The following is a 126416-nucleotide window of genomic DNA, read 5'->3' as shown; positions in this document are numbered from 1 at the left end:
AGATACACATATAAAATAGTTTGTACTTTTATTTTTTACTATTATTTACTAGCAAAAAAATGAATGTATCAGAGGCATGGACATCTTAGCACAAGAACTTCGAGCTTTCAGTAGCTTTTCTAATAAGTAATCGGGCTTTCGTTTATTTTTCTAGGATGTATCACCTTAGAATCCCTCTCTTCTAAAATTTTATTTTACAATATAAAATATCATTTATTATTTAAAATAAAACAAAACGCCAATTATCAAGTGTTGATGTTAAATTATACTACCTTTATTTCTCATTTTTGAAATTATTTCATCGTAAAATTTGAGTTTCTTTCCTCTTCTGTTAATTTTTTTAACATGCCGGGGAGATGAAAGTAAAAATTATTTATAACTTCGATGGAGGAAAATTTATTACGCCTTTGGTCTTCTTCGCGCATCTCGTAATGCTAAATTAATATATGTATGTGTCAATACTTCATGTCTAGAATTAAATGTGAATCCTAATAGGTTACGATACTTATCTCCTTTAAATGCATCACTGCATCGCACCGATGCTGGTGATTTCGCTTTAAAGAATTGGAATAGGTACCTTATGTGCAGAGTAGCTTGACGACTTTATCCTAAATACAATTCAAAGATTTATGGTCCAATACTATTCCATTGTTGAGTAGAATATTCTTAAATGTGCTAAGATATGAAGCGGTGTGAAATTTTAAATGTTATTCAGGTAAATTCACCCAAAAAGGCTTGGCGGGATCGGCTAATTTGGGGATACGATATCGCATGAGCTGGTATTGTGTTGTAATCAAGTTAAGATGATATTGCTTGGGTATATGTTAACAAATGCGAGCAGCATCTCCAACCACTCGGAGGTACATATTATCTACTCCCGTGGAGTCTTATCTGGGTCTCTATAAAGTTGATACATATATAAGAGTTACCTCAGGTGGTGTTGTTCCGCAAGAAGGCTGTTTAAAAGAAGAGGGAAAGTGGTGAAAAGGTTTTGTGATAGTTGAAATGCTTATATCTCTCCTGAGAGAAAAGATTTTACGCATTGTTTCTAAAAACGTTTCCTTTTGAAGAAGTATTTTAATTTTATATAGGCAGAATGAGATTTCTTTAATTTAATATGAGAACTTTATTTATTTTTACTTACTTATAAAAGTGATCTTATAGACTGCATCCCCGGTATTATCAGAGCTTTTAATACGTTACCTAATATAATGAGAGAGAATTAACATTGAAGGCGAACGCGTATGTTTTTAATATTTGATAATATAAGCAGAAAGAGTGAAGGTAGAGTTATAATAAGTATGGTGCTACACATTGAATTGCCTTGAAGGAAATTGAGAATAAACTATTATATAGGAAGGTTGATTACCATCAGAATGTACAGTATCGATTGGAATGAACAAAAGATGATTGTGTATTATCAGAGCACACGATGATTTAGGCAATGTGTTTTGAATAGAAAAACATTGTAAAGTAGTTAGTCATTTTAACCAGTTGCGTGGATACAAATTTATAAAATAAGACTTGTATCTGTCGATTATTATTTTCATTATGTAATATTTAAAAAATCCCTTTCCAACAATTGTAACGGTTTGTATTTATTTATTGCTGTTGAATGAATACATACATTATTTATGTGGGTTATTTTTGTATTACATGACACGCTACTCTACACTCAAAATATAAAGCCAAAGCATTACTTTTCTCAGAATGATACAAGAATCTTGTGTCAGTTTGCCAAAGCTCACCTTACTTAAGGTTTCTTACTTTTATTTCCTAATTATTCTACTTGAAACCGCTCAAATAGTTTTAAATAAAGCCATTCATAAATATGTACATATTCATCGCAACACAATAGCGATCCATTAATCCAATAAATTCTTTTTATTTTATGAGTAAAAACAAAACTTCGACTCCTTGTTGCACTACATACATTATTACATATGAGAAATATTTAATATCTTTAAAAAGTATAAAGATGTTACTCAAAACAAAATGAGAATAGTAATTTATGTTGAAATTATAATGTATAATGCCATTATGCTTACTTTTCTGGAATAATATTCCTATAAAGAATTATATTCCAATGCAAAATTATTGCTTTGATAATGTAAAATAAAAATTATTGCTGTTAAATTCGGTATTAAAGATGTTTCACACAATACTTGATTTATTTAGGAATCTTACGAAGAATGTAATGTGATACATATGAAACTTTCACTGTTTTCATGAATAGTTAAACTAACCATCCTGCCAGGGCACAAATGTTATCTTTGTTCATTAAACTTCAGAAGCTGCAAGTGTGTAATCAAATGAACTGCCTAAGAATATAGTGTGGTTCTCCAGCTAAGCACATTGCTGTTATGACTTATTCTGAATCAATTCCAAGTGCTTTATCTGTTCATGTCAAGAAAAAGAACAACTCGTCTACCTATTATCTTCCACACAAGAATGACTACTAGCCTAGGTGAGTGGTCATGGCGAGTGGTGTGAAGATTAGAGTTAAAGAAATAAAACAATTAGTGTGTGAGACCTTTAATACGGTACATAATATATATATTGCCTCTAGTCATAAATGATTACATAATAAATTTAATTATGCAACATTGGATTTCTTCTGGTCTCCTTAAATATGCGCTTTGTGAAATTACCCTAAATAGGTACCTTAAGAAATATGTCAAACATATTATTATATTAATATAATATAATTATTGTATTGCATCATAACCATTCATTGTATGTATGGGATATGAATGTTTGGTGAAATTAAATAAAAATATTAACAAAACTCATTGTATTTTATTGTACATTATTTGTACCTCTTTATGCACATATTCAAAATTGCAAATGCTCTAAATCTTTTGTGAAAAAAACTGACTGAATGGTGTTGCCTTTCACAAGTAAGAAGACACAGTGAAAATTTAAACCCGTACCTACCAGCACAATAAGTATTTTCTCTGATCTATTTGATTTTCTATTGGTATTTTATAAGTGTTCATGTTTACTATCAACATTTTTTAAAAATATAGCTAAGCACCTACAATTGAGTGATACATGTCACAATTATGATTCAGATAAAATAAATCAATTTTGACCTTGGGATAAACTATTGTCGTTTTGATAATAGTGTGTTTATTATATCCGCCTCCATGTTGCAATGGTTGGCGTGTTTAGCTACCGTGCTGAAGGTCCCGGGTTTGATTCCCAGGGGGGGGTGAAATCAAATATTATTGATTTTACACTCTAATATTTATTTAATATTACCCTGGACTGGTCTTTGAAGCGCAGGAGTGATCACCTTGCCTTCATGTAAGTAACGGTAACAATATTATCTCATACAAGACGAATATTCAATGAAAGTATATTATTGTGTTGTGAAAGTATGGCTTAAACACTGCAAGTTTCTCCACTGAGAAAGGTGTAAGACAGGGATGCATACTCTCCCCTGACCTGTTTAACATCTATGGGGAATACATCATGCACAGGGCTCTCTACGAATGGAATGGAGGAGTGTCCATTGGTGGCGTAAAGCTGTCCAATATACGATGCGGACGACACAACACTTTTGGCCAAAGACCCAAAAGAGATGGTAGATCTCCTTAAACGAGTAGAGAGCAAGGCACTGGGACTAGAGATTAACTAGAGCAAGACCAAGATCATGATCATAGATCGATCTAAGAAGTTTGGTGATCTCGGGAACTCGCTCGAAGGTTTAGAGATAATAAACGAGTTCCAGTTCCTTGGATCTCAAATCAGCAATGAAGGAACTTGTGAAGGAGAGATTAGACGTCGTATCGCCATCGCCAAAAGTGCCATGTCTAAGCTAGACAAAATCTGGAAAGACCGGGGTGTGAGTAACAACACAAAAAGATGAAGCTTGTCAGGAGCTTGGTCCACTCCATTTTTCTCTATGCTGCTGAAACATGGACCATAAAAGCAGCAGAAAGGAGAAAAATTGATGCCTTCGAAATGTGGTGTTGGAGACGCATGCTCCGAATTCCATGGACAGCTAGACGCACCAATGAGTCCATTCGCCAGGAACTACGCTTGGATGGCTTGACTCTGGCCAATATCTGTACCCGACGGATTCTCCAGTTCTTTGGACACGTTGCGCGTGGCAACGAGGATAGCCTGGAACCACTAGTTGTGATCGGTAGCCTGGAGGGAAAGAGAGGGAGAGGAAGATCCCCCACACGATGGACCGATCAAATTAAGGCAGCAGCAGGCACCTCAGTGGTTGGAGCGCTACGTGCAGTGCAGTCAAGGGATAACTGGAGAAGAGTTATTGCTTCTGCAAGGGTCACAACCCTCAGCAATGAGGAATAAGACGGAGAAGAAGTGTTGCATCAATACACCGATCATTGTCAGCCTCACAAACAAAATGACAGATATCAGCTATTTATGAACTGACAAGTCTCGGATACATTTGTTTAAAATGTTAAAAATCAGTTGAAAAGCCTTTTTTAAGAATTGGTGTAATAAACAGTGCATAAAATAGATAGGAATTGTCCGCCTCCATAGTGCAGTAGTTTGCAGGTTAGCTTACTGTGCTGGAGGTACTGGGTTCAATTCCCAGAATGATCAAAATAAACTTTACTGGTTTTTACTCTAATATTTATTTAATATTACGCTCAACTGGTACCTGAACCGCATAGCTGATCACCTCTTCGTTATGTATTGAACGATCAAGATAACACTGCTTCCATATCATTCAGTGCTCTGTGCACAATCAGGAAACTGGAACATCTTCTACAAATCAAACTACAGATTAAATAATAATCATATTTATTAATGTCTTAACTTTGGAATGCATCACATAAAATATTATACACAGTCAAAACAAAATAACATACAGGAAATTCAACAAAAATTATGTCATATAGAGGAAGATCCCCCACACGATGGACCGATCAAATTAAGGCAGCAGCAGGCACCTCAGTGGTTGGAGCGCTACGTGCAGCGCAGTCAAGGGATAACTGGAGAAGAGTCATTGCTTCTGCAAGGGTCACAACCCTCAGCAATGAGGAATAAGACGGAGAAGAAGAAGAAATACTTGTCCACCTCCGTAGTGTAATGGTCAGCACGATCGGCCACCGTTCTGAAGGTCCCGGGTTCGATTCCCAAGGGGAGAGGTCAAATAAATATAAGTAATTTTTTTACTGTAATATTTATTCAATATTACCCTGGACTGGTACCTGAAGCGGAGGGCTGATCACCTTTTCTTCATGTGTTAACGATTGATCGTTAACACATGAATAACATTTGAGATAACACTCCGTTTGTATGGTGCAGTGCCCTATACACCATTGGGGTGCGGATAAGGGTTTAAAGAAGAATAAATACTTATTATTTTATTTTTCATTATTATTTCATAAAAATATTCCACCTTACTTCAAAGCGTCTGCCTCCGTAGTATGGTAGTTAGCCTATTTGGCTACCATGCTGAAGGTCCTGGTTTCGATTCCCTGGAGGGTTAAATGATTTGTAACTAGAACTAGTGATGGGAGTATGTAACTGATAATATAGACATTCAAATTATGCATGCTATTTATGTATGAGGATCAAGACATGGTCTTTAAGTGTGTAAAAAAAGTTAATTTTATATATTCTTATTAACAAAACATTATTCTCAAGTGTCGTCATATCGCCTTAAAATTATTTTACTGAATTAATTAACATAATTTTAATAAATAATATTTCCTATAGTACATTACAGAATAATAAACAATAAATAAAACAAAAATGCTTAAATTAAATACATTGTGGCATGTGTTTTTTTACTTAACATAATTTGCTTGCAATACCTAAATAAGAAAGCTACCTTTATTTATTATTTAGTTATAATGCACCTTTAAGGCCTATAAAATATCACTTAATTTTTATTAAAATGATTTTGTCTTATTCGTTTGCTGTCAGTTTTAGTATTCGATGATAAATATTGTATTACCAAATTTTATTTTAATAACAAAATAATAATACTGGATTTATTGGCTTGAGAATCAACCCTGGACTGAGGTTCCAAGATTGATTCTCAGTAGGATATAACAAAATTTTCAACCCAAAAAATATATTAAGATGACGCTGTACATGTAGATAAGAATAAAGGAGATGATAAAATAATACAATTGCAAAAATCTTATTTACTTCTTAACTATATAAAATACCAATTAATATGGGCTTATATTTTGAATTTTTCTATTCATAATAGTGAGAGGATTCTGTACAAATTAATACAGTGGAATTTCTCATTTGACTAGGTCTAAATTTTTCAAGTAACACATAAATATTATGTGTAAAATTTTACTATGTATTTATCTAATAAAGCTTGAAAACCATGGCGCATAAGGAAATGCAACTTATAAGAAAATTACACAAGTGTAAACTAATAGTTTAATAATTTAACAACTTTGTTAACAAAGTAAAAAAAAATACTTTTATTGCTCAAAAATTAGTAAAAAGTAAACATCAATAATGTCAATTTTATATATTTATTTTGTGAAACTAGTGAAGAATCATTTTCCTTCATTTCATGTTGATCTGCCCATAGATACCAGATTGGAGAGAGTTATTTTATGTAGCTTTTTTCATTTGTCAACAGCACTATTTGTATATATCGCTTACTCCTTTCAAGAACGTCATAAATCAAAAAACTTGATTTTTCAGGAGAATGATTATAAAGTTTAATAATAAAATATAATGTATTAAAAATAGATATCAAGCCACTTATTGAAAAATATTTAGTACATTTAAAAAAATAATTAAATAATACCTTTTCTCCAAAATGCAAAAACAACACTTTCTGCCCTGTAGCTGGTAAATATTAAGTTAAAAATATGCCTCTATTGTTGTGATATAGTACATTTTCTGGGCATACCGAAAACATGCAAAACTGAACATTGTCAATTTTCGATTTATGACGTTCTTGAAAGGAGTGAGAAGAAGAAAATACTCATAATAATTAAATAATACATGTAATGATTTTTTCTTGTTTACCCGTCAATTTATAAATTTTATACATAAAGCTTATTCATGTGAAGAGATATGAATTTATTTTCTTAAAATCTCGTATTGTCTGGCATTTTGACAAAGTATGCTACTTTATCAGTCGGTACTCGATAGTCATGAATCCAACGACTACCCTTTCTTAATGAACCATCGATTCCATCTTTCCACACACCAGAAGGAAGATAAACTAGAAAGGAACAAAAAGTTATTCATATTAATTTGGTTCGAGTGCAACTTTTAAAAAGATCTCACCCTTTTGGTAAACGGGCTTCAATCATGAATGATTAAAACATGACTGCCAACTACGAGATAACTCGTAGTTTGCATTCTTAGCTAGAATGCCGCCCACGAGTTATCTTGTAATGTGTTTACTTGCCATATATGAATATGCACAAGCAGCTACAATAAAATTTGTAGTATATCAGTGCTTATATATATGGCTTTTGGCAAGAGAACAAAAAACCAATGCTAGCTCACATGAACAGAAAATTTATTAATAAATGAACACAAAAGATAATTATGCACCATAATTAGAGTTTTTAATAATATCATATGATTAAATCAAATTGTCTTTATAGACCGGAATTACGGTCAATGTGTTAAATAAAAAATCCCTAATAATTTCAGAAGCAAAATGGTTTGAATAACAAATTATATGATCAGGCCGTTACATGGTATCAATTTCAAAAAGGCTTTGCATGAATACTACTTTAATTCTTACATGTATATTATTTATTGATTCCAAATCTTAAGGGGGAGTGTGTAAGTCTCAAAGGTTTATATGGCAAATAACAAAACAAACGGAATATTACCTTCTCTGTGAATAACCCCCTTTTCTAGCACAGGTGCTACAATCAGTTCTTCTCCAACAGAAAATTCATCATCAACAGTGTGACAAGCTGGATCATGCGGCTCCAACATCCAAAGAGGTCTTATCAAGGGCAAACCTTGGTCCAAGGCTTCTTCAGAATACTTTATAAGTAAAGGTGTCACCTAAAAGCATATCATTTCTAAATAAAGTTAATTTGTTTAGTTGGTATGTAAATGCTTACCTAAAATTGACCTATTCATTCGTCAAATATATTGGAATATATGTATAAATAGTGAAAGAGGAATATCAAAAGAAATTTATGTGGAGCATTCAAAAGAAAAGGCGGGCGTCATATACTCAAATGCAGAGATTCGAAAAACCTGGTTTTGGAAAGCTGTGGTGTTGCTACACAGACAAGACCTCTTGTATTATTTATATATTTATTATAAAACATTTCTTTTAAAGATGAAACTGAAAACCGGCTACAAATAATAAATAATCATTATTTTCATTCAAAAAAATTAACGGAACTAAAAACACATCCTAGCTGTCATTTGTTGAAACAGAATTTAAAAGTTTTTGTAGTACCTACTTACGTAATTAATTTTTTTTTATATATTTATCTGACAATCAGTGAAGACAGGTCTACCAACAAGTGAATTTTTTGTTTATTTTTTAACCTAAAAATTACTTGACAGCTGTCACTCTGTCATTGTTTATAAAATTTAAGGGATGAATACTAATGAAATGATTTTTAAATATTTAAAAAAATATATTATAATATTATTTTTAGTTATTTAAATTAAGCTTTTCATTACTTACTATTTTCTGACGTAGAGTAGTTAAAATTTTGGCCCCTTCTAACACTTGTTCGTCATTATACTTGCTCGGTAAGTGAGTGAACTTCATAACGGGTAGGAAAGTCGCCAACTGTAACCATCGTATGTACAATTCTTTCTCTGGCAGCACTGTCGCAGTTTCATTTACATTTGTCAACTCCAGCAGAGTTTTTGGTGACCCCGGAACAAACTGTTCCCCACCAGGCCAGTCTATATCGCCTCCAACAGCTCCTGGCATCAAAAAAGGATAACCGATAACCCCGTAAGAAAGTATTGTCGGAATAACATTCTTTATCGCTTCCCAAGTCGATTCGAACGGAGGCAAAGAGACAAATATTGGCGGTCTAGGTAGAGATACGGCGGATGTAACTCCGATAAGACTTATCGACCTTTCAAAAGAATCGGTGAAAAACGTCTTGTATTGATCGGGATTTGACAATCTTTTCTCACATTGATAGTAATGTGGCATATTGTATGCAGTTCCCATATCCAGAAAGAAAGCGTCGATCTTGTAAGTGTTTAAAACCTTTTTTAGCTTGTTATGAAGCCACGGAATCGATCTGTTGTTAGTTATATCCAAAACGCCGGCGCTTGCCAAAGATTTATATCTCGTTAAAGCTGGGATCCTCCAATCGCTGAATCGTTCAGATATAAGCAAACGTTTTTGAATACACTCCGCGAAATTAGGACTCTCTGTACTTATAAATGGCTGAATAGAAAATACAATTTTAAAACCTCTCCTGTGGATGATGTTCACAGTTTCCTCGAGTGTAGGAAATCTTACTGTATCGAGAGTAAAATCTCCAATGTTATTCTGCCAGTATTCGTTGACTAAGACATGGCCTTGTTTTAAAAATCCAAGTGCGATGACATCTTCGGTATAGTTGTATACCAACCCTTCCGTTAGCTCGTGTTTTCTTCTTGGAGCAATGTGCCATACTGGTTCCGAGATCAGAGAATGTAAAATACTTATATCCTCTTGTTTCAAACCATCCCACAAGGACTGCTGACTCAACGACGAATGTAATGTTTTCATATTTGAAGAAGTACATATCTTATACTTCAATTCTGGGTATTTTGTCAGATGATTAACATAGGCAAAGTCGTCATGCCTCGCTTGAATACAAAACTTATTACTATTCTTATGATTTATTGAAACATACAAAGGTGTTTCGTTGTCAATGATAATGACGGCTCCTCTAGAATTGATAAAGTATCTCATTAGAGCATTTCCCCATTGGTGTTTTTTTATGTCGCCGGTGACAAATGGTGCAAAGTCATGGGAAGTCTTTTCTAAAGGCCATGTCATGTTGGCAAACTGTCCACCTCCGTACCAATGATCTTGAGGTGATGACCAATCATAGCAGTCGGTCGGATGGACTCCTATAAATAAAAATAGAGTCACATATGAGTCACATGATGATTTTGATAATTATCTGTTTGATTAAAGCTCTATTTAATGCATTCACAAAACTCACCGTCAATTAATGCCTGCCATTTTATTGAATAGCATCTTATATCATTTTCTGTCTCATGCATTAAAGGAAATTTGTTAAAGTATAATCGCAAGCCATTTAACCACTGCAAACAAATAGCGCCGGCCTCTGAATCCGCATCCGTTAAACAGTTGTAAGCTTTAGACTTTCCTAGAGTTGCACCTGCAAAATTAATTTACTTTTTAAGATAAAATAACTCTAGTATTTTAAATTATTAACTACTTCAAAAATATATGTATTATGTATCTCTAAAATATGTCACCAGCTGATAATAAATAAATTCATTACTAACACATTGTTTGTGGGAAAAGCTTAAAAGCGTCTTTTACATACTGTTAGTAGAGAACAGAAGATGCTTATAAGCGTTCTATTTGCTTATTTTTGGTAGAGCGCGAAAGACACCAAAAAACATTGTACAGATCAGAATTGGGTTTGTGGTTACTTATGATTAGTATGCAACCCTAATTAGGGTCAGGGTTGATGAAAAAACCGTCCGACAACAATATGTTATCATTACTATTATATTATTATTATTTAAAAATATTATTCAGAATAATATTAAAAACATATTTCTTCTGACACTTATTTGCACCCAATAGTGCATAGGGCTCTGTTATGGATAGATAAAGAGCAAACCAATTGTTAATAATAATCATGAAGGGGAAGGTGATCAGTCTTGGGCATTAGGTGTCAATCCAGGGTAACATATTAAAATGAATATTGGAGTGACAAAAATTGATATATTTATTGAACCGTTGACATCGAACACAGTAGTGAACCATTCCTAGTGGGAGGTGGAAAAAACTAAACTAGGTGTTTGCCATATTTTTTAAAAATTATTTAAACATAAAAAAGTTTTATCAAAAACAGTCTCCTGACAGAAATTGGCTGTTTGTAAATACATTTCACTATTTTAAAACCAATGGTTGTATACTGTTTCATATCCTCTGTATTATTTATATGAAATTATTTTACTGCGAAAATGTTTGAAACAAAACATTCTCAAGAAATCTACAGGGATTATAAATAGAACTACTTATTTACACAACACTATTTAAAAAAACAAACCATACGTTTTAGTAACATGATAATATTATCACTGAGAAAACAGAAGGATACTTGTATAATATTTGTTTGCCAAACTCATAAGAGAGCTTATAGCTTTCCTTTGTAATATTCATTTATTGCAAACTCATTGTTACGTTTGCTCTGATAAAAAATATGTTCATGAACGAACATAAACATTGTGGTTATGATCTTGAAAATCTATGTGATAATTGTTGCCAAGTTACTGTGAAGTAATTAACAAATAATAAACAATGTAATACTAATTGCATCTAGATCTTAGGGTTAGAAATACTAAAAAGTTTCATGCTATAGGACTCTGAGATCTTTATCAATTGATTCGGCAGTCACTTTATGGTAATTTCTATTTAATTAAATTATATTTTATATATATTTTAGTGTGTGGAAAGGAATATGAATCATAAGAATCAAACTGAAATACCATAACAAGTTGGGAGAATCTTTGCTGCATGAGATATATTTAATAATTATTCTGTTAGACTTACCTAAAAGACCGTTCATAATCTCCAAGCCTTCTTTGTTGAATACCTTTATTTCCCTGGTCCCTTTACTAAATTTTACTTTCTCAAAATAGGCCCTTGCCAATACTTGTTGGTGGTAGACAATATATGCAAATCCAACAAAGAAGGCAATGCATAGAAACAGAAATCCTACAAATGCCCTTATTTTGTAATCAGTTGGTTTCTTCTTGATCTTCGATGGAATGGACTAAAACATAAGTTAATAACAATTGGTAAAATACAAGCTAATATTTATCTACTGAGCTCTCCTTCCTAAAAAACATATAAATCAACTTCTTCAGAGTGAATCTCAATTATGTTCAAATGGAGTAAGCTATATATTATTACGGGGCTCGGGTATCGGTAATAATAACTTGTAATTAGGATGCAATCGGTTTATTCAACAGGTCGCTATGACAGTACAAGGACAGGTGTGTGCAGTCTCCCCTGCATCAATCTCATAAGGGTATAACATAAACATTCCCCGCGTACACTTCGCCCTGCTCCTAGCGGGCGCTTGGGGTCATAGTTCAAGTTGCTAGAATTATTGCGCCATAATAATATATTATGCTTTACAAATTTCTCAACCGATGGCGCCACAATCAACAATATTTCCAAATTTGTTAAATTACTACCTACATGTGAAAATGATTACTGACTCATTGGATATATACAAGTTCTAAAAATTAATGCAATATGAATATTTAATAATAGGCAGAGTTGGTGAACATTACACAAATGTATACAGTGAATACTTAAGCCAGCCAGGTCGTAAGCCCTGGGATGCTCAGACTTTGATCTTCTTTAGTGTCTTTAGTGTCTTAGTGACAATTAGCTTTGACAAGCTAATTCTAGTCTGAAACCCCACTCTAAATAGGTGATTTTTCTCTAGGTTAAGTTGAAATTGGGGACATTCAACTACCTTTATTATATTACAAGTAAATAAAAATGATCACCAACAAAAAACAATAATCTTATTTATTGTAACCGCAGACAGTTGGTAGAATTCCATATTGAATTGTTGGGTAATATATCCAAAATTAAAGAAGGTTTATTTGGTTGAATTCTACATTTATTTATGTATATGTTAATACGTGACGCGTTTCGTCTTCTTAGGACATTATTAAACACATCGCTCACTCCTTTCAAGAACGTCATAAATCAAAAAACCTGATTTTTCAGGAGAACGTTTTTAAAGTTTAAAAATATAATACAATGTTTCAAAAAAAAATATCAAGCCACCTATTGAACTTTTTCTGTGCAACAGATCTTTTTAGGTAAAACCTGAATGTTTTTTCTTCATTTGAAAAATATTTAGTATATTTAAAAAAATAATTAAACAATAACTTTTGTTAAAAATGCAAAAAGAACACTTTCTACCATGTAGCGGGTAAATATTAAGTTTAAAATATGCCTCTTTTGCTGGGATAAAGTACATTTTCTGGGCATTCCGAAAACATGCACAACTGAAAATTGTCAATTTTTGATTTATGACGTTCTTGAAAGGAGTGAGCGACATGTTTGATAATGTCCTGAGAAGATGAAACGCGTCACCTATTAACATATACATAAATAAATGTAGAATTCAACCAAATAAACTTTCTTTAATTTTGGATATATTACCCAACAAAATAATAATCTTTTTTTAATTTCACTATTTTGTATACGGTGACAATTTTAATGTAAGAACATATTTAATATAGGAGATTTTTTTGGAAGCTGCATATAAATTTTGACTTTCTACCTGTATCTTCTCTCTAAGCAAACTGGCTAGAGAATTGATGGATGTAATGGAATTGACTGGAGAGTCATCGTCAGAACTGTCTAGCGTGGAGCTATCCCCATCGGGAGTTCGAACTGGTGCCGCCATCACCGATTTCCTTCTAGCATTCCGTAAAGGTATCCTGAAAAAAAATAACATAAAGAATCTCTACAATCCGACACTTTGCAATTTTGATACATGTTATCCAATTATCAATATATTTACAGTAACCCCCCCTATGAAGTTGCGATAGGTGCCGCTTTATCCGAGGGAATGGTATAGGGCTATAAAGGGGGAAACTGACCGGAGCATTTTGTCGTAACGTAACACGTTACTATGCGAGCATTCAGGCAGTCAGTACAGCGAGCTGAGCGCTTCATCCATAGTTTCGGATACTCGGTGATGCTCGCCGCAAGCGATGTTACTGCATTATGTTACGACGAAATGTTCCGGTCAGTCTCCACCTTAAGGGGTTAATGTATGTTAACTAGAGGAAATTGCTAAAATGAGTAATTTTAAATTAAAATGCAATATAAAAACAATAACCCCCTATATCCTCCAAGAATGCGGTACCTATCTCAACATTATAAGGGGGTTTACTGTATTACATAAATTTTTATTGATTTGGCATTTAATTTGTAGAACTCCATAATTTGCATTTGAAATATTAAAATGAAATCTGATTTTTAGGTTCTATCAAGTTGTATGCTTTATTTAAAAAAAAAATTAAATAAAAAAATAAAATTCTTGACAATTGTTTCGCCTTGTAAGGTGGACTGAGGGTCTTTATATAATCTAAAATCTTCTCAGTTTGATAATGCCCTGACAAGGCGAAATAATTGTCACGAACCTTATTTTTAATTTTATGTTTTTTTTTTATACAATATACAACATAAGAGACCCTAAAAATCAGTGTTTGATTTTAATATTTAAAATATATTTATTATATTTTGATAATTAGATAACTTTTATCTACGTACATATTTAGGACCTGAAAAAAAGAGACTTATAAGTACGACAAGAGATAGATCTGAAACTCTTTAAAAGCAAGAAGATGAACAGAAACGAAGCCTCAAAAAGATACTTAATCTCCGTTGAAATATCTTGTATAACAAATATTTTCCTTTTATAAGAGTTTATGTTCTTTTTCAAAGAATACATTTTTTTAAAATAAAGAGATATTTTTCAAAATCTTTTATATCCAAGTGTCGGGTTGTCGTCCTGTGGTTAGTGTCGCAGATTCTTCATATTTCATAATTTATTATTATAATTTCACATATTCAGAAATAGTGTGAAATTTAAGTATTTTTGTAAATAATGAAAACATAGATACTTATATTATTTTTTGAATAAATAAATAAAAATAAGAATCAAGTGTGGTAGGGGGTGGGCTCGAACCTAAAAACTCTGGCTCAGAGTCCGCGACACTAGCCACGGGACCACAACCCGACCAAAATGATTTTATACGAAAATTATAAAAAATTGTTTTAATAGATGGCGCTAGTATGTTTATTTAAAATATTTAAAATTTGTTGAACGTTTTTCGTCGGAACTAAATGAATGTACAGTTTTTGCAATATGGTCAAAATCAGTTTTGTATAAAAAAAATAAATGCGACACTGGCGTTTCCCGCAAATTTTCTAGATAAATTTGTTGAAGTTCATGAGTGGTGGAAACGCCACTGCCGCCATTTTTAAAAATATATTATTAATTTTCACCACCCAAAAAATTTTATCAACGTATGAAATTTATATTTTGCCTCAACACAGACTTCGTCTAAAAAGCAGAAATACTTATTATCCATTCTATATTGTACTCTAAATCGAAATCAAATCAATAATATACCAACAAGTGAAGGATTCAAATGTTATAACACTCGTTTGCGCTATTGATATTGCTACTTTTTTTGACCGAAAATTTATAAATTAAGAATTGCTAATGTCAGATGTGGTGCGAATAGAAAAGGATTGATATATTAAAGATTTTAATGGGCATGAACTTTTATTGATTATACCTACTTCTCGGTGGCTGTATTAGAATGTAATAATAAAATTCGTAAATATAAATTTTTGCAATTTTGGTAATTCTAAAGATACATTCTTAAGAGTGAATTTATTAGAAAATTACAACGAATTTATTATTATTTGAAGGTGTAAAAAAATAAAAACAGGTACAAAATTTTATTTTATTCCTACATATAAGTCGTAAACCCTGTAAATGCCCAAACTTCTATACTATTCTTCATCTATTTTGGTATATTAAATCTCGAAATAAATAACTCCTAAGACAAACAAACTGTGCTTCTGGATTTTTCTCCAGATAAAGAAGATTCACAAAAAAATTGTGAACAAAGATTTGGATCGCTATAATGATATTTTAAAAACCTAATTGATTTTTCAAAGCAATGTAAATATTATATCTTACTATGTTTCGTTTCAAACTTCCCGATAACTTTCTTCGTAAGTTATGAAATCAGCATTTTTGCACTAAATTAATATTTTTTTCCGTCACTTCATTTTATTTCCCTCCATTTCTAACGGCCAGCTTTCCCGCTAATTCAAAAGATAACTGAATGAATGGTTGTTGTGTCGAGTACTTACGCCGGCTGAACTAAGCACTGATTGAAAGAGTGTAGTATGGTTGTATGTAGGTACTCGTATGTATCTCCATACTGACTTGAGACTTGGGAGTACAAATAATGGTAATCACGAGCGGTAATCGGTAATCACCTCCGTGCAAAGAGGATAGTGGGGTGATTAGAAATGATTATAATTTTTACACCTCGAATTGGCAACCAACTATATACAAAACAATTAATCATGGGTTTCATGAAATGAATTAATTGACTATCTGAAAAACTATTTATTTTATTTTATTTATTATTTATTTATTTATTTGGGTCAACAACAGCAATATTTACACAATTCTTTAACACATTTTTTACTTCTCTCTTTCAGAACTTTTTAAGTACTTTCGTCGTAAGATAAGTAGAATAGAGAGAGAAAGAAGACGAAAAAAATTCGTCTTCTTTCTCTCGTCTGCACCTAATAGTACATAGAGCACTGCATAAAGTTTTACAATTACAATTTTAAGTAGATCATCAATTACGTAAAGGCAAGGTGATCAGTCTTACGCTTAAGGTAATATTAAATTAATATTAAAGTAAAGTAAGCCTAGGTAATATTAAATTAATATTAAAGTACAATAACGCTTGTTTGTATAGACCTCCCACCTGGGAATCGAACCCAAGACCTCCAGCATGGTAGCCAAACAGCCAATCGCGGTAACCACTTCACGAGACGGATAATCACGAGACGAGTAATCTAATTTAAGTCTTCTGTTGCATGTGTGTAAAATATTTAGACCTTTATTTTTAACAAATGAGTGATTATTTTCTGTTAAATGGTTGGCAAATTCAGATAATTCAAATTATTATTATTATAAAAATTAAAAATTAATAATAATTATTGACGTTGAATTCAAATGTGTTTTTTTTATAATTTCTTGGATTAATTTCATTGGATTAATTAATGGAATTCCATTACTAAATACAATAGTATTTTAAATGATTTACACAATTTCGATGCTGTTTCACTTTTATTATATATTTTTTGTTTCAAATTATAATTGACACACACGGGGTCAGTTTAAACAGTGTACAATTTTGCTAATGTACAAACTGACCCCGCGTTCCTCTACAAGAAGATAATGCGAGTTATATGACCTAATCTTATTATTAACGGGCAATTGGCGACAACCGCAGTAAAGAGGTAAATATTTCCTTTGAAAACGCCCTTGGAATTTTATTCACACATTTTCTTCTTATCATTAAGATAATCTTTTTCAACGCAATAGGGAACGCTTTCATTGAACTATAAATGAAAAACTAGACCCCATTCGAATTCGCTGAACGTGAATACGTATTTGATTTACATACGCTAATTAGAATAAATATTTGATCAAGATCAAATATTGTTCACGATACGCATATTTTGTATGCATTATCGGATGATGTAACATATTTTCACTAGGCACTGTAAGGTCAGATTACTTTGGAATATGATGATTTTTACATTGCAGCAGGTGTAATTTTTACACATTGTTACAGGTGCAAATGTTGTGTTTACAGTAAACGAAAGAGTTTCTACTCAATAAAAAAGCTTCTTTCATCTCACCATAGATGTCTCTAGTGAAATTCTAGTAAATTCAGGGCAATATGCTTCGAATTTTAACATTATAAATATATATAGAAGTTCCAAGAATTTTAGTAGTATGGTGGTCAATTATGGGTAGAATTGGTGAACGTTACACGCGTGTAAAGTGACCACTTAATGCCCAGAATTTTATATTTTTCTTCATCTTTGTTGAGATGTCAAAAAATAATATACATACAAGTCTTTTATGTGATGTTAAGAATGGATAAAGATCACGATGTGTGATTATTGGCTAATAAATTAATATGAAAAATCACAAGACCATCGGTGACATTCTTATTGAAATCTGTAGAGAACTAAAGGAAATATGAAGGTTTAAACTTTAGATATTTGAATAAAACGAAAAACGTGCGTTCGCATACGTCATCAAATTTCCGTCATCGAACGTTTTATGACGTCAAATGGTTTATTGTCTATGGTTTATAGAGCTATAATAGTTAGTAGTGTGGACTGTTTGTTTACCACTACAGTACCATTTGTGTTATACAAATATGAGGGGAGGGGAGGGTGGACCATAGACATAAAAAAATAGAGCCGCCAATAATTTAGCAATGACACAATCGTTAAAATAACTATATCGTTTCTGTGACCTCATTCATTGCCACCTTACGTAAATAACATTTTTACGGAGGCGAATTTTCTAAAAGAAAATGATGTATGAAAATATTAACTATATCAGTTATTATAAACACAAAACGAGTCTAATAGAATCCTTTATAGGTTGAGTGTGTTAAATTAGATATTCCTCCCGTCTGACAAAGATCCATTGAAAAACGGGATCCGATGCGCTAAGATAAGTGAGATGATTTCTCCTGCCATTACTCCTACAGCTACTATGCTAATGATGTGTATCAACTAACTAAGGAAGAACCACACATCCTGTCTTTCTTTGAATACTTGCTTGGGTACATTCGTACAGCTACCAAGTACCTACCGAATTTAAGTTCATTGCACATTTAAATTGAGTACAAGACTTCTCAAACGAGGTCGACTTATCTTCCAGAATATGAAATTCCTATATCTTCCAGAATATGTAAATCCTCAATATACAATAGTATGACTTAGATCTCGTATATAAGGCACTGGAATTATGAATAATATGTGTTAATTATAAATTTGGCGTTTAATTTGTAGAACTCCGTTTAATTAAATTTATTTTTTTATTTATTTTATTTATTTATTTATTTATTATAAAATTGATTTTTTAATTGTTTAATTAAAAAAATAAAAATATATATACAAAAATCCGTTTTAAAACTAATTCAGTAGTTTGAAAATGCCGAAAACAATGCTAAACAATCGTCACAAATTTTATTTTTATGTGCTTATAATAATTAAATACAATTCAGTAGACTCTAAAAATCTGTGTTTGATTTTAATATATAATAAACATATAAATATTTATTATATAAGCATATACTATGTTGGAAAAATCTAACATATGCTAAAACACTTTTTTTCCTTTAATTAATGAAACAGATTTTACCAAAATAATACTTTTATGAAGATTTTAAACAAGTGAAGAGAGGAAAAGCACATTGTAATAAAAATAACATAGAATAATAATCTTATCATTCGTCGTTCATTTTGTGAAGAAAAGTGTTAAAATAATTTCGGTTTAACACTAAAAAAACCTCCCCATAACTAGACTCTCGATCTTATATATTTAGAGTAAGGTATTGAAAAATGCATTAATATTCCTTCGAAATTTTAAATTAATTTTATTTTACTAGGTACCTTCGAAACTTCTATGATTTTCATCATTAATGCTTTTTGTTGATTTTTCAGATTTGATTATCATAAGTGATAACTAATAATCGTAATGAAATTTCGATAGTAAAGGTCCAATTAAAAAGTCATTTATTTTCATTTGTACATACCAGTATATATTACGTAAAAATTGGGTAGATGGACCGATTGATTGTTTTCGCTTCGCTCCTTTTTCCAAACTGAGAGGTAAAATTATCTTATTACGGCAATGAAACCGTTTTTATTTCCCTAGATAATCCGCATCGTGTACTCTGATAAAACAAACGGGGAAATATTTGCAGAGCAATTAGCTGAACCGAAGATGGTTACATTTTATCTATCTGTAAATATGTTATATCAACTTTAAATAATAATTAGCTTAAGATTTGCATTCAACAACCTACTACTCGGCTGTCCAAACTTAAAACACAGAAGGGACATTTTTTTGTAGTACGTTTTTTTTTGCATTTTTGGACTAAGTAGATTCTACTTAGTACAAAAATGCAAAAAAAAACGCACCACCAAAAATATGTCCCTTACTGTGTTTTGAGTTTGGACAGCCGTACTGCTCTTAACGCAGCTGTTGTGCGAAGAGGAACGGGTGAACACATAGTTGTAAACTAAAGTTGCTATAATATATCACCCATAAGAGAAAAATGTTTTGATCTTCAATTTTCAATTATTCATTGAAGTTATCGGACGTTTAATTATTCACTTTACAGATTATAGGTCTCTTAAGGCTTAGATCTCAAGCTTGTCTCAAGCGTTCAAATCAGAATGCGTTTAGCCGCGCTCATGCTATTGGCGTGCTCACGCTCAGTTTTAAAAATGTGCATATTCGATATTTTGTTATTTTTTAGTAAATAATATACATGGATTTATTTCTGCTTTTTACCTTTCAATAACTCTTTTCTTTTTAATACCATATACTTAATTATTTCGAAGAAAAACTTCACGTTTTAAGAAAAAAATCATTTACGTAAAATGTTACCTGGATTTAGAGAAAATTAAGTTGCGATTTAACGAATACTGGGCCTTAAGTTTTTAACATACAGAAATCTTTATTTACGTATCTGTGTAATGTCATTTGTCATGTCATATGCTGTTTTTTATATGTTCTGCGTGATGTTTTCGTATGTGAATTTTCAGTGAATCGAGAGAATAATATATTTTTATATGGAATTTTATAAAAAAAGTAGCATTTTTTTAAGTAACTACACATAAAATTAATTAATTAATTAATTTTAATTGTCCTTACGAATCATATTCTCAATAACGGCCATCAAAAAAACATTATTGACGCTTTTTTATCGAGTGTAATAAATATTTTTTATCACGTGTAATCGAAAATTTCAGATTTTTATCAGCTATAGCTGATAAAACGATATCGCAATCGTTTAATCACAAAATTTACGATCAAGCATTAAGACTCAATTCCCTTTAAGAAGAGAATTGAGAATTTTCCTTTTAAGATCTTTTTGGAATGGTTTCCCTGTCGTAAAATAATCTATAATTGCACGAATCCCATTGCATGAATCTTATACTAATTAAATATTTATAATATAATTCTTACTTGACACACTTCTCTTCGGACAATATCTCATTGAGTTTCTCAAGAGATCCATCGTGATCTTCTTCACTGTATGACGTGGATTCGCTTCCCTGGCGGTGTTCAGGAATCTAAAAATAGTTTATGCAATTGTTAAAAAAATATATTTATAAAAAAATATATATATATATATGTATATATATATATATATATATATGTATATACATATATATATATATATATATATATATATATATATATATATATATATATATATATATATATATATATATATATATATATATATATATATATATATATATATATATATATATATATATATATATATATATATATATATATATATATATATATATATATATATATATATATATATATATATATATATATATATATATATATATATATATATATATATATATATATATATATATATATATAAATATATTGGCAGAAGACAATAATTGTTCTGATTTTAGTATGAGTGTGACTAGACAGGGATTTAAAAAGTCAATGGAAAATATGAATGAAAAAAACTTGCAACATTTTGAGTGTGTCCAAATACTTCACAAATTTGGAATTTACAAGTTACATTCACAAATTCTACCCGTGTTTGACAACCATACTACTAAAATTCTTTCTGCTCAATAAAAAGCTTCTTTTATCTCACTAGTGAAGTTCTAGTAATTCAAGCACAATGTTTCGAAATTGGATCATACCTGTATATAGAACTTAATATAAAGTAATCACTTAAACCAGCCTATGACGGTCGTAAGCCCCGTAAATACTCAAATTTCCATATTCTTCTTCATCTATATTGAGATGTCAAAAAATAATAAGAAAAAAAATACATTTCCACTAGATTATTAACGAATGAGCGATGAAGATTGGTTTAATAAAATATTACAATTTTAGTAACGATACAACATTTTGAGTGTGTCCAAATACTTGTTCACAAAATCTGGATTATCTCCAATTACAGGAGTTATTTTCATGAAAATAACTCCTGTAATTGGAGATAATCCAGATTTTGTGAACAAGTATTTGGACACACTCAAAATGTTGTAAATAAATTATCTGGTCAAATTATAAGCTCAATAATAAAAATGAAGATGGTATTTTCTGGCGTTTCTCATGTGTGTGATTATAATCCAGGATTCCTCACATACTAATATAAGAGTTTCTGCTCAATAAAAAGCTTCTTGACATCTCACCAATAGATGTCTCTAGTGAAGTTCTAGTGATTAATGAACAAGGTTTCTAAATTGATTAATATATATAGAACTTCCAAGAATTTGAGTAGTGTGGTTGTCAATAATGGGTAGAATTGGTGAATGTTACACGTGTGTAAAGTGATCACTTAAACCAGCCTATGACGGTCGTAAGCCCCGTAAATGCCCAGACTTCCATATTCTTCTTCATCTTTGATGAGATGTCAAAAAATAATATTTAGTAACGATGTTTATAAGAGCTTTGCAAATTAATCTTAAGCGTAGTGTGTAGTTATATTACCCGGTACAGTGGTAATCGACCTGTCACTTTTGATAGCTTGTAAATTTAAGAAAAAAACTGTCAGTAGGTGTCAGGGTTTTGCCAACATGTGTATCTAATACGAGTCAGCATATACATTTTTTCGTAACCAGTTTTGACATTCATTTGTGACCCATATCAACCGCAAAAAAATGACAGCATAGAAAAATTTTAATTGACAATTTTTTCAAGTGTACATACTGAGACATTATTTTATATTACATAGGTATACGCTTTGTCGTAATTTATTTTAAAAATAAGTAAAAAAAAAGTTATTTTTTTGACAGTATTATTATCTACGTACGACATCATAGTTGGATAATAAAAATAAAAATAACCAAATCCAAAATTTCTTAATTTTGTATTAACGTTTTTAAAACCCCATTTACTAAAATATTATAAGTGTATTAAAACGAAGAAAAATATGTACGTTTATTGTAACAAACAAAAAAAGAATCAATTTAGTTTTAAATCAATAACGAGCTAGTAAAAGTACAGTAAAACCTCTTGTTACGAAATTAATTCGTTCCGCAAGACTAGTCGTTACTCGAGTTGTTCGTATTCCGAAACAATGATCCCCATAATAAGAATGTAAAATAAATGTATCTTTTCCAGAACTCCAGAAAACTTTTTATATTCTTAATCTTATCCGCAACCAATAGTGCGTAGAGCACTGCATCGTATATAAGCAGTGATATTTTGACCATTCAATACATGAAGGAAAGGTGATCAGTCCTACGCTTCAAATACCAGTCAAAAAACGCACAATCAGTTACATTTACATATTTTGATCAAATTGAATTTATGATGTATTGAACCCGTGACTTGCACCCCTGCAGCCAAACGTGCCGACCACTACGCTACAAGGGTGGACTCCAGAAAATAGTTCGTACTTTATAATTTAAATCTTTTACAAATCAATTAAAATACATAGTTTTAAAACCTTTACTAAAAAGCCAGCTACAAAACATTGGTTTGTTTTGTAGTTGGCTTTCAAATGTTTTCTCTTGGGATTCCAAACCTGTCTAACCTGTAACCTGCTACAGAATTTGCTACCCCATATTTTGTAACGGTTTTTGTTCGTACCCCAATTGTTTCGTTACTGGAGACTTCGTAACCCGAAGTTCCACGGTATTGTGTAAACATTCTGGTATCTACCTTCGGCTCACGCGATCTTGTTGTGGTGATTTCATTAACCTTTATAAAGTAATATGTGACAAAGACGTCATAATTCCGCAGGACAAACCATGTGACAGTCACGTGTCGAATGATCGTGACACAGATCCTTGTGAATTTTTGGCGTAGCAACTCTAATTTAATGACCAAGTTACGCAAATTATTATTTTGCATGAATAAATAAGTTAACAAAATATACAGTAAACCCCCTTATAACGTTGAGATAGGTACCGCCTATTGGAGGGAACGTTACAAGGGGTTAATGTCATAAATTTAGTTTTTACTTTTTAACCAGCGGAAATGGGTGAAATGAGTCAACATAAAATTAAAATACAATTTAAAAATATTTATCCTCTTTAACGTTCTCGACGATAACGCGGTACTTATCTCAACGTTATAGGGGAATTATCTGTACATTGATTGAACGGAACACACCCAAACTTTCGAAATATAATATAAATAAAAACACTTAAAATAATCTGCATACTTTTTTGGCCAGAGCAATAAAAATCATTTTGTCACTCTAGAGAGAGTGCATTAATTTATGACAACATTTTTTTCATCTTATTTTACTACTTAGTAATTTCCATATTTGGTATACGGAGCAATGACGGTGAAAACAATTTCGATCAGTCCTGTGCTCCAAATTCATGAATATAGGAGTGGAATATAGTACATTAGGTGGTGACTGACAAGAGCATTTCGTCGTAACGTAACTTCGTGACATCGCTCGCGGCGAGCATGCTACGTTACGACGTTACGGCATCGCTGACTGACCGCCACCAGTGCTCGTTTAGAACACAACTGCTAGCTTGTGGCCTTGTGCTCAGTGTTGCCAAATGCCAAACCAAAAAATCTGAATTACAGTCTAGAAATCTGCATTAAATTTGTAAAGAATCAATAACCCAAAATCTGTATGAATCTTCGCATTCGTTGTTTAAATGTCGGAGGACGAAGGTGTTATTCTTGGTTTTGTGATTTTAATAAATTACAGCTTACTCCGGGTGAAGAAAAAAAAGATTCCCCGTACCTCCGTAGTGGTCATCACGTATAGTATATATTTTATATACACACTATTAAATTTAAAACCCAGATTTATGAACAAGTATTTGGACACACTCAAAATGTTTTGAATTTGTATTTATTTACATTTCACGTTAAATTCGAGAAAGTTTGTTGATCGTATTACTAAGGTTTTTTTCCTTGGAAATTTCGACCGGTATTTCCGAAAAACAAACGTCAGAGGTCGGCGATTATAATGCAGATATAAAAAAAAAACATAATTATTTATTTTAATATAATCAGGTATTAGAGGTAGGTACATATGTATTCTATACAGGTTAGTAATTTGAATAACCTGATATCCCATTGAATAATACCGTGATCACGTCATGATTCGAGCAAACTTGTTGTTTTGGCGGCTACACACTGTTTTGGCGGGAATACCCAAGCGTGCAGGTTAATAACCACGTGATTTGAACTCAATTTTTTGCATAACAGTCATTATCTTGTCCACCAACACGTGTTAGGAGAATTTCAATGCTCAGGATTTTTCTGTTTTGTATTTTATTTTCCAAATACGTTGTGACGTTGACTAGGTGACGTTACCCAAGATAGAAGGACCTACAATCTGAGGACGAGGAGAGCTGACCCAATAATACAACTTTCAATGTACATATGACATTATCCACCAAAATGTGTTCAAAGAATTTCTTAAACGATTGAATGTCCAGGCTTTTTATGATTTGTATTTATTTTCCTAAGACGTTGTGACGTTGACTAGGTGACGTTACCCAAGATAGAAGGACCTACAATCTGAGGACGAGGAGAGCTGACCCAATAATACAACTTTCAATGTACATATGACACTATCCACCAAAATGTGTTCAAAGAATTTCTTAATCGATTGAATGTCCAGGCTTTTTATGATTTGTATTTATTTTCCTAAGACGTTGTGACGTTGACTAGGTGACGTTACCCAAGATAGAAGGACCTACAATCTGAGAACGAGGAGACCTGACCCAATAATACAACTTTCAATGTACATATGACATTATCCACCAAAATGAGTTCAAAGAATTTCATTAACGGTTGAATGTCCAGGATTTTTCTGTTTTGTATTTTATTTTCCAAATACGTTGTGACGTTGACTAGGTGACGTTACCCAAGATAGAAGGACCTACAATCTGAGAACGAGGAGACCTGACCCAATAATACAACTTTCAATGTACATATGACATTATCCACCAAAATGAGTTCAAAGAATTTCATAAACGGTTGAATGTCCAGGATTTTTCTGTTTTGTATTTTATTTTCCAAATACGTTGTGACGTTGACTAGGTGACGTTACCCAAGATAGAAGGACCTACAATCTGAAGACGAGGAGAGCTGACCCAATAATACAACTTTCAATGTACATATGACATTATCCACCAAAATGTGTTCAAAGAATTTCTTAAACGATTGAATGTCCAGGCTTTTTATGATTTGTATTTATTTTCCTAAGACGTTGTGACGTTGACTAGGTGACGTTACCCAAGATAGAAGGACCTACAATCTGAGAACGAGGAGACCTGACCCAATAATACAACTTTCAATGTACATATGACATTATCCACCAAAATTAGTTCAAAGAATTTCATAAACGGTTGAATGTCCAGGTTTTTTATGTTTTGTATTTTATTTTCCAAATACGTTGTGACGTTGACTAGGTGACGTTACCCAAGATAGAAGGACCTACAATCTGAGGATGAGGAGAGCTGACCCAATAATACAACATTCAATGTATTTATTACCTTTTCTACCAACATTAGTTGGGAGTTTTTGTACATAAGTAATTGATATTTGACGTTTCTCAATTCCTTGCTAATATTATATGAATATATTTACTGGCTTCAAATGTCAAACACGCGATATACTTAACATTGTAAAAATTGAAGTTACGAAAACGAGCGACATCGGGTTTAATTTTATATTGATGCTGTTTTTCGCTATGTCAAAAATAATAAATAACAACCTTTATATGAAAGAACTATAATTGTGTTAATTTATTTACAGTTTAAGATAATCGGTATATTTCCACGATTGTTTCAGTTTTGTTATTCCTTCGTTTCCTGAAAAGTTTCAGAACCACAACGAAAGCTTCAAAAAAACTGTCTTGCTTACCTCACCTGGGATTCATTTTATATGCCATCAGAATAATACCATCATGTAAATAGATTTTACATTATACTAGAGTACCTTATGCATCATTAGATGTGCGACATGTGAAAAAAAATATAATTTAATAATATTGAGAAGATTTACATTATATGGCTACCAGGATTGCAGAAATGAAAAGGAGTAAACTACGTATAAAAAAACTACTTCGTTCGTTGGTTAAGTACCTTCCTTTGCAATACCTATTTATAATAACCGGTTTTGTACCTACCACTCCCAAATCTTTGTAATAAAAGGTATGCGGTTTCTCAAAGGGCAAAGCACCCTAATGAGGATCTCGAAAGTTGTTTCGCAAACATCCTAACAGAAAATATCTTCAACAATACGTATATATATTTTTAAAATTATTAATTGAGATTGTATTTATTTTGTACAACTTTTGTATCAAACATGAAACTTAAAAATAAGACAAATCACATAGATGTTTTAAGTATAAGAAATCAATTATTAAAAAAAAATTAAAAATCAAAAACAAGTTATTTTATAATATGCTTTATGTGTCTACTCAAACGCTTATGAGATCAGACACCTATAAATGTTAATTTATTAAATTAATTAAAAAATATGTAAAAGATTTGAAAAATATACAATAGTTAATTACTTCTTAAGATGTTTTTGTTAAATACAAAAAAAAATACAATTTCATTTTAATTTTTACAGATTTTTCTGCTTTTGTTGATGGTAAAAGGTGGCAAGAGAAATTTAATAATTTCAAATATATTTTTAGTAAATCCAGATTTGGATGAATTAATTTCTTTTTTGATGAATCCAACTTTTTTTTGGTAAATCCGTACCTAAAATGTAATCGGAAAATTCTAACATGTGATAGCCGGATATCCGTTGCGGATATTGTTAGGTATAACATACACACGTAACAATTCGTCTGATATTGACAATGAATGCACGGAACAATAAGATTCTTGGCATTGACCGAATCAAAAAGAAACGAAGATGAAAAAATGCAATGAAAGCATTACACTCGGTCCAGATTTTAATTTGGTTAAATTTTATGGTACCTATAAAAATAATGTTGTGTTTTGGTAGTTTCATTTCGACAGGATGTTAGAAAAGATCCAACGAAATTTATAGAAATAATGCAATAGAATTTTTTTCATTACAAACAATATGTTATTTTTAAACGCGTTTTTTAACTGTATTTAATAAAACCATAGAATGCTTGTCTGATAAAGACTTGGCTTCATTAAAATAACGTTTGTTGCATTCAGAATAACACTGCTAATCGCAATAAGTGATTTTTTCACTCTAATATTTATTCAATATTACCCTGGACTGGTACCTGAAGTGGAGGGCTGATCACCTTTCCTTCGTGTGTTAACGATCAAGATAACACTGCGTTTATATGATGCAGTGCCCAATGCACCAAGGGCTCGAATATAAATATATTTATATATATATATACATATATATATATATATATATATATATATATATATATATATATATATATATATATATATATATATATATATATATATATATATATATATATATATTTATATATAAATATATATATATATAAATATATATATATATATATATATATATATATATATATATATATATATATATATATATATATATATATATATATATATATATATATATATTTATATATATATATATATATATATATATATATATATATATATATATATATATATATATATATATATATATATATATATATATATATATATATATATATATATATATATATACTGGACTGGTACCTGAAGTGGAGGGCTGATCACCTTTCCTTCGTGTGTTAACGATCAAGATAACACTGCGTTTATATGATGCAGTGCCCAAGGGCTCGAATATAAATATATTTATATATATATATACATATATATATATATATATATATATATATATAATATATATATATATATATATATATATATATATATATATATATATATATATATATATATATATATGTATATATATATATATATATATATATATATATATATATATATATATATATATATATATATATATATATATATATATATATATATATATATATATATATATATATATATATATATATATATATATATATATATATATATATATATATATATATATATATATATATATATATATATATATATATATATATATATATATATATATATATATATATATATATATATATATATATATATATATATATATATATATATATATATATATATATATATATATATATATATATATATATATATATATATATATATATATATATATATATATATATATATATATATATATATATATATATATATATATATATATATATATATATATATATATATATATATATATATATATATATATATATATATATATATATATATATATATATATATATATATATATATATATATATATATATATATATATATATATATATATATATATATATATATATATATATATATATATATATATATATATATAAACATTATAAGTGTTTCACGTACATATATAATGATGTGGTCTAGCCGGTAAATACTAGCTCCTTACAAATAAAACCAATACAAAAAGGCTCGGTATATTTTATACATTTGATTGGTTCATTTTATGGAAATCGATTCCAGGGAAACATGATATCGAATCGTATGCAGTGACGTATCTACTAGCTATTAAATTGTTCGAGGAATGTGCGATGGTTCTACGGATGTAAGATTTATACAAAATAACCATTATGCATTAATTTTACACCTTCTTAGTCTTTACGGACTCCTGTTATATCCTAAAAATATTTTCGACTATTTGTCATGTAACGAAATACAAAAACAAAAACCAACGCTATTTATATCACTCGTTTTCGAACATCATTTTACCTTCAATTTTCGCATGATTTTATCGGCGAATAAAACTTCCTATTTTATCTAATATTGGTGAGAAATCGAAAATAAATTATCTGCACTAATACTTTTTTTGCAGTGATAACTAAACCAACCGTCAACCTGGCATTTCCTGAACAAACGCACACAGAAAACAAGAGAATTATTAAATAATTGAAAAAAATATTATCGCTGGAAATTTCGTCAAGGCTAACGAAACATAGCTGCATTTAAATCTATTTAAAGCATATGGGATATTAAGTGATGTTAATTTACTAGAATAACAATAGTTTTAACTAGATGAGAGTCAGGTTCTAAATGGTGAAAATTGGTCCAAATTCTTTTACATATTGACTTTTGTTACTGATATTTTTAGTAATATTGTAAAAAAATAAAAATACTGCCCTTTGGCGGATGGTTTATATAAATACATAATGATGGATGGATGGGATAAAAGTAAATATGAATTCATGTTGATTTATTGTTTATACCCAATATTACATTATTTACATGCTTCATTTTATTAAAAAAATGATAGATCTTGATAAGGAATCATTTAACTGATATGTCGATAATATTCATAATTGTATGATATCGATATTGATAAAAGAAGTAGGCAGAAAATAATATGAAAAAAAAAATGTAATTCTTTATGTATATATTTTTAACAACATTTTCATCCACAGTGACCTTTTGTATGTCAATATTTTCATATTTTAAACTGTATTCTTTGAGTTTTATTCTATTTTATATGATAAAAATATGTTACGAATTAAAATTAACGAGATTCGGTTTATTATTGTGCTAGGTACCTATGAAATTAATATCCGGAAACTACAATACTAAGTGTACCTATTGTGTGTTATTATATACATAAAAAACTGCCTACTGCTTCATCGGAATACATACATACGCAGTGCAAATCCTGGTTGAACGACTCAAGAAACACTTCATATGTACATACATACATCTAACTGTACTCACACGTACCTACATAAAACATAAGTTCATTAAGAGGTGGCTATATGTTATTTCCACTCGCGTCAAAACATAATAAGAGGAGATTGGAAACAAATCGCTCACTCTTTTCAAGAACGTCATAAATCAAAATACTTGATTTTTCAGGAGATCGTTTTTTAAGTTTGAAAATATGATACAATGTTTTAAAAATAAATATCAAGCCACTTATTGAACTTTTTACTGTGCAACAGATCTTTTTAGGTAAAACCTGAAGGTTTATTCTCCATTTAAAAAATATTTACTGCATTTAAAGAAATAATTAAACAAAACTTTTTCTTCAAAACGCAAAAACAACACTTTCTACCCTGTAATTAAGTTAAAAATATGCCTCTTTTGCTAGGATATAGTACATTTATTGGGCATTCCGAAAACACGCACAACTGAAAATTGACGATTTTTTATTTATGAAGTTCTTAAAAGGAGTGAGCGAAATGTGAATAGCAACCTCCGCGCGAGTTACTTGGCCATTTCCATTATATTTACAGACAATTACGCACATTTTCCGCAATAATTATTAATCGAATAAACAAAAGTGCTAGAGAGCGCGAGATTTGCGCAGCTGACATTTACGTATCCAACATTTGCGCTCAATGATATTTGCGAGTAATACTAACGAAGTGAAACCCAAAAAATGAAGGCTGACGTTACCTTCTTGAATTTACGTAAATTCAATAATTCCAAAGTATAATTTGAATCTGATTCGATCTAAGCGGGTAATTTACCCCTGTGTAGAGTTGCTAAAGTCACTTTACAAAATACTTCCTCTTTTTACACATCATTAATTTCACATTTGATTGTTTTTGCTCTCAAACGAGCGATTTTGTCTTTATGCAAATATTATGACACCTAAATCAGCAGTGTATAATACTGCTGTCATAAATGTACGCCTCCGTAGTGGTCAGCACGCTCGGCTACCGTACTGGAGGTCCCGGGTTGCATTCCCAGGGAGTTCAAATAAATATAAGTGATTTTGTCACTGGTTTTTGACTGGTACCAGAAGCGGAGGGCTGATCACTTTTCCTTCATATGTTAACGACCAAGATAACGTTGCGTTTATATGATGCAGTGCTCTGTGCACCATCAGGTGCGGAAAAGGGCTTTTTGAAGTATAATATAAAATATTAAAATTGGTGAGAGATTACCACCAAATAAACAAGGCATAATTAAACTGTATTAGTATTAAGATATAAGAAATTTATAAACATAAAGAGGGACCTACGAATAATACTATAGTGAGTGGAATCTTTGAAAATAAATATACTAAAAATGAAGAACAAAAAATGAATATAGCTGGAGGTCCTTCATATCCCTGTTTCTTCTGTCCCCTATATTCACCCAATACTTCAGAGTTCACTACATCGTATGAACACAGTGTTATTTAAATCATTAATTACATGACGACAAGGTGATGTCTTGCACATTGGGTACAAGTCCAGAGCCAAAAATCACTTATATTCATTTTTTACACTGCTGTGAATCCAACCCAGGACCTCCAGCATGGTAGCCAAATGCGCAGACCACTATACTATAAAAGCAGACAAAACTCTTTATATTTGTAGTTCTGGCGTTTCCATTTTAATGTATATATTAAATGTTAAAATCAAACACTGATTTTTTGAGTGAACTAAGTTGTATTTTTCGACATCTCATCAAAGATGAAGAAGAATATGGAATTCTGGGCATTTACGGGGCTGACGACCGTCATAGGCTGGTTAAAGTGATCACTTAAACCAGCCCATGACGGTCGTCAGCTCCGTAAATGCCCAGACCTCCATATTCTTCTTCATTTTTGATGAGATGTCAAAAAATAATATGAAAAATAACTCCTTTAATTGGAGACAATCCAGATTTGTGAACAAGTATTTGGACACACTCAAAATGTTGTAAAGTTGTATTTTATTGTTAAAAAACACATCACAACAAAATCAATTTTGTGAATATTGTTTTGCTTTGTTCATGTTATGACATTAGTTTGAAAATGCCATAACTAGGCAAAACAACTGTCACAAAATTTATTTTTTATGTGTTTTTTAACAATAAAATACAACTTAGCAGACTCAAATAATCAGTATTTGATTTTAACACTTAATATATAAAATAAAAAATAAAAACTCTTTATGTTCACTCAAGGTATGATAATTAATGACTTTGAAAATTTTTTCAGCGAAACAACAATTACTTTAAGCGAAATAACAAGCTTTACTTAAGTATTTTTCAATTAATATAATAAACAGTTTTAATTTGACATATGTACATGTTTGTTCTTATACAAACCAAATATGCAAATTAAATACCAACATTGAATTGTTTAATTTTATTATGTATATAGAACTAACATCATTAACATTCAAGTCAAGATCATCGAAGGAATATACGCGAGATACAGAATTTTAATTTTGACAGCTGTTGACAACCGGTAAATGCGAGTGAACATGATATTGGTCAATGACCAATGGTCATTGATCATTTGTTTTATCAAGGGTTACAGCAGACTATTTTATCCACATGAAAATTAAATTAACAATCTTTAATACCATGCAGTTTGTAATCCCCCTACTTGCTAACAGAATTCTCAAAAATTAAGAAAGAAGGTATTTAAAACATACTTAATTCAGTTTTTTCAATTGTTTTATTTCTTTCATTAATTGATTCGGCAGTCACTTTGTGGTAAAATGTAACCATTTTTTATTCAAATTGTTCTTAAATACTACTATATATTTTAAGTTTATTGCGACACGTGTTTTGATGCATTCTATATCATTTTATTTGACAATGATGGGGAATGAAACGAAATACGTGTCAAAATAGATTTATAAGATGTATTGGTATTTACTAAGTAAAACTTAAAATGTTTCTCCTTATTTAGTGCTACAAAGCTCATGGTACATACTCGTATAGCAATAAAATATATATTAATACTATATGTGTGTACTTCCTTGTCATAAATATAGGAATGCATGAATTGGTTGTTGAATGGAAAAACCAAGGAGTTTTAAAATAATGATATTATGTTTATTCATTGCAATGTGCGGAAACTTTATGTTGTGGAATTCACCGCTTATATTATGAAATCCTGATAATATATTAAAAAAACAACGTCACCATTTGTAAAAACACATATTTGCTTCATAAAAAAATTGTTTGAGTGAATTATTAGTATTAGTGTCGGGTTGCGGTCCCGTGGTTAGTGTCGCGGACTCTTAAGTCAGAGTTTCTCGGTTCGAAACCACTCTACCTATTTTTTTAAATACTTATTTATACTTTTGATATTCATATTATTATTTATATAAATATGCATACTTCTGAATAATAACTACCAGGGAAACATAAGACAAGATGGATTGATAACACTCTTACCGCGTAAAACTTTCCTCCAGCGCTAACGAGAATAACACCAGGCGCGATTATTGGTATAAGAACTTCGGGCTTATTTTCTACCATTTCACTACAAAACAGAGTTGAAAACGGTCACTCCGCAAGTCACAATATATCACTGAACTAAACTCCCCTATTTTCATACCAACCACCGAATGCGCCGGCCACAGGTATACTGATGTCCGATGTTCAATACTGGAGTTGTTTTGTGAAATTCGGTCCAATCGACCAGCTGTAGGAGCCTGATTTGACGTATAAAAGAAAATGCAGTCGAGTCGTAATACTTGTTACCTACCTGTTCTTAAGAGTGGAGTATTTAAGATAAGCGGTGAATAATTATATACACACATCTGCATAATTATAAAATACAGGAATTTGCCATACATAATATTATTTGGCACTGTCACAGCTTAGTACGAAAGAAAAAAATGTTATTTTAAAACCTGTCATTTACAGGTTGGCGCAAAATTAATATAATTTTTCAAATGGCATTGAACGTCAATTACATTTTACATTTGTAAATTGAATAGCAAAAGGTCCAAAAAAACTTTCTAGCAATTTTTTTTTATTAAGTAAAAAAGTTTTTCAAAAATAAAATTGAATGATTAATTTTGCGTCACTTTGATCTTTGTCGTCCCATGAAAAAAATCATTGAACCCATGTCCGCACCTAAGTGGTGCAAAGAGCACCGATTGAACCGTCAGGGTGATAATTTGATCATAATTATATGAAGGCAGGGTGACCAGTCCTGTTCTAAAATAGAGATTGTAAAATGTTTTAAGCTCAAGGCACTCGTACAAATTTCGAGTTGCTTTTATAATAAACTTTAAATTATTGTGTGATACCCTAGACAATGCCAATGACAAACCGAAATCTACTTGGAATCATCTAACCATCAGTACTAAAGTAAAATATAACAGAGAAATAAGATTTAAAATAATACATGACAAAAAACACTATTTTGGTGTAGTGTTACCTAACATCCATCCTGAGATCCTGGGTTCAATTAACATCAAAATCGACTTTTTTAAACAGTTTTTCTTTACCGTTACTAATTTCATGTGATATCCTGGACTAGCACCTGAAACACGTGACTGATCATCACATTACCTTCGCGTCACGAAGGTTTAAAATATCGCTTTATTTTTCAAATGCGCTTCTCTAGTCATAGAATATTAAACATTTGCAAAAATACTGTAAAAAATCGAGACCTTGAATTTTTTTAATTGGCTTGTGAGACTCCACTCTTAAAATCAAAGCTTTTTTTTGTGGACATTAAAAACAAATTAACTCGCTTCTTCGCCAAATATTATACATAAGGTAGGTACCTACCTACCTTTAAAATTGCGCGTGTACCTACTTTTTTTTACCTCAACCAAAAATAGTAAATGTAACGTAGTATGTATTACATTTTTTATTGCGTTTGTTTGATATGGATAATTGATTTTCATTTAAGAAATATATTTATAAAGAAATTCAGTCCCAAGGTTATATATTCCTCCCTTTTTTACAATGTAATATATCGCTCACTCCTTTCAAGAACGTCATAAATCAAGAATCGTCAATTTTCAGTTGTGCATGTTTTCGGAATGCCCAGAAAATGTACTATATACCAGCAAAAGCGGCATATTTTTAACTTAATATTTACCCACTACAGGGCAGAAAATGTTGTTTTTGCTTTTTGATGAAAAGGTATTGATTAATTATTTTTTTAAATATACTAAATATTTTTCAAATGGAGAAAAAACCTTCAGGTTTTACCTAAAATGATCTGTTGCACAGTAAAAAGTTCAATAAGTGGCTTGATGTTTATTTTTAATTCATAGTGATTTCTTTTTAAACTTTAAAAACGTTCTCCTGAAAAATCAAGTTTTTTTATTTATGACGTTCTTGTCAGGAGTGAGCGATATGTATACGAAGAAATATGAAAATACTAGACGTACTTAATTACATTCAATAGAAGTTAGGTGAAAAAAAATATATTAAAGAATTTTAAAAAAAGTGGTCACAATTAAGTTCGGTAAATATCTACCATCATGTTATATAAGTATTTTATATAATGCAGAAATATATCCTGATCTCCATTATTTTTTGTATTACAATTTCTAAGAAGATTTAAATATTTTTTAATGTTTCATTTGTTAAATATTTTTGTTTGACGTTATAACATTTTTTAAATAATCAAAAAATACCTTATTAAAAATATATAGAGGTACTAATATTATATTTTTCTGAAATAACTTCGTCGATTTTGTTTTTAGGTAACACCCGATTTCTGGGAACTGTTTATACATAAATGACCCTTTTGGACAATAACGCGGAAAATGAGATAGGAGATATGCGTAATATCGACTCTTTCCTGGAAAAAAATAAACGTTAGGTAAATATCGTTTTATTTTAGTAAATCTACTCAAAATATGTAAATAAAGTGTTATCTGGAATTATTTTCTCGAAATAAATACTTTAAATCCAGATCGAATTTACATACAAAAAAAGATCTTTAAGTCTCAAATTGATATGAAACATGTATCGTTCTTCCCTTTTCTATAAAAGAAGATGAAAGTCTGAGCAGCCAAACGCCAGGGCTTACGACCTGACGTTTGGCTGGCTTAAGGGATCACTTTATACACTTGTGTAACGTTCACAACATTCATTATTGAAAATTTATAACACATATTATTGAACATTTTTAAGAAACAAAAGTCTAATTTTTGCGATTCGCAATAAATTCAGAGTTCGTTTAAACATCCATAAATATCGTTAACATACATTCTTAATTACTTTGGAAGAAAAAAATCGCTCAAACCACAACACGATACTCAAAATAATTAACATTTTATATAGTAGCGGTGGTATCAAACTTCCTTTAAAAAAATTATTTATATATATATATATATATATATATATATATATAAATCGTGTCCGCCACCGTAGTGTAATGGTAAGCACGCTCGGCTACCGTAAATATAAGTGATGAATATAAGTGAAGTAAAATAAATATAAGTGATTTTTTCACTGTCATATTTATTCAATATTACCCTGGACTGGTACCTGAAGCGGAGGACTGATCACCTTTCCTTCATGTGTAAACGATCAAGATAACACTGCGTTTATATGATGCAGTGCCCTATGCACCATTGGGATGCGGATAAGGGTTTAATTATTTTATATATATATATATATATATATATATATATATATATATATATATATATATATATATATATATATATATATATATATATATTATATATATGTATATATATATATATATATATATATATATATATATATATATATATATATATATATATATATATATATATATATATATATATATATAATATATATATATATTTTTTTTTTTTTTCACTGTCATATTTATTCAATATTACCCTGGACTGGTACCTGAAGCGGAGGGCTGATCACCTTTCCTTCATGTATAAACGATCAAGATAACACTGCGTTTATATGACACAGTGCCCTATGCACCATTGGGGTGCGGATAAGGGTTTTATTATTATTATTATATATATATATATATATATATATATATATATATATATATATATATATATATATATATATATATATATATATATATATATATATATATATATATATATATATATATATATATATATATATATATTTATATATATAATATTTACGATTTTTATAATGTCAATATTTATACAATTACTTCAAACTTTAAGGTTAAGGTATTAAAAGTAAAAGGTATTTTAGGTTTATTTACTTTAGATTCAACATAAAATCAGGTATTTTATACAGATTCATGTGGTCGAAGCTCTTTCTAAGAAGAAATAAAAGCAACCAATGTATTAACACAAAGTATAAACATATATTTTATTTGTATTATTTAAAGCATTCAGCTTTTGCGAAATCGTTGGCGTGTGTACCTAACGAGGAAAGTGGTTACCAAAATAAATAAATATAACTAACACATTACAACAGTCGAATGTTACATGCTCTGGGTCAGTCTGCTCGCGTCACTTCACAAAAACATCTTTGTTTCTATGATGGCTTTTCTATTACGCTGCAAATTTCCTTTTACGTATCGTCAACTCGTGTTCCTTCATAAAAATATGCTGTGATTAATGTGTGATCAAATTTCAAAAAACAATATCGGCAGTCACTTTATGGTAAATGCTATCCATTTTTAATTTAAGTTGTACTTAGTAAATACCACTATTTCTTAAAATCTATTGTAATACGTGTTTCGATGCATTCCGCATCATTTTCAAATACCGTATTTTCACAAAAGATTTTTAAATAGTGGTAATTACTAAGTAAAATTTAAATTGAATATTTCTATTATATTCTTACTTTGCACCTTCGATGGTGGAATGTCGGGTAAAACAAAGTAATTGACAATAAAAAAATATATTATTGAACCTACTCAGAAAAAAATAAATGACTGTAATTCATTTAACATACAGGAGACAAAACGTGGCTTATATGATTTTTTTTTAAAAAAAAAGATCAACACCGTGCAATGCAGAAAACATAAAAACATTTAATCCCCTTACGCTATGAGTACATTTCTACATGGATTTTAAAGAAATAATATTGTTAAATATTTGTATGACATTGTCTCCATTACTGTATTTTTACCCTTATTTCACACTTGTAAAAAGAACCACAGTAAGTGCATACAAGTTTTCAAATACTTTTTACTAAAATCTGTGCTAATATGTGATCTAAATGAGTATGTAAGCATAAATAATAATCATGCAAATAATATTTAACAAACTGAGATTTACAGCATTAATATACGTAAGTTAAAGTGCTTGCTTAGTAATAAATTTATAAGATCAAACAATGGAGCATTATAAATTGCTAGCTTATGTAATAAATTAATTGATAAACTTATTGTTAATTTATTACCTAAACTTGATATGATAAACCTGTTTTATGATCTTGAGATAAACGCAAATAAATATATAATTCTAACCATTTATATCACATTAATCACGATTATCATATCTGTGAGGCGGTATTGTAGAATAAATAGAATCATTGATTTTGAAAATTAATTACAAACAATTGAAATTTGGTATTTTATTGTTAAAAATATAGATATCTAACCAATTAAGAATCCACGATTTGAGAAAAATTACTACTTGCTTACTTAAAAACTACCTACATTTAATATATTCAAATTAATTATATTTAGGTAACCATTCCATCATGTACACAGAACTCCCTTTTCACGTGATTTCGAAATAACACGGTGCATAAATAGGTCATAAAAAAAACAATCACAACGATTTAATTTTTATTTAACACAAATTTTTATTTAAATCCAGTAAACCCGAAAATTTGGACAGAAATATGACAAAGGGTTTGAATATCTTTATTGGTGAAAATGATGTCCTACCAAATGATCGTAAATGGGTTCGTATATTATCATAATGATACCGAACATTTGTTATTATTTTAGATTTTTTGTAGTTTATTTAATAAAATGAAAAAATAATAAGCAATAATCAATGTAATTTTTCGATATCCTGAATTGATTTTAATTTATTACATACCAGCTAATGCCAGTTTTTTGCGTCTTACATTTCTGTACATATATATTTTTAAGGAATACCCTACGAAACTTCCATTTTTTAGAGGTTTGTCTGCAGGTAGGATAGTAAGGATAGGGAAGGTTAATGTGAAACATTAATTACAAAAACCCAGACTGACTGAATTTTTTTTAAAAATTATTTTGTAACTGGCCGGAATCGAACATGCCAATAGGTTTTTAAACTATTTTTTTATAAATATATATGTATAAAGCCATATGAAACATAAGGGAATGTATCACAAAACAAAAACCAAAAAAAATACTGCAAATCACCTGTTGATCTAAGAAGTGGTTAAGACTGACGCTCCCATCACTGTTGGTATCTTCAGAGTCTGTCTCGATCCACAGTGGTGATGAGTATTTGATGTAATGAGCGTACATCATCAACAGTTCGTCAGCACATCACTACATCGATACTCATTTCATCATGGTCAAGGTCTTTGCACTTAATGTCGTAAAAAAACTTCACCAACTCACATATCCAATACTCCATGAATAAATAATAAGTATCCTTAATCAAAAATCTACAAATAAAATTACGTTACTAAATGACGGCATGGTCGACGATTTAAATCTGTTGTCCGGTTCGGTAAAAAAATTAAATTAAAAAACAAATACGCAGGTACTATGATGAAATTCCTTTGATAAGTGCAGAAAAAATATATTGATAAATATATCAACAAAAACTCCCGTAATTTGGTTGTAAGAAAAAACATGCGCTACTAATTTTAGTGCTGAATCTCATTAGTGCTATTTTATATTAGTGGTTTTTGTGCAGATTTGAATATGGCTGCACCTTTTTTTAAGTAGATTGTTTTCAAAGATTTTTTTTGCATTTGAAGTATAAAAAGTAAAAACGAACATTATTTGTGATCAAATAAGATTTAGATGGTATTTCATTGTTTATGTATTTTTGTCTCAGCTGTAATATATTTCTTTAAATATATAACAGGTTATATGAATATTCAAATATAAAAAAAAATACTCAAATTATGACATTAAGTTAATGACAATGATCGTTCATTTGTTTTTTGGTACTCTTAATAAAAACATGCATAAAAGGATTTTTTTATAATTATTTTTTCAGTCAACAATACAATAATATTTATTCTATACTATTATATTCATCTTTACACATGGTTTACGTTCAAATCACATTCTTTAAATAGTGCAAACCACTAAATTACAGTAGGTGTCTGTTTTATGTACAACCTGTTATTTTTGAAGTCTCAAGAAAAATAAACTTGAAAGAATAACAAATATACTAGATGTCAACGATTTTCAAAGGTAATGGAATGATTAATGAGATACGAATGGTCTTAGCCGATATTTTTTATTTAAGAGAACTTTGTTTTGGTAAAATTTTAATATCCAGTAAAATAACTAGATGCCTATATTCATAATATGTTATATTTTTTAAATATGATAAATTTTTGAGTATTTTTCATTTTAAAATTCACTTAAATTTCGTTAAGAATCTTAACTGATTTGTCAAATATAAAATTAATAATTTTCTTTTTAAAATATAGTTTTTGCTCCGAATACAAAATAAAATATAATACCACTTTTAAAAAAAAAACACAAAAAGCAATATATTGATATTTTGAATTTTATGTAAAAATTTTATAAGAATATTTTTTAATAATGTAAAAATACATTTTATGTTACATGAAATTTGAAGCCAATGACGATATTCAATAAAATAAATAAATAAAAATAAAACTTAAATAATTGTATACTGATATATTATATAACATGTATTGACAAACGAGATTTTAATTTATCGATTTGATCCGGTAGTAATACTGGACAAGAGTCAAATACAATAATTAAAATGAAACTAATATAAATGTATAATTAAAATGACTGATCAGTTTTCGACTTTTTTTTGTTGTTTTAATGAAAAAAATAATCGCCTAAAACTCGTAATGCCGGACATACATTAGTCATCATTGAACAATCACTGTTCGTAAAGGCACAAAAAATATTGGCATACCAGTAAACAAAACAAATTATTTTTTATCGAAAAAGAAGAAAAAATCGATACATAATCAAGAAACAAAGTAAACAACATCGTGAGTCAATTTTGTAAACAAAGATCCGCACTGTTCAAATTATAATAAATATTAAACGTGAAGTGGATTGGTCACCAATAAACAATGATTCGCGGTATTTCTGTAAATAACAAAACAAAACAAACCACATTGATCAACAGATGAACGAAGATACGCACTCTAAACAAAGGAAATCAATAACAGTGGTTTTCCTCACCCAAAAAAACTACAATTTTCTTTTCACAAAGAAATGAAGAAACCACAAAGACAGACAATTAAATTTAGATTTGTAATAACATATTTTTGAAACAGAGTAGATTGGTCACCGGGAGGTTGGAATTCGCGCTATTTCAGTGAACAACGGTCCTGCACTGTTATTAGGGAGGGAATTGAGATTCAAGATTCGTCACCCGGTTGACAATGTCTTGAGGTGGGCATGCCAACTGAGATGACAATTTATTTCGCGAACAGAGCACAGCAAGTGTGTGCTAGAATAGAGCACTTGAAATTAAGTGCCTGTTTGCAAAACTGATTCACATCCAGTGTCGTCATAAGGTATTATGGCAAAGTTGAAAATTGGGTGATAGGAAAAAGAAATAGAAACAGAAAATAGAGATCCCTTTGAGAGATTTAACAATTAATTCAACGTTTTTCTTGAACGAAATTTTGCTGATACTTTGTGGCACATTTTAAAACATTAAAAAATAAAACTCAAATAGGTTTTTTTGTTAATTAAATAAAAGTTTTAACAAAAATAAATGTATTTTGTATATTAAAAGCAATGTTTACTTAGTGGTATGCTAATATGTGTGACATTTTCCTTATCATTCATGGTTCACTTTGTGTAAAACATACACACTTAAAAACACTACTTCATGACTACTGGTTTCAGAGTAACCATTCCATCATTAGTCTTCATTTGACCTGATGATGAAAGGGATATTCTGAAACCGGTAGTCATTAATTAGTATTTTTTAAGTGATATTACACAAAATGAATGATGAATGATAAGAAGGAGAGTGTTAAAAATATATTAATTTTTGGTAGACTTTTTAATCGGTCTCGACAAGCATCTTTTCATCTTCAAGGATGGATATTTACGTATCCATCTCTGAAGATGACAAGGTGTTTATCGAAACCGTTAGAAAAGAAGTACCAGAAATAAAAGTGATTAAAAACAAGGTTTGAGTTTTACTTTATAAAATGATTTAACATTGGGTATGGTTCATATTTCATTATATATAATGATATCTCACAAATGATACTTTGTTCACAGCAACAAAATAAAATTTAAAAAAGTATGACAGCAATTAGTTACTAAATCCATTTTTAATAGCACTACAGAAGACATGTGTCATCCTTTTTTTGCTTTAACAGACGTCAGATAACTTAATGATTAGGAATAGTTCTTTGCGGTGGTATGGACATGTGGAGCGAATGGATAACGAGAGAATGACTAAGAAAATATATGTGGCGAATGTGAGAGGGAAAACAGAACGTGGACGACCGAAAAAGACTTGGCACGATCAGATCAATTAGAACCTAAAATCTGGCGGTGTCAAAAGTCTGCGTAATCGGAGGGCATGTATGACTAGATGTATGGATGTGAAGGAGGCGAGGAGTGTATGTCAGGACAGAAGAGTGTGGCGTTTCATCCTCTCTGCCTACCCCTGCGGGGAAACGGCGTGATGGTAGTAGTAGAAGTAGTAGATAACTTAATGTATCACATTTGCAATTAGATCACTGTTTATTTGATAATTCTGCACATACCAAATGTTAAAACTAAAATTATCTTGATTTCAAACAAACAATTATTGAAAAATTAGTCTTATTTATTATCTCAGACATTGGATTGTTCTTTATATTTTTAGACATCTCATCAAAGATGAAGAATAATATGGATGTTTACGGTAAGTAAATATAAGTATTTGAACACACTCAAAATGTTGTAAATAAAAGTTACATTTTTTTTTTTTTTTTTTTTTAGATGGGAATTGCATTTATTATTTACCTTGCTTATTATGTACAAGGTTTATAGATCATTTAGTGGATTTTTGTTTCTTCTAGCTAATTAAATATGTTTTTATTTGAATCTGTGTTGGGAACGGGAGGGATCATCTAGTGTGGGTCAAATAGGAACTTCTCTGCATTTGCTCATTGCTGGGAGGAAACCACGTAAAACTCCTCAGGAAAAGGCGGACTGTTGACTGTCATCAGCAGACCTTCCGTTCCACTAGAAAAGTTACATTAATTTAGTTTGGTAAATGTATATATTTTTAATATTGAGAAAAAGTCTTTAATCCTTCTTAGACATCTCATCAAAGATGAAGAATAATATGGATGTTTACGGTAAGTAAATATAAGTATTTGAACACACTCAAAATGTTGTAAATAAAAGTTACATTAATTTAGTTTGGTAAATGTATATATTTTTAATATTGAAAAAAAGTCTTTAATCCTTCTCTGTTAATCCACCCACTCGCCTAAAATAATAGTTTCCCGTGTAGAAAGATTTTTTCAAGGGCTACGTGAATGATGCGTAATGAATTTCAAGAATATTTGTAGCGATCTTTTCCATGGTCAAGAACTTTTTATACATAATTAGAATGTAACTTATGATATTAAATAACAAGAAAACATTTTTTTCCCCAATTTATATCATGAATATGGTTTGATCTACCGAAAATTTGACACCCGGCTTTTAGACAATATTTATAATACATAATAATACATCTAAATAAACAAATATGTTAATGTTATTTTGTCCTAAATCTCTTATCTCGATTGCTTTGAAATTTTGACACAATATTGCATTTAAAAAGCGGGACAGATAAAAATGTGTCTTTAAAAACAGCTTTACTAACTGCAACGGCAGCGCCATCTTTTGGACGTAATACCAACTTACGTAATATTAAACATTCCTCATGTCGAAAGCGTGCTTCGTGACAGCTGCTGTCTTGTAGAATATTTAATTATGACGATCGTAAGCCCCGTAAATGCCCAGACTTCCATATTCTTCATCAACTATGTCAAAAAAATATATTTTATATTGCATTGTTTTTCCATAGACTTTTTATTGCTTCCCAGTCACTGTGAATGTAAACATATTAGAAATATGTGCTTTCTATTTTATTTATTTTCCATTTAAATAGATGGAGCCACAGACACGCGTGACCGGATACAGCTAGCATCTATAAACTTATTTAGTATACGAGAACATCTCTTTAATAATAAATTGGGTGAACCAAGTACGTTTGCAGGAAAAAATGAAGAAACGACAGGACAGGCGCTGTTGCGTTCGTTTTTTTTTCATCTTTTTTTTGTAGTTGGGTAGGCGCTCTACTTCGAAACTGGCGACGCGGGTTCGATTCCCGCCAGTTGCAAAATAATTTTAAAAAATTCATTCGGTATGGGTGTTTGTAATTAATGTTTCACATTAACCTTCCCTATCCTAACTATCCTAACTGCAGATAAACCTTTAAAAAAGTAGAAGTTTCGCAGAATATTCCTTAAAAAATATACTTATGTACAAAAATGTAAGACAAAAATCTGGTATTAGCTGGTATATAATATATTCAATCTTTTTTGCAGGAAACGAAAAACTTTATTGAAAAATAAATGATTATTTATATTGAACTCTTTTTATCGTATGAAATAACAAACCGCCATCTTTATAGATTTTCTTACTCAAGGTATGGCATATATGAGTCGTTGGTGTTTTAATATTCTATCATTAGATGCAGTTCACCAAGAAACGTCAGTAAAAAATCTCTATCTTAAACTTTGCATGTAAATTAATAATTTTATATTTATTTATTTTAATTTATCACGTTTTATTTTCTAAATCGTAAGAAAATATTACAGCTTTATAAATGCAACTATTAGTAAAATAAGTCACAGCGCCATCTTTTGAGTAATGTTAGCAACTTTTCAGAAAGAAATAAGGTTTCTCATAAGAGAAATGAATTTAATACATTTTCCTTAAGAAAATTTGGAAATCACAAAGAAAATTTAAATAAAGGTTTATTTGGTAACGTTAATATTTTATATTTTAAAAAACATTATCTTGTGAAGGAAATAATAAAAGTAAATAATTAAAAATAAAAAGTGAAATTGAAACGGAATTGATTTTTCAGTGTCCTAAGAAACTAATTTAAAATATTGTACATTTTAACTTGAGGTAAAGTACGAACTAAATATTTTATACATTTAAGCATATTGATTAGTATTTGACATATCGCTCACTCCTTTCAAGAACGTCATAAATCAAAAAACTTGATTTTTCAGGAGAACGTTTTTTAAGTTAAAAAATATAATACAATGTATTAAAAATAAATACCAAGCCACTTTTTGAACTTTTTACTGTGCAACAGATCTTTTTAGGTAAAACCTGAATGTTTTTTCTTCATTTGAAAAATATTTAGTATATTTCAAAAAATAATTAAACAATACCTTTTCTTCAAAATGCAAAAACAACACTTTCTGCCCTGTATTGGGTAAATATTAAGTTAAAAATATGCCGCTTTTGCTGGAATAAAGAACATTTTATGGGCATTCCGAAAACATGTACAACTGGAAATTGACGATTTTTGATTTATGACGTTCTTGAAAGGAGTGAGCGATATGTATAAATGCAAATATCGTTATGTTTTGTTGAAGTTGGCAAAAGAAGTATGAAAGTAGACTGAATGCTATCAAAATGCAATATAGCAGACGAATGTGCGGCAAAACAATGTTAGGTAGATGTTCGAATGGTGATATAAGGTAAGAATGTAAGGCTGAGATAAACATTATCGATAAATTTAAGAAAGGTGTGTTAAGATGGTTTGGAATTAAGGAATATGAATCAAATGAGTAAAGATAGAATACCATAACAAATTTATGAGGTGAATGTAGTTAGTAACAGAAGCAGAGGAAGACCTAGGAAAACTGGCATGATCAAGCATTTCAAATACAATTATTCCGACTCCTGACCTAACCATTTTCAAGTATTTGAAATACTTAAACATGCCATGTTTTCGTCGGCCTTTCTCTGCTTCTATAAGTAACTGCATTCGCTTCATATATTTGTTTTATTATTCTTTCTTTACTAATCATTCTATTCACATGCCCAAACCATTTCTACACATCTTTCTTACTCAAACAAAATTGTGCATAATATTAATCTAATCACATTGTTTCTGAATTAATAGAGATGTAACTATTAGACGACCGTCGAATTTAGTTTTAATTCTAAGGATACTCATATATATATATATATATATATATATATATATATATATATATATATATATATATATATATATATATATATATATATATATATATATATATATATATATATATATATATATATATATATATATATATATATATATATATATATATATATATATATATATATATATATATATATATATATATCAATATACCAGAACATTAAGTTTTGCTCTGTAGTAATTAGGAATGGAACAATAAACATTTATGAAAATGTTACTTCAGACCCCGATCTCCTACTTTCAAAAGTAAGGTTACAAAATAAAATTAAGAACTGTAATAGTACTTACGTTAGCTGGATGGTCCACATGCTGCTGTCTCAAATGTTCAATATCCAAGGTATTCAAACCAGCTGGCAGAGATATCGAATTCCTCCTGAGTCCTCCCTTCTTCCCTTCACTCTCTTGAGCGGGATGTATATTGGCATCTAATTCCTCTTCTCCTAGAAGGCCATCTCCACCACCAGCGAAATGGATTCCTCCATTCACAACAGGACAAGGATCAATGATAATATTGACATCGTCCTCAATATCTGCATCAAAGTACGGGAGATGATTTGAAGATGGAGATTGCACAATGATATGCGGAGTGGATATTGGTCCAGGCTTGTTCCTTTCTTCAGCTGTTGGTATTTTTATATGTAAATCTGATTTCTTTCTCCTGATCATTTTGAACTATTCAATTAAAGATTATAATGGCATTAATTGCTCTAGTTCACATGTTGTGTTTTTGTCCACACTGGCTTTATTATCCCCGATTAAAATTACACTGCAGAGAATTGTTATCACGTTACTTTAATAATAAAGAGATAAGTGTTTCACTCGGCTCAAGTTATCTAGAAAATACATTGATTTTACAACTGGCTATTATAGATACCTACTTGCGTTAATTTTTAGATGTGAGACAGGGTTGTCACAAATTATGCAAACACGACTGTAATTCTATGGCCATAAGAGACTGTAATTCTATGGCCGTTGTTGAGCGATGATACTCAAAATATATATTCTACATTACAAAGTTCAATTAAGGCTTCAATTATGTTTATCAAGTTAATAAACAGTGTACCTTCTTACATAGTTTTAAGATTAACAATTTTCCTTAAAATAAACTTTAATCGTTAATCTATGGATATTTAGTTCCATTGACAAATAAGTTTACGAACCACATTCATAGTTTATACTCATATAAACGTTTTCTACTTTCCCAAACTAAATTCATTCAACATTTTGAATTCTTAACATAGATGAAGAAGAATATAGAAGTCTGGATGTTTACAGGACAAATGACCTGTCATAGTCTGGTTAAGTGATAACTTTATACACGTGTGAAATTCACCATTCTACCGATGATTGACAAATACACTACTCCTCCTCTTAGAACTCCAACAAATATCATTGATTTCATGACATTGAACATGTGAGTTAACAAGAGCCATCTATGTTGGATTGAGAAAGTTTTTATTTAGCAGAGACCCTCAAATGCAGATGTATGCAAGATCCTAACCGAATTGTTTTACATACTGGAAGATGCCTAGAAACACATATGTATATGTTCACAAATATGGGTTTTTCTATTTTACACTAGTTTGCCTAATGTAGGTACATTGTGTACTCTAAACATTGTATTCTAAATGAGCGATATAATGCCAAAAAAAGGTCCAGTCTGGGAAGGCTAACTAATATTCTCTACATAAAAGTAGTTGTCTCTTTCGTATGGAGACATATTTTCGGGATGTAAATGAAAAGCAAAATCGAACATAAGAAGTCGCACTGTTAAAGTCAATAAAAAAAAATTAATGGATTCATTTTATTTTTTACACAATACACTGAAAATTCGCAATGTAATATAATCTATTATTTTTTGCCATGAATAATTTTAATTTATTTATTACGAGACTCAATAATACTGAACTTCCTTGTTGAACTGGAATATATTTACATTTACATTTTGCAGATATCTAAAAATGTCAAATGCGTAAGTCGAATTTTATTTAATAAATAGAAAAATGCCTTTAATAAGTTTTCAGTCAAGTTTAGCAAATGAAAAATTTTTTTTGAATTTATTTGAATTCTTATCCTACAGATAAAACGAGAATTTGTAATAATATTGTTATCTCCTAAATCTAAAGATTACGAATATTGTGTTATCATTTTTTTATTACTTATTTGTCTTCACGCACGATTTAAATCTATTACTCAAATATTATTTAATGTATGTTTGTTATTTCTTGGCTTGAAGCAATGCCACAATCTAAATTCAGAAACTGTTGTTCCGTTATTTTTAAAATGCTCGTAAGTCATAGCAGCGCGTCGTCAGATAAAAACGCACTAGGATTTTATATAAAGTACTTCGTAATATTGTATCGAAAACGCCAGTAAGTTTGATCAATCTTATTTCAAAATAAATGTGTGTAAGGTCCCTAAAAAAGTACACATGGAGCGATTTAAGAATCGTTTCAATGCGAATGCTTCTCTAAAATAAATCGTTTATTCGGTTTTTGGAATCGATCATTTAAAACTAATAATTTTATTAATTGTTATTATTCAGACCTGAATGATGGAAGTTTAGCTTCTGAAACTAGTAGTCTTTAAAAAAACTCAAGTGGTATAAAAACAAGGTTTTTCTTTAATCATTGTAAAACTAATCACGCCAACTAGTTAAAAAATTGGTTGCATATCTTTGTAGTTCCTAATATATTTGACTATTTGACATGAAAAACATAAGCTGAAAAGGAATAAAAACTAAAAAAAATGTGAAGAAAACCATCCCAATTGGTAACCCAAAAAGTATCGCGTACCGATTAGTTTCATTACTACTTCTAAGTATACAGTTTTTCCGATCATGTATATTTTATTTTTGAATACATTGACTGTAACGAAACGATCTTTCTCTAACTGACGTTTACAATATTTGGTTGGGAAATGATTGAAACCAATCAGCATTTTCAAGTTTTCCTATTTTTTTTGTAAATGGTTTTTAAATAAATAAATTTAAAAAAAAAACATTTATTTTATAAAACATGGTTGAATGAATATCACTGGATTTTTGATAGATCTAGAAAACATTAGGAAAAAGAAGTGATATTATATCACACGTCCATACAGAGGTAAACTCACTTACCAAAGAGAAACATTCGATTCACATTATGTTTACTTTAAAAGTCACGGAGTTGAAGTTTTCCTTACAAGAAAAATAAACATTAGCATTTTAAAGATTGAGAATTCAGTAAATATTTATGCCTCACACGATATTTTTATCGTCAATTACTTGAAGGCGCAGCGCATCAGTCTTACTCTACAAATGTCAGTTCTAGGTAACTTTATGTTGTAAATAATGTAAGAAAAACAAAAAATAATTTTATTTTTACCTAGTCAGGTTCTGTTATCCATTACTCATTGAGTTTTTTTTAATTACTAAAAATTTAATAAAATGCATGCCTCCATTATTTAAAAATCACCTAAACCATAACATATTCAATATGTAATTCCATATATGGATATAATTTAATGTACATATATATCGTCACTTACGATGCAACAAAATTGTATTAAATATATCAAAGATTTCATAGTTATCATTTACATTGAACTACATACTCAGTTTGAATAAAATATCGTTTTAAATATGGGTCATATTGCCGCTTTACTGACGATACATTGCACATTGCACATTGTACATTTTTAATTGAAAAATGTTTTATGCCGTTTTCTTGCTCCAGAAATAATTGCTAATGATAAGGTAATGGAAAACCAATGAAAAGTTATTTAGCTTGCCACAAAATATGTCATAAATCAAATTCATGCGTAGATAACGATTTCCACTTGCCATAAAACCAATAAACTGGATAATTTAAATGCTTTCCTCACTGAAAAGCAAAACGGGTTTAAGTTACATTTAAATATGTCAAAAATACGTATAAGTAATAAACTGGTTAATATAGAAAGGCTGAAAAATTATTAAAATAAACCTTTTTAGCAATATTTCTTGAACCTACCCTATGCACCACTTAGTGTATACTCATTAGGGAGAAAGAGTGAGAGAAAAAGTTATTTGTTGAATAAAAAAAGTCGAAAATGCATGTTATAATTATGCATTTCATTAAATTTACCTTAAAAGATTTGTCTTTATTTTCAGTTCAAATAGGTCCCGGAACTTACTTCATATCAAACTCTTTACTAAAAAATATATACACATTTTCAATTATCATTTAAATATTCATTTCAATACCATGTTTTATCATGATGACGAATTATATAAAAAAAATATAAAAACGTAAGCACAAACATTGTTTAGTTTAATTGATTTTGTAAATTTAAAAAAAATTATATTCGTAAAAAAAAGGTGCGAAACGCACACAGTGTTACATGGAAAAAAAACCCTGATTATTTTAAATATGATAAAATTTAACTGTGAGAAAATAATAGTTTCCATTAACAATGATCACAACTATCGATTAAAAACAAATAAGCACTACTTAATATGAAATTAATATGAAAACAAACCGTCCCTTCTAAAAATTTTTTTAACTCAGAGATTTATAAACAGAATTTTATTTTTTTAAATTTAGGCTAAATTGTCCGAAACCAAAATATGTTTACATCTCATGTAAAAAAAAAGAATTCTAGTAAAAATCATATTGATGCATCCTTTTTAGCTATAACATTAGTTAGAACAATTGAAAAATAGTTAAATGTGTGTTCTCAACATATGATATCGCATGAACTAAATGTACAAATTTAAAATATCACCAAAATTCGAGAATAATGAGATTTTTTATCGGCAGAAATTTGGCGGAATCGTCAATCGAAAACAAATTATTTAGGTTGTTAACGCCGAGTAAATTGCACTAAAAATACACTAAACTTTTATTTGACATTTCACTCAATCTTGAATTCACATTGCGAAATCACCGCGCTATAAAGCTGTCACCGCGCGCTTTCAAACTGTTTTCAAGTTTTCCGTATTAAGCTACACTACTCTACGGAACTAAGAACTGAATGAGTGAAGAAGTCGGGAAAATCCCGCGTATATATGCGAGAAGGAGGAATATATCATTACGTATGATAGTTTCATACTGGCAGAACGTTTGAAGTGGACGCGACTTGGGAGTTAATGTACCACTGATGGCAGTGACGAAAATCGGAAAACCACCACATGTTTTTATATACTAAGTTCACTAGAAAAGGGCCTTTTTATTTTTTTACAATAAATTTAAAACTCCTACTAGATTTATATTATCAAATAATTGAAAAAAAGATATTTATTGCTTGTATTAAGACAGATGACAATGAATTTGAATATCTAAATATACAAATAAAACACTTGTATCAGACCATATTTGAATTTATTATTGTAAACACACATGTGTTTACATTGATATATTCAAAAGTGGTATATTACAAGAGTTTTATTTTTATATTAAAATCATAATGTTTTTTACACATAATTGATACCAAATCATTGAATAATATAATTTAAGTATCGACACTAAGCAGGACTTTATTTATGAGGCTCTAGATTTTTTTATTCATTTTATTCTATAAAATACATTTACAAATATATCTAAAGGCGAAACAGTGGAGATAATTTTTCATTTCAATCTGGAATCAAATATGTAATAAAAAAATATGAATATGATTTCATGATTTAAAAATTTTTCTTAAAACAAAGTCATTTATTTTTTAATTTATTATACACACACACACACATAAACACACACCCATATATATATATATATATATATATATATATATATATATATATATATATATATATATATATATAATATATATATATATATATATATATATATATATATATATATATATATATATATATATATATATATATATATATATAAATATATATATATATATATATTTATATATATATATATATATATATATATAATATATATATATATATATATATATATATATATATATATATATATATATATATATATATATATATATATATATATATATATATATATATATATATATATATATATATATATATATAAATATATATAAATATAAGAAGATTTTTGTAACCGTATATTAATGTTATAAAAATGTTATAACTCATCTAAAATCTAACCTAAGATTTTTTAGAAAAAAATTCCAAGAAAATATATAAAACACATGCGTATGATACCTTATTAATATTAATATTTTTTATATGATTAGCAGTGTCGTATTTGAGCTAAATTTTACATATTTATTCACATTCATATTAAATGTGTTATTTATAGTTTAGGTATCAATTTTAAATGTACATCCATATTGTGGATTCTATACTTCATGCATCACCCGAAAACAAACACCTAAATGTGACTTTTTTTGCTACTTGGTTCTGATTAATACGCTGTTAACGTAGATATCGTGCTTCTAAATTAACAAACCGGACTTTTTTTGGTAGACTTCCTCTTGTATATTAAGATACTACCTACATAAATGATTACTTATGTACGTATTTACTATTTAACCAGCATGGCGTGTTTACTGGAAGTATTATGATCGGTTATCAGTCGGTTTACGCAAGTAACAGGTGATTTTTGAAGCAAATTTGACGATCACGAACAGTGCCATTACGTCCCTGCATTTTTAACAAGGGCCGGCCATAGGAATATCTTAATAACATATTTAAAAATATATATTTACATTTAAACAATTGTAGTAATTTTTAAATAATTTTTAATTATTTTTTGTTGTTATAATGTAGCAACTTTTTTAAAGCTAATAAATATTTTTTAGCACGGAATGAGGCCTCAGTCATCAATTGTAATATTTTTCATTTTTGAAGTCTGTTGAAAGTCATTATAAAATTACTGTCTACTGAACTAGACAGTAGTTTGATAATGCCCTAACAAGGCGAAACAATTGTCATGACGAATTTTTATTTTTTAATTTTATGTTTTTCAAAAATATAATATGTAACTTAGTAGCCCCTTAAAATCAGTATTTGATTTTAATATTTCAAAAATAAACTGCGGCGTTCTACAAATTAAACGCCAAATCAATAAATAAAAATGCATTTAGCCTCTGCTTGTTGTAGCCCCGTACTGTTGTAATAGATAGGAAAAAAAAACTTAATAAAACTAATGATGAAAATAATGTCGAATAATATTCGACATGGAACCTACGACGAACGACAGTTTTTCTTCCTTTCTACTAGTCAAAATGGGTAGAAAGTCTACTTGACTTTCTACCCATCCCGAAAAATAGGAATGCCTTATTGAAATGTTATACTATGTTTGTATGAATACTGGTAAAAACGTCGTATAATATGGCGTAGTATTGTGCAAGTATGCACGTTGTGTCGTTATTATTTTTTATTTGGCAATGTTTTGAAAAAAATAAGTAATTTGAAATTACTTTTTTTTTAAAAACTGAATTAATCAAACATAAAAATTTCTGGGAGCGGCTCTGGATTCAGTATAAGGTTGTTTGTAGAATGACGCTCACAAGGTAAATCATTGAAAATATAATTAGTAGCATGTGATTTCAAAACCGGTTACTATCAATACAATTCTAAATAAAACTGCATATTTTAAACGACATATTACTGAGATGATTTCTTACCATGGTATAGATTTCATATTTGAGGTTTTGGTGAAAGCCCGCGAAGCGCCAAATTAATTTGGAAATAGGTTTGTTTATTTCCAATAGTTGTTTTTTTAGTAAGAACAAAAACAACGAATTTATGATTTTATTATTTGAGGAACGAAGTTATTATTTGAGGTTAAAAATTTAAAACTTCATTCTTGTTGAACAGTTTAACATTTTTGGTCGATATGCAAAAATAACTGTAATATGATACATTTCATAATGAATTGTATTTTTTTGTATAACTTTTATGGCGCGATACATAAGATACGAATCTAATGAACAAAAACTGTGTTTTTAGAAATATTGGTAATAAATTGAAATTCGTAGTTACAAAGAATTGTTTAAGAAAAAAATAATTTAATAATATTTAGTGTGAGATAAGTACTTGAAAATATGTGCACAATATGTATCGTTAGAAAGAAGTGTATCTTTAGCTGTACTATGAGAAAGCGGGGAACGGAGATTATCGAAAAATGTCACAGCATTTTCATAAAAAATATGCAAATTTTACAACATCTGCCGAACGCTATAGCAAGCGCTGTTTGAACAACATCGAACTACTTTTGGCGAATATGATTTTTTTGCCATTGGAACACACATAGGAAAAATGGTTGATATATTATTCAATAAATACTATAAAGAAGAATTAGCTATTTTATAATACATAAATTAAAATGGAGTTCTACAAATTAAACGCCAAATCAATAAATAAGAATTGGCTATGTACCTTTGGAGTCTTTCATCATCTACATTATTTCAATATCACGATAATCCGGTATGGAGGAATGTGATTATTTTGTAATTTTTTACTTTTTTTGTTGATAAATTAGTAATAAATACATGTGATGCTGTAGGGCACTTTATCACAAGATAATACATATTATTCAATATGTTTTACGACATCTCAAATACCAATTCGATAAAATGTAGCTCTCTGAGTTTAAAACGAAGAAATTAAAAACACTGAAAGAGTCTGATATCGAAGAAGTAAAATTTAATGGGAAAAATGCTATACTTTTTTCACAATATATATATATATATATATATATATATATATATATATATATATATATATATATATATATATATATATATATATAAATATATATATATATATATATATATACATATATATATAAATATATATATATATATATATATATATATATATATATATATATATATATATATATATATATATATATATATATATATATATATATATACACAAAGTTTTTCAGTAGAACTTTAAGTTTCGTTATTTTAAATGCCCCTGTAACATTAGTTTTTTTTTTCTAAACTAAAATAAACCTGCCGAGTCAAACACCTATGACAAAATACAGCCGCATTTTTGGAAGGCTGCCAATGGCCAATGCTGAATAGTCTGGTGAATTCGAATAATGAAATTAGTCAAGGAAACTTATTGAAGTTTGTTTTTGTTTATGATAATAGCATTGTATTTTGCAGCATCCATAAAGAATACAAAAATATGTTGAGAACGTTCTTTCTTTCTAAGAAATACTTCAAAATAAAGCCATAGTACTAAAGAAAAATTAATAATATAATATAGAAAAAATGCGAGAAGAACTCAATTGGATATCGATAAAAAAGACTAATAATAATAATAATAATAACAATCATAATATAATACATGTACTCGCATAATATGCTTATTTTTTACATATTTTTTTAAACAATTGAATGCTTAAATATTTTATAAATAAGCTACTTTTCAATTCAAATATTAGTATGGACTGTAAAATAAGCTAACTGAAGAAATAAAAAAATAAAAAAATTCACGTTAATAAGATTATCTGATAGAACGTAATACAATGTAATTTGTAATTTTCAATGATAATTAATAAAGGTTTTCTCATAATTTCATTTACTTATATCTTCAGCCTCTTTGTGGCACCCTACCTACCCATTTCTAATTTGGATTTACTTGTTAAATACCTTTTTTTAAAAATCTATTATGATACGTGTTTCGATGCATTCCGCATCATTTCAGAAACACCGTATGTGAAGCTAAATTCCATTTTTAGAATAACAATTAGACTTAGCTTCACATATGGTATTTAGAAATGATGCGGACTGCATCGAAACACGTGTAACAGTCGAGTTTAATAAATAGTGGTATTTACCAAGTAAATTTTGTTTGTTATTTTTTTAAATACATTTTTTTATTATTTCAGAACCAAACAGAAGTCCCCATCGTCACTTTTTTGCATTTATTATCTAACGCTAACGTAACGTATTGATTGATCGATGTATAAGAATTTTTTACTATTTACAAAAAAGATAGTTACTTTTCTCGTAATTTGTATAATACAACTACGATGTGGTATGCATGTTTATGTCCATTTTATACAAATACTTATTATCCAGTTAAATAGTTTCAAAGCTTAGTCATTAGTCTTTACTTAACGCGGTACGATTTGCATAATTATAATATGAATTGGTCTTAATATTTACTCGTTAGTATTTGACGACAAGCATTTCCTTAAATGACTAATAATTTCAGTTAATAAGTAACACGTCTCTAATCTGCATAATGTACACTAAAGGTATAAATTTACTCGCAATTTTAACAGGTAATTTGATTAACAAAAAAGATATGTTACAAAAAAATAACATTTTGTATTTTCTATATGAGTCAAAAATACTAAACTAGCTGACAATATTTAGATGACATGAAATTGATAAATGACTATTAACTCCTATTTATAAAAAAAATATTAATGTTAAGAAATGGATGGTGCATATTTTCATATTTTTTTTTACCATACGTCGTTTTTTATTTGAATTTGGACCTATGCACATGACTATACTGACTATAGCATCATGACATATCGCTCACTCCTTTCAAGAACGTCATAAATCAAAAATCGTCAATTTTCAGTTGTGCATGTTTTCGGAATGCCCAGAAAATGTACTATAACCCAGCAAAAGCGGCATATTTTAAACTTAATATTTACCCGCTACAGGGCAGAAAGTGTTGTTTTTGCATTTTGAAGAAAATATATTATTTAATTATTTTTTGAAATACACTAAATATTTTTCAAATGGAGAAAAAACCTTCATGTTTTACCTAAAAAGATTTGTTGCACAATAAAAAGTTCAATAAGTGGCTTGATATTTATTTTTAATACATTGTATTATATTATTAAACTTTAAAAACGTTCTCCTGAAAAATCAAGTTTTTTGATTTATGACGTTCTTGAAAGGAGTGAGCGATATAGGATCGAATGTAAAGCGGATACCGCAGTAACAAAAAACGCTTCAAGAGTGTCAGAAATGAAGACTCTAAGGAGCATATCTGAGAGTTTACGAGATAGAATAAGGAACACCAGGATAAGAGAAATATGCGAGATCGAAGATGTCGGTCGTTAGGTGGGGAAGGCAACTAAGAAGACAAAAGTATGCGAATGTCAGGAGAATGGAACCATCTATACTCCCATTATATATTGCACTGCACGGCCAACCACTAGTTAGACAATTCCCGGGCAGACCAATAAACAGATGGATTGACAGCTCAGAATCGACATCCATTTTCAATCCCTCTTAAAAATGGGTCATTTTAGATGAAATACAATACAATTTCCATCGTTTTATTTTTATTTTCAATATATTTTTTAGGAATATCTCGTCTAGATTGGTAACCCCACATTTGTTAAAAAACAATTATTATAATTTATTGTAAAGATAACCTACGATGCATTTAGCATCTACAATGTGTTAAATGAGTGCATTCTAACGATAAAGCATTGATATATACCACAAACGTGCATAGTTGTTTAATCATCCGTGCATTATTTATGTCATTGTTAAAACGTTATGCACTGAAGTGCAGTTTCGCATACCGAGTATATTTATATTGTTATAATTCATAATTTGCATGCAAACAATATAAACTATATAGGTTATCCCATAATCTGGATGCAGTGAACATATGAAAAGATTCTATTTTAGATAATGCTTAGATTAGAGTCATATAACGACAAATATTATTATTTTAAATAATGTTTTTACTAACACATATTCCTTTACATATTTTGAATTGAATCATCTGTTTAGTAATTTTTTAAAGCAAAATTTATGTTTTTCTTTTTTTTTTAATATAACGGAAAATAGCAAAATAAGTATCGTCTTTATGTCACGTGCCTTCGATTAATTTTTTTAGTAAAGGTTTTGTGCAGTGGTGGGATTCAGCCGGTTCGCTCCAGTTCGCTAGAACCAGAGCCTAAAATTATTAGAGTTCGCCGAACCGGTCCTTAACCCTTTGTTGTCACATAATATTCCGATTGAGATCATGTATCGGAGCACGCCCGGTTTACTTGGTCCACCGCGTTGTAAAAATATTTGAACCTCAAAAGAGAAAAATAATTGGAAAGATGAAAAAACAATAGTGGAAAAATTCAGTTAAGTTATTGCAATTAGTAAAAAAGATATCATGAAAGATATACGCTTCAAAAATTTACTAGTAAACATGTTTTCCTTTCTATAACTTGCTGGTCTCCCACAGGGCCAGAAGGAGATAGAAAAATTTAATACATAAAAAAACTATTTTTTTATAGGAGGGTGGTAGTACCTAAAGGGCGAACCGGTTCTTGAAAATTTTTTATTCTATCCCTGGTTTTGTATGTACTTTTTTGAAAAGTATAACAATATTTAACATGTACAATTCAAATTGATACAATTATTTTGCACTAATGAAAAACAAAAACAACCATCAAGGTGCAATTTGTTGAACAAACGAAAAGGTGGGAAAGCGCAGAAAATACGGATTATCTGAAAATGTATAATAACTGTCGTTTGAATTTTCATTTAACATAAATAAACAGGTTGCGGTTTTAACTACATTGAGTAAAGGGAAATTTAATTTAAAGGATAATTTACTAAAAAAATGGTGATCATATATCTCACTCCTTTTAAGAACGTCATAAATCAAAAAACCTGATTATTTAGGTTTTTAAAACAACGTTTTAAAAGTTTAAAAATATAATACAATGTATTAAAAATAAACGTCAAGCCACTTATAGAACTTTTTACTGTGCAACAGATCTTTTTAGGTTAAACCTGAAGGTTTTATCTCCGTTTGAAAAATATTTAGTGTATATAAAAAAATAATTAAACAATACATTTTCTTCCAAATGCATAAACAACACTTTCTGCCCTGTAGCGGGTAAATATTAATTTTAAAATATGCCTTTTTTGCTGGGATATAGTACATTTTCTGGGCATTCCAAAAACATGCACAGCTGAAAATTGACGATTTTTGATTTATGACGTTCTTGAAAGGAGTGAGCGATATGGTTGAGGTTGGTGGTATATATCGGATAAGGTTCTTGTTGAATTATCAATGGTTGCATTTTGACATCTTACCATATATGAAGAAGAATATGGAAGACTGAGTATTTACAGGGCTTATGACCTGTCATAGGCTGGTTAAGTAATCACTTTACAATCGTTCAACATTCACCATTCTACTCATGACTGACAACCACACTACTCAATTTTTGAAACTCCTAGATATATTAAACAATCTCATGACACAGTACATATGAGTTAACTAAAATCTATTTTGGATTGAGAAAACCTTTTATTTAACGAAGACCCTTTTATTTGTATGCAAGTTCTAAACCCCAGATTATTTTTACGTACTGGAAAGTGTCTGAAAATATAATTTTATCTTTTTTATGTAGCTTATAATTTATAGTGTATCTTAATTTTTGTGTATCAATTTTTGGTTACAAGGCAAACTTTTTTTTTTTTTTACAAATATATATTTACATATATATATATATATATATATATATATATATATATATATATATATATATATATATATATATATATATATATATATATATATATATATATATATATATATATATATATATATATATATATTATTTATATATATATATATATATATATACATATATATATATATATATATATATATATATATATATATATATATATATATATATATATATATATATATATATATATATATATATATATATATATATATATATATATTTATGCCTATATCTGAGTAAATTTGCTGCTTATTTTTATGTTGGTATGCATATTTACTTAGCTAAGTATAGTATAGCTTAGCAAGGCAAACTTTTTTTTTTTTTTTACAAATATATATTTACATATATATATATATATATATATATATATATATATAAATATATATATATATATATATTTATATATATATATATATATATATATATATATATATATATATATATATATATATATATATATATATATATATATATATATATATATATACATATATATATATATATATATATATATATATACATATATATATATATATATACAATATATATATATATATATATATATATATATATATATATATATATATATATATATATATATATATATATATGTATTTATGCCTATATCTGAGTAAATTTGCTGCTTATTTTTATGTTGGTATGCATATTTACTTAGCTAAGTATTTTATACTGACTATACGATTGATCGTCAAAGAACCTTGATCGTTGAACATGTCTTCCTATTATTATTGAGTATTGTGCTAATTAGGTATTAACAATATTCCTCTGTGAATGAGTTATTATTATTGTACATTGTACAGTAGAATTCCTAATTACAAAATCGATAAATCTATAATGATAATAATAAGTAATAATAATAAAATAAGAACCAAAAATCCATGTTAATACAGTTATAATTAATATTAAGTTTTGTTAAGAAATCTTTTATTACTTATTACTTTCCTATACCATAAGTCATTTAATGTTTGTCGCATGCTAATAGGTGAAACCCTAAATCGAAATAAGACGAATCTCGAAAAAAAAATGTTTTCTCGCTGTCTATAAGTATCGAAACACCAAAAATATATAGTTTAAGGTTTCAAGTTCTACAGTAATATTCGTAATTGGGAAAACTTCGCTACATACGAATAGTACGGCTGTCCAAACTCAAAACACAGTAAGGGACATTTTTTGTGGTACGTTTTTATTGCATTTTTGGATTAAATAGATTCTACTTAATCAAAAAATGCAAAAAAACGTACTACGAAAAAATGTCCCTTACTGTGTTTTAAGTTCGGACAGCCGAGTAATATATACTCTAAATAATGTTATAAAGAATTATATCGCAGTCGTACAGGAGAAAGTGACCAACTACCAAACCGTAAAATGTTCAGGAGGGCCATTTAAGTCACTTTTGCTTGGCAAGAAAATAAACATCAATGCAGTTAGTCATTTTTACCAAGTCAATATATTATACTTCTAAGTTTAAAATCCTTTGGGATTTTTTCAGGGCAATATTAAGCTAGTAAGATATAAAATAGTCAATGATCACGTTTTTGTTAAAAAATGCACTTGGTCGCTTTCTCCTGTATGACTACGATATATCTATACCAATATATCCATAATCTGTATTTTTTTAAATACAATTTTACTATAAACAGAAATATTTTGTATGTTGCTGCCGACGAATTGTCAGCAGTAGTCGTCCTAGGCGGTGCGAACCTGATACCTTGTAAAAGAGGCAAGATTGATTAAGGGACGCATACGGAGTACACGGCGAAACCAACTGAATCGCCTTTTCTTGACGACAGTTGTGACCAAGATTTGCTGCGTCCTACGCCTTATCTCTTCATTCCTCACAAAGTCAAATTGCTGCACGCCTAAAATTCTTCGCAGACACCTCGCTCACTCCTTTCAAGAACGTCATAAATCAAAAAAACTCGATTTTACAGGAGAACGTTTTTAAAGTTTAAAAATATAAAACAATGTATTAAAAATAAATATCAAGCCACTTACTGAACTTTTTACTGTGCAACAGATCGTTTAAAGTAAAACCTGAAGGTTTTTTTCTCCATTTGAAAAATATTTAGTTAATTTTAAAAATAATTAAACAATACCTTTTCTTCAAAATGCTTCTGCTGGGATATAGTAAATTTTCTGGACATTCCGAAAACATGCCCAACTGAAAATTGACGAATTTTGATTTATGACGTTCTTGAAAGGAGTGAGCGACCTATTCTCAAAGCTAAGTACACGGCTGCTCTGGGCTGCTCTGTAATTCCTTTTATAATAATTAGAGATGCAAAATGATCGACTTATTATCCAGGATTTAGAATGATGTTAGTAACGTGTTTCTAGTAGTTCCTCCACGTCTCGTTAGTGTCTATTTACATGTTAATTCATTGTAATCATAGGTCACTTTATATGCAGGCAGATGTTTTGCCATGTAATAAATTAAGTGGATAAGTACCTTCAATGCTGTAATGCAATCTAAGCTAAATTAAATTCAGACTGCTAATAACTAAAGTAACATCCGCGATTAGAATATATTATAGAATACCAGCACTTTACATATCTTAAAACAGCGTGTTTTGACATTAAAAACGCCTCGGCTGAAAGCGGCTGTTTTCGTTGTGTGGTTTGTTGGTGGGGGAGGTTGGGTTGAATGTATCAGGGGCAAGTTGTAACAGTGCCATTGGTAAGAATTTGTTGTTATAACGGATCTATGTAACATAGATATGACCGCATACCAACACGCGACGTAGGTACATACAACTACGAAGATAACATTTTTTTTTGTTTTTTTGTTTTGTTTTGTATATTGAAAGCATTAACTTTGTGGATCATATTGATATATTATTTCGAGAAATAAAAATACTTTGTGAGTGAGTAAATGTGAGTGGATCAGAACACAAAGTATTTTTATTTCTCGAAATAATATAACATACCCTTTTTAAAGGTGTCTGACCCAACTGGATACGAAACATGTATCGTTCTTCCCTTTTTACGAAAGAAGACGGAAGTTTAAGCATCTCAGGGCTTACGCTTATGCCTTTGGCTGGCAGTATAATAAATAATATAAATATTGTTACAACACACCTTAATATTTTTTTATTTAATGTTTTACTTAGTAAATACCACTACTGAATAGTGGTATTTACTGAGTAAAACATTAATTTAAAATGGATAGATTTTACCACAAAGTGACTGCCGAATCAATTCATGAAAATACCTTGTTATATTGACTATCGTCTTTATCGTATTTAACAATTTATTTTTTATCATAGTTTATAGCTGTGGTCATCTCAAGAGATTTTCCATCCCTCTACATAACAAAATCATAGTAGTCTTTAAATAAATCTAACTTACAATCCACTTGCATACATGCAAATCGCTATCTTCAAACTACAATAATTTCAAATAGCTGTATAAGGTAGGTACAAACCTTGACCACTATTACTAGTCTGTTTTTAGTTATTTAGAAGATATTGAGTTGTGCCTATAAGCCCGCCAGTGTACATACATTCCAAGCAACGTTAAATACAATACATTTTTTTTAAAACTAGATCCTTTAATGTGTTATAATTTTAAAAAGTTAAACGTTAAAATTCGGTAATGTCGAAACACCGTTTTCTGAAAATCATGATAAAATCCCTCCAAGACAGAATTTCCAATTGTGTATGTACCATACGATCACGTGTACGTTATGTAATGACGGTGCCGGATACGTGAAGTACTCAAACGCGGGTATATAAATTGACGGAATTACTAAAATTACTACGTCTTTTAGTCCTAAGTACTCTCAAACTCACGCGGAACTACGCGATACGTAAGCAACAAAAAAACTATGCTTAGTAAAGTTTATTATTCGTTAATTAAATTTTCTCAAAAATCGAGCCGTGATTTTTTATTTCGTGTTGGAATAAAATTATGTTTAATTTTTTTACTCGAATTTCGTTCATTGTTGAAATTATCATCATTAAAAAAACATTAATGACGTTGTTATTTAAAGAAGATATTAAAAACATATTTATATTCTTTGGTACTAAGGTGTCTAAATACAAAGGTTTTGCTCACACATATGTATCTTCATTACTCAAACTCAAACATATGTATGTTTCTACTATTACATACAATTGAAGTAATCGTAAAATGTTAGGAATGTTTTATTTATTAATTTGATGTTAGCTTTCTGGAATAATAACGCGATGATAATTAATTATAAAAATTAAATACTTGTGTATGATCACTTGTGAACTAATTAATTAACGACTAGATTTGAGAACTACATATCGCTCACTCCTTTAAAGAACGTCATAAATCAAAAAACCTAATTTTTCAGGAGAAAGTTTTTAAAGTTAAAAAATATTATACAATGTATTAAAAATAAATATCAAGCCACTTATTGAACTTTTTACTGTGTATCTGATCTTTTTAGGTAAAACCTGAAGGTTATTTCTTCATTTGAAAAACATTAAGTTTATGTAAATAAAAAATTAAACAATGCATTTTCTTCAAAATGCAAAAACAACACTTTCTGTCCTGTAGCAGGTAAATATTAAGTTAAAAATATGCCGGTTTTGCTGGGACATAGTATATTTTCTGGGTATTCCAAAAACATGCACAACTAAAAATTGACGATTTATGATTTATGACATTCTTGAAAGGAGTGAGCGATATGTTTTCATCACCGCGTGAAAATGACTATGGATAAAAATTATTGTTTGTATTTTAACCTGTTGATGAGAACACATCATGAAGTTCTCGAAACTAGTCGTGTTTACATTGATAGACTCAAAAGTGGTCTTTTTATATTGAAATGTTCGAAATACACCTTTTAAATAAAAAAAAATGTAATATTAGTTTTCTACATTCATACCGAATTTCACACCAAAGGATTTGTTATTAATATGTATTATACATGCCTCAACAGAGACAAAGTATTTTTTGTGGGAAAGGAATATTTTTGGTGCATTAAAGGTGTTTCAACTCGAGTTAAGACACTTATGAATTTAAGAAATCTTCTTGATTGGCGTCACTTTTATCACTACAAAACGTAAGCAAACACACTTTTAGAATGGAAAATATTTGTCTTTGCCTTATCTTACAAATCTGTTTACCATGAAAATGAGATTTTCGCATTTACCAAGTTTTTCTGGTTAATTTTGTCTAATTACTGTTCAAACAGCGACATGATTCCTTGTCATAAATTTAAACAACAAACCACACTGATTTAAAGAAAATGCATATTTACGAAGTACTTGAAGTGTTTAATAAAAGAGCTTTAAGCAATTAGAATATGGTGTATATCGAAAAACCACCAGCAAATAATAAAATTAATGGCTAACAAAATAACTTTGTTATTTAGTTTGGTTATAATAAATGTTAAATAATAAATAAATTAATATAATAATAAATGTTATATAATAAAAAAATAACTTATATAATAAATTTAGTTATAATAAATAAGCATTTTCGATTAAATTAAGAAAGGTGTGTTGAGATGGTTTGGACATGTAGAACGAATGAGTGAGGAAAGAACGGTAAAACAAATTTATGAGGCGAATGTTAGCGGGAAAAGAAGCAGAGGAAGACCAAGAAAAACATGGCACGATCAGGTATGCCAAATACTTGAAAGTGGTCAGGTTAGGAGTCGTAACAATCGGCGGGTATGTATGAGGAGATACATGAACGTGGAAGAGGCGAAGAATGTTTGCCAGGACAGAGTGGCGTGGCGCTCTATTCTCTCTGCCTACCCCTGCGGGGAAGCGGCGTGATGGTTAGTTAGTTAGTTAGTTATAATAAATGTATTATAATGTAGAGCAATAGATTTTTCATCGGAATTAATTAATACGAAAAACTAAATATTTTGAAAAAGTTCAAGTATTTCATTCCATATATCAAAAACTTTAACTGAAAATAATCATATACACCTGATAAAAATAAAGAATTGAATCAGATTACATAGAAATAATATTTAATTTTAAAGAAAATTTAATAATATAATATATATCCATTAATTAATTTTTTTTAAACCCTTATCCGCACCCAATGGTGCATAAGGCACTGCGTCATATAAACGCAGTGTTATCTTGATCGTTTACACATGAAGGAAAGGTGATCAGCCCTCCGCTACAGGTACCAGTCCAGGGTAATATTAAATAAATATGACAGTGAAAAAATCACTTATATTTATTTTACCCCCCTTGGGAATCGAACCCGAGACCTCCAGAACGGTAGCCGAGCGCGCTGACCATTACACTACGGAGGCGGACAAAATAATTCATTTAAGAAACCAAAATATGCTTGAAATTTCCTCCAATACCCTCACATACCCTTATATGCACCTAATGATGCATAGGGCACTGCAACAAATTGATGCAACGTTAATTGGATAGTTTATTATATAAAGGGGAAGTAATCAGCGCTTCGGGTACCAGTCCAGGGTAATAAATAATTTTTGTATCTCCTGTATGTTATGTTTATAATCTAATCATTAAAAAAAATATATGTATATTAAAAATTAAAAAAATATATATATAAACTTTGTATTACCATGTTAGTATTCGGCTCAACACAGGCCATGCCTAAAGAGCCGTAATACGTATAATAAATGTGTATATGAAATGAATATGTATATTGAATGTATCTATGTATTATGAAAATAAATAAATAAATAAATAAAAAAATACTTAATAAATATAAGAGTGAAAAAAACGCATTTCTTCATTTTGACCCTCTTGGGAATCAAACTCGGGACCTCTAGTATGGTAGATCTTATTCGGTTAAAAAATGTTCATTTTCGTTGTATTAACTTAATGATTGACAGCCGGTTTAAAAATGCCAAAGTCGTAAGAAAAAAAATGTATCGTTAAACTTATTTGCAATACATATACGTCGATAAAGCGTTTTTATTTTTACTAAAATCTTATTAGGTATAGTTAAACAAGTATTTAATAAGAAATAACTTCACTTTCACTCATAAAATAATTATTAAAAATCAAGGATGTCTTTGATAAAGGGTGTATCATGAGCGTATGGTAGCGAAACCTGGACGGTGAATAAAAGGATACTGATAAATTAGAAGCGTTTGCGTTATGGTGTTGGAAGAGGAATGAATTAAAAGAGCTAGATGGAAATATTATGACAAACAGATTGGTTTTAAGAAGGTTGAAAGAAAATAGAAACATATTAGAAACAATATAAAACAGATGAAGGAAAATGAAAAGTAATACGACTGCGGTACGACAACGTTATCACTGTAATAGTAGAGGGGAAAATATTGTTTCAAGGAAGTGAGGAAAAAGATAACCCAGAAGAAACTATGTGGAGCTATAAAAAGTGAAGGCAGGATCTGTGTCGTATAAATATCTGAAAAACCTGACTAAAGATAAAGAGCTGTGAATGGTGCCATACGCAAAGACAATATTTTTTGGATATTAAAAGCATTGTTAACTTTGTGGTATGGTAATATATCAGTCTCCTTATCATTCAATGAAATTAAAGTGGTATTACACAAAGTGAACGATGAATGATAATGAGAGTGTTACACAGACAATTGCCTAGCTATTAACTTAAGTATGTGAAAAATCGGAAAATATACTATGCAAATTATAAAGTATTTTTTCTTTAATCAACGGAGCGTACATGTAAATATTTTAATTGTATTCTTTAACGTGAATGAGGTATGTTATTTTAAACGTATCGAATACGACTTCACCGTAAAATTGTTTGTAAATGCCGCTTCATTCAATACTTTCAAAGGAATATTATTATAAAGATATGTTTTACAGATACAAAGCAATTCGTGAAAAAAAGGCAAGGTAGTTTTTTGACATTCACAGGTATTACGACCTGTCATATGCTGTTTTAAGTGATCACTTTATGCATTTGATATACAAATTCTAGTGTATAAAGTAATCACTTAAACCAGCGCATAACTGGTCGTAAGCCCTGTAAATACCCAGACATCAATATTCTTCTTCATCTATGTTGATGTCAACATTTAAAATTCTGATAAGTAGAGAAACCCGGATTTGTGAATGAGGATTTGAACACGCCCAAAATGTTAAAAAAAATATTATACTATTATAATACCCACGCATGTATAAAAATATTTTTCTACAGATATTTCTCAGAACAATTATTTTCAGAAATAACATAATTTTTTTGACCCTGACTTCCTTTTGGCTTTTTACTTTACATCAGTGTTATAAGTAGGGAACAAGAACAAAAATACCTGTGAGTCTATTTTATTTTTGTGGTTATGTTATGGCGATACAATAACTTGAATTAATCGATAAATACTACTTTAAAAAAATATTAACATATTAAAAGAGTAAAATAGAAAGAAAACATTTATTTATCATTATTGATAACACCCGTTCCGTATTTTATTAGACCATATATTCCCAAAGGGGTGGTAACGTCCTCTAGTGGGCGTTCGAAGGACTTTATGTGGCAACTAGAGGTATTACCCTTTTCAGCTTTCAAAGACAATAGCTGGAGGCGCGTTGCAGGAGCCTGGGTGAGGACCTATCCAACATCGGATCCGTGATAGTTCATAAGGAACTGTCACGAGAGGTCGTATCATACATGATAAAAATAGTGAAGAACATTGGTTACATACACCAAAGTAGGACACAAAATGCCGAACCCTCTTCTAGTGGAACGGAAGGTCTGCTGATGACAGTCAACAGTCCGCCTTCTCCTGAGGAGTTTTACGTGGTTTCCTCCCAGCAATGATCAAATGCTGAGAAGTTCCTGTTTGGCCCACACTAGATTATCCCTCCTGTTCCCAACACAGATTCAAATAAAAGCATATAATTAGCTAGAAGAAACAAAAATCCACTAAATGATCTACAAACCTTGTACATAATAAGCGAGGTAAATAATAAATGCAATTACCGTCTAAAAAAACTAGGGGTCTATTAGGAGACCAAAAATGATTTTGAAAAGATTGACATATTTTTTATTTCTCTCCCTTTTTATGAGGGGACATTTTGCCAATTGCAGTCGTAGCGAAATTTTGATAGGGGGTAGTAAGATCAAAAAGGTTAAGAACCTGTGGAAAATTGTTGATGTGTAAACGAATTACTTTACATTTTTTATTTGGATTAAATCTTGGTATTTAAGGCTCAATACATGATAAATTGCAACTGAATTTTCTCTTAACCCAGGGTAATTTTTTACTTTTAACCGTAATTGAATTATTTGGTTAAAATATCGTTTTTGTATTTAAAAAAATCTTTTTTGTTTTTCTTCGAAATCATTATATGGTTTTGAAAAGAAAAGAGTTATTGAAAGGTAAAGAGTTAAAAAAAATACAATGTTTTTTTAAAGAAATTGTCGGCCTCCGTAGTGTAATGGTCAGCTCACTCGGCTACCGTTCTGAAGGTCCCGGGTTCGATTCCCAGGGGGGGGTCAAATAAATATAAGTGGCTCTTTTACTCTGGTATTTATTCAATATCCCAATACCCTGGACTGGTACCTGAAGCGGATGGCTGATCACCTTTCCTTCGTGTTTTAAACGATCAAAACAACACTGAGTTTATATGATGCAGTACCCTATGCACCATTGCAGTGCGAATAAGTGTTTGAAAAAGAAGATATATATATACATATATATATATATATATATATATATATATATATATATATATATATATATATATATATATATATATATATATATATATATATATATATATATATATATATATATATATATATATATATATATATATATATATATATATATATATATATATATATATATATATATATATATATATATATATATATATATATATATATATATATATATATATATATATATATATATATATATATATATTTTTTTTTTTTTTTTTTAATCAAATTACAATACACATTCTTTAAAAAATATTGCGCTCGGATGCACGTCCAACCACTAGCGCGGCCGTTCGCGTTCTGAACTCTGCGTTTGAGATCTCAGTCTCAATATTTTCTCATTCAAATCTTACAAGTACAGGGTTATTTACATTTTTGCTACCGGAAGCAAGCAAGTGTGAAACTTAATGAAACCAAAACACATACGCGGAAACACTATTATTATTCTTGTAAACAAAACTCACGACGGTTGTGACGGCGGACGAGTTGTCGACGGGTCAAAAGGCGCTAGATTACTAAGCACTAAGGAAAGACAAGCAGCAGAAAATCTGACAAAAACCACATTAATAATGTACCTAGCACTTATTACTATTGATAACGGTTGACACATTTTATCGCGGCGAGTAAAACGATATAATATGTTATATATTATTATGATTATGTACGTACGTGCATATACACATATGAGTAAACAAAGAACTGCATACATGTGTTTTTTTCGCACAAAATGTAATAAATCTAAAAAAATCTATATTTTTTGGCACTATTTAATTTTAAGTACGTAAAGGCTGGCTCAAAATGAATCACCCTATCGGAAGATGTTTTTTTATTTAGATTTTTGCAATTGGCGTCGTACGTCAATCATATTTCACGTTTGTGAACTAGACAGCTGCTATTTACAAATAAATTGATGAAACCGGCAATACTTGCGGTAGCCACTTGACGTATAGTCCTTCAAATTTTAAATACATTTTGCCCTTGGTAAATATTCAACTAATATTGTTATTACACAACCACCCACACATAATATTATTGATTTTTTTATGTATTTTTTATTTTAAATATAAATAGATTTTTATGTATTTTTTTTACAGTAAAATACAACTAGTAGACTCAAAAACTCAGTGTTCGATTTAAAATTTAATATTTATTTTAAAATGGAGTTCCAATAAAATATGCATGTCACGTTTTTTATTGTTTTACGAAAAATAATCCAAATAACCCCTGCTAGAATTATGAGGAATTTGTGTTAAGAACGTAATCTTACCTAAATCTACTTACAGCACTTATTTATTTCGTGTTGTTTTTTTTAGAGAACCCCACCATTCAATTATAAAAGGAATAAATAAATAAAAGGAATGTCTTCTCATTATATATTTTTTTAATTCATCAAAACAACCTCCCCCTAGCTTTTATGGGGAAAAAGTCTTTCGGATCTAACCTTATCTAAATCCACTAATTTCACTTTACTGATTTGTGTTGTTTTGTTAAGAAACCCCACGATTCAATTATAAAAGGATTCTCATTCTATTAAAAAAATTCTATCAAAACAACTCCTCCTAGCTATAATGGGGAATAGGTCTTTTGGATATAAATTTACCAAAATCTACTAAAATTACTTCGACTTGTTTTTTTAAGAATCCCACGATTCAATTGTAAGAGAAAAAAAAAAAGGATGGTCTACTAATGAGAATATAATGTAATATAATGATATATTTTTAAAAAATCATCAAAACAACCCGGCTGTCCAAACTCAAAACACAGTAAGGGACATTTTTTTGTAGTACGTTTTTTTCCATTTTTGGACTAAGTAGAATCTACTTAGTCCAAAAATGCAAAAAAAACGTACTGCAAAAAAATGTCCCTTACTGTGTTTTGAGTTTGGACAGCCGAACCTCCTCCTAGCTGTTATGGGGAAAGGCACTTTCGGACCTAACCTTACACAAATCTACTAACTTTATTTATTTCGAATTTGTTTTTTTTGTTGAGAACCCCACGATTCAATTATAAAAGGGAAAAAAATAAAGGAAGGTCAAGGCCATCTCGCAGTGTGATTCGCCTCAGTACAGGACCTCGACTCATCTCGATTTAATAAGGTTTGGCGATTCCACGCTATGTGAACTCTCGTATTGCTTGGGTCGCACAGTTTACACCCGCGCTGCGCAAGCGGGTTGCCTGCAAGACATCGGACCTCCCCACGAGCAGCCTTCTGAAACTCGTATATATCCCGAGTTTCAGCGCGACGCTTCACATTTTCAGTCAAATCTACGCTAACGGTCTCTGTGGATTTTCACAAGCACTAAATAATGAAAAATCGACTACGTTCATCTTCATACATTTTTCTTTTTATATCTGGGATAACAAATATGTCATCATTTAAAAAAATGACAGGTTTTTTTCGAAGGGATTATTATTTCAATGATATTGAAAAATTTTATCATTTAAAATTAAATTGTTTTATTTAGGGTTTATTATAAATAAAAAAGGTCCCAGAACTCACTTCATGTATTTTTTTTTAATTACCTAACGTCCAAGTGACTCTGAAATCTAGCTACGGCTTATGCAACACCGCTTATCATGTCCCTACTCAGGCTTCAACTATATATAAGTTTCATAGCTTATGCCTACTCGTGAGTGGATTTACTCTTCATGTTTAAAGTTACTATAATTTCATGTTATTCATGAGTGAAAATTCTAGGCAAAAACACTCACTATACTTCATGTCAAGCTTTTTATTAAAAAAATATTTAATAAAAACCCTTATATGCACCCAATGGTGTATAGGGCACTGCATCATATAAACGCAGTGTTATCTTGATCGTTTACACATGAAGGAAAGGTGATCAGCCCTCCGCTTCAGGTACCAGTCCAGGGTAATATTGAATAAATAATACAGTGAAAAAAATCACTTGTATTTATTTTGCCCCCCTTGGGAATCGAACCCGGGACCTCCAGAACGGTAGCCGAGCGTGCTGACCATTACACTACGGAGGCGGACAAATATTTATATGAATATAATTTAAATATTCGTTGCAAAACCATATTTCATCATTTGTATGAATTATATAAATGTAGATTGTTATTACGTAAGCGCAAACATTATTTCGTCTAATTGATTTTAAAAATACAAAACAAAAACACGAAAAAATATTCGTGATAAAAGGTGCCGGAATGCCGGTCCTACAGCGTTACATAGAAAAAAGCCCTGGTTTTATATATACATTTTAATTGACATTATTTAAATTAAATATAAAATTATTTTACAGTTTTTTTGAAAAAAAAAATTACCAACACCTACCTAGTATTTAAAATAAAATAAAATATATAAATTTCTGTTTTAGTTGCACATGATTTCAAATGAGGTATTTTTAAGGAAAAACTCGCGAAACCTAAATTTTAGCTGCTTTTCTGGAGGTTAGAGAGAAAAAAGTAGAAACAACAAATGAAACAAATATTTTTAAAAAACCTGTTTAAAATCTCAAACTAGGCATTTTTCTCTTTTTAAAAGATAAACATATTGCAATTATTGAGAATCGAACCCACGACGCCAGTTTCCCACTGGGCGTCTACCCAACTACGTCACGGCTCGACGCCGAACTGCGCATGATTTTCCCTCAACGAGACACCAATGGAAGCCTATTACCGACCCTGTTTTCTTTGAAATATCTTTAAATTGGTGAGTTTATTTTATTTGGAAATTGAATGAATAAAGTAACATATATATGTATATAAACAATATTTATATACAGATTTTCACAATTTACGTACGTTTGGAAAAAATATTGGGAATACAAAGGAAAGGGAGAGTGAGAGAAATATCAAAAACTTCGAAGGTTTTATGTAAAAACGAGGAAAACTTCGATATTATTGTTGACTGATATTGTTGAATCTCAGTACCTACCGACAATGGCTTGTACATTTCAATGTCCAATTTTTTTTAAATTAAATTTTGATAAACAGTAAATATACGAGTTCTGTTTTGAGCTTGTTCTACTTCCGAAAAATGCTAAATAATATTTTTAATGCATCTCCTTTATCTTGATCTACACTCAATTGGTTCATAGGGCACCGCTAAGAATCGACGTGAAGTTAACTCGATGGTGATTAAATGCAGGCAAAGATCAGTCCCGCGCTCCAGATTTAAGGATATAGGAATAAGTCTGACGAGATGCGGATGCGAGAATTTCTGCGGATCCTGAGGATATAGAAATCCTACAAGTCATTAATACGAAAAGTCATAAACTGCAACATTTTAAAACAATATAAATTCATTAAAATACAAGTAATAATAACCCCATGATTTTCAATACAATGACTTAAACCTCCCCCCTATTGTCCATGTTCCCAATGATAAAAAATAAATACCTCCTACTCCCTCTTTATCCTTCAACGTCTTGAGGACACAACTATTCAATTTTGACCCAGCTTCACATACGGTGTTTAAATATGACGCTGAATGCATTAAAACACGTGTCACAATTTTAAGAAATAGTAGTATTTACCAAGTTAAATTTAAATAAAAAAATGCATACATATTACCAATAAGTGACTGCTGAAAATATTCATGAAAATAAATATTGCTGTTTTTATGTACAAAAATGGTTTTTCTCGTGCTATTTTTGCAGGCCTAAGCAACACGAAATATAAAAAAAGGAATCAAGTTGTGTTAGAGTGGGTTCGAACATAGTGACTGACTCTACGTACTTACATTTATGTCGCGTTTGTGTACACGAGTATGAATTCGCGTCAAATGTTGAAAATCAATACATTCTGTTTCGGGAATGTCATCACGTTATATTACAATATAATTTATCTGTGGAGCGATCTAAAATTCAGCTTATTTTTTTTTCATGGTTATAATCATTGTTTTGGATTCCATGTTTCTATAAATTTGTGTTAAAATTACATTATTTTTTCATTTTTAAAAAAATTGTCTATTTCATCCGCCATATTTGCCTATTCGAGATAAAAATCGTCAAATAAAAGAGCAAAAGGAAGGTCAAACTCGTCTCGCAGTTTGGTTATTCATACGTCTTCTGACGCATCCTATCTTATCTTATTGACCCCTTAAGAATCACGACGTTATCAACTATTTAGAGTTTTCATGGAGTAGTATAATCATTACAGGAAGCACAGTTTAGACCCGCGCTGTGCCGGCGGGTTTCCCGCAAGACATCGGACCTCCCCGAAAATCGCTCGCCAGGAATCGTATATATATCGAGCAAGAGACTGGGACGTTTCACATTTTCAGCATGAAACTACGCTAACGGACTCTATGATTTCTGCTACGTACTAAATTCTAAAAATACAACTGAAATTATCTGGGGAACTTTGAAATAGACGCTGAAAATGAATAACATGTCACACTACAGAGTTTTTATGTTTTCAGTATTTTATTTTAACAACATAAATATTATTATTCTGATTATTCTTCAAACCATTATCTGCCCCCAATGGTGCATAGGGCACTGCATCATATAAACGCAGTATTATCTTGATGGTTATAACACGAAGGAAATATGATCAGCCCTCCGCTTCAGGTACTAGTCCAGGGTAATATTGAATAAATATTATAGTGAAAAAATCACGTATATTTATTCGATCCTCTCGTGGGAATCGAACCCGGGACCTACAGAACGATAGCCGAGCGTACTGACCGATACACTATGGAGGCGGAAATTCTAATTTTACTTATATAAGTATTTCTAATTTAATACTTTAAACGCATAGCGTAAGTGGCAGGAATCAAGTGTAGAGTAGTGGGCTCGAACTTAGATACTTTACATGGGAATTCACAACTATAACCACACGACCACCATAAACGGATAGTACGAATATCTAGTACCTAGTATATTGTGCATAAAAAAATGAATATAGTTTTAAGAGGTGTTTCTTTTTTTAAATTTCAGGTTTTCAGGACCTAAAAAAAGTCGATACGATTTTTTAAAAATCAGAATGAAAAAAAAACTGCGCACAGATTATGGGAGATCGGTAAATACTCTCGATTTCATTTGATTATATATTGAATTACTTATCAAAACGCATAATTACCAAATAATCTTCTCCTTGGTAAAATTATAATTCCTAAACCATCCTAAAATTAATTTATATTGTTACATGTACATTGTTGTATTCAACTGCTTTTTTCTTCATCTCTTTTTTTCACTGGGTTTTTTTATTTGGTAATTTGTGCTACGAGTAATAACAAATTATAGAAAAAGTAGTATGTTTATGAGTTAGCATATTATAATGTGTTACAGTATGAATAATTGAATAACATTTTTTTGTCCGCCTCTGTAGTGCAATGGTCAGCACGCTCGGCTACCGTTCTGGAGGTCCCGGGTTCGATTCCCAGGGGGGTCAAATAAATATAAGTGATTTTTTCACTGTAATATTTATTCAATATTACCCTGGATCACCTTTCCTTCGTGTGTAAACGATCAAGATAACATTGTGTTCATATGAAGCAGTGCCCTATGCACCATTGGGTTGCGGATAAGGGTTTTATTAAAAAAAAAATATATTTAACCGTAAAACCGATGAAAATAAATAAAACAAGGAAGTAGAATCGGGTAGGGAGTAGAAGGGAAGAGGTTGAGGGAATAAGGAAAGGAATGAAATGATGAACAGTTAGGCTTTCAAGGATAAATAATAATGCTTCAGGCGCTTCTTGCAGGTCATCCATTAATTGTTTTGGCATTTACTTTGTGGTAAGACATGTTACAATGTTTAAAGAAAACACTTGTTTTCATACCACTTGAGTTTTATTAATGACTACTAGTTTCAGAAGCTAAACTTCCATCATTCAGGTCTGAATAATAACTCATTATTCAGACCTGAATGATGGAAGTTTAGCTTCTGAAAGTTATTATTCAGACCTGAATGATGAAAGTTTAGCTTCTGAAACTAGTAGTCTATAATAAAACTCAAGTGGTATAAAAACAAGTGTTTTCTTTAATCATACATTTTCCACGCGACGAGTTTATTAATTTATTTCACAATCTGTCCCTTTTTACAGTGCAGGAATGATTGATAAATGACGTGTTATCTTCTAAACATGATCATTTGATTCGAAAAAGTATTTTTGTATAATTGTAAAAAATTAAAGATACTCGTATGACTTTATTCCAATTGGAACATTTATTTATTGTGAAATAGCTTTCTAACCAATGCTATTCTGGTTGAAATACGTATAACCTCCAATCATTAATACTTTGTTGTCCTTCTTAATTGTGTGATTATATCGATAAATTGTATTTTAATTCTACCATCACATAATTTGTACATTAGGCGTATGTTCATCGCGATATTTCAAATTAGGACGTTACTGAAGAAAAAACGTTTTACGAATTCGAAAACTTGCGTGTGTGACAAGGCTAAGTCTAATGCGAAATATCGACCGCGAGATATATAAATAGGTAAGTACCTACTTACACATTGTGTAAAATGTGTTTCCGCCTTTGTGAATTCCGTTAGTTTCGCTACCATGCTGGAGGTCCCGAGTTCGATTCCCAAAACGGCCAAAAAGTAGGCGTAATTAATTTTTCACTCTAATGTTTATTAAATATCACTGGGCTGGTACATAAAACGCATATCGCACACTCCTTTCAAGAACGTCATAAATCAAAAATCTTGATTTTTCAGGAGAACGTTTTTAAAGTATAAAAATATAATACAATGTATTAAAAATAAATATCAAGCCACTTATCGAACATTTTACTATGCAACCGATCTTTTAGGTAAAACCTGATAGTTTTTTCTCCATTTGAAAAATATTTAATATATTAAAAAAAAATTAAACGATAACTTTTCTTCAAAATGCAAAAACAATACTTTCTGCCCTGTAGCGGGTGAATATTAAGTTAAAAATATGCCGCTTTTGCTGGGATATAAAACATTTTATGGGCATTCCGAAACCATGCACAACTGAAAATTGACGATTTTTGATTTATGACGTTCTTGAAAGGAGTGAGCGATATGCGTTCACCTTGGCTTTGTGTAATTATAAGTGAAAATAACACCGATTTGCATGATACGGTGCCCTATGCACCAATATGCATAGGGCACTGGTTCAATACATTATTTTTGAAACATGTTTCGTGTTGACATATCCAATTAAATCACAAATAATAATATCACTCAATGTCGATTCAACCGCAAACCACAAATAGTGATTTATTGTAAAGGCACTACCGTAAGTATGAAAATATATGTAGGTAGGTACTTGCATAGTTAGTGAGCAATATATTGTAGGATTCCGTTTGGATTCCATTAGATATATATTTCCTACCTATAAACAATTATGTACCAGGAGGTATGTATGCATAAACATGTAGAGTCTTGTCCATTTTAAAGAGGTGGAAGGGGGTATTATACACGTACCTACCTACAATGTAACAACTGCGCTGGAGTGATATGATTACAATGTCAAAAACATTTTATTAATACATTATGTATACAAGCCAAAAAAGCCAGAAAAGACAAAAAAAATAAACCAAGGTAACAGTTGACGTAATTATTTTTTTCTTCTTCTTAAAACACCGTTTTTGTATTGAGAAAATAAGTTTTTCATTGAAATAAATACATATGTAAGTATATGGTTTTGAAATCAAAAGAGTTACAAAAGTAAGGGGTTTTAAAATATGTATAAAAATATTTTTCAGCATATATTCTAGATCTAATGCGGTGCCCTATGCATCAGCTGGGTGGGAGAGTAAAATAATAAATTGACGAAAAAAATGGCTATTTTTTTTTTTTTAATTGGCAATCCTGACACAGTTAAAGGTTTAAAAAAATAAAGTTCTAAAAATCAAAAGGAAGGTCGAGTCACCAGCATATATTCTAGATCTAATGCGGTGCCCTATGCATCAGCTGGGTGGGGGAGTAAAAAAATAAATTGACGAAAAAAATGGCTATTTTCTTTTTAAAAATTGGCAATCCTGACACAAAGGTTTAAAAAAATAAAGTTCTAAAAAGCAAAAGGAAGGTCAAAAGGAAGGTCGAGTTCACCTCGCAGTATGATTTTTGTCTTGGCTTTTTACGGGACCTTGACTTCATATCAATTCTTTATTTTAGTGCTTTCACACAAACATCATGGTTAGATTAACGCAGAGAACATCATAGTCTAAGCTTAACTCGAAGGTGCACAGTTTACACCCGCGCTGTGCCAAGCGGGTTTCCCGCAAGGTATCGGACCCTCCCATTGGAGCCGGCTTGGAAGTTGTATATATCTAGTAATTTCTCGCGTCGTTTCACATTTTCGAACAAAACTACACTACCGGCCTCTGTGGGCAATATTTGTTGATAATTCTTTACTTTACTCATAGATGTCTCAATTTTTTTAATACTTAAATATTGTGGAGGCTTTTTATGATAACGTATTTATTTGATTGTTCATAAAATGCATAAAGAATTTAATTACAAGAGTATATAAATAGGATTATTTTATTAAAAAAAGGAAATATTTGTGTTTTTATTATTTCCAAAAATACTTCAATTTCATACTATTTCTGTGAACCTAAGCGGCTCATTATAGAAATGGGCAGTGCTTTTTTTTTAATAAACAAGTTCCCGGAACTTACTTCATGTTAAGCTTTTTACAAAAAAAATATATTCAAATATCTTTTAATATCATTACAATACCATATTTTATCATTTTGATGAATAATATAAATGTAGATTGTAATTACGTAAGCGCAAACATTTTTTTCGTCTAATTGTTTTTGAAATTAAAAAAAAATATTGTAAAAAAAAAACCCTGAAAATAGGTGTGGTGAAAAATTGTGGTGGAGTGGATTCGAACCGAGAAACTCTTACTCAAGAGTCCGCGACACTAACCACGGGACCACATCCCAACACACATTATGATATTACTGTAATTTTTATAAACCTCCACTCGTTCACGAATGATTTTGGATGATATCATTAAGTATTTGAAAAAACAAACACTTAAACGATTTACTGCTTACAGTGTACTTATTTTATAAAGATGCCACTGTATTTGTTTTCACAAAAGTTCTTACCTAGGTTTTTTATTTCAAAATTTTTAAAAATTCTTTTTGAAGTATTTTTAAATTTATTTTCTTTTGTCATTTGTGTTTCAAAATTCTTTGTTTTATATTGTCATTTTATATTAAATCCTTTATTAATTTTTAGAAAGTATAATAATTTTGTCAAATTTGTAATATTTACATGAAAATTTAAGGGCTTTTATTTTCCACCGCGTTGATTTTAAATTAGATTTCAACCACCGCTTTGATTTTAAATTTGTATGGAAGTTAATTAGATTTTTTTTCAATAAACTGCATCTCAACTCAAGATAAAAGATATGGATAAAAATTAACAGGTTTCAAGTGATTCAATAATTCTGGTATTTATAAAGAAAAGTACTATAAATTGCAATGGATAATTATGGTGAAAAAGAATTTAAAGTGAGTTTTGTAGTAATGTCATATCTGTATAATTATATTATTTAACAACTTACATAAAAGTCTTATCTAAGCCTTTGTGTCATAGCAAATACTTATGTTAAAACTCAACTATGTAGATATTTTTGCTTAGCATTTATATACAGAGGGAATTGTTATTTTGAGAAATGAAGAGATAAGGCGTAGGACGCAGCAAATCTTGGTCACAACTGTCGTCAACAAAAGGTGATTCAGTTGGCTTGGCCATGTACTCCTCATGCCTCCCAAGAGCCTTAATCAAGCTTGCCTCTTTTACAAAGCATCTGGTTCGCGCCGCCCAGGACGACCACTGTTGACAATTCGTCGTCAATTCTCGTCAGATTTTTGGGACGCGAACCTGGGAGGATGCAAGGGATCTGGCAGCTGACAGGAAAGCCTGGAGACAGTTTATGGACTCCATATGCTTCACATAGACAGCGGATATGGTTTAATATTAATATATCTTTATTTGAACAAAAAAAAAATATGTACAAAAGAAAAGTTTAAATAATATAATTTAACATAAAATAGTAATAAAAATAAATCTGAATTGAAATTATTACGATAGAAAGTTATAAAATGAAGAAAAAAAAGAAATGTTTAAATTTTTCAGGAAGCATTTAATGCCCGGTATAATAACCAAGTGGACAACTTGAAATATTCCCGAATCAACCCTACTCCATTCAGATACCGGGAGAGCATGGCAGCTGGAAATGATATATTTTCCAGAATAGAAAGACAATTGAATAGGTAAAGATCTCTCTTAGTCATCATGCTCCTTGCTGGGATTGTATAGGACTTCAATTATTTCATATATGTACTAGGAAATGCCTGAAAACATCATTTTCAATTTTACCAGTTACTTTTTTCACACAGAATATGTTGATCATGTCCAAATTGGCTTGCAAATTTAAAAAAAATTATGTTTAGAAGGTACTTAAATGGAACACATCCAGTATTTGTAGGCAATGATTTGGACGCACTCAAATAATTGTGAGCTCTAGGCATGATTACCAAGTATCAGTAGTATTTTCCATCCACTTTTTTCTGCAAAGTTATTTAAAGAATCATATGACATTTGTTGGATTTAAGGATGACTTTGGTATAACGTAATATTTAATGTATCCGCAGCTTGGTAGGTGATAATGAACATATCCAAATAGTTTGCACGAAAAAAGAGACGCATAAATTAAACCAAGGCTTAATGGATAATGTACATCCAACAATTTTTCAAGACAGTGAAACATGCCAGGTAAATGGTTAATCTCTTTTTTTCTAACAGTTATCAATGCAAAACAATGCAAAGGGGATGTATCATATCGAAGATATGATACATCCCAGAATATTTTCCAGAAAAAAGAGGATTTCTCTTAGTCATCTTGTTCCTTGCTGGGATTGTACAGCAATGTTTTGAGGTAAATCTGTATAGTTAGGGATTGTGATCGGTTGTTGAGTTACATGTATTCTACAAGAAGAGTTTTAGCTTGAATGTTATGGGACAATGGGAACTGAATGGAGCATAAACAAAGTAAAAATGGTTAGTTAAGACTTTTTAAGTACAAACAACATGTTGCAATCCATCTTTAGTGCGGGTGGTTGAAATACTGTCCGAAACAAACAAATAACTATGGATATCAAGATTTTAATGATAGCTTAATAAAGATGATAATAATAAAAATAATAAAACCCTTATCCACACCCCAATGATGCATAGGGCACTGCGTCATATAAACGCAGTGTTATCTTGATCGTTTACACATGAAGGAAAGGTGATCAGCCCTCCGCTTCAGGTACCAGTCCAGGGTAATAATATTGAATAAATATTACAGTGAAAAAATCACTTAATATTTATTTTACCCCCCTTGGGAATCGAACCCGGGACCTCCAGAACGGTAGCCGAGCGTGCTGACCATTACACTACGGAGGCGGACATATGAAGATGATATGTTCATCATTATATTTTTATAAATGTTAAAATTTTATAAATATTTTTTAGGAAATGTGCGACTGTCATGATTATTTGAGGTTTCGCATACAAGAACTGATGACAAACGAGATGAAGATGAAGCATAAATTAGAAGAATTTGAAAGAAGAGAGGCTGCATTACTCAACACACTTTCCAAAGGCGATGAGATGTGGGCTGACTTGGAAATCTCTTACAAAGAGAAAATTTCAGAAATCAATCAAAATGCATCAACTTTGGCACAAGAACGAGATAATTGGAAGGAGAGATATGAAGCGTTTCAACAAAAAGTAATTTGTTCAATATTTTGTTTCACTACAATGACAAACCATTATTTGGTACCGCAAATGATTTCAGTCGAAATGTTATGTATTTAATCCATCCTCTTATCTGCACTTGATGGTGAAGATCTTATCGCCCTAGTGTTATTACCTTGCTTTACGTAATTGATATTGCTACTCCTCTTCACAAGCTGTCATACCAATACCTTACGAACAAATTTACTAACTTTTCATTTTTATTTAATTTATCAGACAAGAGAAGATGACCTGGAACATAAACAGGTGAAGATTGAAAAAGAAATGCAAGAACTCGTTATTCAGAAAGATTTATTAACTGATGAATTGAAGAGAGCTCAAATGGAATACGTAAAAACAAAAACAGAGATGGAACAAAATGAAAAGGGACTGAAGGTAAATTAATGGAATGATTAAAAATAATACTTGCATTTTAAAAATATTTAACTGATTAAATTCAAATATGATGGCACTTCTAAGTAAGTGCTTTTTAAGGACCAGTGAGTGATAGTTCAGAGAAATCTGAAAGATCTGAAGAAATACAGATTATTGTGACAATTTTTTTTTATTTGATTTTTTCAATCATAGGAAGGTGATATATATCAGGAAAATGAGATATCTTAACAGCGGCAAAGGTCGAAAACCTTGTGAATAGATAGTCTAGGTTGACTTCCATATTGCATTGCTTCTCAGAGATATCTTATGTATCTATATTTATTCCAATTAATGATCATTACTTAAATGACTTGATATTTAAAATGATAGTGGCAAAGTTTGGAAATTTCGACTCGCCTTGAATAAATTCTAGGACCATTAATTTAAAGGGTCGTTGCATCCACTAAAAAGAAGGTTTATTGGTGAAAAAAATCCATTGCAAAAGTTTCATTGCTTTATATTTCAGAAAGAACTTGCAACACTTCGGTGGATGATAGACAAACTTCAAGGAGAGTTGATAGAATATAAGAACTTGCAGACGGATATAGATGATTCGTATTCTAGCGAACTAACTATTCTGAAGGAAAACTTGATAAAAGCAAACAACAATATAGAAATACAGGAAGCATACAAAGAAGAACTACTACGAGAAGTATTTATATCAAATATTTACATATATTGTCTGTGAACAGCATTGCCTTGCCAACTGCTGCTATTAAATCAAATATGACTTTATCTTTTTTATACTCATACATTTTTCTTACAGGTGTATAAATTAGAGAAAGAACTCATAGAGGTATCTGATGATTTGCTTAAGCAAAAAACACAGGTAGAGGAACAAAATAAATCCCTTCTTGAAGAAATTGAACACAAGACTATGGCCTTAGAAGAACTGGAGGCACAATTAGTTGTCTTAAAGCATCTACATTCCATAAAGAAAACTGACAAACCAGCAAACAGTCACAAATTCATAAAAGAAGAATGTACTGAACATAATAAGCTGAAAAAGGATACTCGAAAAAGTGATGTAGTAAGGAATTTAAAATTGAATGAAGCAGTCAATAGAGTCGGAAATGGTGTTGTGTTCATAGCTGATAGTGATAATCATGTAAATAAATTAAGAAAAACAGATATTGACCTTCTAGTTTCTCAAACTAAAGCCGGCGAAATAACTGAGGCAAACCCAAAACTAAATGATTTACATAAAACAAAAACAGACATTTCTCTTATAAACCACGAACTATCTCCTAATGATTCCAAAAACCATATCCAAACCGCTCAAGACATGGCGAAAATAGAAAAAATGGACTTAACCAGAAGAAAACAAAAAATACCGGGTATAATTTCGCCAAGAACAAGAATGGAAGACACCACAAAAAGAGTTACGAAATTAGGAGTGGACACGAAACGAAAAAATCAAAAAATCTGCCCACCTTTTCAGATCGTTGATAGAGGAGACAATGTAAAGAATGAATTAGAAAATAGAATTTTAAATGCGTTCAACGACTCTCTGGACTGTTGTCTGGATGAATATTCAACGACACTTTACAATAAGGTAGGATATATTTTTTTTATCATTGAGAAATGAAAATTAGTGTTCAAATGCACTCGCTGTAAGAAATTTGGTACATGCTAATTTTACTAAAAACACATTGTTTTTGGGTGGTTTTTTTATCAACCCTGACCCTAATGAGTACACTAATTAGGGTAGTATACTAATCACAAGTAACTGCAAACCCTATTCCGATCTGAAAAATATTTTTTGACATTACATGCTGTAACAAAAGTAACCAAATAGGACGTTTATAAGTGTCTACCGCTCTCTACCAACAGTATGTAAGAGACCCTTTTAAGCGTTCTCCGTACACAATGTGTTAAGAAATGTTCAACTTGCGATTAAATGCTCAAAATTTTCAGACGTACATGAAGCAGCTTTTGAATATATAACTCTTAAATTTTATTTATTTCTTGTTCCTAGTTAATGTGTGATATGAAGAATCTATTTAAAATGCTGCGGGAGCTGTTGAAGAGGTCTTACCTAGAGTCCTCTCTCGAGAGCAAAATTGAAAAGTTGTATGAAGAAAATAAATCGGTAGATATAATTTTCAATAAACATACATGAGTATTTCAAAAATGTTTTTTTAAAATTTTATTTCTTGTATAATTAATGGAATACAATTAAGAAAATCACAAAATTCCATACCATGTAAGGCTGAAGAAAATCTTTGAAATAGCAACGGATATGAAGATAAGTATAAGCAAATAGAAAAAAATATATTGAATGTGTAATTTCTAGAAGAACATTGTATTTATATATGTGGGATATTTAAGATTAACCTTTTCCACTGTGACCATTTTTTCTCAAAACTGATCAAAAATGCGACGTTTTTCTACCATTAAAATAAATATTTTGGTTCCCTAATTTTGGGACACTCTGACAATTCGTATGACCATGTAAATTAGGATTAACTGTATTTATCTGAAATATTTTTTGGTGGAATATACTTGGGTGATAGAGAAATTAGTGATTAAAGTTACACCTGCGCCGGGCCAGACATTGTGGCCCACGGAGCTGCCTACTAGAATCATACGGGCCGGAATGTCTGGCCTACAGAGTGATAAGAGTTAATAATAAATAGGTATTAATATTTTTTAGTTGCAAGATAAAAATTTAAAAATGGCTTTCCATGCAAATTATATCAAAGCATTCAAGGATGGAGTAAAAAGCTCTCAACAATGCAGAAAGGAAATCACGGAGGTAAGTTTTTAATACAAATTAATCATTGTACATTTTTTCCTTTAACTCTTCACTCCTAGTTGTCAGGTGACAACATTAACAGGGACATTTGACACACAGTTTGTGGCAGTGAAATTCAAATATCAAATTTCTCTAGACCGAATGCAGACTTTGTATTTTTTTTTTAAATAAAAAATGCCTCTCCACAATCCCCCATGTTACCACTGATAGTAATAAAATAATTGTAATATTATATTTACCTAGTTCGCCTCCATAATGACTAGCACATTTGGCTACCATGCTGAAGTTTCCAATTTCAATTTCCAGGGGGTCAAAATAAATATAACTGTGTCTAATACTTATTAGATATTACCTAATACTTATTAGATATTACCCTGGACTTGTTAGATTCTACCTGAAGCGTAAGACTGATAACCTCGCCTTCATATAATCAAAAATACATTTAAAAATTCCATTAATTTAATTAAGGCAGTGTTATATGCACCATTGGATGTGGATAAGTAGAAGAAATAGTTATTTAACATTCAACGTAAAAATTTAATAATTAATTTTGAGAATTTTTGAACATATGAATTTTGCTTCCACCGTGCTTTACCCATTGAGCTAAGCAGTCTATTACCTTAACTGTGATTTTAATTTTACCGGAATGTAATGATTTCAAAAACTCTATTGGAAATTTTACTAAACTATGCCTTATTATTAACTAAGTGTTTGATGATAGAACAGTGAATGTGACATTCCAATGTCCTGGGTTGGAGAGGGCATATCGCTCACTCCTTTCAAGAACGTCATAAATATAAAAAACTTGATTTTTTAGGAGAACGTTTTTAAAGTTTAAAAATATAATACAATGCATTGAAAATAAATACCAAGCCACTTATTGAACTTTTTACTGTGCAACAAATTTTTATCGGTAAAACCTTTTTTACTTTTAAAAGGTTTTTTCTCCACTTGAAAAATTTTTTGTATATTTTAAAATATAATTAAACAATACCTTCTCTTCAAAATGCAAAAACAACATTTTCTGCCCTGTAGCGGGGGTAAATATAAGATTAAAAATATGCCTCTTTTGCTGGGATATAGTACATTTTCTGGGCATTCTGAAAACATGCACAACTGAAAATTGTCAATTTTTTATTTATGATGTTCTTGAAAGGAGTGAGCGATATATTTGTTTCAATTTGTTTGAATCGTTTCCTCTATTTAATTCTGTTTTTAATGTTACTTGATTCATGAATCAATAAATTTTATAGCAGAATGAAGTTAACATCGGACTTGCAAATATGAATCCGGAAGTTTTATCCACTGAAGCACAAAAATCAGTTGAGGTGATTATTTTCAAATAAATATTGTGCATAAATAATATTTTTCTGCTAAAATATACTTTGAAAAGTACCCTTAATAAATAATACAGATATTTCGTTTGAATTTATGTTAGATGGCATTTCATTACACAAATTTGTGCATTTAGGTTTTAATGATTACTTGTCTCACATATTTGTACATTTTCAGTTGGTATCTCTAGATCCACTGCGGACTTCAGCAGTTCTTGATAATTATGTAAGTACATATAATACTTAATTTGTAAAATGGTTCATTCCTCAACAGTTTATAATATGTTCTACTATTTTAGCAAAAGGGCGCAGTCAGTTCATTAAAAACCAAGAATGCGGTGAAATCTTCCTACTGCAATCAATCAGATTGGAAAAAGAAATGTAATATCGCGGGTCCAATGAGAGCAAACAGATTTATAGCTGATAAGGCTGTACTGAGGAGAACTTCAATTAAGCCGTACAATGTCAAAAGACCAAATTATACATCACCTAGGTTGAATGATGACCCTTTGGAAGGTACAAATATTATCAATTCTGATATCAAGTCCAACCTAGCGAAAAAGTTGTTGAGTTATGATTCCTATATTAGAATGATGGAAGAACGTACAATAAATTATGAAATAACCAGAAGATCTCAGAAAACAGTTGCAAATCAAAACACCCTTAAACAAAACAATTTATCTCATAATATTCCACTTGTTTCGACAACTTCTAAAGTTAAAAAGTCTAAAAATCTTTATGGTTTGGGTTCAGATTCAAAGAAAATTGACATGTCCAACAGTAAACCTTTCCCCGCAAGATATCAAAGAAATAACCAAAATAATGAAAAACTTCAAACAATAAAAACTCAACAGTTAAAAATGAGTGTAAGTTCGATGACTCTAGACTCGGATTTGATTGACATCCAAGAATATGTGGATTCATTTTCCAGAAACACATTAGTCTCAGATTCCTCATATCGAGAGAATGTTCACCAGACAATCAGCATACACAACACGTCGCCTTGCACTTCAAATATTAGCATCACAGAAATCAACACTAAAGAACCGGCTAAAGTATATCTGAATACAATCGAGGAGTGCATGAAATCCGATGTAGAGTTTCTAAGAAACTATTCTGATAAAACTTCTTTCTCACATAATTCAACTGAGCATAATATTTCTGTAGATATAGTAAGGGAATTAAATACATCTGTAGGTTCGTGTGCATATTCACAAACACAAATGGAATGTTTGAAAGATAACACAACTAGCGAGTTTTCATATGATAATGATTCAAACGTTATCGATGCAATTTTTACCAATTCAACTACAGAAATCATTGATATTTCCGAGAACACAAATGATAATCTCGATTCCGGTAGAGATTTCAACAGTGAAAAGATTTATAAAAATAAAAATAAAGAACCGGAAACAAATTTGGAAAAAACGACAGAAATTAACTCAAATATAAACAAAGATTGCTATAGAGAATTGATAATTGAAGAGATTAGAGAATCTGCAGAAACCAAGTGTGATGGAACAGAAATATTAGAGTCAGTAACAATTGGAAAGCCTATAAACAAAAATATTAATTCTACCACTGTTCAAAAATCTGGAATCAAATGTAAAGCTGAAAAAAGTAAATCTTTTCCAATTGTGAATGAAGAGACAATAGTATGTATAGATAAATTGACAGAGTCAACAACGGTCAAACACAACAACACAAATAATAAAAATGCTAAAACAGTCAAGTCTAAATCAGCCAATGGCTACTTTCACAAGGAAAAAAATTTGGAAGCCCTCGGGTTGATAAATGAATTTACAAATAGTTTGATCCGCACAGAATCTACGCACTATTCTTCTAATAAGGCAAATTCGAAATATCAGAAAGATCTGAACGGATCAATAGGTAAATTGGTTGAAAAACCAAAATCTTTTCTCTGCAAAAGTATGGCAGATTTGAAAATTTTGCAAGACAAACACGAAGAGGAAAACTCTAAGCATTTAAAAGTGCATAAAGCTCTAACAGACGGTTTGAATTCGCCGCCTCAATCACTAGTCATCAAGTCGAAGAATAAAGGGAAAAGAAAACACAGAAAATGTTGCAAAGTCACGACGCAAAGGACGAGGCTGACGATAGAGATGAGAAAGAGCATGACGATTATGTCAGATAAAATAAACTCGTCCGGTACTCTAGATAATGTAAAATCTCTGCTTTCGAAAGTAAACACCGAGGTGACTTGGGCTTTCGAAAAGGCAGATAGACAGACTGTTGATATTTTGTCAACCATTAACAATCAAGTGTGCGACAGTTTGTCGAGAATGAAAGCTCTATCTGAAAGTGCCAAGAATAAAACATTACAGCTAAGATGTTCCCAAAATGCATCACATTGAGGTTTCAGTGACCAAGTATTGATCATTAATTCCTAAATAAGTCAATTGTTTTGTTTGACTTATACACCTAACTATTTATAACTAAACTTCTAATAAATTCTTCAAATATTTAGTTGTCTAAAATGATGTTCTGTATATTTGATTGTGTCTTAGAAAAATCTTTTGTAATCATTGAAAAAATATTATTTTATATAAATTCATAATTGTGTCGTTTTACATTTGTCGATCATTGAAATAGGAAATGTGACAAAGGTTTATTTATATTTTGTAAACATATTTTCCTTCTTTTGTAATTTCTAACATAACATTTAAATTTCAATAAAGGCCTTAAAAATACAATGAGCTTAAATATTGAATAAAAAAATGCTGCACACACATATAAAATGTTGCCAAAAACAGGAAATTACATTTTTAGATGGCTTATCTATGATTACACGCATCTGTAAAACGGAAATATTATGTCCCTTAAATCAACTGAAAAATGACCAGCACTACGCAACACATAAGATATTTGGTTTTTACTATCTCCAGATTTTGTGGCATGTATGGTTTTTATCAAAACATAATTTAAAACAAGTTTCATAAAAATAAAACAAATTTTCATCTTAATAATGTATTCAAGAAATGTCAATTTTTCTTTAATAACATGCAAAAATTTAAGGAATTTCCCTTACATGATTATTGATTAAATCTTAGATTTTTTTCTTAATTAAAATTAAAATTCTCACTAAAATAAGATACAGATCACATGTTTAAATATATATATCTTAAAGGCGAAAGTACAATCGATACATTTATTTTTATAATCAAGAATAAAACTTTTTTATGACATGATTAATACAACATCAGGAAATAAGCACACCATATAGATATTCACATATAAATATATGTACGTATTTTTAGTAAGTGTACACTCAATTTAATTCCTCTTTTCTACTACATAATGTGTTTTAGGACCAACTCCACACATTTTGCTAAAAATTGTGTTAAAAAATATTTACAATGCGTATGACATACGAATAATGAATTTACCAATACATGCTAATATTAAATATACAAATGGAACATTCACCATTGATAGTCTTCAAAATGTGATGAATAATTACTTATTAATAGATTTTAAAGATGTTTAAATGAATACAGGGATGATGAGAATAAAGGGGTGGGTTATTTATTTAAAATTTATTTAAATAAAATATATGTTATATTTATTAATCATCTCCCAAGTGAAAAAGTAAAATGCAGATTTACTTCACAAAAATAAAAATAAGGTCGCATTATTATGCATGTCAATATCAGAAAGCAAAAAGGGCATAAACAACATTGGGGTAAAGGGTGAGGTATAAAAAATTGTATATGCCAAGTGAGGTTTTTTACTATAATTGATTTAAATATAAATAACATAAAAATCTTTTCTATTATTTAGATGGAATTGGCAAACAGGGTGTGTGCCTTTTTCGTTTTCCATTTTCAATGTGATGTTTTCTCAATAGGATGTAATGTACATTACAACATGATTACAATGCATAAATACGGTGCCAAGATTTAATTTATAACAGCATAAATAAATAAAATGAAGTAAGTGATTTTTTAAAAAATGATTGTCTATTTTATAATTTTTAAGCGAATTTTGATGCATCATCTTAACACATTTACTTTATGTAATGATTGCTATAGCTGTCAAATTTACATCTCTGTATACCCCATGGTAGACGACTCCCGGGCAGACCACCAAAGAGATGGGCCGATAGCTGGGAATCGACGTCGCAGGAGGCTAATCCCTCTTAAAAACAGGCCGTAAGGCCTACAATAAGAAGAAGAAGAAGAAGAAGAAGTATAAATTACAGCTATATTGCCCCGTTTAGTGAAATCACAGCAATTATATGAGTAATAATTATTGCTGTTGTTAAAAAATTAGAAGTTTGAATTTAACAAGCGACAAAATGTATTTTATTGGCATATTGTAACGAAGAAATATAACAATATTAATATCAAAGAAAAACCAGCAACCGTATTTCAATCAAATCCGGTCACTGATCAATGTAATAAAAGCGGAGAAAGCAATATACATAGTTGTTTTATTATTCTATAAAATGCAGTTCCACCAATAAATGTCAGTAAAAAAAAAAAACCTCAATTCAGTTAAAAGTTTTGTTATTTAGCATTTTCAATGGTAATGGAGCGCGTAAAGCAGAAATTGTATAATTTTAAAATACTAACAAATTTATGAGGCGAATGTTAGTGGGAAAAGAAGCAGAGGAAGACCGAGAAAAACATGGCACGATCAGGTATGCCAAATACTTGAAAGTGGTCAGGTTAGGAGTCGTAATAATCGGCGGGTATGTATGAGGAGATGCATGAACGTGGAAGAGGCGAAGAATGTTTGCAAGGACAGAGTGGTGTGGCGCTCTATTCTCTCTGCCTGGGGAAGCGGCGTGATGGTTAGTTTTTTAGTTTTTTAAAATAATAAGTATTATTATGGATAATATTTTGGAGGTTCACTCCTTACTCGTTTGTGAAAGAAAACTGCCACTGATGCAGTCGATACTATTTTCAAAAATAATAAATATCTTTAGATAATCACTTTTAAACATGGCTGGAAATGGAAAGTTGATGAACCAGAGCTTCCCAAATATTCGATACGGGCCATCCTAGTTTTCATTCCTGAGATGTATATAAGATAAACCCACAAACTGGTCTGGTCCATTAATAGCCCCTGCCTCTTAATAAATAACAAAAATTAATAAAATAACAAAATTTTGTAAATAAGGTCTTATCAAAATTCCTTGAAATTAAAGTTCACCAACAATCTTTACTCGTACTTTTAATCACCCTACCTTGGGGCTATTATCCAAAAATTAGGTGAAAAATCAGTTTTTTTTTCTTCTTCAATCCTCGATGGCTCCGCTAAGGATGAGGTTGATAGCGGCCGTGACGTCGCCGGAGCAGACGATGAGGGCCCGCAGGTTGGCTCTGTGGTCCACCAGGCCCATCTCCTGCATGTTGGTCAGCTGCGCCGTGTAGTTGCGCGCGGCCGGGTTATCTGAAGAGACAGCGGCTTCAGGAACGGAGGTGGAGGGGGAGGGAGATGCGGCACTCTGCGAGTCCGAGTTGCTGGTGGCCGCCGAGATGATGGCTTGCGACAGGGCATTGCTGAACATGTCCGTGGTTATGAGAGGCCTCGAGGTAGCTGGCGATTGAAGCGTGATCATATTAATATGGTTATGCAGACAATTTCACAGAACAAACATTTTATGAGATATGTATTTTGTATATTAAAAGCATTGATAACTTTGTGGTAGGGTAATAAAAAAAAATTCTTTCAAAAAATTTTTTTTTTTCAATTGTTAAATCGTAATAATTTTATTTCAACGATGGAATGATTTTTCAAAACTGGTAGTCTGGTAGTAGAATAAGTGTTTATAAAAGTGGTATTACACAAAGTAAACAATGGATGATAAGGAGAGTGTATTATATGAGATGTTAACATAAACAGTGAAATCCTGATTAGACATTTTCCCGCCAATTGCGTGTAATTATTTCAGTCAGATATATTTTCATACATTACCCGCAAATACGTTTACTTTCCCCCCAGTTTACGTTGAAAATATCCTATCATTCGATTATTCGTTTAGTCATTACTATTTTTACAAAAAAATTCAATAATATTTTTTTTTTTTAATATTCCCTCCATTTAGGTTTATGTATGTAAATAACTCATCTGCATGATTTTCACAAAAAAAATGTAAAATAGGGGTTTCACTGTATGTTTTCAATAATGTCCCTGTTTAGGCAAGGCATCTTTCTCGGCTTAAAGTTATTTTATAAACAAAAAATATTTTACACACGAGGTTGAATATATATTCAAACTATAAAAAAATATGGCTTCTTTTTTTTACAGCGATATAAGAGCTGTTAATTATTTGTATTAGTTTGTTATTCACATTAGATAAATAATCATTAGATGAATAATCATTTAAAAAAATATAAAAATGTGCATTAAAATAATACAATCGAACCTGGATATAAGATAACCTGAGGGAGCGGAACATTATCTCTTACAAAAAGGTCTCTCTTATATCCATGCTTTCTTTTACAGACGGGTAAAATGATGGAACCGTTTAGTTTAAGAGCTGGCCAGCTCTGTATTAAAGGGGATTCACATATCGCTCACTCCTTTCAACAACGTCATATATAAAAAATTGTCAATTTTCAGTTGTGTGTGTTTTCGGAAGGCCCATAAAATGTACTATAATCCTAGCAAAAGCGGCATATTTTTAACTTAATATTTACCCGCTACAGAGCAGAAAGCAATGTTTTTGCATTTTGAAGAAAAGGTATTGTTTAATTATTTTTTTAAAATATATTAAATATTTTTCAAATGGAGAAAAAACATTCAGGCTTTACTTAAAAAGATCTGTTGCACATTAAAAAGTTCAACAGGTGGCTTGATATTTATTTTTAATACATTTTATTAAAAAAAATTATCTCCTGAATAATAAAGTTTTTTTATATATGACATTGTTGAAAGGAGTGAGCGATATGTCTAGGTTCAACAGTGACAAGAAAATTGGATAAGGATATGTGCCTAATTTATATCAAACAGTAAGGCTACTTTTTGTGTCATTAATACAATTATTTCTAAAGAAATTCTTTGTCTTCAATGGAATTACTTTAGCATTTAAAACAAATAATCTAGTTCATAAATAATGTGTTAATCAACGATGAGAAACACTACAGAATCAAAATATAGCTTATATGTATACAATTGCAGTGCTACTAAGCAACACTACGATTGTAGTATTTGTTAAATCTACAAAGGTGTACAATATTGCGCAAGTTGCAATTATAAGTTCTTTTTAAATTGGTGAATAAATTAATACAGAGAAATCACATAGGAACATGTGCTGTTGCATAAGCCTTAGCTAGACTTCACAGTCAAATGGACGTTAGGTAATTAAATAAAAAAAAAAACAAATAAGACAATTGATAGAAAAGGGAGGTTTAAATTATGTAGGATCCTCACCTGCAGCTGTTTGTGGTCCAAGCAACGAGCCAAGGAAGTCTCGGAAGCCCGTGTCCTGCGCGGTGGACGAGGCGGAGGTGCCCGCAGTGCTCGGGCCGGCCCCGGCCGCCGCGCCGGCCATGGCCAGGGCGGCCGCCAGCTGCTCGGGCGTGATGAGCCCGCCGCCCGCGCCCTCCTCCTCCTCCCCCTCCTCGCCGCCCTCTTCCTCGCCCTCCACATCGAACTCCTCCTCCGAGTCCACCACCTGCATGGACGTTTGGGGCCCTTGGGAACACGGCCGACAGTGAACATCACAGTAAAACATTTAAAATATACTATACATGTCTCGATAGAGACCGAGTATGCTAAGGGAATACCGAGGTCTGGGAATTCGCAGATCTTGCAGTCATTGGCTGGCTAAGGCATAGGTCATTTGCGGCTCTTCGCCCTCTTCAGACATAAATTCCAATTTCACCTTATCTCAACGAACCTTATTGTTTAAATAGACCCGCCGAATTGCCTCTATCTGCGAAAACAGTGCAAGACAGAATTTCCAAAATGTATTCGAATGTAACAGAACAGCGAGTCGAAAATATTAAGCTAGTTTCTACAATATCAATTGCAACTGATTAGTCGTGTGATATTAGCGATACAGCACAAGTAAAGGGTTAAAAAATCTTCCTTTACACATCGCTCACTCCTTTCGAGAACGTCATAAATCAAAAAACTTGATTTTTCAAGAGAATGTTTTTAAAGTTTAAAAATATAATACAATGTTTTAAAAATAAATATCAAGACACTTATTGAACTTTTTAGTGTGCAACAAGATTTTTTTAGGTAAAACTTGAAGGTTTGTCTCCATTTGAAAAATATTTAGTATATTTAAAAAAATAATTAAACAATACCTTTTCTTCAAAATGCAAAAACAACACTTTCTGCCCTGTAGCGGGTAAATATTAAGTTAAAAATATGCCGCTTTTGCTGGGATTTAGTACATTTTCTGGGCATTCCGAAAACATGCACAACTGAAAATTGACGATTTTTGATTTATGACGTTCTTGAAAGGAGTGAGAGATATATGTATATGACATATCGCTCGCTCCTTTCAAGAACGTCATAAATCAAAAAACTTGATTTTTCAGGAGAACGTTTTTAAAGTTTAAAAATATTATACAATGTATTAAAAATAAATATCAAGCCACTTATTGAACATTTTACTGTGCATTAGATCTTTTTAGGTAAAACCTGAAGGTTTTTTCTCCATTTGAAAAAAAAAATTATGTTTAAAAAAATAATTAAACAATACCTTTTCTTCGAAATGAGAAAAAAACACTTTCTGCCATGTAGCGGGTAAATATAAAGTTAAAAATATGCCTCTTTTACTGGGATGTAGTACATTTTCTGGGCATTCCGAAAACATACTCAACTGAAAATTGACGATTTTTGATTTATGACGTTCTTGAAAGGAGTGAGAGATATATGTATATGACATATATGCGTCTCTCTGGTTCCTTTGTTATCCTGTTCCATGACAATTTGGCTCTTCTCACTTGACAAACTGCCGACCCCTGGGCTAAGGTGATAAGAAAGTTCGAACCACCATATTTTCTTGTTACAGCAGGACCTCTTTAATCCAAACCCCCCTAATCCGAACACCTCTGTAATCCAAACGCCTACTCATGCCCAGAATGGGCTGACCAAGTGGATTGTCCTGTGCCAGAGAAGATGCTTTTAAGTTAATTGCGAGACAAAGATTTTTACTTGTAATTAAATAAATCTCGACCAACTAAATATTAGATTTCTTTAGAAAAGTTGACTAAATACATTTAAAATTTCACAATACATATTTGTTTTATTTGATAAAAATACCCTACAGATTCTCTGTGCTGTAATTCCAACGCTCCACTAGTCCGAACATGTAGAAAATTTTCCTCTTTTTTTTTCCTTAATATTATTTTTAAGATTACAAAAAATATGGAGTAAGTAGCTGTTTTAACATTTAAGTTATCAAATTACAATTCTCATATGGGGGATTTCAATCCACCTGTTAGAGCCGGCTAGGTTAAGATTGAGGAATTATAATTTGCCTTTAATAAGTTTCAAATGTCAGCACTCCACTTATTTTTCTAACTAAATGGTTAATTCAGACAAGGCGTGGAAATGTTTATTTTTGAAAATGCAACACATTAGCATTCATAGACGCTGATGTATGTTTTAATAAAATATTGCCTCCTTTAACCCTTACTGGTCCAATGTCGAATGAAATTTGACATTGATTTTTTCCTCGTAGGTACCATGATGAGTGTTATTTGACAGTATTACAACAGTATGTGGAGCAGAGGACAAATTATTTTTTTTTCCATTGGAATGCATCTGTCTACCTGTTTTTTTTTTTTAAATTTGTTGGGGACTGGAAAGGGTTAAATTAGTTATTTAGTTCGGATTTTGAATTTGATAATTTAACACCAAAAACTTACGCCGGGAAAAATAAAGAACACCACCCCAAACTGAAAAAGGACTATTTACCCATTACCAACATACCAGTATATTTCTTATGTAGTACTTTAAAAGAGTGTTTGATCTATTTTTTTCACAAATTTACAAATGTGGAATTTTGTGATTGGAATAGTACAAGTACTTATTTTGTGTAACTCATTTATGTGAATGACTTATACTGATTTAACTATTCTGTAAAATTCCCGAATAAAATAAAATAAAATAAAATACTAGATCAGCATGTCATTAATATCCACAGTGTTTTGAAATCTTTTAATATGATTTTTACAGTACGTATTACGTATATACATAAAAAATATTGTGCATTTCATATTATTGAAATTTTTTTTTTGTAAACTCACCGCTAACAGGTAAATATAAATATATTTTTTAAAACATTAGCATCAAAAAGGGTTTTAATTTATTTTTTTAAAAAAAAAAGCAAAAACACAAATAAAATATATTTAAAAAAAAATGCTATATAGTACTATTTTTTTTTTTAATTTTGTAAAAAATTACTCATGGCACTTTAAATTGCAACACTTAAAAACTGTAGAATCATATAAAAATAAATATTTATTTTTATAAATAAGTACAAAATACCAAACCAAACCGGCACCAATATATAATATTACATATAATCTAGTACCTTTTTAGTCAATTTTAATCATGGATATGCAAAACACTGACCGCAAAACCATTTTTATTAAGAGTCAAATCCTTTATAATAATCACCGTAGGACATTTTAAATTCATTTATTTATTATTTGGTTCCTGCAGATTTAAGAAGTTCTTACAATACATAACTTCTAATTAAAATACACAAATTAATAAAGGAAAATTAAACACAGACTTTAGAATCAACATAAGACTTTAATTTTCACTTGGAAATTGTTGCACCTTCTAAGGGCGCTTTCAAAGGAATGTGAAAGGAGTTTTTTTTCATCTTTGTATAAAATTCTTTTGCATTACACAATATATTATAATTACAAGTACAAAAAAAAATATTAATACAAAAAATTATCTCATAAAGCCATGGCGTGTGTGAGTAGGTATACATTTTATTTTAGGTGAATAATCATGGAGTAGCTATAATCACATTGTGTAATAACCAGGACAACAATTTGCCACATATTATTTGAAGATAATATTTCAACAAAGATGACGAAGTTATTGAAATGGAAATGTGGTAATCTGGGTAGGCACATTGTGTAATAACCAGGACAACAATTTGCCACATATTATTTGAAGATATTATTTCAACAAAGATGACGAAGTTATTGAAATGGAAATGTGGTAATCTGGGTAGGCACATTGTGTAATAACCAGGACAACAATTTGCCACATATTATTTGAAGATATTATTTCAACAAAGATGACGAAGTTATTGAAATGGAAATGTGGTAATCTGGGTAGGCACATTGTGTAATAACCAGGACAACAATTTGCCACATATTATTTGAAGGTAATATTTCAACAAAGATGACGAAGTTATTGAAATGGAAATGTGGTCATCTGGGTAGGCACGGGGCCTACAATCTCTCTTACAATTTATACACTCAAAATATTTATAATAAAACAACTATTTTAATAAGAAATATTTATAACGATATTTCCAGGATTTTTTTTCTAGTATTTAAAATAAATTTAAAAAAACTTTTGCATAAATTGTTATTATCTAACAAGTTTTAACCATAGAAGACAATCTGGAAGTCAGTATAGAAATATATGAAACGTTTATGTAACATGAAATATTTGATATTTGCGAAATACGGTTGTCAATTATAAGTAGAATGATGATATTTTTCAAAGTGATATTTAAATCCATAAATCCTTTTTGTAATCAGTATTTTTTTTCTTCCCCAACCCACATAATTGAGATTCTACCATGTTATGCAAACAAACAAATAATTAATTAAAAATAAAAGAAATCTACATGATTGCAAATAAAAAATATATAAATATTTACGAAAATCATGATTTAGATGTGAAACTTTCTAGATTCTAGAAACAGTTGATATTCTACATTGCTCTCTTTGGTATGTAGATGGTTTTGTAGAATTTAGAAAATTGTTATGTAGAATTTAGCTGAAGAAAATCTAAAATACATTTTTCAAATCTCAATTTTTCTTTTAGTAAAAAAGCATAAGATCTTTACAAAAAGGTAACTACAATAGAGGAAATAAAATTAAACAAGTATATTAAACATCAACATCTACAAATAAAATATAAAGATTTTTAAAAAAAAGAGATCATAATGAAGTAATAATAGAAACTAAATGACTTTCTTTGGAAATTTAATCAACATGTCAAAATTTAGGTTAAGCCCAGTTACAGGTTTTAAGATTTTACTATATTAACCCTTCCCTTACGGTGCTAAAAACTTCCGAGTGCACCGGTGATATGTATGTGAGATGTATGGTGAGGTGAGATGTACAAACATTATATGAAAATGTGATTGAAAAACGGGAAAAATGTAAATATTTCGAAATGTTGCTTTTATTGAGCATAGTTGAAGTTTAAATGTATCAATTTAGTAATGTTAGCTCTGGTAAATACCTAAAAAAGAGAAAAAAGTACATCGCAAGTAGCCGTTGTAGCTAGCGTAGCGACACAACCACCCTGAACGACGATATGTGCACAACTAAAATGAGATTGTTGGAAATAGTATGAAGCCGTGTGCGCGTGAACGTAAAGTGTGGCCAACGCATACTCTGAGAAACGTTTATATATTGGTGTTTCTATCCCCGATTCTTATTACAATTTATTTATTTCCACCGCTGCAAATGAATAATTTTATATTATAATACTTTTATGTAATATGTAAAAGTATTACGGAGGAATACAAAAATTGTAAGCTCGTATCCATTATATTTTATATTGATATTCTTATTTTTTAAGTCAAGTTGTAGTAAATACATATCACCGGGAGGGGAAGGTTAATTAATACCTTGAGTACTGCAAATTACAAGATAAACACATGGGACTGCACATTTTTTTGTAAAATTTACTTGTCATCATTAGACTTTTATTTATATATGTACTAATATGATATAATAATAACAAATTTAAAAAAAAGTAATATGTATTGGTACAATTTTATGTTGGTATTTACAAAATAAAATATATATTGTATCTCAAATATATTTGAGTGCAATATAGAAAAATTGCACGTATATTGGAGAAATGACAATATTTTAAGAAATGGGACCCAGAGACATTGAAGAAAATCTATTTGGGTGGAATGTTTTGTTTAAATTATCGATAGATGGAGTTAGAAAAGATTACTTATAAGTAATTATATGACAAGGGATACTAGGGACTGGCCATATTAATAAGTAACAGTTAAAAGCTAAAATATTTATCAATATGTTATGGATAAGCCAGGAAAATCTATAAATCAAGAGTCCACTGTTATTACATTGAAACCTTCAGAGTATAATACAACAACATAAATGTAAACAATCAGTTCAAAAAGCACAAGTATGTATGATATTGATATCCACTGGGTATTCTGTGCGTTCTTGGCCTCATCCCTCCTTCAGGCTGAGCACCTGGAAACACCATACGCAAAATCAATGTTCTAGAACATTGATGACAACTTTTTGCAAATATGATTTTAATCAAAGGTGAGAAATACAAAAAAAAGGATTGTTTGACTGTGAAGCATGTTAAAATAAGGTTATTTGCATAGTTACTTACACATTTATAAAATATAATGCACTGATTTAATATAAAGCGAAATATTTTATTTATTGTTTCAGTACTCACTTTGTGGTAAGACATAATTAAATTATAAATAAAGACACTTGGTTATTACCACTTGAGTGAAATAATTTTTTTTAACGACTATTCGGAAGCTACAGATGCTTCCGAGATACAGATCTACGGGTTATATTTATATTTAAACCCATAGATGGAAGCATCTGTAGCTTCCGAAATTAATATAATACTCAAGTGGTAATAAACAAGTGTCTCTATTTACGATTTAAAGCAAAATAAACACCATCAAAGATATACATACATGTATAGTTTGTTATTAGTAAAATAACCTACCTTATGTAATACAAATTATGAACAACAAACTTGCTGTATATAAATGGCTTCACTCGTGAAAGCGTTACTATTGGAAACACCTCTTTATCAACAAAACCTTCAACAAACTCCCAATTTCTGTCCCCGATAAAAAAAATATTTATTGAATTTGAAAATATAAATGTTTGAAATAAAAACTCATATCATACTTTTTTTTTATTTAGGTATTAACTAACTCATTGTTCCGCAATGTGTGTGTCGCGGCACACTGGTGTATCGTGGTGCTTATTTGGTGTGGCACGGAAAAAAATCTGGTTTTGTGAAGATAACACACCTACAAATATCTGAAAGCTATGCGAGCGAGGCACTTTGTTGCGCGAAGAGCGTGCGAATTGGTTTTTTCGACTCTGACTACTATTAAATAAAAATAAAAAAGAGAACGCCTGAGGATGATCAACGAAGAGGTGAGAGAAGTCTTATCAACAATTACTCCAAATTTTTATCACTTGTACTCAGTTAAGTGGGCTCACAATTCGCATTAAACATAATATGTTATATATGTTTTCAAATTATATTAATTTTAATAAAATATCAATTTTAAATAAACTTTGATTTATTCTTTGGTGTACCTATAAAAATTCATGATTTGGCAGGTGTACCTTGAACAAAAGTTTACGGATTCTGAACTAACTCATTGAAGCTAGTACATAAATTTCTGATTACTTGGTATATTTCATTATATGTATTTGACTATAGACAATTTTACAATACATATTCAATTTACAATAATGTGGACTGTTGCCAAGGGCACATTTTTCAATTAATGTTTAAGGAGTATTAATGTTATTCTCAATATTTTTTATATTCATAGCACTTACTTTGTGGTTAGTCATATTTACTTTTATATTTTTTTACTAAAATGTTAGTAATATTAGTATATAACCACTCAGCAAGATAATTTAGATTTTTTACCAGTTTTGAGACATACCCATCTCTCCATCAGGACAATCACTACAACAGCATGCAAACAATACTATACGCAATAATACTTACGCACAATTAAGAAAAAACGTTTTTATATGTATCCCGATAATAAAGTGTTAAGTGTTAAAATAAAATGACATAGTATATTTAATAGTGTCAATACATATAAAGTGTCATATTTTAAAGTGCCATATAGTAAAAAAGTACAGTGTCATTGTCTTCAGGGTCATAAACAGATTTGTAATACCTAAGCAATAATCTTAAAGAAAAAATGGTTCTTTGTCACATTGATTTTTTAAAAAAAAAATCTTAAGCACTCATTAGTGAAAAATAAAGTTTATGTTATAAGATTGTGCTGTTCAAAATTTGTATGCCACAGCATATAAATTTTGCACAGCATATAAATAATAAATAAGGTCCTTTTTTTTAAAGGATTACCCCGCAAAGTTTCTATTCTAGAGGCTCGTCTGCAGGTAGGATAGTAAGGATAGGTAAGGTAGATGTGAAAATTACGTCACACACACCAAGACCATTTGAAAATAAATATTTGTTGAATTGATTTCGCAATTGGCGGGAATTGAGCCCGTGATAAGAGTATCGCAGTCGAGTGTCTACCACAGCTAGCCTAAAGATTAAAAATCATTGTACAATAGAATCATATTTGAATCATTTTGTCTACATATGTAGTATAGTGGTAATCACGTTTGGCTACCGTGCTAGAGGACCCAGGTTCTAATCCCAGGAGGGGTAAAATTGAATATTAATGATTTTTCATAACATTTTGAGTGTCCAAATACTAAAGATAATATAAACATCTCATATCCATTTAGGAGTTATTTTTACATTTTTTTAATTTTTACATAACAGTAATAATTTGGATAATTTGTATAGCGCCATTTTCGTAAAATATTACCTCAAGGGCGTTTATATAGATTTGGATAGTAATAGAACTAGGTAAATTACTAATGTACTTACGTTTATATATTCAATATTACCCTGGACTGGTACCTGAAGCGGAGGGCTGATCACCTTTCTTTCATGTGTTAATGATTAAGATAACACTGCGTTTTTATGATGCAGTGCCCTATGCACCATTAGGGTATGGATAAGGGTTTGAAGAAGAATAATAATAGTATGACTCGATGTATGGATGTCAAGGAAGCTAGGAGTGTATGCAGAAGAGAGTGGCGTTCCATCCTGTCTGCCTACCCCTGTGGGGAAACGACGTTATGGTGGTAGTAGTAGTAAAAGCCAGTCAGAATAGACAAAATAGTTGTTACCTCTTCCAGCCAGCAGCGATTGATTCTTGACGAGTTTGACAAATGTGGGGATCAGCAGAGGGTGGCTCTCGGCAATGGAATCGAAGGTCTCGCAGTCCTGGACGTGGAACATCAGCTCCGGAGTCGTGATGTAGTACAGCGCCACGGGATCGTTGCCCATTTCCGGCTCTAACCTTAAAACCTTTTCGATTGATGTCGCATCACAGAATGCCTGAAAGTATTATAATACATATGAGGGTTATGTTACTTATTGTTTTAATTTAATCATGTCTTACATGATTAAATTCATATTCTTTTTTGGCATCTCAACATTGTATCTCGTAACAACACCCACACATATTCTTTCAACTCAACTAAATTTCCAATAAATTACTTACACACATTACATATACCTCAGTGATTTTAAACTAATCTAACTTATATTATTTTTTGACATCTCAACATAGATGAAGAAGAATATGGAAGTCTGAGCATTTATGGGGTTTACGACCGTCATAGGCCTGTTTAAGTGATCACTTTACTCACATGTAATTTTCACTAATTCTACCCGTGATTGAAAGGCACACCACTCAAATTATTGAAAGTTTTAAATATATCTACCCGTATATAACACCTGTTCTTAAGGCGTTTGTCCACAACATGGAATTTTACCGTCCGGCACGTCAGTTAGCGTTTTAAAACAACGATTGGTTGGGTTTGTCTTGTGCTTTTGTCCATCTTTTTTCGGATCGGTGCTCTTGATTGGTGCGTGAAAACGTTTCACGTAAATTTGATCACGCTTAACTGTCATAGTCTATTTCATTTTTCAAAACCGGACTGCCGGATGGTCAAATTCCGGGTAGTGGACAAGCGCCCTTAGTGTGTTAAAATCATTAAAATATCAAGATTTCACTAAAATGTATAGCCGGTATAGCAAAAATATCTGCATGTTTCGATACCAATTCCAAACCTAAACCCACAAAAATCATCATTTTGCAGTTTCGTAACTTCCATTTGGTGTTAGATTAAAAATGTGCAGTCTTTTAAAATAAGGTGTTTTAAAAATTCCTTGAAATTACAGTTTATGAACAATTTTTACAAACTAACTAACTAACTAACCATCACGCCGCTTCCCCGCAGGGGTAGGCAGAGAGAATCGAACGCCACACCACTCTGTCCTTGCAAACATTCTTTGCCTCTTCTACATTCATGCATCTCCTCATACATACCCGACGATTATTACGACTCCTGACCCGGCCGCTTTCAAGTATTTGACATACCTGATTGTGCCAAGTTTTCCTCGGTCGTCCTCTGCTTCTTTTTCCAACTACATTCGCCTCATAAATTTGTTTAACCGTTCTTTCTTCACTCATACGCTCCACATGTCCAAACCATCTCAACACACCTTTCTTAATTTTATCGATAATGCTTATCTCAGCCTTACATTCTTTCCTTATTCCATCATTCGAACATCTATCAAACATCGTTTTGCCTCATGCATTTAACCACCCTACCTTTGGGTATTTTTAATTCCGAAAATTAAAAATCATTGGGTTTTTTTCATAAGACTTCTTGATAACAATACTTATTTACAATATACCAGACAATTTTTCAAACAATGTACCTATTTCTGACCCTTTGCAAGTCAGAGGTTCTAAGCATAAGATGTCGCCGTATTTTTTTTTTTGTTGACACTCTATTGAATATTTTTACAAACATATTTTGTATTGAATTTAATATATCAATCAAATATTCTCGATATATTCTGCAAACATTGCAAAAATAGGTAGGCAGTAATTTTTTTAATTACCTCACGTACAAGTGGCTCTGAAATCTAGCTACGGCTTATGCAACATCGCTTATCATGACCCTACTCAGGCTTCAACTTTTTATGTTTTATAGCCTATGCCTACTTGTGAGTGGATTTACTCTTTATGTTTAAAGTTACTATAATTTCATGTAATTCATGAGTGAAAATTCTAGTCAAAAACACTCGCTATCTCGCTAGAGGCATGAGTTTAAGGTAGGCAGTGATATTGACCTCGAAATGCTAAACATGCTGCATGACATATTCGTATGCGTAGGGTGAGTTGGAAGAATTTGACATATTACAAATGTTTCTGTGGTTCCGGGTATACTTTTTTTTATACCTGAACGTATGGGATACGGCTTGTTGCGTTCAGGCGATAATATAGTGGACGTATATTCGTATGGGTAGGGCGGTTAATAAATTTAAATCACTTTTTAATTTAATTAAATAATCTACAAGTCTTACCTCCATCGTATGGGAAAACGTGATGACTGATCTCATTGGTAGTGCGTATGATCTAAATAGCAAATGAATACTTTCGGGAGTTATATGATGCTTAGGTGGTACGACCACCTTCTCTGGAATCTGTACTTTCTTAAAAACGTGCACCATTTCTCCAGACTTTATTCCATAATCTTTCAAATTTTTTGATTCGTCCAAAACTTGCCCATGATATATCAATTCTGCAAAAAAATACAATAGAATTAAGCAAAACAAAACAAAAGAAAAATGATTAATTTTCGTTTTTAATCTTTATTTTTACCTAATGTGTCAGCAGGATTATCGCTTTGTTTTGACGCCTCATCTTTTAGAATTTTTACCTCATTGTCCAAGTTGAAATTTTCTAATTTAACTTTTTTGATAGAGCCTGCATCTACTTTTATCCCCAATAAAATATGACTACTCATGTTTTTAAGATTTATTCTCGAAGATATAACAATACACAAAAATGCACGGAAAGAAACAAAATTCAGTGACTGGCAAAGTTGATGAAAAAAACTTATGACGCAAAAATGACATTTGAAAAGTGATATTGCCAGATTCGAAAATTTAGGTATATATTCCATAGTATCTGTAATCTGTAAAAGAAATACTTAGGGATGTACCTAGGTACTTTATTACTACCTTCCTGCTTCCTACTGTCAATTTCCATTTTTAAACCAAATACTGAACATTGACCAGAGAGAGAGGTGTAATAAACACCGTCATAAAAAATATATTAAAACTTTTATTAAAGCGTTAAATTTTAAATTGAGACCTTTAAAAGTAGCGAGATGGTAGAGAGGAGGGGCAAATTAAAACAAGTATCATATGTAGTTATTAAATTACTCAGTATATTAAGCTAAGAAAATGCAAATAATTTAGAGACATCAGTGTTAAACTTATATTTTACTAGCTTAATTCAAATCTACGTGATGACTATTTAGGAAAGAAGTATGAAATATTTTTTTTTGTTCCTGATTGGCAATAGTTGAATGGCTGAACGTGGCAGGCTGTGATGGTGGGACTGAATGCTAAAAGGCTGCTTTAGGTAGGCAGTTGCGTAGCCTGCAGTAGTAGCAATTTTCCGTCTCAGAACAAATGTCCCCGTCCAGAGTTTCCACGTCTTAAAGTGACAGTCATGCAGGAGAAGCAGGAGAGTTTTTTTTGTATTAACGGAATCTGTAAGATGACCGGCAAAGCTTTCATTGTTTTACATAATTGTACCTGAGAATCGCACCTATCCTTATTATTGCCAAATGATACTTGTAGTATTGAATTTAAAGACAATTAGTTTCTGTATCAAAATGGCCTTTAGGGTTTAAAGTATGTCAGGCTTGGTCTGACTGTATCGACTTTAGAGTTGATCCAGGAAGAGGAATTGCCTTTATCGGCCAGGTAACGGATTGACTTGCACTGTTTTATTTTTACCGTCAGCAAGGAGGCAGATAGATATTCAGAGTTGGGTGAAATTATAAAAAAAACAACCCGTTTGCATGACTGATAGTTGGCAGGTAGTGTTTACAAATTGAAATTTAAATGGGTCCAGATACAATTCTCCAAATTCTCGAAGTTTCAATTTCGATGGTGGTTTTTCATCAACCGCAAAATGGCAGAGGATTGTTTTTATCAACACGTAGGTACTTTTTTCTGGGAAGCAGGTACAAATAATGGTATTTTTGAATACTTGTAATACTAATTTTAAAAGTCACAAGCGCTACCGGCTGTCAAATTATTGTTCGGTAGCATTCGCTAGTATAATCTGCGTATTGTCGAATTAAATTTACTTCAATTACTAATAACCCAGTGTTCACGTAATAATTCGTCATTACTGAATATATGTTTTAAAAATAAATCTTGTGAATTTAAAAGTGCATTAAATGTTTAAATCATCCTTATTTACGGTTAGAACACAATGAACGTTCGTTGGGTTTTCTTAACAAGCTTTTAAATTTTAGTTTGACCGTATTATTTTTGTAGTTTTTGTTTGCGGCGCCGTTTTGCCTAAGGAAAATGAGTTATTCACCTAAATCTGTGAGGGACTTGGGATATGGTTTCAACGAAGGTGAGTCATTGTGTTATTTTGAGATAAAGAAATGTTATCATTAAGGTGCTACTATATTAGTAATGCAACACTTCATTTATTCTTATGTTAATCTTTCCTTTGATGTTCATTTATTATATTATATTAGCAATAATTATATGATACTGCCTCCTAACAACACCCACATATCGTAGTCATACAGGAGAAAATGACAAAGTGGATTTTTCACAAAAACGTTATCATTGACTATTCGATATCTTACTATCTTAATATTGGCCTGAAAAAAACCCCAAAGGATTTTAAACTTGGAAGCATAATATATTGACTTGTAAAAAATGACTAATTTTATTGGCAAATAAAATTAGTCATTTTTTACAAGTCAATATATTATGCTTCCAAGTATAAATGCATTGATGTTTATTTTCTTGCCAAGCAAAAGTGGCTATGGCCCTCCTGATTATTTTACGTTTTGTTAGTTGGTCACTTTCTCCTGTATGACTACGATATATTCTTTCAACTCAACTAAAGTTCCAATAAAATATTTACATACTTTCCATATACCTCGGTGATTTAATTTTTTTTTAATATGATTTATTTGAGTAAGCTTTATTTAGCAGAGATCCTTTTTTTTAATTAAAAAAAGATAAATATTTGTGTTTTTATTATTTACAAAAATACTTCAATTTCATACTATTTCTGTGAGTGGCTCATTATTAGAAATAGATATCGAGTTGTGGTAGAGTGGGTTCGAACCGAGAAACTCTGACTTAAGAGTCCGCGACACTAACCACGGGACCACATCCCGACACTAATTGATCTAACCTAATATTCTCAATATTATTAATATTTAACGCATTTACTTTGTCATTTTAAATTTTATGTTTTTTTGTTTTCATAAATCTTTGTTATTTTAGTATATAACCAGTCACAATGATTTTTTGTCTACCTTCAAGACGTACCCGTCTCTTCATCAGGACAATCACTACAACAGCATGCAAACAATACTACCTGTCACCACCATAGCACTATGCTGTTCTAGTGATTGTCCTGACGATGAGATGGGTACATCTCGAAATTGGTAGACAAAAAAATCTCGGTGAGTGGCTATATACTAATATTACTAATATTTAAGTAAAAAAATCTAAAAATGATCTAACTTAGTTCATCTGCAACTTTTTATACAAGGCAAATATAGAAGCCTGGGAATTCACAGGGCTTACAACCTGGATACAATCCTAAGCTCGTAAGTAATACCATGTAATAATGACCACCATAACAGTGTTGATTCAATGTGTTGTCCTACACACCATTGGATATGGACAAGAATTAATAGCAAAGATAGAGTGGTGTGGCGTTCGATTCTCTCTGCCAACCCCTGCGGTAAGGGGCGTGATAGTTAGTTAGTTAGTTAGTTTAGAAATAAGTTGCTGTATAACTGATTTATAGGTAGAAAAGTAGAAACCATTAAAAAAAAAACAGTGACATTCCAACTATTTAAGGGTGAAAAATACTTAAATTTAAAGAGAAGTTCATTTTTGAGATACCAAAATGACTTTACAATACCAAAATGCAATATCAAACAATTCAAACACAACTTTGTAAATTTGGGAACCAAGTACTTCAATAACCTTCCTACAGATATAAAGAAATTTAAGACATTCAAATTCTAAAAAATAAATTATATAACATGTTAATCCAAGATAAAAAATGTATGTATAGTAAAAATAAATTAAACCACCCACAAACATAGACAATAAATAATAAGTGTAAGTCCCTCTCTAAGCAAAAGAGCTTAGTCTATTTATTGGAGAGAACTGCGTTATTAATTTTAAGATTGTAAAGTCAAAATGTCTAGAAAATGAATTAAATTATAGAGAACATACTCTTGTAACTATATTAAATAAAAAAATGTTTTGTTTTCAGCTGGACAGTTGAGGCAATTAGACAAACAAAAACACGCACTGACTGATACTCCTTTCAACTTCAACTGGAGTCCGAAGCATTCTGAAAACCAGAAACATTACGAGGAGTTGGGGGAAGCGATTACATACCATGTTTATGACCTTCTCAAAGCTGAGGGTTTGGAAAGGTTGGATGTACCAACCACGGGCCCGGAGGACCAGAGAAGTTTCATATTTGCCAGCAAAGATGTTTTTACTAATGAAGATAAACTCCTAATTCTCATACACGGATCTGGAGTTGTGAGGGCTGGGCAGTGGGCGAGATCGTAAGTAAATATTAGGTTTTTAGAAATATTACCACATTTGCAGATAACTTAAGTTTTTGGTTATACATTCCCATACATTGTTAGTATTTCTTGCGAAGTTGCATTTCGGAACCCATCTTCTGAGCTTGTTTAATATGTATTATAGGACAGTATAAAGAAGTATGTACTACAGAAGATCATTTGCTGCCGTCTACTGTCTGTATGTGAAAGCTTCTCTAAAGCTTAATGTCAACTTATAACAAACAAAAAAAATTAACATCATACTGAAACTTTTTATCTGGTCATATTTTGCATATATCGCTCACTCCTTTCAAGAACGTCATAAATCAAAAATCGTCAATTTCCAGTTGTGCATTTTTTCGGAATGCCCAGAAAATGTACTATATCCCAGCAAAAGCGGCATATTTTTAACTTAATATTTACCCGCTACAGCGCAGAAAGTGTTGTTTTTGCATTTTGAAGAAAAGATACTAAATATTTTTCAAATGGAAAAAAAAACCTTCAGGTTTTATCCCAAAAGATCTGTTGCACAGTAAAAAGTTTAATAAGTGGCTTGATATTTATTTCTAAAACATTGCATTATATGTATTTTTAAACTTTAAAAATGTTCTCCTGGAAAATTAAGTTTTTTGTATTATGACGTTCTTGAAAGGGGTGAGCGATATGTTAGATATAATATCCTTTGTTTGGTTTTACGTCAGTTAAAACTGAGGGTGTATTGGAATAGTCACTTTTTCATAGTTGGAATGTGCCTCAGCTTTGATCTTAGTCTCCAGGAATTTTAAAAATATGTCATCTTTGGAAGTAATATGTATAATCGTATAAATCTACTTTAGTCAACCAACTGGGCAAATATTAAACAAAATGTGTTTATCCAAAATTACACATTGTTAGTAAATTAATTTCACCTTTTGTTGAAACTCGACAAACTGTAAAATTTTGTTCGATTATATATATTCCTCAAGAAAATTAGTTAATTCCTTGAGAATGTATTCAACAGAAATTATTCTCTAAAATTATGCCAAATTATTTTCATTATTTTCATTGTAATTTTTACAATACTTCATGTTACATGTTATTACGTGAAAAAATTATTTTTGTTGATATAGTAATCTTGAGTTAAAACTTAGCTGTTAAGACTGGTGTTGCCGGTTCGCTTCCAACCAATGGCAAGTAATTGTTTTAAATTTGTTTGGGTGTTTTTGAGATATTTTTCATGTTTGTTTCCCCCATTCCGTCCACCTTGTGCTTGTAGATAAGCCTACATTTGAGTTATTTCTTTAAAAAAATATGTACGTTTAAAAAAATCCTCTTTGTTATGTTTCAGGATCATAATCAATGAAAATATTGGATCAGGAACGCAGCTTCCCTACATCGAAAAAGCTAGAAGTCTCGGATATGCCGTCTTGGTCATGAACACTAATGACAATCAGCGGATTATTGGTGATAAACAATTTCTGATCGATCAGAGTTCTACGCCGGAGGAGCACGCCAATTACGTTTGGAGCGAGTATGTGAAACGCTCCCCGGCCAAGTTTGTGGCACTTGTCGCCCACAGCTATGGTGGCGTAGTGACTGTCGGCTTGGCCCAGAGGTTTCCTGATTTCTTGGAAAGAGTTAAAGCAATCGGTATGACGGATTCAGTTCACAGCTTTCGACGTGAAGGGACGTCATGCAATGTGGAGACTGTTTTAAGACAGGTATTTATTGTATTTACTTGTAACATGTGCTTTTTTATCCATATTGTAGCAATTACTTATTTCTAATTAACTAACTAACTAACCATCACGCCGCTTCCTCGCAGGGGTAGAGACAGAATCCAACGCCACACCACTCTGTCTTTGCAAACATTCTTCGCCATACATGCCCGACGATTATTACGACTCCTGACCCGGCCGCTTTCAAGTATTTGACATACCTGATTGTGCCGAGTTTTCCTCGGTCTTCTTTTGCTTCTTTTTCCAACTACATTCGCCTCATAAATTTGTTTAACGGTTTTTCCTCACTCATACGCTCCACATGTCCAAACCATCTCAACACACCTTTCTTAATTTTATCGATAATGCTTATTCCACCTTGTTTATATCAAACTGTGCACAAGATATGTGCTTATACTGGATTGTTTCTTAATGGCCTGTAAAAAAGAAGAAATTTAAAATGACTTTTTAATTTTGAACATCTGCAATTAGCCTCTAATTATTTTATTTATAAAATATTCTCTTTTTAACTTAGAAAATTATGACATTTATATAAACATATATATAGGGAGTTGGCAAAAGAAGGATGAAAGTAGACTGAATGCAGTCGAAATGCGATCTCTCAGAAGAATGTTCGACAAAACTATAATAATAATAATAATTTTGGATGATTTATATAGCGCCATTTTCGTAAAAAACTACCTCAAGGGCGCTTTTTTGTAAAAAACGATGTATGATAGATGTTCGAATAGTGAAATAAGGAAGGAATGCAAAGCTGAGACAAGCATTATCGATAAAATGAAGAAAGGTGTGTTGAGATGGTTTGGACATGTAGAATGAATGAGTGATCAAAGAACGGTAAAACAAATTTATGAGGCGAATGTAATTGGAAAAACGAGCAGAGGAAGACCCAGAAAAACTTGGCCCAATCAGGTATGCCAAATAATTGAAAGCGGTCAGGTTAGGAGTCGAAACAATCGGCGGGTATGTATGAGGAGATGCATGAACATGAAGAGGCGAAGAATATTTGCAAAGACAGAGTGGTGTGGCGTTCTATTCTCTCTGCCTACCGCTGCGGAGAAGCAGCGTGATGGTTAGTTAGTTAGATTATCGGGGGTATCAGATTTGTTTGAGTAAATAGCAGTTGGTAATTGTGACGAAAACATAGAAAAAATCAGTCGCAACAAGCATCAAAGTAATATCTATAATGTACTGTATATTATTGGCTGAAAATATTGCATCAATAATAGATTTTATCATAAATACATGAAAATATCAATGTACTTTTGAATACAACATTTTGAGTGTGTCCTAATACTTGTTCACAAAATCTGGATTATAAATAATAAAAATGAAAATGGTATTTTCTGGCGTTTCTCATGTGTGTGATTATAATCCAGGATTCGGATCTCACATACTAATATAAGAGTGTCTGCTTAATAAAAAGCTTCTTTACATCTCACCAATAGATGTCTCTAGTGAAGTTCTAGTGATTCATGAACAAGGTTTCTAAATTGGTTCATATATATAGAACTTCCAAGAATTTGAGTAGTGTGGTTGTCAATAATGGGTAGAATTGGTGAATGTTACACGTGTGTAAAGTGATCACTTAAACCAGCCTATGACGGTCGTAAGCCCCGTAAATGCCCAGACTTCCATATTCTTCTTCATCTTTGATGAGATGCCAAAAAATAATACTTTTAAATGTTGTATCACCATCTTTAATGAGAGTAAAGGTATATGTAATTGGAATTATGTACTATATTTTACAGACTTGATCTGAGATCTGAGTCAGAGTCTTAATTATGCCATTTGGAGCATAAAAATCAGAATGTAAAATTTTGTTCATAGCACATTGTTCATAAAACACTTCTTAAAAAAGATGAAATATACTAATGATAATAATTTCTAAATGGTAGGGGTGCATTTTATTCAAAATCTATCCCCTATATTATTTACATAAAATATATATATATTCTTTTCAAATTATAGATAGGCAAAAATTGGGTGACTAGCCACGACCCCGTTGATACACCACAAAAATCCCCTGACTATGAAATACCACGAGTTTCTGCAGGTGCGTATTCCAAAATGCTCTCAATATTTTTTTCATTGTAAATACAATAAAATACACTCAGACCTCGCTTTGCGTCGTTTCACTTTGCGTTGTTTCAAAGTTTTACTTTTGTTTTGTCATGTAAATATTGTTCTTATTTTTAAACATCTTTGATGTTTATATGATTTCCAATGGAAAACAGCAAATCACTTCGCGTTGTTTCAATTTCGCGCTGCGATTTTTTGGAATGTATCTACGATGCAAAGTGAGGTCTCAGTGTATATATAAAATGATTATATTTTTCTGATTCAGTAAAGTTCTAAACCTTTTTTCTACTCATTCAAAATAGTTTTTGAGATATTCAATAGATGGCATTAATAGTACTAAAACTGTCTTGATTTTTTTCTTATTTTTAAGTTACTTTTATTCATTTCTTAAAATTTTAATATATGTATTATTCAATATCATAATATTTGTTGGATAACATACTTTGGTATTTTAAAATTTTTGAAATGTGTTCTTCTTTCTATTTTCTATTCAGTTCCCTATTGCATGTCTTTTTTTTACACATTTTTTTAGTAATTATTTTTCAGCGCATCTAGGTACGAATTACTTTTTTTATGTTATTAAAATAACTGCAAGATTTCAAAATAAAAGTAAAATATACAAGCGAAATCGTACCAAGTAGAGTTAATTTTATTTATGCAATATATAGTACAAGTAAATACTATTGAATATAAATTATCTGAATTTGTTTTACATTGCTCATATTTTTGTTTTATTTTTGTTTTAAATCATCTTTTTTGTTTTATTTCAGGTCACTCAAAACATGAAATGACTTCCCATAGTGCATTCTCATCTGTTTTTGAGCATTTTGAAGAAAAATACAAATCGTCTCATTAGATCGCTCTAACAATGTCCATTAACCCATTCGCATGTCAGTTTTTTTTCAAAACATGTAAATAAAGACACTAATTGAATGTATCCCCGCAAGTAAGAAAGTTTCCCCGCCCGGAGAGGAGGTGATATGGGTTGTTAAACAAGGAGGCGCTAATATTTTAAACCTGATAAAACTAGAACAAACATTGAAATAATCTTTAATGCAAAAAAAGGGACCGCGCACTAAACATCAAATGTTTTGTGCGCGGTCCATCAGCCGACCAATGACACCGCGCGCGTGGCTGCAGCGTCAACGGCGTTCAAATTCAACCGAGTTATTAAAATAAACTATCTCATAAAATTATAACTTTTACTATTTTACCAATAAATATGGTACATATAACTATTATGCACATATTTTATCGTGTGTCTAGATCAGAAATGTGATAAATCAACATGAAAACTTGAAAAAATAATTCGATAAAACATTACTGCTGGGATGTAAAGTTCTGATTTCTCACTGATTTTAGTTGATATTTCAATCAAAAGGATAATTCTATCCTTACAGGGACATCTTTGGTCAAGTCTCGCCAATAAATTTATATTAAAATTATAAGAAATAATGCATTACAAAAAGCTTTCTTTACTGATTTGTAGATATCACACGAATGTATCTTTATAATATGAACTACAACGAATGGGGGCGTGGCTTAAACGGCAGCTGATTTGCAAATGTAAAAAGATACCTACCGCCAACGGTTGGCAGCTGATAGGCCGATGGGTTAATAATGCTGATAATAAATCAGTTCTCTGGAAAGTTGCTTCGGTGTTATCTTTTAAATGTTACCAGTTAAAACGATGAAGTGTTTCAAACTTTATTTTATAATATTATCTATGAATGGGGTCACCACTGTGATAACTTTTATTTATCTTTTCCTTATAAAAACACAAAACTTTGAGGAATGAATTTATGAATGATGCAACTGGGCATTCTAGAACAGGGTTGTCAAACTCAAAAGGCACCAAGGCCGCATAAGGTATTTCGGGTACGCCGGCGGGCCGCATCAAAAAACTCAAAAGTCTTATTTTCATTTTTATCTAACTCTAAGTGAATAAGTTATCATCAAAGACAGTCATATGAGGTATAGTAGATCTAACTGAATGATTTTAAAAAAGAATATCATATGTTCCAGTGTAAAAAAATGATTTCAAAGAAGAATTAAAATAAATGAAAAATATAATCGCAGGTCACAAAAATAATACTCCGGTGTTACATGCAGCCCCTGCGTCGCGAGTTTGACATGTCTGTTCTAGAATATATATTTATCAAGGTGGTCGTAAACCCTGGAGATGATTACAAATCCACATTTTTCCCTTACTTACTTTTGATCTCTTCACTTTAATCGAATGAGTCAAAAAAATTGCTACAAAATTATAGTTTTTGAAAATGCCTCAAACAATCTTTTTAATTTAAATCTTAAAAAAATTAAACATATAATTATTCAACGTATTCTTCTTCTGAATTATTTTTCTAATATTTTAATCAGTCAAAATTAAAATAATGAATGTTATAAAATATATATATTCGCGCTGTAAATAAAAAAACAAATGAATATTGAGCGTAGTTTATGTTATAAAATGTACTACAGAGAGGTTTCTTGCGATATTTTTGTTGTTGTTGATATTAAATGAATTCTGTTGGTCCAGGCCTTGATCAATAAACCATTCCATGTAGATTTTTTTTAATGTATTTTATATGTTTTTAAGATATTTGTGATAAATTCTGTGTTTGTGTTCACAGTGATGTTAAATGATTGATTTTATTTGTTTTTGTATCTTTCAAATCACAGTATTGTCCATCGTAATATTTTTACACTTTACATTGTGACCATTTACATTGTAAAAATAACTATTTACGTGATTATATTGCAAGATAAACAAAAGCATATACAGTTTTTATTTGTTTTTAATTTGAAACAGCATAAATTAAAAACGATAAAATAACACTATCATAATAAACTACTTTGAAAGTGTAACTAACTTTTTTAATAGTGCAGTTGCTTACCATTTTTTATATATATATTTTTTATATTATGAAGGATTTGTATAATACATATTATTTATTATTAAGGACAATATATTAATAAAGTGTTTATAATGTTGCTTAAAAATAATATGGAAATACATTTAATATAAAAAAAATACATAATTGTTTTAATTGGTTTATTATGTTTTCAATATTCATACTGGAATGATCATGTAAACAGAATATCAGATGACAGACTTCCACGTATCGCCCTTCAAGGAATCCCTGAAGGACACAGACACCCAGGCAGACTTCCAAAAAGGTGGAAATACAGCTGGGAGTCAACATCCCAAGAGTTACAAGCGGAGGCACAAACAGATCCTTAGGATTTAGAAAAAGAAGAAGAAGAAGAATATTCATATCAAATGTTGATTTTTTTTTAGTTTACAGAAGGAAACCATTTACAAATTTTGGTACAAACTAATAACATATGTTTGTAGAAAACTGCACTAATATTTTAATTTACAACTTTTTGAGAGTGTCAAAATACTTTTTCAAAAATCTGGATTATCTCCGCTTAGAGTTATTTTTTACATCTCAACATAGATGAAGAAGAATATGGAAGTCTGGGCATTTACAGGCCTTATGACCATCATAGACTTGGTTAAGTGTCACTTTACAAATATGTAACATCCACCAATTCTACCCACGATTGACAACCACACTACTCAATGTTTTTTGGAACTCCTGGATATTGTAGTCATACAGGAGAAAGTGACCAAGTGCATTTGTTTACAAAAACGTGATCATTGACTATTTGATATCTTACTAGCTTAATATTGCCCTGACAAAATCCCAAAGGATTTTAAACTTGGAAGTATAATATATTGACTTGTTGAAAATGACTAACTGCATTTATGTTTATTTTCTTGCCAAGCAAAAGTGACTTAAATTGCCCTCCTGAACATTTTACGTTTCGTTAGTTGGTCACTTTCTCCTGTATGACTACGATATATTGATCAAACTCGTGACACAATACATGTGAGTTCAAAGCCAGGATTTGCATCTTGCATGTAGATAAAAAAGGGTCTCTGCTTTATAAAAGCTTTGCCTATTCCAACTTAGATGGCTAAAAGGATTGGAACTCACAGAAATGACAGTGAGATTAGTAAAATTTCGCAATTTATGATTTGAAAACCTAGAAAAACTGCCGGCAATAAGCGAAATGAATTGGACTAGTCCTACTACATAGCTCCAAATAAAAGAATCCTGATTGTATGGGTGGACTGCATAGTGTTAATTTCTGTGCTATGATGATTTGAATATTTTTTATAGCACCCAATGGTATTTATGTGCTAGGATATTCCGAAGATATCATTAATTATTGTTTTTAGTGAGATAACTAATATCTCAAGTGGAAGGCATTCATCCATATCTAGCTGTAAAGCAACAGCAGTTAAGTATATCACATGATTAGGAGGTTGGAGGTTATCAGAAGAAAAACACAATTATGTATTTATTTCCACATTTACGTCTGCTCTCAATTTGCTGATAATACAATAACTATTTGCTGTTTGTCGGATCCTATTCATTAATATAATGCAGACATAATAACTTATAAACTGGTAATAATAATAGCAGAAATAAATGTTATTCCTGTTTGTCTAAGCAGTGGGTGCAATACTTAGTCAGCCATATTTTGTTTACAGCTTCATAGCATAGCGTAACGATGTGGTGATCTTTTCACAACATATCTGGAGAGACAGTGACAAGATCAGCTAACTGATAACTGCAACACTGCGCTCTAGTGCTGCCATATGTCCAGCCCCCGTCTATGTTCTACAAGCCATATTTGGTTTATAACTTCATAGCATAGCATAATGATGTGTTAATCTTTTCACAACATATCTGGAGAGATGATGTGAGAAGATCAGCTCTTTGATAATTTTAATGCTGCGCTCCAGTGCTGCCACATGTCCAGCCCCCGTCTGTGTTCCAGCAGTTTTATGATGAGGTTGGAGTTCCCCATCAGCCTCTCCCGGAAGCTTGCCATTCTTTATCTTATTTGTCTATCTCAGTAACCAGATCAGTTTCCTATTTACTTTATTAGATATTTTATAAATATTCTTATCATCTCAATTTCACTATGTTATTTACTTTGATTTGTCTGCAAGTGTCTAAGTCATAATGTATGCTCATTTTAATTTCATCCCAAATTGTGATTATATTTTGTAAGAGTAGCTCAAAACATTACTGCTACATGTAAAATGAAGAAGGAATTTAATCAACCAAGAAAGGAAATAGTATAGTATACAGTAAGGAAACTCGGGATTGCGTACCATACTCATGCAAGCTTGTGAATGACAAGCTACCACTAAGGTGTACTCAGTGGCGTGCATGGAAAATTAATTAGTGTTGGCAGTAGAGTTTAGCTACGTACTACTTAGTAAATTAGGGTAGGTATTAGTTGCGTTTTTATATGTCACGCGGGTAAGTAAGTATAGGTAATGGTTTTCTGCCTATATGGAATGCACACCCTTGAGTGTGCTAGCCCTTTGAGAAAATTTATTTGTATTAATAAAATAGAAATATTTTTACAAATAATGGTTTACATCATCTATATATTCTAGAGTTTCATAGGGATTTTTTAGTACATATTTTTGAAACACTGGTTTTAAATTTAAAGGATTAAAATAATTAAATGCACGAATAAATAAATCTTTATTTATTTATTTGAACTTATTGTTAAGAAAATATGTACATTGGCAGGCTTATTGCTAAGAAACAATATCTTCCAACCAAAAACAGACAAGTAATACTGGTCAGCGTTTAAACCTTTGAAATGAGCCGTTTAAAATAAGGATTAGATGGCGCTTATACAAAGATATAAACGACAAAACAGCATAAATTATAATTATATTTCTTGAAAAAATATACAAAAAAAAGACTATTATATCTTTTATTATATAACATTAAACCACGCCACCAGTGTCTTTTATGGAGAGGCACAGCGAATCGAAATATAAAAGTTCTAACTAACTAACTAACCATCACGCCGCTTCCCCGCAGGGGTAGGCAGAGAGAATCGAACGCCACATCACTCTGTCTTTGCAAACATTCTTTGCCTCTTCTACATTCATGCATCTCCTCATACATACCCGACGATTATTACGACTCCTGACCCGGCCGCTTTCAAGTATTTGACATACCTGATTGTGCCAAGTTTTCCTCGGTCGTCCTCTGCTTCTTTTTCCAACTACATTCGCTCCATAAATTTGTTTAACCGTTCTTTCTTCACTCATACGCTCCACATGTCCAAACCATCTCAACACACCTTTCTTAATTTTATCGATAATGCTTATCTCAGCCTTACATTTTTTCCTTATTTCATCATTCGAACATCTATCAAACATCGTTTTGCCACACATTCGTCTGAGGGATCGCATTTCGACTGCATTCAGTCTGCTTTCATCCTTCTTTTGCCAACTCCATGCTTCGCTTCCATACATAAGGGTTGGAACCAGAACTCCATTGTGTACTGCCAGTTTAGCTTCGGCTGATAGATTTTTATTTGCTAAAACTGATTTTAGTGCACCATTCACTCTGTTCCCAGCATTCACTCTCCTTTCTATGTCTTTATCAATCTTTCCATCCCTAGAAAACATACTACCCAAATATATGAAATCATCTGCCTGTTCCAAAAGTTCTCCACATGTATAAATGATTCAAATGTATTATGTTATAAATAAAAATGTTAATATATTAAATAAATAAATCTCAGTATGAATGAACAAATAATTACAATGTTAATGAAACTGTAAGCTGATAAAAACAAATATGACAAATGAAGAATAATCAGGCAAGGTGGGAGAGGGAGGTATGGGAATTTAAGGAAGAATGATATGACGGCTAGTTAGGGCTTCAAGGATAGATGTTATGTTTCAGGTATTTCCTGAAAGTCATCAGTATCAGAGATGGTGCATTTTTCATATGAAGAGGTAATTCATTTCATAGTCTGACTACTAATTATTTGTAATGAGATATTTTTGTTGTTTACTAAGATATATAATAATATTCAAAGTCCAGTACTTTACATAATATTTTGTATATGATATTGATAAAAACAAATTTGTAAATAATGTCAATTAAAATGGCTACACCCATCATATCACTGAATATATTATATAAAATATATGTATCTAGTTATTTACCCGGTAATTGCAAATAAAGAGCAAAAAATACTTTGGTTCAGTTTTGAATACATTGGACTTAAAATGTAGGTACCTAAGTAGTATTTGGTTTGTAATTAAATATAAATTTACTTGTTACTAATAGGAAAATTGCTATTCAATTGAACTATTCACCTGTATATGAAAACAACTGTAGTTTTCGAAACTAGTCGTGTGATGAAATAAAATTCATTAAGTGGTATTATCTTTTTCTTCTTACCCTTATCTGCACCCAATGGTGCATAGGGCACTGCATCGTCTTAACGCAGTGTTATCTTTATCGTTACTTACATGAATGCAAGGTGATCACTCTTGCGCTTCAGGGAGCACTTCAGGGTAATATTAAATAAATATTACAGTGTAAAATTACTAACATTAAATTTCACTCCCCCTGTGAAACAAACCCGAGACCTACAGCACGGTAGACAAACACTCTAACCATTACACCACAAAGGTGGACAAGTGGTATTATACAAGTGTACCCGCCCAAAGAAGATTGGATAGAATGTATTCAATGTAAGGCATAGTGGCATGAGAACTGCACAAGCTATAAAAAAGGACATTTTACCTGCGGTAACTGAAAGTAAATTACCCCTAAAGGTGGACACTGACCGTAACGTAACACGTTACGATGCGAGCATTCGTCAATACAGCGAGCCGAGCGCTCCATCCATAGTTTCGGATGCTCGCTGATGCTCGCCGCGAGCGCTGTTACGACGTTATGTTACGACGAAATGCTCCGGTCAGTCTCCACCTAACAGGAGCCGTACGCAATGCATACACTTACACTACGGTGTGCGTATCTTACCCCGTATATGGGGCAAGTGTACACATTCGACATATACTTAAACTTTTCATATAATTTTTCTGTTTATTGACCAAATAAATTTTTTAGAATTTTTTTATGTTTCTAAGAAACGATTTATTTTAATTATTAAAAAAGTTTAAAATTCCAAACACAGTGTTTTTTTTTTTAAATCGAAATAAAAATATGCGTACAGTTACCCCACGCGACTCTAATCAACATGTTTTTTTTAAAAAATATGCAACATGTCATTCCGCAAAGTTAATGCCGAGTCAGTAAATAATATGACATTTTTTTAAGTCGCTAATCTAAGAGTCTCTAATCACGAAGCGTTGCCAGTGAATGAAGCGGTAATTGGATCGTCTCCTTGACTCAGAAGACCCGCAATTTAATGGGTTAACAGTTCCGATACACTAAGATCAACCCAATGCACCCATTAAGCGAATAAATCATTTCACGAGATACTATTTAGAATCCACGTTGACTCCCATCTCACCCCGATGGGTCAAAGATGCTGGCGTCCTGCGGGTGGTGAGGGCGTGTGAAGCATGATAACTCCTCATACTGTGATAACTCCTTCACTGCCAAACTGGTATTACAGATGGCGTCTAACCTCTGCAAGTCACCACTTTAACGCGCTGATATTTTTTTAACATACAGTAAAACCTCGATATAACGGACCAATTGGGGATTTCGTCCGCCTCCGTGGTGTAATGGTTAGCCTGTTTAGCTACATTTGGCTGGCTTAAACTTTATACACTTGTGACGTTAAACTTCAGTTGATATTCAAACCCGAAGATATAAGTACCGTGCTGGAGGTCCCAGGTTCGATTCCCAGGGGGGGAGGGTGAAATTAAATATTAGTGATTTTACACTCTAATATTTATTTAGTATTACCTTGGACTGGTCGCTGAAGCGCAGGAATGATCACCTTGCTTTTATATAAGTAACTATCAAGTCAATACGATGCAGTGCCCTATGCACCATTGGGTGCGGAAAAGGGGTAGAATTGGGGGAAGAGCGTTCCCGTTAAAACCGAAAGTCTGTTATATTAAAATATGTTCAAAACACTTTTTTTTTGTATGACAGCATTAAAAACGAAGATATAAGAAAGGAATGGAATGGAATGGTTGAAAAGATTAAGAAGAGTTCTTCAAGGTCTACGGACAGGACGGCATTACGTTTCAAATTCTAGTGCTAGACGTATGACGCTGAAATTTGTTACTCGGCGACACTTGAATTTAAGCACGTATAATATTGAAAATACGTTTCTCAATTTTTTCACATTTGACCGGATTTTTTGTCTGTTCTTTTTTTAAAAATTACTTAACGTCCAAGTGACTCTGAAATCTAGCTACGGCTTATGCAACACCGTTTATCATGTCCCTACTCAGGCTTCAACTTTATAAGTTTCATAGCCTATGCCTACTCCTGAGTGGATTTACTCTTTATGTTTAAAGTAACTATAATTTCATGTAATTCATGAGTGAAAATTCTAGGCAAAAACATTCGCCTCTTTTTTGTCTGTCATATCCGAAGTTCGTTAAATAGAGGTCCGTTATATCGAGGTTTTATTGTATTTAAAAAAAATCTTTAACACTTATTCGAACTCAGTGGGGTAAAGGGCAGTGTATCGTTTATCGTTTTCTTGATCGTAAATTACACGAAGGCAAGGTGATCAGTCCTGCTATTAAGGTACATTCCAGTTTTAATATTTGATGGACATTTGTCACCGTAGTGTAGTGATTGGCGCATTTCACCACAGCGCCGAAGGTCCCAGATTAAATCCCCAGCAGAGGGATTAATAAGTATGACAATATTTTACCATAAGTATCGGAATAATCGGCGTATATGTATGAAAAGATGCATGAATGTAGAAGATCTGAAGACTGTTTGCAAAGACAAAGACAGATTGGTGTAGTGTTGTATTCTTTCTGCCTAACCCTGCGGGAAGCGGAGTGGTCGTTAGTTAGTTGATTAGCTTAAAAAAAGTTACATATTTGTGTTTTATTATTTATAATTTTGTCCGCCTCCGTAGTGTAATGGTCAGCACGCTCGGCTACCGTTCTGGAGGTCCCGGGTTCGATTCCCAAGGGGGGTAAAATAAATATAAGTGATTTTTTCACTGTAATATTTATTCAATATTACCATGGACTGGTACCTGAAGCGGAGGGCTGATCACCCTTCCTTCATGTGTAAACGATCAAGATAACACTGCGTTTATATGACACAGTGCCCTATGCACCATTGGGGTGCGGATAAGGGTTTTATTATTATTATTATTATTATTTATAAAAATACTTCAATTTCATAGTATTTATGTAAGCCTAAGCGGCTCATTATTAGAAATAGGTATCAAATTGTGGTGGAGTGAGTTCGAACCGAGTAACTCTGACACTAGCCATGGGACCACAACCCGACACTTATGATTGTTAAAAATCGATATATGTCTTGCGTTAACTGTGGAGTTTGTTCATACATTTTTCGTATATCTTCTTACCTTTAACGTTTGTTTATGCTTTATAAAATTTATGTGAATAATAAATATTATCAATTAAAGATATTTTTGCAACAAATGCGGACATGACAACCTTGTTATCGTCTAAAGACTTGTTTTTATAAAGAAATATCAACATATTATAATGTTACGTACATACACATATTTAAAAGAAATCAAATACAGATAAGGTCTGTGCGGTGTTTTGAAATTCTCTTTGATAACGTTATAAATATTAAATTATTTTAAATATTAAAGTACACTCGAAAATGATTTAATTGAGTTACATAAAAATCAACGCTTTCAAAAAATAATACTCACAAAATTGAAATTGTAAAAACAACATTTTGAGTGCGTCCAAATACTTGTTCACAAATCTGGATTATCTCCAATTATAGGAGTTATTTTTCAATTTTTTTTTAAAATCTCAATTAAGATGAAGAAGAATATACATATATGTCACTAGTGAAAATTCAAGTGATTCTTCTACAAATAATTCAAAATTGGATCACATATTGCTCACTCCTTTCAACAACGCCATTTATCAAAAAACTTGATTTTTCAGGAGATAGTTTTTTAAGTTTAAAAATATAATGAAGTGTATTAAAAATAAATATCAAGCCACTTATTGAACTTTTTACTATGCAATACATCTTTTTAGGCTAAACCTGAATGTTTTTTCTCCATTTGAAAAATATTTAGAAGGTATTTTAAAAAAATAATTAAACAATACCTTTTCTTCAAAATGCAAAAACCACACTTTCTACCCTGTAGCGGGTAAATATTAAGTTTAAAATATGCCGCTTTTGCTGGGATATATTACATTTTCTAGGCATTCCGAAAACATACAAAACTGAAAATTGACGATTTTTGATATATGACGTTGTTGAAAAGAGTGAGCGATATATTGACTTCCAAGAATTTGAATACCGTGGTTGTCAATCATGGGTAGTTTTGGTTAATGTTACACGTGTGTAAAGTTATCTCTTAAACCAGCCTATGACGGTCGTATACATATTCTTCTTCATCTATGTTAAAATTGTTTATTGCCAAATTTGGTATCTACTTCGCAAACTAACGAAAGTTCTATTTAATTAATGAATGTTACGTGCTTAAATTATATCTTCAAAAATATTTACTGTTCCATGATATTACTCCCCGGTTTTTACGAAACAATTTTCAGAAAAAAAAAACACCATTTCATTACGGCTATCATTTACGATGACCGCGGTAAAAAAAATACATAAAATATCATCGCATTTTAGGGCAGATAAGTGGTGATACTCGTATCATAGCACAGGGATGAGGGATGGTCGCGCTTACCTCTTGGGAGTTGTTACATTCCCAGATAAATATCATACGTTACTATAATATTGTTATCATATCGTAGTCGTACAGGAAAAAGTGACCAACTACCAAAACGTAAAATGTTCAGGAGGGCCATTTAAGTGACTTTTGCTTGGCAAGAAAACAAACATTAATACAGTTAGTCATTTTTAACAAGTCAATATAATATACTTCCAAGTTTAAAATCGCTTTGGAATTTTTTCAGGGCAATATTAAGCTAGTAAGATATCAAATGGTCAATAATCACGTTTTTGTAAAAAATGCACTTCGTCACTTTCTCCTGTATGACTACGATATGTACGTAGTAATATTATATGTCTTTATCTTGGCATTGGCTATTATTTATATTAATTTTTCATCTTGTGCATTACTTAGGTTAAAATGTATATACTGTAAAAGTCCGTTGTGAAATATTATTTCTTGAAATTAATCAAGTCCGCCTCAATGGTGTAATGGTCAACATGTTGAGCTACCGTACTGGGGTGCTAGTTTCGATTCCCAGGGGGGTAAAAATAAATATTAGTCATTTCACACTCTAGTATTTATTTAATACTACCCTGGACTGGTTTCTGGAGTGATCACCAAGCCTTCATGTAAGTAAAGATCAATATAAAACTGCGTCAATGTGATGCAGTGCCATATGCACTATCGGGTGCGGATAAGGGTTAGAAGAAGACATATAT

General features: G+C 30.8%; 4 protein-coding genes across 14 annotated transcripts; 2 read left to right on the top strand and 2 right to left on the bottom strand.

The window, feature by feature from the left end:
- Positions 1-6190: 6190 nt before the first annotated feature.
- Positions 6191-70767, bottom strand: LOC148309616 (alpha-galactosidase MYORG). Of its 9 annotated transcripts, none has more exons than XM_088259758.1 (9): positions 70677-70767; positions 47449-47993; positions 21036-21142; positions 13482-13641; positions 11723-11945; positions 10134-10313; positions 8639-10038; positions 7818-7998; positions 6861-7192 (listed from the first exon to the last, which is right to left on the bottom strand). In XM_088259758.1, exons 2-9 carry the CDS (start codon positions 47824-47826, stop codon positions 7056-7058), a joined length of 2766 nt encoding a protein of 921 aa, XP_088115884.1. In that variant the 5' UTR covers positions 47827-47993; positions 70677-70767; the 3' UTR covers positions 6861-7055. The 9 variants fall into 9 exon arrangements, with proteins under 9 accessions (XP_088115891.1, XP_088115884.1, XP_088115886.1 ...); XM_088259760.1 differs by having other exon boundaries at positions 47449-47926; XM_088259757.1 differs by having other exon boundaries at positions 70715-70767.
- Positions 70768-80512: 9745 nt separating this feature from the next.
- Positions 80513-90196, top strand: LOC148309615 (uncharacterized). 2 transcript variants are annotated; one of them, XM_088259753.1, is made up of 12 exons: positions 80513-80680; positions 81309-81445; positions 81827-81947; positions 82692-82949; positions 83193-83351; positions 83857-84042; positions 84157-84945; positions 85369-85482; positions 86047-86148; positions 87402-87476; positions 87661-87708; positions 87782-90196. In XM_088259753.1, the coding sequence occupies exons 1-12, from the start codon at positions 80651-80653 to the stop codon at positions 89855-89857; spliced, it is 4095 nt and encodes a 1364-aa protein (XP_088115879.1). In that variant the 5' UTR covers positions 80513-80650; the 3' UTR covers positions 89858-90196. The 2 variants fall into 2 exon arrangements, with proteins under 2 accessions (XP_088115879.1, XP_088115880.1); XM_088259754.1 differs by having other exon boundaries at positions 87405-87476; positions 87782-90009.
- A 1721-nt stretch (positions 90197-91917) lies between these two features.
- LOC148309614 (ubiquitin-like protein 7) lies at positions 91918-106476 on the bottom strand. Its single transcript, XM_088259755.1, has 5 exons — positions 106210-106476; positions 105912-106129; positions 103658-103868; positions 94884-95147; positions 91918-93047 (listed from the first exon to the last, which is right to left on the bottom strand). Exons 1-5 carry the CDS (start codon positions 106352-106354, stop codon positions 92746-92748), a joined length of 1140 nt encoding a protein of 379 aa, XP_088115881.1. The 5' UTR covers positions 106355-106476; the 3' UTR covers positions 91918-92745.
- A 1147-nt stretch (positions 106477-107623) lies between these two features.
- Positions 107624-117031, top strand: LOC148309613 (FAM172 family protein homolog CG10038). 2 transcript variants are annotated; one of them, XM_088259697.1, is made up of 6 exons: positions 107624-107830; positions 107907-107991; positions 109894-110197; positions 111525-111897; positions 113887-113971; positions 114768-117031. In XM_088259697.1, the coding sequence occupies exons 1-6, from the start codon at positions 107807-107809 to the stop codon at positions 114851-114853; spliced, it is 957 nt and encodes a 318-aa protein (XP_088115823.1). In that variant the 5' UTR covers positions 107624-107806; the 3' UTR covers positions 114854-117031. The 2 variants fall into 2 exon arrangements, with proteins under 2 accessions (XP_088115823.1, XP_088115822.1); XM_088259696.1 differs by having other exon boundaries at positions 107807-107991.
- The last annotated feature ends 9385 nt before the right edge of the window (positions 117032-126416 follow it).

Source organism: Brachycentrus maculatus, unplaced genomic scaffold (assembly GCF_059751285.1).
Source record: "Brachycentrus maculatus isolate JH-2025_06_01 unplaced genomic scaffold, ASM5975128v1 h1tg000119l, whole genome shotgun sequence".
NCBI classification, from domain to species: domain Eukaryota; kingdom Metazoa; phylum Arthropoda; class Insecta; order Trichoptera; family Brachycentridae; genus Brachycentrus; species Brachycentrus maculatus.
This window is presented reverse-complemented; position numbering and strand designations above follow the sequence as displayed.

What these genes read in the sequence shown, in the direction of transcription:
- LOC148309616 (XM_088259758.1), bottom strand. Translation starts at nt 47,826, where the DNA reads ATGATCAGGAGAAAGAAATCAGATTTACATATAAAAATACCAACAGCT. An exon ending in TGCTTAGAGAGAAGATACAG is followed by an intron (nt 11,946 to 13,481) that starts GTAGAAAGTCAA and finishes CTTATGTTTTAG; the next exon opens with TCCATTCCATCGAAGATCAA. An exon ending in CTACTCTACGTCAGAAAATA is followed by an intron (nt 7,999 to 8,638) that starts GTAAGTAATGAA and finishes ATATGCTTTTAG; the next exon opens with GTGACACCTTTACTTATAAA.
- LOC148309615 (XM_088259753.1), top strand. Translation starts at nt 80,651, where the DNA reads ATGGATAATTATGGTGAAAAAGAATTTAAA. An exon ending in TGTATGAAGAAAATAAATCG is followed by an intron (nt 85,483 to 86,046) that starts GTAGATATAATT and finishes AATATTTTTTAG; the next exon opens with TTGCAAGATAAAAATTTAAA. An exon ending in CAGCAGTTCTTGATAATTAT is followed by an intron (nt 87,709 to 87,781) that starts GTAAGTACATAT and finishes CTACTATTTTAG; the next exon opens with CAAAAGGGCGCAGTCAGTTC.
- LOC148309614 (XM_088259755.1), bottom strand. Translation starts at nt 106,354, where the DNA reads ATGAGTAGTCATATTTTATTGGGGATAAAAGTAGATGCAGGCTCTATC. An exon ending in CGTTTTCCCATACGATGGAG is followed by an intron (nt 103,869 to 105,911) that starts GTAAGACTTGTA and finishes TAATACTTTCAG; the next exon opens with GCATTCTGTGATGCGACATC. An exon ending in ATCGCTGCTGGCTGGAAGAG is followed by an intron (nt 95,148 to 103,657) that starts GTAACAACTATT and finishes CGTGTTCCCAAG; the next exon opens with GGCCCCAAACGTCCATGCAG.
- LOC148309613 (XM_088259697.1), top strand. Translation starts at nt 107,807, where the DNA reads ATGTTTAAATCATCCTTATTTACG. An exon ending in TTAAATCATCCTTATTTACG is followed by an intron (nt 107,831 to 107,906) that starts GTTAGAACACAA and finishes TTATTTTTGTAG; the next exon opens with TTTTTGTTTGCGGCGCCGTT. An exon ending in GGGATATGGTTTCAACGAAG is followed by an intron (nt 107,992 to 109,893) that starts GTGAGTCATTGT and finishes TTTTGTTTTCAG; the next exon opens with CTGGACAGTTGAGGCAATTA.